Source organism: Triturus cristatus, chromosome 8 (assembly GCF_964204655.1).
Source record: "Triturus cristatus chromosome 8, aTriCri1.1, whole genome shotgun sequence".
In the NCBI taxonomy this organism is placed as follows: Eukaryota; Metazoa; Chordata; class Amphibia; order Caudata; family Salamandridae; genus Triturus; species Triturus cristatus.
The window spans coordinates 1,246,157,518-1,246,301,696 of NC_140591.1; the positions used below are offsets into that span (position 1 = coordinate 1,246,157,518).

Consider the following 144,179-nt stretch of genomic DNA (forward strand, 5'->3'; position numbering starts at 1 on the left):
AAAGTGTTTCTTAGGCTTTGCGAACTACTATCTCAGGTTTATACTTCATTTTTCCCAGGTGGCCGTCCCCCTGTCCAGGTTGCTCCGAAAGAGGGTGTCCTTTGAATGGTCTAGTGAGGCTGAAGGCGCTTTTACCTACCTGAAGAGGGCGTTCACCACTGCTCCTGTACTCGCTCATCCAAAACCTGAGCATCCTTTTGTGGTGGAAGCAGACGCCTCAGATGAGGCTATTGGGGCCATTCCATCACAGAGGAATCCGACTACCGGCCAGCTCCATCCGGTAGCCTATTTGTCCAAAAAATGGAACCCCGCAGAACGGAACTATACTATCGCGTAGAAAGAACTCCTGGCGATAAAAAAGGCGTTCCAGAAATGGAGACACTACCTATGGGGTGCATGCTATCCGGTCACTGTTTATTCAGACCACAGGAACCTGCAGTACATGAAGTCGGCTAGCCCCCCTTCTCAACGCCAAATGAGATGGATGCTCTTTTTTGCCGAATATGACTTTGTCATCACCTTTCGTCCAGGGGCCGACAATCGCAAGGCTGACTCCTTGTCCAGGCAGGAAACTCTAGATGTGGCAGACAACCACAAGGCCATGGAAGCCATAATTGAACCATCCAAGGTGGTATGTGCCATCAGAGTGGAAGACTTCCTGGAAAGATTAAGACTCCACAAGACAGGACTACGTGGGAAGACTGGGCAAAGCAAGAAGACAGGCGTGCCGTGAAGCAGGGATTACCTTTCTATAACGACAAACTCTACCTGCCTACCAAAGAATTGCAGAAAAAAGCTTTCACTTGGTGTCATGTGTCTCCCCTGGTGGGTCATCCTGGAATACGTAAGGCCCTTCATTTGGTGCAAAGACATTTCTGGTGGCGTACCGTGAGTACCGATGTCAGGTCATGGGTGATCGGTTGTGAGGAATGTGCAAGGGCCAAACATGTTACCTCTCGAACGAAAGGAAAACTCATACCAATGCCCACTCCGCAAAGGCCCTGGAAAAACATCAGCTTGGATTTTGTCACAGGGCTACCAAGTGATCAAGGATGTTCAGCCATTCTGGTGGTAATTGACAGTCTCACTAAAATGGGTCACTTCGTTCCTTGCTCTAATCTTCCCACAGCGGGACAAACAGCTCAGTTACTGTTGAGTAACATCATCCGTTTGCATGGAGTGCCGGAAGTAATAGTGTCAGACAGAGGGCCTCAGTTCGTAGCTAGATTTTGGAAAACGTGGTGCCAAGCCCTGCACATCGAAACCACGCTGTCTACCAGCTTCCATCCACAAACTGATGGGCAGACCGAAAGGTTGAATCAGTCCCTGAGAAAATATCTCCGATGCTATGCGAAAGAGGCTCAGGACTCATGGTTGTCCCTGTTATGGATGGCTGCATTAGCTTATAACAATGCCTGGCATAGTTCTGTAGGGGTACCTCCGTTCCGGTCTAATTACGGGTACGATGCCCACATCCTGCCCATCAGTATTCCTGAGGAAGTGGCTTCTCAACCTGCAGTATTGGAACAAGTAAAGCATCTACGCGGATCACACCGAAAGGTGCGGGGACATCTGATAAAGGCCAAGCAGAGTTACAAGAAGTGGGAGGATCTTCACAGAATGGACGGGCCTACATACCTTGTGGGTGACCGGGTGTGGCTATCCACCAAGAATATCCGGTTTAGGTTATGCAGCGTGTTTCATCCTAGGTACATAGGGCCTTACACGGTGGTAAAGCAGATTAATCCGGTGGCATATAAGCTGAGGTTGCCGGGCTCCCTTCGGATACATCCGGTGTTTCATTGCAGTCTTTTAAAGCCAGCCCTCTCTGCAAGACGTCGCGCTCCTCCCCTGGTGTGGCGCGATGGGAAATTGGAATACGAGGTGAAGAGCATTAAGGACTCCAAAATGAGGAGAGGTGTTCTTTGGTACCTGGTCTCATGGAAGGGGTATACTGCGGAAGACGATTCTTGGGAGCCATGGCGACATGTTCATGCACCTGCAGCCGTTCGCACCTTCCACCGAAAGTACCCCTCTAAGCCTGGTCCTAGGAGGCGCTAGGCGGGGGGGCCTACTGTCAGGATTCCAGCTTAACGGCGCCTACATTTCCCCTGAACTACACTTCCCAGAAGGCCGCCGGCGGGAGGAAGTACTTCAGACGCCATAGCGCGGTCATCAGGGTGCGTAATTCTGTTCCTGACGTTCCGCTCTTGCTCTGCTGAGTGAGAGGGTTTCCCGCGGCGAGCCTGGAGCCGTTTTTGCTTTCCTCGTCCTGGGTTATGGCTGTTGAGTGTTCCTCTGCCTCCGCGCTGGAGTTCGCTGGCTGGAAGGTAATGAAAGTGGACTAGAGTGTTGTTTAGTTTCAGGACTCCATGAGCGGAATGCAGCGGTGTAAGTGTTGGAGCCGCGCATTACCGTTTCAGGAGTAGGGCTGTGATCTTTGCTGCTCGTGGGGGTAACGAGCTTTGGTTTCCGTGTTTTGGCGCTCTTTGATAACACTTGCAGGGGAAATAACTATTGTGGATGATAGATCAGCAAAGTAGAGTGGATGTGAAATCTAACATCAGGCTATACTGATCACTGCTGGGACCTGTGTCATCCTTTTTTGTCACGGACTTGGTCATTATTCTTTAAGGGGAGGAGCGCTACTGGTGGTCTTTTGGTTATCACATGATTCAAGCCAGTCAGCGTTTGAGGTGGCTGGAACCCTGGGTATATATGATGTGGGGGATGAGTGATAATTATGTAGATGACTCGCATCATAGGTTGAGCAGTACATTAATGAGTTCTGTGTTCTAGATGGCTGCCGTGAACTACAGAAGGCCTTGGAGTGCTTGAGGATTTCTCATAAGCCAAGGAAGGTATATAAGCCCTACCGAGACTTAATGAGAGTAGACCATTAAATGCACCATTTATATACTGTGTTCTTTGTTGTTGCAGGTCCTTTCAAATGCCACGCTGTTCCTTCCCTTTTACCCTTCCCTTGCCTGATCCCTCAAACACCCCGTACCTATAGGTATAACCTGGGGTGTTGGTGATATCAGGAGGTGGACCATTACTTGCAACATCTGGATCCTGCGAAGCAAGAGCCTGACAAAAGTAATGCAAATTAGTGCTATGCACTACTTAGTGCTGCTTTGTCTAAAGGGGGCGTTCCATGAGTGGTAAATGGGTGTTCCCTAGTAACCACCCTTGGGTTTTGACGCCAAAACCTCATGCATCCTCGAGCCAGGAGTAACAGAGGAGAAATGTTTCGATATCTCAGTACTTTTCTAACCTTGCATGTGTGCTGCACCGGATGAACACATACAAAGTGGGAAGAGTATTAAAGCATAGTCTATGTACTGAAGGGTCCCATTCCAGTACAAAGCCTATGCTTGACTGAGCCCACACGCCCTTGCAATGGTATGTGCATTGGCGCATGGCATCCTAAAGGACACCGGTGCAGATAGAGAGAGGAAAACGGCATCATATCATTATAGATATGGCACTGCCATGTTCGCTCCCCTTTATGCAATGCAGTGCAGCAACTTTGGTTACTGCGCTGCGTTGCAGGAACAGTTGGTAAATCTGCCCCTGTGTGTATAGTCTACACAAAACTTGGCAAATGTGATGGTTGCCTATAGCTTCTTTTGTGTGTTTGATGTAATGCCCCAACTGGCCAAGGGTATGCCCAGACAAGGGCCCTGTGCACACTGTGCAACTGGCACAAAGATTCACCCAACTGAAGAGGCCCATATAGGCTGAAACCCGTCTTGGGTTTCTTGCTTTCCAGTTTGGAGAGGACATGGCTTGGCAATTCGGGGTGGACTGTTCCTATAGGAGCAGGAGCAAGGCTGGTTTTCATACGGCTAGGTCTAATTTGAATGGCATGTGTGCAAAAAAAAAAAAACATGGGTTGGACTGCTACTCAAGTGTTTGCCAGTAGTTACAGAAACCAGCATTTCTCCCATCAATTCTAAGTGCTTCTATGGGTAATCTAGGTGAGGACATATAAGTTGCATAGTTTTCATGTGGTAGAAAAGAGCTCTCATCTCTTGGTTCAAACCCCGCCACATGTTTTTCTCCTTGCAATGCTTCAATGGGCTATTATGGGATAACAGGCACTGTGACCTGACGGCAAGTGCAGGACTATGGTATTCACCATTAACTTTCCTGTCTTGTCTCCTTTCCTGGTACAATAATAGCAACTAAAATGTAGGGGCTATTTACAAGCCCCTTGCGCTGCGGGTACATCACTTTTTCCCATATTAAAAGTGACGACCGGAGGGGGGGCATGGCTTGGCAAGATATCATGGCGGACGTGTGCTGATGGCGCTCCGTCCAGCCCTACAATATCCTTATTACTTATCCTGTTTCTCCGGCACTGAATCGGTCCCTGAGCTGCTCCGTAGCAATCGGAACATGGCGACATACTCCTGGGCTGGCCTCGACGCCGCGGGAGGTTTGCAGACGGTATTGCGGTCACCGAGAGGAGACGCGGCCTACAAGAGGCTTGCCCTCATGAGGAGCAGGGGAGTTGCCTGATTCCCTGGCCGTGCCGGGGTGCCGCCGCCGCGGAGGGGACGAGCTGCACCCTGGTGTCTACGCGAGCCCGGACTGGTGCCAGCGGAGCGGGGCTCATACTTGGAGTGTTGACGTGCCCCTGATCCAGCGGGGTACGGCAGAGTTGTGGAGCGGCTAGGTGGCCAGATCGGGTCACAGAGGTGAGGTGCTGCCGGGGGTGTGCGGCGCGGCGGCTGGCCGCCATCTTGGAGCCATAGATTAATCCGGGATGCGACTTCACTGGATCCCTGGGGGTGTGTGGGCCCTCAGTGACACTGAGAGCTCATTGAACATAAGGGCCGACTGGGGCCCGTGAGCGCCATCATGCTATTGGGAAGTGCCTACCCGCCGTCTCCCTCCCTCCCCCCTCTGCTGGGGATTCGGCGGTCGTGTCGGGCCGCAAGGGGAAAGGGAATTTCTGGAAAAAACGCGTCGTGGGGGTCCCGGGTGGCTCTCAGCAGGAGGGGGAAGACCCTGAGAGTCGGCCCACAGGGGTGCTGCCGAGTCCGGGGCTTGCCGCTGCGCTCTGAGGCACTGTGAGGTTGGGGCTTTGTGGAATGCACTGCCGGGGTGTGTGGCCTGGTTGAGGTCAGCACCACCCCCAATCCGCCTTTGAAGCCCCGGTATCTGTTCCCTTCCCCCTTTCCCCCCCTCCTCTTTACTCCTGTGGGGTGTGTATCTCGGAGGTTCGGCGGTCTGGTCGTGCTGCAGTTGTGTCCACGTCGTGGTGGTGACTCGGGGAGCCCCGTGTTGCTGGCAGGGGCGAGGGGGCTGGGGGGGCGGCCTGCTTACAATTCGGTGGGACCTGGATTCATCCGCTCTGCCGCTCGGGGTCCGGCTGGGTCCTGGGCGTGGTCGGAAGTAAGACCCCGGCTTCTTTCTAGGCAAGGGCGCACTTAACTATTTCTGGAGCGCTCAAGTCCATTGGGGCGATATCCTGATCTCCAGTGTCCCCTCGGGCCACCATGACACGAGACAAATAGAAATAGAACGGGCTCATAGGGCCCTGATGCAGAAGCCCCCACCAGGAGCCCGCCTGCGGCCTGTAAGTGCAAAGCTTCTTAATTACCATGACTGGGACGTTGTTTAAAAACAGGCCTGGGCAAAGGAGCCGTTGCTGTTTCACAATTCTCGCATTTTGATCTTCCCAGACTACACGAAATTAGTGCAGCAACGGCAGCAATATTTTCTGGCTGCCAAAGCCCGCCTCCGTGAACTCAAGCTCCCCTACGTGTTGCTTTAACCTGCCAGGCTGCGAGTGGTATACCGGTCCCGCACCCATTTTTTTTTTTTTTTGAAAAAAGTTTTATTGTGCAGAGAAAAGGTTACAAGCACGGAACTACAACCGCCAGGGCCGGCCGCTAGTAGTTAAAGTGGTCAAGCAGATCAAAAAACAATGACTGGCCCACAGGGGCTCCGCTATATTACAGTAGATCAGACTGCACATAAGGGAAGTCAGGATACACACTTTTAATATAAATAACAACAAAAATAAAGAAAAAACAAAAAGCAAGGCGAAACGACTTGAAATGGGCGTCGAGCCACAGCCGGGGGAGTCCACACCCGACCACCCGAGGGCGGTCAATAAAAGGAGGCCTGAGAGGGAGGGGGGGGCCACGGGAGAACCAAATCTGTACTCCAAAGTACGAGATAAGCAAGGAACCCTCAAGGATCAGGGGGACGAGGCAACCCCAGACGTATCCACCTGGGGGGGAGCACAGATAGACCCGCGATACACGTTCCACTGCCCCCAAATTCTACCCCATGCCCCCGGTTTACCACGAGCCACATACACAGTTTTCTCCCTGAACATGCACCAGTCCATGTTCTCCTTCCATACGGACACGGTGGGAGGCCGTTGGGAACCCCAAAGCTGCGCTATATCTCTCTTTGCGATCATGTTCCCCAAGGCCGCCCACCGAGCCTGAGCCGCATTATAGTCATTGGGCTCCCATACATTCAGAACACAGCGACGCACCTCCGGCAGCAGAGCGACCCCGGTGACTCGTCTCATAACATCATGCACCTGGCGCCAATATTCCGCCACCTCGCGGCATTCCCATAGAATGTGGAGAAAGGTGGCACTGAGCCCGCAGCCACGCTTACAGAGTCCGTCGTCAGAGAACCCCATCGAGACCAAGCGGGGGCCCGTCACATCCGCACCCATTTTTTTTGATTCACTGGAGGAGGTGTTCCTTTGGACAGACGAAACGGTGCGGCTGCGTCCCCACTCGCCACCGGGACAAGAGTCCGACCTCTCTTCGGGCGGGCCAGCCCAGAACCAACTCAGGCCAAGGGGAAGAGGTGGCAGGCGCTCTAAGTTCAGACGTCGTTCTCAGTCTGCAGATACCTCGGCACCTGAGGGGTCCACTTCTCGATAACATGCTTCGGCGGACTAAGCTCAGGGTATTTATGTACAGGCTTTGTTTGAGATACTTGCATTGACTGGAGAAACACATACGAAGGCCAATCTCCTCGTGGGGCTCCGCTGAAGGAGAGAGGGCCTAACTTTACTACTACTAAACTGAGGCAAAATGCTAACTTCACTACTTTCTGTAAACACAAAAGGCATTTAGTAGTAGTAAAGTTAGGAGTCCTAACTTTACTACTACTAAATGCCTTCTCAATCAATTAATCAATCATTGTACTTATAAAGCGCGCTACTTACCCGTGAGGGTCTCAAGGCGCTGAGGGGGGGGTGCCGCTACTTCTCGAAGAGCCAGGTCTTGAGGAATCTTCTGAAGGTGAGCAGGTCTTGGGTCTGTCGTAGGTGGGTAGGGAGGGTGTTCCAAGTTTTGGTGGCGAGGAAGGAGAAGGATCTGCCGCCGGAGGTCGTTTGTTGGATGCGGGGGACGGCGGCGAGGGCGGGGCTGGTGAAGCGGAGCTGGCGGGTGGGGGTGTAGAAGCGGAGTCTGCTGTTGAGGTAGGCTGGTCCGGTGTTGTGGAGTGCTTTGTGAGCGTGGGTGAGCATCTTGAAGGTTATCCTCTTGTCGACGGGGAGCCAGTGTAGGTCTCTCAGGTGGGGGGTGATGTGGCTGCGGCGGGGTACGTTGAGGATCAGTCGGGCGGAGGCGTTTTGGATGCGTTGCAGTCGTCGCAGGTGTTTGGCCGGGATTCCTGCGTAGAGTGCGTTGCCGTAGTCCAACCTGCTGCTGACGAGGGCCTGTGTCACCGTTCTTCTGGTCTCGGTGGGGATCCACTTGTAGATCCTGCGGAGCATGCGGAGGGTGTTGTAGCAGGAGGAGGAGACGGCGTTGACCTGTTTTGACATGGAGAGGGAGGAGCCGAGGATGATTCCTAGGTTGCGTACGTGGTCGGTGGGTGTCGGTGCTGTTCCCAGCGTGGTCAGCCACCAGGAGTCGCCCCAGGCTGAGGGGGTGGATCTGAGGATGAGGACCTCCGTCTTGTCCGAGTTCATCTTCAGTTGGCTGCCTCTCATCCATTCGGCGACGGCCTTCATTGCCTCATGGAGGTTGGTTTTGGTGGTGTGCGGGTCCTTGGTGAGGGAGAGGATGAGCTGGGTGTCGTCGGAGTAGGAGATGATGTTGAGGTCGTGCTGGCGGGCGACGTGAGCGAGGGGGGCCATGTAGACGTTGAACAGCGTCGGGATGAGCCCTGGGGTACGCCACAGATGATGTTGGTGACTTCGGAGCGGAAGGGGGGGAGGCGGACGCTCTGGGTTCTGCCGGAGAGGAAGGATGTGGTCCAGTCCAGGGCCTTCTCTTGGATTCCAGCTTCTTGGAGGCGTGTCTTTAGTGTGCGGTGGCAGACTGTGTCGAAGGCGGCTGACAGGTCCCGGAGGATGAGGGCTGATGTTTCGCCGTTGTCTAGTTGGATCCTGATGTCGTCTGTGTCAGCGATGAGGGCTGTCTCGGTGCTGTGGTTTTTTCGGAATCCCGACTGGGATGGGTCTAGGATGTCGTTGTCCTCGAGGTAGCGGTTCAGTTGCGTGTTGACGATTTTCTCGATGACCTTCGCCGGGAACGGGAGCAGGGAGATGGGCCGGAAATTCTTGAAGTCCTTGAGGTCCGCCTTGGGCTTCTTGAGAAGGGCGTTGATTTCGGCGTGCTTCCAGCTTTCCGGGAATGTAGCTGTCTCGAAGGAGATGTTGATTACTTTCCGTAGTTGGGGTGCGATGGCTGCGTCTGCTTTGTTGAATATGTGGTGTGGGCAGGGGTCTGACGGTGATCCTGAGTGGATGGAGTTCATGGTCTTACGTGTTTCGTCGTTGTTGACATTGGTCCAGAAGGTCAGGCGGTTGATGTTCGTAGGGGGGGGTGGAGTCTGGCGATGTCGGGGTGGTCATGGTGGTGTTGAAGCTGTTGTGGATGTCAGCAATCTTGCGGTGGAAGAAGGTGGCCAGCGAGTCGCACAGTTCTTGTGAGGGTGGGATGTCGTTGGCGTTGGTGCTGGGGTTGGAGAGTTCCTTCACGATGCTGAAGAGCTCTTTGCTGTCGTGTGCGTTGTTGTCCAGGCGGGCTTTGAAGGAGGATCTCTTGGCTAATCTGATGAGATGGTGATGTCTGTGGGTGGCGTCCTTGTGGGCTGCGTTGCTGTCCGGTGTTCGTTCGTGGAGCCATTTCTTCTCCATTTTCGGGCATTTTCGTTTGGAAGTCTGGAGTTCTTCGGTGAACCAGGTGACTTTCTTGCTGGTGCGGCTGTTGGAGAGTTTCTTGAGCGGGGCGAGGGTGTTGGCGCAGTCGTTGATCCACTGTCTGAGGTTGCGGTCGTCGTCGTCCGGGTTGGTGGGGTCAGTGGGTGGGTTCTGGGCAAGGGTGGTGGCTAGCTGGTCTTCAGTGATTTTGTTCCAGCAGCGGTGGGGCAGCTGTTGGGTGTGGTGGTGCGTGGTGGCCTTCTTGTAGGTGAAATGTATGCAGCGGTGATCCGTCCAGTGGAGTTCGGTGGTGCGGTCGAAGGAGACGTGGGTGCTTGTGGAGAAGATGGGGTCAAGCGTGTGGCCGGCGCCGTGGGTGGGAGTGGTGACGAGTTGTCTGAGGCGGAGGTTGTCGATCAGGGTGGCGGAGTTGGCGTCGTCGTTGTTCTCGAGGTGGGAGTTCAGGTCCCCGAGGAGGATGTAGTCCGTGGAGATGAGTGCGTGGGTGCTGACGAGGTCAACGATGGAGTCGCTGAACTGTGGTTGGGGTCCTGGGGGTCTGTAGACTAGCGTTCCTCTGAGGGTGGTGTTGGGGTCAGTGTGGATCCGGAAGTGCAGGTGTTCGGCGGTGCTGAGGGTGTCGTCTGAGTCGGGAGGGAGGAGCAGCTGGGAGGCGGGAGCAGCGAGTAGGCAGGGGGCGGGCCGCAGGGGGCACAGCGACAGGGAGACGAGTGGTACAGAAGCAAAATTGGGCACAGAGGGAAAAAACAGGGTTCTGAGGAGGGGGGAGAACGAGTGGCACAGGGAGCAGAGAAGCGGGTCACAATGGAGGGGGAAAAAAACGAGTGGCACAGAAGCGCAGGAACGGAGGAAAACGGAGGAAGGGCACACTTACCAGTGTGTTTTAGCAGCGGCAGCAGGGGCACACAGGCGGAGCTGCGTGGAGGGGGAGCGACCTACCAGGAGGGTCAGGGGTCGCTGTATTCTGTGAATACCAAAAGAAGTAAGTTTAGAATTTTATCTCAGATTAGTCCTGTGAATCGGCCCCTGAGTGAGAGGAAAGAAGAAGCACTGGTCTAAGTGTCTGTGGTACAAGTGCCTGGATGTGACTTCGTAACTCTGCAAAGCACAGCAAATGAACGTGTGCTTTCATCACAGAAAAATGCAATTCACCCAAACATGTTGGTTCCAAATAGCCCTCACCATTTTCTCTTTTTATAGTGAATGCGTAACTTACAAATTAAACAAACTTCTGGTGTTACTGAACCACATCTCCTGGTCTCTTCTCGCACTGGGCAAAGGGCCTGTCTCCCTTTGCTCTCCAAAAAGAGTCAAAGAATCAAAGGTAGATTTACCCAAGTCAGAGCCCTCAACCATCCTTTTACTGTGCCATTATGTATGAATGTCAGTGTCCTGGCTGAACTATGATTTAAGGAACACTGCTCCCTTGGGACATGTCCAGGTCTCCAGTGGTGTCATGCTCCTGAACAGTGTTGAAAATACAAAATGATTTAAAATGGTTTCGATTTTAATGGCATTAACCTTATATAAGCATATTTTCTCAGAAACCTTTCACCCCTAGTATATTTGTGTTATAGATATTGTATTTCATGTTACCCATGCTGCGCTTATGAAAAGAGACGAAACCTTGTGCAACACAACCACAGATTTAAATTGTGTATTGTCCAGACGAAGAGATTGTTTTTTTTTTAAAAAAGTGAATCTATGATACCGATTTCCAACATTCTTTTTATTAACCTGATCTGCCACCAGCCCTTTGTCTCCATCTTCTTATCAAGTTTAAGAAAGAGGTTTATAGTGAAATTTAGTGTAAAATATAGAAAAGCAAAATATTCAGAAAATAATTAACACTGGAATGAGACACCACATATTAAAAATATAATGTATGTCCATCTAGTTGTAGCAATAAAATAATCTTTTCATAAATTATACAAATTTAAACTATTTGCAATCTTGGAATAAAGAAAAGAAAAGAAAACGACGAAAGATGTAGAGAAACGAGGCCAGCACAGAAAGAGAAAGATATGAGAAACGTAAGATGAAGAATTATTACTCATTATACAGAATAATGCATAAATATCGTATATAATTACAATTTGCATGAGTCTTAAAATAAAGATATATAATATATAAACTTGTCAAAGAATTGTAGAATACTTCAAACTGTGTAAACATAAATACTTCAGTAATGTATCAAGCTATAATAAACTACAGTCATTAATTGTTTCTAGGTGTCTTGGATACTTCTTCAGTTAATTTTTCTTGGGATATATGGGAACTAGAAGTATTTGTAAAAAAACAGTTACAGGTGACCATATACATTATCTTTTGATAGTAAGTGTTAAGTTCATCTCCTGAACATGTACCATTGTATTCACCAGTTTCCCCAAATTCGTATAAGTCTTTCCACTTACTGAAAGATGGTTGTTGTGAGGATCACCCGTTTCTAATGCTGTATACATTCAGGAAATCAGATGTTTTTCACCACTGTCATCTCTGCTGATGCAACTCCACCTCTCTAGCACTGGCTGTTCAAAGCATTTCTTGTTGACCTTATCTCAATCTAGCTCTCCCAGTGTCTCATTTGTCCTGCAGGTCTCCTCCACTGAGATCGACGTCCCCTATGTTCCCTTAACCACAAGCCTTAGTCCCATTCCTTACCAAGGTTGTGGATTGTCCTATTCATCCAACATAGCTTTATACTTCTCTGATACAAATGTCCATTGAATGATGAGCATAGCAAAAAAACTTAGGCTCCTTTGCACTTGTGTTTATTTTTCCAGAGTAGCTGTACTGGAGGGAAAGCAACATCAATTTATGAATATTTTAAGACCATTCACCACATGATGGTATATTTTAAGTGAATGAAGAAAAAGTGCTTGTGAACATAAACAAAATGTGTTAATAGTCAATCCATTTGCAGAAATCTGTTGATGTTCTAGGTAGACCAAAGTGACAGGCTTAGAAAGTACATAAGTATTCTGTTCATCCTTGACAGAACAGCCATTTAATCACAAAAGTACACATTGGGAAGTAGTCACCAAGATTGTGCCCCAAGGAGGATGCTGGTGTGAGCGGCTAAGTCAACACTACACAAGGTAAGCTCAAGAGACACCTGCACAATAAGCAGATTTCTGTAATTCATTATAAGGGACCACCCAAATGAGGAGGACAGTGGGTTAAGATGAAGGACCCCAAACCTTGTGGGGATTTAGTGCCTTCATCCAGATATTAAAATGAATCAAAAGCAGGCAAAGACAAGGGCAGAAGAAAAATGTGAAAGCACAATATAGAAAATCCAAAGAAAATTGGTGAAGTATACATACAAAGTGAATAAGGTAAAAGGCAGTAAGTAGATGGGCATAAACATTTTACCAGAAACATTGCACAGTATGAAAAGGTGTCAATCCCCCACCCCACCCCCAAAATGAATATTTCAGCAACAGCTCCTAACTTGATTACATAGCAAACAAAAAGGAAAAATTGCAACTGTTTTCGTTCTTTTTTTTTTTTTTTTTTTTTACAAATTTGGCAATTCAAATGCCTTTTCATTTTAAGAAGAACCTCGTCCCAATTATCTTCTATCCTACGGTGCCCAATGTTTATCGTGTTACTGCCCAAGAAATATTTAAAGGGAACCCTATTGTGAATGTAGGTTTTTCCCTGAAGAAAGATCAAAGAATGGATAGTCTTGCTATTGCTTCTATATTTATGACTTGTTATAGTCACATCTGTATTTATTTTGAAATATTGTCACAAATCCATGTACATGTTTAAACTCAATTTACATGTGAAAATAGCTTGATTTACAAGTGCCAATTATTATTTTGAAGCCTGGAAATGTGAATTGTATACTTGTAAACCCATTTATTCAGACATGAAATAATACCGATATGGTGCGATATTACACAGTTGTGTAAATATGGTCCCATAGATTTAAGACACCTTTATTGTATTAGGATGCCCTTGAAAGTTTGTGTACACCTACAAATCTTTGTGCTTGAGGGTATACACAAATTTTAACTTGGCCTATCCCCACCATGGAAACAGTTGGATATGTATTCCTGTCAGATCAGCAATAAATCTGTATCCAGTATGGAAATGGAGCTGAACCAAAAAAGGGTGTATGAAACGTGGGTTCTTCACCGGAACTCTATTTTCCCCATTTTGAAAAATAGAGAAAACAAATTAAAATTAGTATGATAAGCATTTTACACTTATGTAAGTGTAAATAAACACAATCACGCAAGTGTAAATCCTAAGGATTGTGAGAGTTGGAAATATCCCCTTTCTGCTGGTTAACTCTGATTTTTTTTTGCCTTTATGGTGAACACTATTTTTACTTGCTATAGAACTCTGTGCACTTTACGCCTGCTAACCAGTGGTAAACAGCCACAGCCCGTATAGGGCGTGCCACCGGGCGGCGAAGTGGGGCAGGGGAGGGGCAGGGTTGTAAAATTCAGCAAACAGACGATTTCAGGTAAGTAACGGAAAAAATAAATAAAACAAATTTTGTTGCGCGCGCTGCATCGCATTTTATTTATTTTTTCCGTTACTTACCTGAAATCGTCAGTTTGCCGAATTTTACAGCCCCCCACCCTGCCCCTCCCCCGCCCCAAGTCACTGCCCGGTGGCACGCCCTATATGGGCCGTGGCTGGTGGTAAAGTGTTTGTTCTACTCCTTTCAACATGGTAACATTGATAAACTACTGATTAGCACACAAAGGCCCAGATTTACTAACATTGGACACAACGCAACAACACAACTTGCTGCACTGCTTTGAATGGAGAAAGCAGGAACGTGCCATATTTACTAAGATATAGCATATACCTGTTTTCTCTTTCTGTACTGGAGCATCAACTGAGGCACCCTTGCATCATAGAAGTAAGAGTGCCTGCATTACACACAGGATTGTTTTAGTACAGGAAGGAAGAGCTTCCTGCAAAATAACAATCCAGAGAGGCATTTCCCTTTTTCTGTGTGCTGTATAATGCAGCACACATAGAAAGATGAAATAACGAGGAGAAATAAACATATTTCCCTCATTAAGCCTCTGTTGAGATGGCATAGAATTTTGACGCATTCCCAGGTTTACTACCTTTAGTAAATCTGGGAATGCGCCATAACACGTGTGTTTGCGTGGAAACCCACACTCCACTGGTGGAAGGCCTTCCCAACACAGAGTAATGCAAGACAGCGATTCGCGCTGCCTTACGTTACTGTGGATTTACTAAGCCGCACAGGACCATGCAAGGTGGCTCTGCATGGCTTAGTAATTATCACTTAAGCCCTAGTATTGCCTTGTGTCACCTTGCTGACGCAATGGCAATGCAAGCACTTATTAACTCTGGGCCTTAATATACTCATAAGTCCCTAGTACATGTTACCAAGTGTAACCACGGTCTGTAAATTAAATTTTATTAACAGGCTGCAGCACTCATTTTGCCACCCATTCTGGTAGCACTGTAAAACCGGTCTACCATTGTAGCCTGACCGTGCAGTTTTAAAACTGTAAATTCGACCAGTCAAAAAAAAAAATCTTTTGACAGCATTAACCTTCCTTTTAAATATCAATAAGTCACCTCTGAGTAGGCCTAATTGCTCATAAGGCAGGGTGCATGGTATTTAGAAGTAGGACATGTAAAAGTTTATGGTTAAACATGCCCTTACAGGGTAAAATCCCTAAAAGCTACTTTCAAAGAAGCAGGATTGGCTGTTCCATAGGAAAGCACTTGTATGAAATATTAAATACTAATACTTTAAATCAGGAATGGGATTAGCTAGAAAAATATTTAAACAAATATTTTTAATAGTTATTACAAATCAAGTGTAATGAAGAAGTCAGATTTTTTCTAAATATTACGAAAAAGTAACTATTAGAATGTGGCCTTTGTCCTGCCAGGAGTCCCTAGAAGCTACGGGGCAGATTTACTAACGTTTTGCATTATGAATACCCCACGTTGTCTGTGGAGCCACAACACAAAATGCTATTTGTGATTTACAAAGCAACACAAATTAGATTTGTGTAGCTTTGCATGGGAATATTTTCCAAAAAGTAACGCAAGGCAGGGCATAGTACTGCTTTGCAATACATTGCTTTAGGGAGGCATTCAGTGGTTGGAGCATGAGCGTTCCTATGCATCCACCTCCGGATTTTGTTGCATTCACAGATTTACTAAAGCTAGTAAACCTTAGAATGTGTCAAAATGTTACACCTCCCTGAACCAGACATAACAAGAAGAAATATCTATATTTCTCCTTGTTACTTCCACTTTCTATGTGTGCTGCAGAATGCCTTTAAGGATTGTTGTTGTGCGAGAAGGTATTCCTTCCTGCACAAAACAATCCTGCCTGTAACGCAAGCACCCTTTCACCATGGTGAAAAGGTGCCTGCTTTGATACTAGGCAGCACAAAATGCGCCTGCCCTGGGAGACACCAAAAATCCGCCATATCTTAATTGATATGCCACATTTCAGCTGTCTTTCTTTCATGCAGCGCAGCAACTTTGCTTGCTGTCCCGCATTGCATAAAATGTAAGTAAATATGCCCCTAAATCTGCATTTTGCTCTCCAACTTCGGTCAGCTAGTTATTGGCCTTTTATTGGGTGTGGATGAGGTAAGAACCTGCTCCTAGAACAGGGACAAAAGTCTTTGGGTGTGGGGAGGTGTTGTTGTGCCCTTGACTGCTGTGGAGTAACAACACTTGAGGGGCCTCCCTGCAGAGTACATGGAGGGCACCCCCTGGCAGCCCACCACTTACCACCTTCGTACCAGTGAACTGTGCTGAGGGGTCCCCCTGGAGCTCAGAGCTCAGGGTCCAAGCACCATAGGGGCTGCGGGGTATAATGTTACACCACTGCTTGACAGGACGGCTCGTGGGCTGGGCCCATGGACTTGATTCACTTCAAAGAGGCCTACCTTGTCACAAGCACACCCAGACATGCACCCTTCTTTTGTCCACCAGCCAGACCAGCCCCCATTGGGGTTGACTCCTTGTTTACATCACACTGAAACTACATGCTTGACAGGTCTGCTGGGGTTTTACATATGACATTAGGGGCACATTTCTAAGGAGGAAAACAAGATACCAACACAATTCATGTGCATCCACTGTCTGGTTGCTGATGAACTTAATCAATCAATCAATCAGGGGGGTTTAAGCACACTACTCACCCGTGAGGGTCTCAAGGCACTGGGGGGGAGGGGCACAGCTCCGAACAGTCAAAGAGCCAGGTCTTGAGGGTCTTCCTGAAGGTGTCCAGGGAAGGGGCACACCTGATGTTGATAAGGAGCTTGTTCCAGATCTTGGGCGCGATGTAGGAGAAAGCTCTTCCCCCTGTTCTGGCTCTGCGGATGTGCAGGGTTTTGGCGAGGGCGAGGTTGGTGGAGGGGAGGTTTCTTTTGGGTACGTGGAAGGTGATTGTCTCGTTGAGGTATTGGGGTCCTGTGATGTAGAGGCATTTGTAGGTGTGGGTGAGAATCTTGAACTTAGCTTTTGTTTTACCAGGCTTCTCTGAGTTTCTTGGGGCTACAGAGTCTACATAAGAATGGATTTTAGTTTTAGATGTGAGTGGACACTAGGATACCATAGTACACTTCTCATACACACCCAACCATTCGAGCCCAAGTTTGGTGTGATCAAAACTTTCACCATCTTCAAAACGTCCAAAGTGGGTAGGTTTTGCCCTGGTAAACTTGATCCCATTGGTTAAGGTTTCCCCCTGGGATCATTCCCACCTACAAGCTTGTGCCAGGCTTACATGTGGCATTTCCAGGCATCCTCTTTAGAACACTCCTGTACCTGTGGAAGATCAGAAGAGGACTGAACCTGCTGTCTGAAACATAAGAAGGAGTGGTTCTGCTCTAACTCTAGTACCTGGACAAAGAAGTGGAATCCAACAGTCATAAGGCTGATAGCCTGTTAAAGCTACAGGGATACAATTAGCTACAAGAGGCCCTTTTCTACAACTGTTCAGCCAACCAGTGGCAACTGGACCTGGACTACACCCTCCTGTTGGCCTCCCCCTGGTACCATCCTGTGAGTCTCAAAGTGCCTCCTCTAAGGTCCTGGGTGCTTTATAAGTGTACTTCTGTGGTGGTTTTGAACTTAAAGGACTAAAGTCAGGAGGTTACATCTTTGAGCAGGCTGAATCTGGTTACTATATCCAACCTGTGCTCCATCGCGGTCAATGTCAAATTGCGCCTAGGTCCTGTTTTGCCACGACCATTGACTATCATATGCTTCTTTGTGCTACTTCGACTTAAAAATGTAAACATTTATATCTCTAGTTCCCCTATTAGAGTTTTGTCTTTTTGGTGTCATTTTGTTTACCAAAGTATATTCTATAATTCTAATTTGTTTCGGGATTTTATTGTTTTGCATTTCAACATTGTTACTGTTTTAGTACTACCTAAAAACTCTACATATTGCCTCTAAGTTACGCCTATCTGCTCTGTGCCGCAGCTGCCAGGGGGCTCAGCTCAGGTTTATTTAGTGACTTTAGTGGTTCATCCTCACAAGGATTGTATTACTTGAGGTGGGTACTTACCCCTTAAGTAATAACTCAATTTTTAGAGTGAGCTTCCCAGGAATACTTCTGAAATTCTGTAAAAATTCTAAAAAGGAATATAATTCTTTACTAATACATCGGACAACCTATATGTGTAGATTTACAAATTCCTTTGTGGAGTAGGCTACACTCTTTGTGGAGGAGGCTAAATTTCTTTATAACTGTACCACAAGTGGTAACGGATGTTGTCCTACTAACATTGGCTGAATCTCGATATGGGTTAGGGAACGTTGGCACTTGTGGTCTCCCTGCCAAGCACGCCCTTGGTATGGAATGGTAGGCTTTGATGTTCTTTCAACATCACAAGCACTGCGAATTCAAGCTTACATAATCATTGAACACAAAGAAGTGGCTTCCATCGGACACCTAATGTTAAGATGTGTAACAAACAGAGAGAGAGAGAGAGAGAGAGAGAAAGAGAGAGAGAGTTTGCATGCGTAAGAGATTATCATGCAGCGTATGATTTAGTGGCGTAAAATGTAATATTGCCGTGCAGTCTTTTATGCACTCCCAAAGACATTTCTGTTGGCAACACTGGCATCTTATTTGTAAGCTGTGACTGTGCCCCTTTAACAGTGTAGTGTACTGTGAGATATCTCCCATTCAGTGGGACTCATAATATAAGGTGAGATGCAACTTTAAAAAAATCTTCTACTAGATTTCTCCTTCAATAGCTATTTCCCTCTATCTTGGCTTTGTTATGAGCATTGTCTTGTTAGACAACTCTCCCCTTGGTGATAAGCCATGAACCCCTAACTACAGGATTTGACAAAGGATGACAGGAAGTGTGGTATTTAGATCATTACAGAAGCAAAAGAGGGAAGTATAAGTTGAATTTTATTGTTGCTGGAAAATAAAAGTGCAATATTTGACACTGGATGTTTGCTGATGTAATGGACTGCACGCTGCACATCCTGTCCTCTGTCCCTTCCAGTATAAGGGGTTCAAGAGTGCTGACCAAAATCAAGAACAGTCTAAGGGTTTTTTCATTGAAATGGTGAAAACGGGCGAGTAAAGCACGCAGTTACTCTGGGCCCGAGCAGTAATTTTCCTTTTCAGTTTGTAATGGCCGGTCTTCAGCATAGAGATGTAATTCCACCAAAGGAGGGCCAACACGTAATCTGGGTTCAAGTAAGATAATTCTAAAAGGAAAACTAGATAAAAGTAAATATTTACCGACTATTTTAAAGGTTGAAAGCAGCTCTTAAAATGGAGTACACCCAAGTAAAAGAAAACTGAAAATTTTTTTAAAATTAAATTGGGGCTTCAATGGCGAATTTGGTAGATGCTAAAGCATTTATTTAAGGAACAACACATATGTTTTGGAAAAGGGTGCACATCTCAAGTAACTGTAATCTGAGGTACTTTATATAAAATCATTAACATGCTCCATAATGCCATTCAAACTTCATAAAAGATGCTTAATTTGCAGACTATGTATGCTTAATGCTTTTTGCCTATAAAAAAAGTGTGTGATACATTTTTTTTATTGGTGCTTCAGTATTTGAAACGTGAACGTCAACATGGCGTTCAACTCTCATAGCCTGACCACTCCCATGACTGTATTACCACACTGTTGTGCAAAAAAACAAAACTGTCAAATGTTTCAAATCAGTAAGCTTCATTAACTGAGCTAAAACCACAAAGAACCCACACTGCTAGTGATAGAACCAGAAGCCAGGGTTGACTCTGCTTCACACAATGGGTCCCAATCCCAAAAGAAGCCTCGTATGTAGTCACATTATACGAAGTATCTGTTGTGTTCTCTACATCTATCCAACCTCCCTCCTGCATCAGGAGCTTGGAGAGGAGGCTGCCTAGCCTGGTCTCCATTGTAGAGCGAAGCTCCTCAGCGGGAGTTGTGGTGAACCAACTTAGGTTTCTCTCCATCGGATCAAGGCAGGAACCCTCTGGGGATCTGTCGAAAAAGACTTCGCTCAGGTCGGCTCCTGCAACTGAGTTGGGGGAGGCGCAGGGAATATCTCGGACCAGCTTGTAATTGAGCATCCACGTCTTCAACCATTCAATTCTGCAGTCGCACTCCCATGGGTTCCTGAAGAGATAAAGCCGACCGATGAAATAAACTGGTTTGAAAATGGGGAAGGGCAGAGATGTCAGGTTGTTACTGTTCAAGTGCAATGATACCAGACTAGTTAGGTTTTCAAAAGATCCTTCTTCGATGTAGTTGATTCTATTACGGTCCAGATAAAGTATTTCAAGCTCAAACAAGTCCTGAAACCAAGTGTTGGTCACATTCCTTATTAGGTTGCCTCCTAAATTGAGTAACTTCAAGCGCCCAAGGCCTTTAAAGGAAGTTTCAGGCAGCTCTATGATCAAGTTGTCATTCAAATAAAGGTATTCCATTTTCCGGCAATCCTGGAAGGACAGGTCGTGAATCACATAAATCTTGTTTTCCTGGAGGTTGAGATATTTCAGGTTTCCTAGGTCCTGCAGAGAATTGTATGCAATAGCTTCTATTCGGTTTCTTTCCAGATAGACATGGGTCAAGTTCTCCATTCCGCGAATGGCCCCTGGGATCCTTCGAAAGTTGTTCTCAAACAAGAAAAGTTGTGTAAGGAATGGAAGCTCTACAAAAATCCGGTCAGGAATGTTGAAAAGGTTGCAGTCAGCGAGGTCAAGTTTGACCAGTCTTTTCAGAGCTGAGAATGTTCTAGTGTGCAAGTAACGGATGTATTCGTTGTGCGCCATCTTCAGCTCTGTTAAGTTGGGAAGCCCTTTAAAGGCGCCGGGAGTGATAAACGAGATATTGTTATGTTTCAGTGATAGGGATTTGAGGGAAGGCAGTGTCCCAAAGGCTCTTTCAGACAGAAATTTGATGTTGTTTTTGTCAAGGGTAATGAACGACGCCTCACACGGGAAACGGACGGGCACATCCGGGAGTCCAATCCGGTCGCATAAAACGGAACAGCTTCGTTCTTGAGTGCATGCACAGTCAGCAGGGCAGGCACGCGCGCAGGCCCAGACGGCGTCAATTGGCTGGATTAAAAGAACAACTAGGAGTAAATGAGATGGGGGAAAATGTGGATCGAATGAGATAGGATAGGGAGAGAAAAAAGACTGTATTAGATTTTGGCGAATTAGTATGACATTTCTTTTTTTTTTTTTTTTTTTTTTAAACCGTTTATTACAGGTCTTAAAAGTATACAAGTATGGGCCCACAACCTTCCGGCCGGCCGCTAGCAATGGTAGGAACATACGACATACATTCATGGAACACGTGGTATTACAGGAGGAGCATTTCTCAGTAGATAACAATGTCAAAAACCACATCATCCAGGCCCCATTATGCGGTTTCATTTTAAATTAAGAACAACAAAAATTAAAACCACACCCACAAGGCAACCCACAATCAAAAATAGCAGCACGTGCTCCCCAAGAGGGGGGATCCCAACTATACACAGAAGTGTGAAGAGGGGGAAGAGAGCAAAGCGAGGACTGGGGGAACCCAATGCCCGGCAGCGGGGGAATGAGTCGGCTAAGGGGATGGGGCTGGCGAGGGATCAGGCAGCAGCGGTGGCGCGCAGATACCCCCTCGGTAGGCATTCCAGAGTATGACATTTCTTATAAGTTTCTAGTAGTCAACGTTGTGTATGTGTGACAAAACACACCACCGCTGCAGCTGTTAAAATGTTATTAATCAGTATAATCATAGTGCACATTCTTTTTCAATCTGCAAACATTCTGACGTGATTTTTGTACGTGTTTAAATTCTTTCAGAAACATCATAAATACAATCCTGAGACTTTTTTATTTTTTAAACCCACAGGCTTGGGGAGCATACCATGCAATATGAACTAAAGGGAGTGAAATGTAAATAGGGACTGCAAAGCTGGCAGGGTTCTTGCAGTCTTTACCAATAACCAGATCAGAGATTTTCATTTGTAAAGTTAAGGACTTTAATGTAAGACAGCACAGCATCACATTTCAATGGCAGGCAGTATTTACTGTCAGTACTGACCACTAGCAGGACCCTTACCCTCACACAGAACAGTCAGAAATTTAGAAGTAAATGCTTCTTTTAACAATGCAGGTTTATGAATCTAGGTTGCCCCTCTGCCCTCCCATTTTCAGGGATTTAAGTGGGATGTAACGGTTGTAGGTGGTCTGTAAAATAACTATGGTCAAAGGAACATAACTAGGAATCCGTTCCAAAAGGTGAGGCCTGTTTAATTAATTGTGTGTCTTAAAACATTTGAGATAGAATCCAGTGCTTTTGACAGAGTGCCACCTGAAAAGGATTTTGTGCCTCTCTGAGTTTTCTTTAATTGAATCCTGATAGATCACAGAGCACCGAACATGTGCATAAAACAAACCAGACCTATTGGTCTTGCCAGTGTTTATTGACAGTATCATATAAATGAATGACACTATGTGAATAATTAGAATTGAAAATGGATCAATTCTGAAAATATGAGACTGTGAAATAAACATTTCTAAGTTCTGTGAAAGGAGTAGCTTTGGACTGAATCATTTACTCCAGTTCTTCCTTCTGTAGCATTTTCCTCTGCAGTCTCTCATTCTGCTATACACTTTGACCCTCTTATTCCCTGCATCTTTCTGAAAGCCTCTCTCAAATCTCTTTCATCACACTTTTCACTCACGCCTTTGCATTTACTTACTTGCATCTCTCACTTATCTATAAACACAGAGGACCTTATTTATGAGAAGTGTTGCATCGCTGCAACACTTCTCAGTGTGCCCTCCTTGCGACTCTGTTGATGCATCATATTTACTGTATGACGCATCATGTCGCAAGGAATGACAGATACGTCAGTATTACTGACCTATCTGTCGGCACAAAACTGACGCATTGCTGGAGTTGTGTCACACTTCCGACACAACTCCAGCAATGCGTCCTTTCACATGGAGCAGGCATAAGGTTTTCACGCATTGGCATCCTAGAAGTGGTGCACTAAAATCTTATAGATTTCAATGCGCCACTTCTACGAGGCTTTGATACGGGGGAATACCCACCCTGCCCACATTATACCGAATGCAGTTATAATGTAGCGCAGAGGTTTACAAAGTGACGCATCTGCCTAGATGCCTCACTTTGTAAATATGGCGCAACATAGCGCATTTTTTACGCCACCGGTGTGTCACAAAAAGTGACGCACTGGCGGCGCAAAAGTGTCACATGGGCTCATAAATAAGCCCCTGAAATTTCTTTTCGTTTTTGCACAGTCTGAATTTCCACAACTGAGTACCCCCGTCACTCACTTTCACATAAATTAGGCTTTACTATCAGCACGCAAGTTAACATTGCCCTGAAGAGAGGCCAATGATTGGAAGAGCATGTAGTCTGCACACCTTTATGATCTACTGACGCACTGTGACTAACGCGTACTTCCTTGAAGTCGTACCCTGTAATCACCCAGACATCTAGAAGGGACTCGATTGAGCATATACACTATACAATAATCATTCGCTACATGTAAAAAAAACTACAAAAACACACATCTATAAAATGCAAACCTTGTTAGGAGATGCAAAATAACTAAACCCTAAACGAGGCAGTCACTGCACCCCTGACATGGATTACCTTAAGAGTTATTACAGTATTGAGAAAAAGATCGGTGTTTTAGAGATCAAAATTAAAGACGGGATCATATGGCCCAGCATAGACCTGTTTCAAAGTTATTTTCTGATAACTGAGAGGATGTGGTATAAGGACCAGATGTGCCATAAGGGACAGAGCTGCAGACTTTGGAGCTGGGGGAACCAGGTGTGAGTCTCGGCGTCAGCTCAACATCCTGTGATCCTGGGCAAATCACTTAATCCCCCACACCTACCAAAAAAACTGTATGCGTCCTTGTGGAATGTAACTGGTGCTCATGTAAAGCGCTCCAATACCTTTGGGTCGAGTTCGCGCTATATAAAACTGCAAAAAATAAAAAACAGCTCAGGCTCTCCTGAGTGTTTCTCTCTGGGAAAAATAGCCCCCCCCCCCATGGAAATAGTGCAGCTGCTCCCATGAAATGTCTGACACCTCTGGACGGGCCTTCTTCAGCGCTGGATTTCCCTGCTCTGCTGCGCAACATGAGAAAGGCAAGCAAGCTGCTCGTCTTTTTAAATAACAAGCTGCGGCTGCTGACAGCCTGCTGTCATAATCTTTTTCCTGGTGTGTGTAGTGCATGACTGCCCCCACACAACCTCTGGGCTCAAGGTCAGTAAGATGCGTGAGCAGGCATGCCCCTTGCTAGCTTCAAACCGTGTGTGCTTTAAGCGACCAACCAGAGCTTGGCGCACAGTGCCGTGCACCGGCCGCACCGTCCTAAAGCTGGCCCTGCATGCACAACGTCCAAGTTAGTTCCCTGAGGTCCCAGATTTACTAATGCTTTGCGTTCGTTTTTGTAATGCAAACCTAGCACAGTGTTATGCTGGGATTTACTATCTAACGCAAATCAGGATTTGCATTGGATAGTTTCCCAAAGTAACGCAAAATTGCCTTAAGCACTGCTTTGCGTTACTTTGGGTTAAGAGCGGGGTGTTTGATGGGAAGTACATGGGCCTTGCCGTGCAACAACCCAAGGTTTTGGATGCACATCCTGTCTATAAACATTCTGTAGTGATCTATCCACGCGCCCCCTTGGCGCGTGGACCATATGAGTGCCGGTTGCCTCGCGCGCCCCTTGGAGCGCGAGCCCAGTGCTGGCTGACAGTTGGTCACCCGTTTGGTGACGGTTAGAAAATGACAGTTCCTCCAGCTAGCACAGTGCTTGCACGCACATCCCGCGCTGTCTGTGGGGTCTTCATTATATAAATAAACGTATCGCTCTTAACTTCTTCAGAGGCGTCTTCATTATTACTACACATTCGTAGACAGGAATTCGCGGCATAACCTTATGCCTTCTTCAGGCATGTTTAACGAGGAGATATGTTTTCATTTCGTCTCGTTTTTCCTGCTTTGCAAGAATGCCACACATACAAAGCAGGAAACATAAAGGATAGTTTTAGTTATGGAAGGCTCCCTTTCACTACAAAAACTATTCCTTACAGAATACACACTCCCTTACACTATGGTTAAAGGGTGTGTACGTTGGCACATGGCAACCTAAAATGCACCAGCACAGACTGAGAGGAAAACAGAGCCATATGTTAGTAGATATGGTGCTGTACTGCCCTCTCTCCCTTTCACACATCACAGAGTTGCACACATTTTTCATATATCTGGACCTTTGTGTCCTTTGTCAGTGCATTGGACTAGACTTATTTTTATGTAATGTCCCTGCCTGCCACAGAAAATACCAGATTGGTAAGCATTTTATGATGTCTTGTGAAGACCACATTCCCAATATAACTGGCATATCAATGACTCTGTCCATAACTTAAGCCAGCACATCTGTAAACCCCGTGTCAGAAGACCAGAATTTATGGACAAGCGCACATGCCAATCTTAATTTATAAAAATATATATGCCAGGACCCAATGTATTTGTTAGGACGGAATAGTCCCTCGCATGGTGATGGATGCGTAGCCCACACTGGTGCTGATTTTTACTGTCAAGGGTGAACAGGCATTTTGGGTGTGCACCATAACATAGACCTGTTTGACAGATTGCAGTCTTTTTGAATTTCGAGGGGCACCCAAAGTACTACCCTCATTGTGGTAAAAGGCTACTGCATTTGTCAGGAGTTAAGCTGCACGAGTGCGGTGGTGGCAACATACCGTGTAGTGATCAGTAGGAGTGAAAATGCCGTTTTACCTGTGTCACTGGAGTGAGGCCTACTGACTCACTCGTGTAAAGGTCCGGTGCTGCGTGCTTAATTCACCCTTGGCATACATCAAGTTAGTATGTAGTACTGTGCAGCCCATGTGTCGTTGTATGCATATGCTGGGTGTATGTATACCTGTGAATGGTACAATATATGGAAGACTCTGGGTCCCATTTTAGGAGACCCAGGGCTGACTGGAGAAGCACGAGAAGGTAGAGGATTCCCCCAAGTCAGATATGTGGACTACTGCATTCCTGTGAGCTGGGTGGGTCACACACTGGAGAAAGAAGAGCCAGGCTCTTCGGTACACTTCACAAGGTTCTCTTTGATTGAGGAACAGGAGCCTGGGCACATCTCAGGATAGAGATGGGGCTGATATGAGAATCATAAAGAGTGGGCTGGGGCCCTGGGATAAACTGTTGAGGCAATCACTGTTACTGACATCCAGGTGTGAGCCTGTAGTCACTCCCATGGCCTGTGTTGTGGGACTATCAGCTTTGAAGTCACTCCTTCTGTGACATACCGATTTCTGGAGGAAGGGCAGAACACAGGAATGGGCTGTTCAAAAGGAAGCAGACCCCCAACACAAACTTCAAAGATTCAGACCCTAACTCGCCTTTGGTGTCTAGAAATGGAATATAAAAAGGGGAGCTTGAGGCCCCCAAAATTGTCAACTGTCAAGCAGCCATTCTAGCTGTGCAAGGATAAGAAGCTCTGCAAGACTTCCGCATATAACCAAAGCAGGGGGTTAAGGACTGCCAGTCTCCCAGCTTGGTCAGGGGACATCACCCAGGGAAATCCAAGACCACCTACCCATGAAGAATGAGTGCCTGCCTGCTTGCCAAGACCAGTGTGCTCTCTGAGGAAGAAGAGAGTGCTTGGAGGGAGCGAGGTCCAGTGAGGGTTCCTGGTGAGTGGGTCCCTGCAGTGAGGTTTGAGCATTTGGCTGGTGCACCGATCGGGCCATCATCCGTGTGCATATTCAAGTCAGCAACCCCATATGTTAGAGGGGGTCGCTGTGAAGTTAGCCGTGGTTTCATTAATGGGGCCGTAGCTTGTGTGCAGAGTAATGTTAGTGACCCTTTATACCAGAGGAGCATGCCATGAAAATTACTGCTGTGCTGATCGGGCCATAGTCTATGTGCGGAGTGAAGTTGGTGACCCCATATACCAAAGGTGGCTGTCGTGAAGCTCAATCCCGACAGGAGTGGGTTAGACTGAACATAGGATTAGAAGGGAATTTTGTTCAGCCATATAGTGCTTCGGGCGATGGAACATGGACTATTAATAAGAGTTGGAGTGAGACTCCTGAGACTGAATGTCACCTATAGTGAATCGGAAATAACCACTACAGTTAGTAAGAGAGAAGGGGGACTCAAGGGCCTGCCTATCAAACACTAGAGCCCTAGCTTCAGGGGACTGTTTGTATTGTATTGTATGCTGAATTTCACTTTATGTTTGTATATAAATACTCCTTTTTTATCATTAAAAAGCAGGTATTTGGGGAATCATTTTTTACTGCTCTTGAACGTATTTTGAGCCTGATCTGTGTTCACCTCCATACAACTACTTCCTCTCCGAGAAGTCTTGGACTGCTCAACCCACACTATTACTGAGAGTCAAGTGCGGAACGGGTACTTGGCTTGGATGCTCAGGGCCGATAGTAAGTTAGGTCCTGAGACATCAGGATTAATGGGCCTCAACCCTCACGGTTGGGCCCACTAGCTCCTGCTTGCCCCATTGTCCTCTGAAAGTGGTTTTGACAGTATTCCAGTGCATCTGGCACCACCCAAAGCTCCTGCCAATGCTGCTGAAGGCCAGTGCCAGAATTACTAAATATCACATTTAAACAAGTGTGACATTTTGTATTATTCTAGGTCACCCCAGGCTGTCAGGGTAGCCTGGAGGTGCAAGCATTATCAATGTCTTTTCAGTATATTGAATAGTTAAACACTCTACTACTGAGCTCTGCTAAAAAAATAAGCACAGAATTCGAACGTGGTGTATTTTCATAAATAAGTGCCAGTGTCAAGTACCAGACACTGACACAAATTAAGCACGGCACAAGGTATGAAGGAAGGTACCACCCTGGACACATCCCCTAGAGCATTCTGTTGTGGGAAATCAACTGAACGGTTGGAGCTGAGACCTTATATAAAAGACCCAGTGTAAAATTGTAAGTCTTTGAGAGGGTGCACACATCGTTCTCATTCCAGGCCATTGGGGGAATTATTATTCTATTATTTATTTCTATTATTCATCATATTTATTCAAAGTTGGGGACTAACTTCTGAGTTAGCATAACCAAGCTCCTCAAGTGTTGGAAGTTGTCATCCTGCAAAAGGAGAACATTTAATGACTCTCTCTCTATCAGATCTCCAGCAATAAAACAAGGTTAAAAATTGGTTTTGAAGCCCCTTACAATCAAAAGTTTATCACCAGACTTAGCATGAAACACTAAATGATGACCAGAGATTTAGGGTGTTACCCACACCTCATCCAATAGGCTTACTGAGAAGCCTAATACTTTTTTCTCTAGTTCGTTGATGTCCCGTGGTGTGTGACATTGCCTGTGGGCCTCCTTGTGATATCTCATGGGAGTGTGCATAAGCAGAAGCTACTCTTTCTGCACTATCCCTTTTGATTGTAATCTTTAACCTCAAATGAGTCACCCTATTAGAACATTCCATCTCCAGGTACACGTCCCATCCATCAACATGGCCAGTCACATTCATGCATCACACAAACTGAGGGTCAGATCTCCCTAGGCCATCAGCCTAGTTATCCCACCACTATTAAGTAGTGTATGTTGCACTGTCACTTTGTAGTCACCATTCATTGCAGTGCTGATAGGTTGAGATGTAGTCTTAGGCCAACAGCCGAGGATCTTAAGACCAACACCTCTCCCGATAAAGGTCTTTTCAGAATATGCAAAAAAGTTCCTGCCACAGCACATTCTTATTTACTCCTCTCCACCCAGTTTAGATTCAGTGTTGTACATCTGGCTGGTGTTCTGTCCTGTAGCAAGTCCACCTTGTGATGTGTAAGGTTTTAGCGTTGTTTCAGGGTATCACCTAATCTACTCATTACTCCACACTCTGCTCCTTAGCCTTTCCATATGAAAACTGATCCCATATCAGGAGCCTCATTTGGGGAAGCAAACTGCTATGGAGGCAACCCTTGTGAGGTTGTGTGGTAACTCCATTTATGAAAGGTGTTTAATGTTACAGTGAGTTCTTCCAAGCACATGCAGTGGAGATGCAGTGAGGAATGGATTGGCCCTCAGGCAAGCTCAAGCTGCCTGTAACCTAGCAGGTGTTGGAGGCCCAACCTCAAGAGAGACTGAGTTCAGGGGGTCTATTACCACTGTAGAATTTAGAAATATATACTGCCTTAGAATACCAGCAGTGGCGGCAGACATATTCTTTTTTTGGAATAATGATTTTTATTTCGCTTTTATCTTTGAAATGGTACAACATTGTCTCAGGAGAGTACCAAAGAGCATATGAAGATAACTTTGTCAGCAACATATGGAAGAAGTCGCTGACTCGAACATCAAACAGTGACTCGGCCCCCCCTTCCCACCCACTAACTGGCAGCCCACAGTCAGCAAATCTCTGGCAACAGCACAGGAAAAATGTACAGTTCAGCACAACAATTCTATGCAGGCTCTGATACTCCAACACAGTGCAATACTGCTCGGCATCAAGTCCCAACATCAATTAGGAGATCCAGGGAGTGATACGTCACCCAACCACTCCAGATTTTCCAAAACGTGTGGGACCAAGCCCTGCCAGCATATGTAATTTTCTCGGCCACCATGTACATATCCATGCCCCTTTTCCACTCTTGCAATGTCGGTCATTGCCCTACTCCCCAATACCAGGCCATGCCCCTTTTGACCCCTACAAGGGTCAGATTACAAAACACAAGCTTTGATCTTGGCATGTCAAAGTTATTGGGGATTCCCAGAAGAATAAACTTGGGATCAAGAGGAATGGGTTCTCCCATAACCTTGCCCAATTCCCCGATAACCTCCTTTCAGTACCCCTGGATGTGCAAGCAATCCCAGGTTGTGTGTATAAAAGTGCCACCCGCCACCCCCACAGCACAGATAAAGCGGGTGGATGATTTTAAATTGGATTAAACAGTGCTTCGCCTTTATCGCCACTTCCCTCGGGTGCATCAGGGCCACCTCCCAGTTAGTGTCTTCTAATTCTCCCAGATCAGCCACCCAGTACCCTATTAACTGGCGGAGATTGTCTGGCATGTTGTTGGTCAGAGCCTTATACCTTAGGGAAACTGCTCCATTCCCAAACTCCTCCTGCAGGTAAAATTTTGGGACATCATCTCCCAGGAGTCCCTCAGCTTGCCAGGCATGGCAGATCTGCGTGTATTTCAAGAATTGATTAGGATTCATCTCGTATTCCTGCTGCATCTCAGCAAAGGACATGAGGCTCCCATTCACTAGCACTCCCCATATCTTAGAAATCCCAATTAAGTCCAATTAATTCCCAGGCCTCGAAGCCCTTGAGCTTTCGCAAACTCCATCCAACAGGGGTGTTTCCTGTGTAATTCTATGATGCCAACCCATACATTTAGTGGCTTTCCCTCAGGCCGGCAGGGCAACCTAAGTGGCAGGTAGGAGTCTTTGTACGCCCTTACCCCCATAAAGGTAGTGGAGACAAGACTTTTTCTCCCACTGCACGCATTCCACTCGAAATGTGGAGTAGTCAAGTGGGGCAAAGAGCCAGTTGTTAATGTTAATAAGGTGGGCCGCCCAGTAGAACACCTCAAAGTCAGAGAAACAGCCCCCCCGTAGCGTGGTTAGCACAATTCTGGAGTGTTTCCCATCCCACAATAGAGTATTCAGATCACTGTCTAGTTGGGCAAAAAACTCTGGGGGGGGGACCTTGTAGAACGTATTCTGTAGTACATACAGTAACTTCAGGAGCAATATCATTTAAAACAGGGCAGCATGGCTTAGCAATGTTAACGGCAACCCTCTCCAGCTCCTCCCAACAGGCCTTCGCCACTCTTCCCAGGCTCCTCTCAAAGCAAAGGTCCTTTTCCAGTGTCATAAAAATTCCCAAATATTTAAAACAATCGGGCACACACAGCAAAGAGCAGGGGACCAGGGATCTAGCCATCTCACCATTCGGAAGAAATAGCACCGATTGCCCTAGTTAATTCTATAGCCGGAATAATTGCCATAGTTCTCATATACAAATGGAGAACCAGTGAGAGGGTCTGAGACGGTTTCGTAATATACAGCCTACAAGGAACCGTAGCATACTGGGGCCCTCAACACCATCAGTAAACCCCACAAATCTCAAATTATTCCTACAAAATAGATAGGAGGATATCATCTGCATAGAGCAAGATTTTCTCACCGCCCCCTCCGCATCTGTTAGGGCAAAGCGTATGGGTGGGCCTCACAATACACCCCAATGATTCTATGGTGAGGGCAAACAGGAGGGGAAAAAGGTGGCACCCCTGACGTATGCCCTTGCCAATGGGAAAATCAGAGGATCACGTCCCATTTACCCTCACTGCAGCTACCGGAGCTTGATAGAGCAGACTTACCCATTTTTGAAAATTGGGACCGAACCGAACCAGCGTTTGTTCTAGGAAAAGCCAATTCACGGGATCAAATGCTTCTCCTCATCCAATGTGGGAGAACATGTGTCTCCGGCCTGGAATCATTTTCATTCATCCAGTTGTATGCTCGTCGGATATTATATTGAGTTGACCTGCCCGGCATGAAGCTAGATTGGTCCCTGTGGATCAGGGAAGTAATCACCTGCAAGAGCATAGCAGCCAGTATGATGGCCAATATCTTTACCTCAATATTTAACAGGGAAATGGTGTGATAGGAGTAACATTTATCCTTGGGCTTACGGTCCTTGTGAATTACTACAATCATCGTCTGTCTATGGTCTGCTCTTCCGTCTCCTGGAACATGTGCAGGAGTTGGGTCCCCAACAAGTATCCATAATGCTTGAAAACTTCTGCGGGGATCCCATTGGTGCCCGGGGTCTTACCCGACTTGAGTTTTGATGTGGCAGTCTGCATCTCCTCCAGTGTGATGTCAGCTTCCAGCACTGCCTGAGCATCTCCATCCAGCACAGAGATGGGGAGAGATGCCAGGAACAGTACAATTCGAGCAGTATCATGTAGGGGTCTGGCTGTACATAAATCCTCATAGTGGTGCGCAAAGGCCTCAGCAATATCTTTTTCCAAGACATATTTGGCACTGCCAGATCCCACTATCTGATGCACCCACCGTACCGCTACGATTAGATTCTGTGCAGAACCTCTGAAAACCCCCTTAAAGGCCTCCCAGAGCATCACCCTCGAGTCGAAAGAGTCTACGTTCTCCTTAACAAACAGTTCTGTGTCTACTCAGTGTCCAACCACCACTTCCCGGTCCCTTAGGTCCCATGCATTGAGTTTCCAGCTGCCCCACCACGACCCCTCCCGTCCAATTGCACCAATAGGGAGGAGTGGTCTGAGAGTCCCCTGGCGAGATATTCTGCTTGTGTAATGGCACCCACTTCCCCAGGAGGGATAAATATATAGTCAAGCTGAGAAAATACTCTGTGGGCCCCAGAGAAGTAGGAATATCTCCTCTCTTGGGGGTGTGCGCGCCTCCAAAGGTTGGACAGGCCAAGAGCGTAAGTAAACCTGGAGAGTGGGGTGGCCGGTGCCACTGCGCCGGCAGATCTGGAGCAGTCCAGCGCCATCTCTATAACATTGTTAAAATCCCCTCTATTATATGTAATGGGGACTTAGCCTCCAACAGAATTTCGGATATTTTCACTAGTGTGGGTTGCTGAAGTCAGGGGGCAGCATATACGCTAAGGAGAGTGATGGCCATTCTGCCCCAGATCCCCTGTACTCCCACGTACCTCCCATAGCGATCGGACCAGCGTTTCACCAGCTGAAAGGGAGGTGCTTTTTAATCAGTATGGTGACCCCTCTAGATCCCATCATATATCCTGCGTGTGCTAAAGTGACATAGGCCCCGACCTAGGAATCTACAATATGTACCCTAGAAGTGAGTTTCTTGGAGAAGAATAACATCAGGGTGTATCTGTTTAAAGTATTGGGACACCAGGCCTCTTTTGACTTTATCTCCGAGACCGTTAACACACCATGAGAGGATCCTCAGAGTGTTTACATCTAGTGGTGGGCTGCGTGACATGGCATTAATGATGATTGTGGAATGTGTGTTTGATATCCACTGGGTTGCACCCCAACTAATCAGACTGTGGTCCCCCCTCCTTGAATGCTTAAACTCCTTTCTACCCCTAGAACTCAGCATCCCCCTCACCCCTTCTAGACCACACCTGACCCCGGCAAGTGAAGACCCTAATTAAATAACAAAAACTACTCGTCGAAGAGACAGAGAAGCCTGTAACCCACCCAGTTAACTAAGTCCCTCAAACTGGAGAGGCTAAAATCCAGGCCTGCCACTCCAGTGAGCTTTGTTCTGGCATGAGGTGCTACAAAGAAATACACACAAGGAAAAATGAAAGAAAAAACTGTGTTCAGGAGCCCCCCGAGTCTTTTGTCTTAGATAGAGGAGAGGGTGGGGGGGGGAATGGCCACAGTGTGGTTCACACCTCCACATCCCGGATCCGATGTAGTCATACTAGGTCCGTAGTCATGCTGCCGTATTCTTCTCCACCAACACACTAGGTGATGAGTCTGTTTCCGGGTGTTGTTCCATATGATCAAATGCGATTGCCAGTGGGTGTGGTGAGTCGAAATCGGAGTCCAAACACTTCCCGGGGTCTCTCCTGGTCACAGGGCAATCCTTGCTGTCCTGCCTAGAGCTTTTGGATGTTGTTGTACTGTTGCCATCTGAATACGAAGTGTGGTCTTGCTGTCCCCTGGGTCTCAGATCACGCCATGGATTCTTTGATCCCCTCCCCAATTGCAGAGTCCTCTTACCTTTCTTCCACAGTCTCTATCTGAACTTCAGTTCGGCCCCCTTCACAGTGTGGAAAGAACTTCTTGAGGCCTGTTCCCCCGGGGAAGGTAGCCTGGGGCATTCTTCAATCCATTCCTAGGCTTCCTCCGGTGTTTGGAAGAAAAGAGTAATATCCTAGAAGATCACTTTGAGCTTGGTGGGGAACAGGAGCATGTATTGTATTTGAAGAATGTCCAGCTTCACTTTGACCAAATCAATCTTACACCTCTGGCGTTAGACCTCATGCGAATAGTCAGGGAAGACTAGGATTTTGGAATTCTCATGGTGCACTTCTCCCCGACTTCGGACTTCCATTAGGATCATGTCCCTATCTAGTTCAGGAAGCGCACAATCACCGGCTGCGAGGAAGCGCCCGGAGGCAGCCTCCTCCCCCTCAAGGGACAGTGAGCCCACTCGATAATGAAGCAGGGAGAGAACTCATCCTGAAGGATTATCGTGCGCAGCCAGGTGTCAAGGAACCGCAGCATACTGGTGCCCTTAACGCCCTCAGAGAACCCCACAAATCTCAAAATATTCCTACATGCGTGATTTTTCACATCGTCTATCTGCCACAGCATGTACTTGTTAGTCGTACGGGTCTCCGTCACCTCCTTGCGAAGTCCCCTGACTGTATCTTCAAGTTCGGAGATCCTGTTTTCTGTGTCTATATCCCTCTCTGTCATATTACGAAGGTCCTTCTGCAGGAGGGACACCTCCGAACGAACCTTCCCACTTGCTCGTCCAGGGCCTCACGCAAGGCCTGGATCGCCATGAGGAGGGAGGCATTATCGGGCTTAGGCTGAGAAAGTTCCTCCAGTGTGAGGGTTGAGTGCTTTGGTGTAGTGATCTAACTTCCCTTGACGAGGGGGCATAGACTCCATATCCTTGGCCTTATCGTACTCACCCGGCTGTGCAGAGGGAAGCTCCACTATGTAGACCAATCCTGCTAAGACAATGGGGGAGAGTTCACTGGTATACAAGAAGACACCGACCAATAACACACAGTCCAATAGCTAGGCACCAGGCGGACCCATCAGGCATTGGAGAGTTAAAGATGAACAGTGTGAGTGTCGTAGTCCCCAACTTTAGCGCGACCCCACCGGAGAAACATCGTCTGAGCCCCTTTCCATCACCTCCACAATTTGAAGATCCATGCCCACTTGACCAGGGCCCACCAGCTCCACTCCCCGACCCCCAGATCAGAGTTGCACGTGTGCGGGAGGGTGGGGGGGTGGGTAAAGAAGCGGGGATTGCAATCAGGAGCAGATGACACAGAGTGGAGGTGGGGGTGAGATTGAAGGCAGCAGGGCCCCCCAGCGGTACCCTCAACCGATAATCACTGGCTCCCAGGATGGCAATGCCAGGTTCTCCACACACAGAAACTCCATTAAGCCTCAGTGCATGACAGCAGCAGGCACAACAGTTGAAAATTGGGCAGGGGAGGGAGCAGAGACCACTGGAGACACCCCCCAATGCTCAGGTCCATGAATGGTGTCAATGAAGAGGGCAAGCTCAGTCCAGCATGCACATGTTCTTGAGCAGCTGTGACGGCACAGGGCCGCAGGTAGGGTGAGCAATTAGTACAGCAGAGCAGTTATGAGCAGAAATATATTTCACCATGTCCCTTTATTGAAGCTGCACCATTCAAAGCACATGGCACATCAAGTTTCACCAGCAGTGTAGAGCAATTGATTCCCCACTGGCGCTATGGGGGTGTCAGAGCCCCACAACCTCCAGTCTCTTTGGGGCTCACCAGATGGCTCCTAGCCTGCTGACCCATCCAAGCGTGATACCGCCAGCGATCACCACATCAGCCGCCGCCCCGCCGGGTCTGCAATGCCGGCCCAGCCCTTGCGCTCAGTGCCATACCTCTTTCTGGCTGTCACGGTCCGGCCTGGTGTGCTCCCCCAGCCGCCGTCAGCAGGGACCAGGCCCACTTCACAATAGTCTCCGCTGCGGATGGGGAGGCGGGAAGCTTTCCTGAAACTGCCACAGGCCCCACAGTGTTACAACAAACAAATGATGGACGGAATGCTGACAATGCAGACATTCTCCCCCAGTCAAGAGATCTGGGTTAAATCCATCGTTCTTTTGCCCACTACGCCACCCCAGTTCAGACATGGCCATATGCAAATCAGTCTTGACCCTGTGCCTCATGGGTACAGTCCAGCCCGAACTGCCAAGCCATGTCTTCCCTGGACCGGAATAAAGCATCCTAGGACCGGTTTCTGGCTATCAGCCGTCATCAGCCAGGATAGCTTGACTCCAGTGGCGTAGTGAGCACGGGACCCACGTCTGGGCATACCCATCCCACTTAGGGCGAAAAGCGTTACAACAAACAAATGATGGACGGAATGCTGACAATGCAGACATTCTCGCCCAGTCAAGAGATCTGGGTTAAATCCATCGTTCTTTTGCCCACTACGCCACCCCAGTTCAGACATGGCCATATGCAAATCAGTCTTGACCCTGTGCCTCATGGGAACAGTCCAGCCCGAACTGCCAAGCCATGTCTTCCCTGGACCGGAATAAAGCATCCTAGGACCGGTTTCTGGCTATCAGCCGTCATCAGCCAGGATAGCTTGACTCCAGTGGCGTAGTGAGCACGGGTCCCACGTCTGGGCATACCCATCCCACTTAGGGCGAAAAGCGTTACAACAAACAAATGATGGACGGAATGCTGACAATGCAGACATTCTCCCCCAGTCAAGAGATCTGGGTTAAATCCATCATTCTTTTGCCCACTACGCCACCCCAGTTCAGACATGGCCATATGCAAATCAGTCTTGACCCTGTGCCTCATGGGAACAGTCCAGCCCGAACTGCCAAGCCATGTCTTCCCTGGACCGGAATAAAGCATCCTAGGACCGGTTTCTGGCTATCAGCCGTCATCAGCCAGGATAGCTTGACTCCAGTGGCATAGTGAGCACGGGACCCACGTCTGGGCATACCCATCCCACTTAGGGCGAAAAGCGTTACAACAAACAAATGATGGACGGAATGCTGACAATGCAGACATTCTCCCCCAGTCAAGAGATCTGGGTTAAATCCATCGTTCTTTTGCCCACTACGCCACCCCAGTTCAGACATGGCCATATGCAAATCAGTCTTGATCCTGTGCCTCATGGGAACAGTCCAGCCCGAACTGCCAAGCCATGTCTTCCCTGGACCGGAATAAAGCATCCTAGGATCGGTTTCTGGCTATCAGCCGTCATCAGCCAGGATAGCTTGACTCCAGTGGCGTAGTGAGCACGGGACCCACGTCTGGGCATACCCATCACACTTAGGGCGAAAAGCGTTACAACAAACAAATGATGGACGGAATGCTGACAATGCAGACACTCTGCCCCAGTCAAGAGATCTGGGTTAAATCCATCGTTCTTTTGCCCACTACGCCACCCCAGTTCTGACATGGCCATATGCAAATCAGTCTTGACCCTGTGCCTCATGGGAACAGTCCAGCCCGAACTTCCAAGCCATGTCTTCCCTGGACCGGAATAAAGCATCCTAGGACCGGTTTCTGGCTATCAGCCGTCATCAGCCAGGATAGCTTGACTCCAGTGGCGTAGTGAGCACGGGACCCACGTCTGGGCATACCCATCCCACTTAGGGCGAAAAGCGTTACAACAAACAAATGATGGACGGAATGCTGACAATGCAGACATTCTCCCCCAGTCAAGAGATCTGGGTTAAATCCATCGTTCTTTTGCCCACTACGCCACCCCAGTTCAGACATGGCCATATGCAAATCAGTCTTGACCCTGTGCCTCATGGGAACAGTCCAGCCCGAACTGCCAAGCCATGTCTTCCCTGGACCGGAATAAAGCATCCTAGGACCGGTTTCTGGCTATCAGCCGTCATCAGCCAGGATAGCTTGACTCCAGTGGCGTAGTGAGCACGGGACCCACGTCTGGGCATACCCATCTCACTTAGGGCGAAAAGCGTTACAACAAACAAATGATGGACGGAATGCTGACAATGCAGACATTCTCCCCCAGTCAAGAGATCTGGGTTAAATCCATCGTTCTTTTGCCCACTACAGTGGCAGCCAATGTGGAAGGCGGGCATCCACCCCCACGGGGACCCTGAGATGCAGGCCGTTCTCCGCAGCCCATATGTAGTCTCCACCTCACGGGGAGTAGAGCGGGACAGCGTAGGCCCCCCTCCTCCATCTCTGCACTGCCGCAGATATCGTACCACCATGGCACTACTCCGGGCTATGGTTCAGTCACCCCGGCTCACGGGAAACCCAGCAGGATGTTGCAGCGGCAACCACGGAGTTGGCACAGGATTAGGCAGGGTTTTACAGCAGGGCCGGGAGCGGAGCTTTTCACTGAGCATCCGACATCGCCACCATCTTGTCCATGCCCCCTGGCAGCCATATTGCTCAATGATATCAAGTTATGCTCTTCTCTGTCATGTAAAGTCTCACTCTCATGTATGGCATCGTAGATGAGAATTCTCGAATATCTTGCTAGCTCTGAAAGTTTACATTCTTTTATCAACTTTCAGGTTTAGTGTGTACTATCCTAAGATTTTAGGGGCATATCATCAAGGAGCCAATATAAAATTATCGCCGCTTTTGCGTCCTTTTTCGGACGAAAAGCGGCGATAATTTTATCGCCTTATCAGCAAGGTCCCGCTATCGCGTGAATCCTTGCATTATCGCCCTTTCCCCCAATGCCCATCTTTGCATCTCTAATGAGATGCAAAGTGGGCGTTCCTGCCCTGACATAACTGGAGAAATGTCGCTAAGCGACATTTCTCCAATTATCAATGGGCACGCTACCCTGCAGAGCGAAAAGCAAAGTAGCGATAACCTCTGTTATCGCTACTTTCCTTACGACTGCTTCAAGACCGACTTAGCCATGATATCCTATGTAAGGTGGATATCATGGCTAAGTATGCCATGCCCTATCAGCAAGCTATCGCCTAACTTTGTGAGATTATCGCTGGATTTCCAGCGATAATCTCACATTTGGCAGTTAGCACTTGGAATTTTATCGCTTTTGAGATAAGCGATGCTAATAGCAAGCTGTCTCAGCGATAAAATTCAACGTTTCCCAGCGATAATTATCCTAGCGCTAAGTGCGCTTAGCGATAATTATCGCCGGTGCTTGATGATATGCCCCTTAGTTTCTGCCTCTGTACAGTCCTGTGTTTTGGTTTCATCACATGATCTCCATTGGAGCCGTGAGTATGAAAACATAAGTTTGCGTTCTGTACATGTGTTTAGCTCTATGCTCACAGGGGTCACCGTCTCACCCAACACTGTGATTTGCAAATTAATTTTTTTGTTAAAGATTTTCAGACTTATAAGATTGACATGAGCACAGACCTCTTTCACACCCCATAATGCTCTGGCCCACGCAAAACCAGAGTATGCTGACTGACAGTTGCATGACAATTTCTGATGACTGACTGTCTTCTGTGAGTTGAACTGCCTCCCGCCCCCCCCCCCCCCTCCTCCATCATACACAGGCCTATCTGACCCGAGTTAGGGTGGAAACCAGTCAAGCAGGGATGCTGGAAGTGGTGACTGTCAACTGCCTTGTCTCCTTGACCTCACCATGGCCTTTCTTGGACTGTAGAGGCCTGGTTAAGAACCCAAAACAGGACGCACACTGTGTCTGTTCCCCCAACATGAGAGGAGTAGTCTTATACAAATGCTAGTTAACTTACCTCATCTTGCATCTCTGCAAGCTTCCTATTGCTTTGTAAAATAAGAACAGAGGAGTAGAGAGTTTAACAGACCTAGGGGATTATCACAAGAAAATGTCGGAGCACGGAGTTGTGCTAAATTTGTCAGCGCCGCGCTACATTTTCAAAACATAGGGAAGCGCCATATTCACAAGAATACGGCACGCCCCTGTGTTTCCCCTAGAATGGACGCAAAAAAAGCTGCCTAGCGCTAGCACCAAAAAAGCTGCCTAACGCTAGCGCAGGCACCCTGCCGTCATGTGGCAAGGGTGCCTGCTCTGCAGGGATGATTGTTTATGTGCAAGAAGGGACACCTTCCAGCACATAAACAATCAATAATGGCGATTTGCACCTTCTACACATGTTAAGAGCGGAAAACGAGGCAAAATTAATAATCTCTCCTTGTTGCACCATTCTAATGCCTGGTATTCTATGGCCTTAGTTTTTGGTGCTGCCACAGCCCTGTAAATCTGGGGCAGTGTCAAAAAGCAATGGGTGTTGCAGTGTAATGCCCACAACAACACCCATTGTATGCCCCTTTGCTGCAGAGGACTGCGGCGGAAAGGGGCATATTTAAAAGGTGGCGTTAAGCCACACAAAGTGGCTTAGCACCACCTTATAAATATGGAAAAAGGCGCTGCACCACTGAGGTGTCAAAAAAAGCGACGCTCCAGTGGCACTGAGGGCTTGTAAATATGCCCCCTAGTGCTGTTTCAGTTGAGATAGACTGGAGCAAGACAGTAAGGTGCACTGAGGGCATAGGGGTAGTGGAGGTTGCAAGGGGGCACGTGGCTCCATGTGATAAAAATAAACCAGAAAGCTTTTGTGAAAGATGGATATCTAACACAGAATCACACCATGCCTGATAAATGGAGCTAACCTTAAACATCTCCAAATAGAATCCATATGGGATGGGGTAATATTAGATCTGGGTCTTAGGAAACAGGAATTGATAGGTTTCGGAATGGGAACAGGCCTTAGGCAGGGATTTCATGAAGTGGTACTGTTCAATCTTAGATCTGTTACATTGGCAATCCATACCACAGCAAAAGTCCAGGATTTCATCACAGACTTTCTAACTTGGGAGGGGTTCTGGATAATGTAGAACCATGGACCGAGATATATGGACTAAATATGTTTTGGGTAAAGTTTATTCAAATGTATGCAATAGGGATAATATAAGTTACTAAGGTTTATTATGACTATTTAAATTAGTTTGCTGAGAAAGTGGAGTTTCATTAGAATATACAAATCTTCAAATATGGTGTATATAAATACAATTTTAATTAAAATGTTTAAATCTCTCCATGTTATCCTTGTAGCAGCAGTGATATGCTTATACAAGTTTCTTTGAATTTTATTAACAGGCTCTTTCGAATAAAAAAAAAAAAACCTTTAGCATACAGATATCGACAAACAACAAAAAAGCAGTGTGAGCCTTGTAGATGTAAATAAGTCCTTCTGCAAGGTGAAGGCTTTCCAGAAGATGGAAATGCTGCTTCTGGGTGGTCTTTTATTTAAGGTAACTTCTACTTTTGTTGGCGTTCTAGATTGGATGAGAGCATCCTTAAGAGTATGACACGTTACATCACATGCGATACAACGCATGACATTACAACGCTGTCGTTACAACGACCGCGTTGTTACATCGCATACCATTACAACGCAAGTAGTTACAACGACTTGCTGTAGGGGGCGCTGGATGTTGGAATAGTATAATTTACTATTCCAACTCCAGTCTGTCCAACAGTAGGGAAGATGTTGGATTTTAAATCCAACACCTTCTGCCCCCTACAGCGCAAGTCATTGTAACAACATGCGTTGTAATGGTTTGCGATGTAATAACGCGGTCATTGTAACGACTGCGTTGTAATGGCATGTGTTGTATCGCATGTGATGTCAACGATGTCTCACTATCCTCAAATCCAGGAACCCTTCTGAGTCCTGGTAAGATCTCTGAAGTTATTGTTGATAATACAGTGGTAAAAACATTTTATTGATAAATCTGTTGCTTCTGCCTTTTGAAAAATGCTTCAACGCTTTCCAACAGTAATGGTCCTCAGTTTGAGCTTCAGACATAAATATTAAGAGATTCATTGGACCCTAATCCTGAGAATGATGACACTTCTGATCTAGATACAAGGGGAATTTTATTGAAAATAAGGTATGGGAATAAATTGAAAGTCACTTTCGTGTTTTGAGGACCCTTCAGTACCTTCTACTTTACAATAGATTACTGTCTTTGCAAGATACCTTCCAGTGGAGTCAGTCTTTCTTTACATCCTGATACTAAAAAAACAGCAATGGCGGCCGGTACTTACAGCATGGATGGGGCGGTCAAGACACAAACGCACACATAAACACTGACTCACACCCATGCATTCACACACACAAACACGCAGACATGCACGCTCACACATATATACATTCACAACATTCACACTCATATTTTTATGCCTGCACCAAACATTTTTAAAAAATCACACTTACCTGCGTAGCGCTGCCTTGGAGGTCCCAGGAATTGGAACTGCTGCATTCCCTAGGGTCAGCCAATGAGGGAAGGCAGCAGTCTGGAATGGGGTCAGTGAGAGTTGCTGACCCACCCTACTCTGTGAGGAGGTGTCAGTGATTGACAGTTAGCCCTGAGCACTTCAGGACTTAGACTGAAGCGCCCAGGTCGGAAGCAATCAGTGACACTCCCACTTGTCATGAGTGGGAGGGCCTCGAGGTGCTTTGCCAGGCTGAAGATGCCATGCCCACAGGAGCTGTGACCTCTTCAGCCTGTCAAAGTTCAGCTCAGGCAGTTGGGAGCCAAAACATTTAGCGCATGTCGAGCTCCTAGCTGCCTGACCTGAAAATATAGAGTGTCTGTCAGGCTGACCTTTGCTCAGCCTGACAGACACTCTTCTTTTTGGGTAAAAGGTGAGAGGCCGTGGCCCCTTCGCCCATTAGGATGGGCCAGGGCTGAAAAACAGCTCTCAAGATCTTTATCTGGGCAAAGAAACACCTTCACTCTAATGGCAGCCTACATTCCAGGAAAAAAAATGTCGTGGCAGACCTTCGGAGCAGAGTGTTCCCAACTTCGACAAACTATTCGATAAATACAGAGAGTTTTTGGATGGCATGTCTGAGATTTGGGAAGCCTGTAATAGACCCTGGCCTAAGGGTCTTCAGTACGCATTTCCTCCCTTCCCTTTGAAAACAAAGGTACTCTTGAAGACTCGTAGGGTTGGTGTTGAGTTGAACCTAATAACCCCTTTTTGGTTATTGAGAGTTATGTTTCCCCCTTCTGAAACAACTGCATGTCTTTAAGGGATGGATCTTACCATATTTAATATCACCCTAGAGATGGCAGCACCTTGTTCCAACAACACGGGCCAGATACAAATCGAAGGACTGGCTACTGAGAGGTTATGTCTTTGTAATTCAGGTGTTTACCAGAAAGTGGCCATGGCAGTCCAAAACGCTCATCATCCTTCAATACTTAACTCCTATTATAAACATCGGGCCTCCTTTAGATGCTGGTGCTCTTCTAAAGAACTTAGGGGCATATTATCAAGGACGGTGTTAAAATTATCGCCGGTTTAGCGGCAGAAAACTGCTGCTAAAGCATCGATAATGGGCTTGATAATATGCCCTGGAGAATTCCAACAGATGCCCATGTTCACACCAGCAAAAACAACAATTGATGGACAGAATGCAGAACAATGTCATACATTCACCCCAGTACAGAGATCTGGGCCTAAATCCATCGTTTTTTTGCTCACCATGCCATTCCAGTTTGAACCCAGCCATATGCAAATCAGTCTTGACCCTGTGCCCCATGGGAACAGTCCAGCCCGAACTGCCAAGCCAGGTCCTCCCTGGACTGGAAACAAGCATCCTAGGACCGGTTTCGGGCTTTCAGCCCTCGTCAGCCAGGATAGCTTGATTCCAGTGGCATGGAGAGCAAGGGACTCACGTCTGAGCATACCCTTCCCACTCGGGGTGACAAATGCAAAAACAACAATTGATGGACAGAATGCAGAACAATGTCATACATTCACCCCAGTACAGAGATCTGGGCCTAAATCCATCGTTTTTTTGCTCACCATGCCATTCCAGTTTGAACCCAGCCATATGCAAATCAGTCTTGACCCTGTGCCCCATGGGAACAGTCCAGCCCGAACTGCCAAGCCAGGTCCTCCCTGGACTGGAAACAAGCATCCTAGGACCGGTTTCGGGCTTTCAGCCCTCGTCAGCCAGGATAGCTTGATTCCAGTGGCATGGAGAGCAAGGGACTCACGTCTGAGCATACCCTTCCCACTCGGGGTGACAAATGCAAAAACAACAATTGATGGACAGAATGCAGAACAATGTCATACATTCACCCCAGTACAGAGATCTGGGCCTAAATCCATCGTTTTTTTGCTCACCATGCCATTCCAGTTTGAACCCAGCCATATGCAAATCAGTCTTGACCCTGTGCCCCATGGGAACAGTCCAGCCCGAACTGCCAAGCCAGGTCCTCCCTGGACTGGAAACAAGCATCGTTGTTGTAACGCATGTTCACACCAGAACATGGACTTCTATTGGAATTCTCCAGGGCATATTATCAAGCCCATTATCGCCGCTTTAGCAGCAGTTTTCTGCTGTTAAACCGGCGATCATTTTTAACGCCGTCCTTGATAATATGCCCCTGTATCATCTCTCTTCTTTCTGGAGTTCCTCGGAGACGGGTTCCTTTTAGGTTCAGTCGTACCAAGTCTTTGATGTCAGCTTATACAACATGAAGACATATTTGGAAAAAATAGGTTCCTTACCTGAGTTAGCTCCCGACTATTGAAAAGTTCAGTCAAAATATACTTTGAAAGAACAATAGACTTTTGGATATCAGATTATCTTTTTGTCTCTTTTGCTTTTGGTCGTCAGGGTCTCGAACTGTCAGTTTCTGCTCTCAGCCAATGGATACACCTGACTACAACTAATGACTCATGATAAAGCAGTCCCTGTAAAGTTCAAGCTCATTTACTAGAGGGGGTTCAACCTTGCAGGCTTTCGGACTGGGAGTTTCAATGTTGGAGGTTTGTACAGCAGCAACTTGGTCTACTCCAATGACATTTGTGAAATATTATAGTTTACAAATTCCAAAGGTATGTAAAGATTTCTGTTCTCCAGTCATAAGTGCAGTAAATGAATATCTATAACTTGATTATAACATTAATAAGTTCTATATTCTGTAAATAATTCTGTCTCTTTAAATCAATGCTGAAATACTTCTTACTGCTTTCGACAGTCTCATTACACAAAGTCCTTCTCTTTCTTACTCTTTCACAACAGAACAGAAGATACAACTGCTGCCGCTTGTGTGTAGAAACTGGCCAATCACATTTGGCATAGCAGGAAACTGTGAGATGATAATGTACAAGTACAACCTCACATCCCTGATGGTGTAGAAATGTTCATTGTCCAGCATCAAATAGGCATCTCCTCCCAAACAGTCATAATGTACATTGTCATGCAGTCTGTTTGTAAACGTGTCCAATGCCCGAACATACATGGAACACACTGTTAAACTGCATCTCCCCTTTACATTGCAGAGGGAGAATCAACACCTCCTGCAGAGCAGACCGTACATCTCTTCACTGATGATGAAGAGGACCTCCACACCATCGACACTGATGCCCTCCAACAGCTCATGGACACCCTCAGCACCCCACCCCCAGGATCAGGGCAGCCCAGCTGCATCGAGGAGACCCCACCCCCTGCACAGACCACACAGCAGGAAGCACCCACCACCACAGCTGTCTCCCAGGACCCCCACGACCAACACATGGCATTCCAACGCCATGTGTTAGAGGGCCAGAAGGAGATGGCGGATCAAGTGCGGGTGGGGTTCGACCTCATAGCAGCCAAATTAGATGCCATACATGGGTGTCTAAGTCCCATCAGGGACACTTACAGTCCCTAACGGATACCCACAGTCCACTCCAGCGATGTCAGCCATGGCTTGTTGGAGAGCATGGAGTCATGACTCTGAGACAAGAACAACTGTCTAGTCAGAGTGGCTCCAGCGATGTCAGCTGGGAGTTGGGACACATGCGGAGGATCGTGGAGAACATGGAGCGGATGCAGGTGGAAAGAATGGCTGCCACAGCTGCACACCTGCGAGATGTATCTGGAATCTTCCATGCCCTGCAGATCCTCATCATGGCATTACTTCCCCAAGGCCTGGTGCAGATGAATGCTGCTGCTAATACTACATCCACATCTCTGCCCCCTGATGTGTCAGTGCCTCACAGTGCGGCAGACAATCTACTTCTGGCCCCTGATGTGTCACTGCCACACAGTGCGGCAGACATTCCACCTCCGGCCCCTGATGTGTCAGTGCCACACAGTGCTGCAGACAAAACACCACCACCCACATATGAGGCACATCACACATCAGAGGACGATCATGTGGATGATTCTGCCTTTGTGGTAAGAAGGAAGCAGTAGCATTCATCTGCGCCATATGGCCTGTTTCAGCTTGGTTCTGCCCTCTGTGTCATGCCCTGGAATAACACCTTCCACTGTCCCCCGATACACTCTGCGACACTCACCTTGGCCCTCGACATGGACTGCCATATTTGGTTTGGTTACCAATGACACAGCAATCAGACTGCAGACTGAACTCTTCCTCTTCTGATGAACTTGTCAATCCCTAAAGGACTATGGCTGGCCCTCTACGGGGCAACAATGTAAAGTGGGGTTTGCATGGCCATGTACTGGTCCAGCTTCCACACTCCACCGAATGTGATTAAAACATTCCAATTCACACAGATATGTCATGTCTATGATCAAGCAAGCGTGAAAGTATGGATGAATGTAGGGGCAGTGATTCCAAAAAAAGGTACTTCCTCGGAACTGATATCAATGCGCATGTTTGACCGTGACCTAGATAGGCAGTGAGATGGCTGGGAATGTGTGAACTAGCTGTGGCCTCATTGCTCCTAAACAACAATCTCACAATTTCCCAACTTAGCCCCACGTCAATGTAGGAAATAGGGCTGTGTGTAAAAAATTCAAAGTCAAAGTTATGTGGATGCCACAGCTCGGAACAATGATTTGTTAGAGTGTGCAGCGGTTGGACACCTGGGATGGTCTGTGCGTAAGTGTGAAGGTCATTTCATGCAAGAGAACTGCGATCAAGGACTTCTGTGTGTGGGGTGTGTATACATTGGTCTTTTGTTAGCGCTGTACGTAGTGTGGGAGTCGTCATTAGCTGCTATGGTATCTCTCATGCAATTCCAAAGTCAGAGGTGCCGATGTGCTATCGCCTTCTAGTTCAGACAAAGGAGCTTTCATCCCTAATGTTAGTTTGTCATCTGCTTGCATTCTGGAAATGTGATGTGGATTTTTTCTTTTTGGGGTGGGGGATATCACTGCTTCGCCTTCCGGCACGGTTGAACTCTTCCCAGCCATGTACATGCCCTCACAGTCAACTTTGCATGCTCTGATGCAGCAGTGGTGTTTTGCTGCAGTCTGACACTGATGGGTACAGGTAGCTGTGAGGAGGCGTGTGACTTCTCACCTTGCACCTATTAGCGGACACTGTTCACTACTATTCATGGATGACGTCTGTGTACACATGTGATATGTACATGGCACATATGTCCAGGGGACACCTTGGTGTGCTCCACAAAAGGTATTCCTGCTGGCTCTTTGGCTGGTGTGCATCTCCCATGTTGCTGAGGTGTTCACTGTGCCCCATCCCCCTTACGTCCATGTTGTTCATGTTGTGGGACTTGAGTCACAAGGTTCATCTCTGCATCAGGGTGGTTCATATTTGACCCCAAATGACACCTGTAATTTCATATTTGACCCCAAATGACACCCGAAATTTCATATCTGACCCCAAATGACACCTGAAATGTCATATTTGACCTCAAATGACACCCGAAATGTCATATATTACCCCAAATGACACCCTGGTGTCTTTTTTTGAACACCAATGACAGCCTTTCTGTCATATTTTTGTACACATGTGATACGCTGATGAGTGGGATTATGTACTACATTTGACACCCTGAAATGGCATTTCAAACACGTGACACCCTAAACAGCCTCTCTGTACAGAGGTGACATACCCACCATCTATTTGCTCTTTGTGAGATTGTTAGCACTTAATGTTGCACTTACACTTGTAGGAGTGATGTGCTAATGCAGAGGACTGACATGCACACAGGGAATGTGTGTTGCAAGGAATTTATTTGCACATGCTGTTCATGTGGTCATTTTGTACTGTTCCATGATTGCTAAGGACAGTCACAATGTGACGTGCTCATGCAAAGAAAGTGTTTATGATTGTGTTCCTTCAGGCTATTCCTGCAGCAGCTGCCGTGGAGTGTGGTCCACCTGCCTCATCTTCCTCATCATCGTCCGGTAAATCTGGCACTTGGATCCATGGGGCATTGGTGCGATACACAACATGCAATGATCACTATTTCTGGGCTGTACAGGAGTCTTCCACCTGTTATGTCCAGGTACCTGAAACGTGACTTTAACACGCCAAATGTGCGCTCAACAATGCTCCTGGTGCATTTGTGGGCCACATTGTACTGCCTCTGGCCGGGGTGTTCGGGGCTCGGAGGGGTGTCATCATCCATGGGCAGAGTGCATATCCTTGATCACCTGTGAGAGGTAAGTGAGATTAGTGTAAATTGGTGGTTCTGCTTGCTGTGTTGGCAGACTTAAAAGTTTTGTGGTGTGTGATTTGTGCGACTTTGGGATTCATGTTTGCCATGTATTGCTTCTGGCAAATGTGTGGGATCAATGTCTATTACGTAGCCTCACAGCTGCTCCTCCCTCCCCCGAGCCCATTTACTTGTGTGCGCTGCGCACACCATTGTCATGCCTGTCTGCGCATGTCCGCAAGCCTGACAACAACACTGTAATGTTGGCCTTTGAAGGTGGCGGCCACGTGTGTGTAGGCCTATGGTAAGGATAAGCCAGACACAGATGTAGAGTTCAGGCCTGGCTGAACTCGCGCTGCGATTGAGGCTAGGCCTCTGGCTTATGCTGTGGCAATGAAGATACACACACAACAGTTGGCATGTATGAGCCAAGACCACGAGCGGTCTTGCGCTCTTTTATTTATCCATTCGGGCGAACCCGCCCTCCGGGTGCATGCTACATGGCAACATTGTCAATTAAGGGCCAGGTGGCGCTGACACTACAACAAAGACACACGCCATAGTTACTTTTGTTGGCAGCCCGGAACTGAACCACACTCAGAGCCCGGAACTGAGCCCCACCCAGAGCCCGGAACTGAACCACACCCAGAGCCCAGAACTGAACCACGCCCAGAGCCCAGAACTGAACCATGCCCAGAGCCCAGAACTGAACCACGCTCAGAGCCCTGGGCCATTTCTTCACACTCTTCACACACCTACGCGTGGGCCACCACCCGCGGCGCTGGGATGTCGTGCGCTTCAGAGTACGTCTCCAGACGTTCCACCCAGCCTTTTCAGCAGCCTGCCTGTGACGGGGGTGGCCCCGTGACTGTGAAGGGCTCCAGTGGCGTTACCGAGGACATGCTGTTGGCTGCTGGAGGTGGACTTGTAGGGTAGCCCCACGGGATGATGACTTGTGGTGCACAGTGGTAGTGGCACCTGAGGCACTGCGTCAGGCACGGGCCTACCGCCACGTGGCGTTGACTTGCAGTGCACTCAGGTAGGCCCACCTGAAGAGCTGAGCGGGTGTGCAACCTGCGATGATGCAGTAGGCCTGGAGGTCCGGACTGGATTTGATTTGTGTGAGACCTGCTGGACTGCAGTGTAGGCTGGAGGGAGCAGTCAGCACAAGAACTCCGCGGTGCGGTGCCGCAGTGTGCTCTGGGGCCCTGATGCGCGGATGCCAGCAATCAGCTGAGGAGGCTGCCAAGCTCGCGGGCCTCGGGCTTGAAGATTGCACCGGCACGTGGTGGGCCCTCTTGGAGACATGCCGGCGGTGGCAGGTGAGCAGTGAGGCCTGGGTGCGCAGGGGCAGGCAATCACTGCTGGGCGCCGGACGGGTCTGGGGACCAGCGGGCTGGATTGCAGCAGGCGCACAGGATCGTGCAGGCACCACCGGTCACTGGTCACGGCGGCGGCCTCGTAGCAGGGTGAGGGGCGCTGCCCTGGCAGACACGCCCCTGCAGGCGATGACAAGATGTGCGCTGGGTGGCGTGTGACGTAGCCACCTCGTTGCCGGTGAAAATTTGGCCGTTGAAGGTGGTCGGCCACGTGTGTGTAGGCCTATGGTCAGGATATGGCAGACACAGAGACATATGCAGTAGTTACTTTGGTGGCCCTCCCAGAAGTGAACCACGTCCAGAGCCCCGGGCTACTTATTCAGACTCCTGCGCTGGACTGGCGTACGCCGGCCCAGCCCACTACGCTTACGCTTACAGGGGGGGCGACATAGCTACTTGTCCACGGTCTTCCCCACTGTCTGAGGTAACATGGTTGCGTCCACTGTCCACAACACTACAAACACCAGCAGTATATGTCCACATGGACATGTCTGTGCTCTGCATACTCAAGACTTTCCAGCACATCACCGCAACACTTGGCATTGTGTACATTCTTATTCATGGGTCACTTGCCTCCTTCGCACATTCTTGGTTCCCAACTCTCCCCACATTCTGTAATTGTGTGGCAGAGGGGCTATGCCTTTGTGAATGGTTTGTCTACATGTCTGGCCCCTGTTACCACAGTTACTTGTTTTGTCGTGTCTGGTAGGTGGGCATGTTGGATGTGGTTTTGTTATGTGTGCATTCCCACAGTTGACAGTTGTATGATTGTGGAGTTGAGGTGTGTGGTGTGTTCCATTGATACTTACCAACGAGCAGTGCATTTCCATAGCTGCCACCCTGAAAGCGCTGGTTGATGATGGACTGTCGGAAGATGTAGGAATCATGCACACTGCCTGGGAAGTTGGCGGCGACATTGGTGTCCCCGGTGGTCCACTATTGCCTGCACATTGATGGAATGCATGTGCTTCTGTTGTGGTAATTGTGTGCAGTGTCGGCATGGGGCACAAGTAGGACATGTGTGCAGTCAATTGCCCCAAACACGTGCGGGAAGCCAGCTATGGCGTAGAAGCCTTGCTTGATCTCCAGCTGTTCCTGTGCAGTGTGGGGGAAGTGAAGGTGCTGGGGTATCAAGCTGATGATGGCATCCAAGACTGGTGTGAGGAACTTTGAGACTTCTCCGACTCTGGCAGTTGTTGGTTGGAAGGTACCAGAGGCCAACAAGTGCAGCACAGCCAGCAGCTTTGTCTGTGGAGGGATGTTGGTTGTCCGCTGTATTGGTACCGTCAGCCTGTGAGCAATGTGGGGCAGGATGGAAAGGATGGTTGTCCTTTTGAGCCTGTAGTGAGCAATGACATCCTCTGGCGTTAAGTCTCTGAGGGCTGGTGCGTTTTCGGAAGGTCCGCTGTCTTGTTCTGCGCTGCCTTGGTGATGTTCCTGGGGGGGGGGTTCCTGGGGGTGAGGGTGGTCCTGGGGGTGGTGGCGGTGGGTGTTGTGGCCCTCTTGGGTCTCCAAGTTGCATGATTAGTAGCTCCATGGCATCTGTTGGTCTTCAGATGTGGCTCTGGGCTGGGCTTCCTTTATACTGCAGATTTTCGTTCTACTTAAGACCAGAAAAAAGCAGGTCTTAAGTCCCTGCTGCTAACGTGCCCTATCGCCTGTTTTTGGACCGCATCGCCAATCTGGCTGGTCGTTGAGAATATCGCAAAGTGGTGTTATCGTGAGTTTTTGCACTGGAACGCCTACATATGATTAGCGTTAGTTGTCTCTGTCAGCCTTGGCGATATTTTTAGCGGCAGCTATCGCAGGTAAACTGACGATGTGGGCTGTTAGAGCAGGCTTGTGAATAGGGCGAAAAGTGCAGCTAAATCGGCGATGAGTCCTTGAGAATATGCCCCTACGTTTCTTAGAGGAAATTATTGCCATGGGAAGATGGTTGCTACCTAGGCCCACTTGGTCCACTCCTGGGTTTTCATTTCATAACCAAATGAATTCTGGGAGTTGTCGTTTTGGTTTACTCCAGTTGAATCAATTGGTCTACTTCACCTTGATAAGAATGCTTTGTGAAAGCAAAGCCAGTGACTGGACCCGAGGTGTTGGGATTGTACTGAGTTGGGTGGTCACCTTAAATGAGAGCCGCTAGTGTATGTTTATAGTCCACTGGCAGATGTTATAGGGGGAAGAGGTGAATATTATCCTATTTATGAATGAAGGACTCAAGTTGGAACTAGCAAAGCTGAAGTACGTATGAGGGATTCTTTGAATCTTATGCACGTGGGCACTGGGATCCCGAATACATGTTCTACTGGCCAGGGATTTTAGCATCTGGTGAGATGACCCAACAAGGCTGAAGATCAAAGCTAACAATACAGGGACTTCAACGGAGTCAGTCAGAGTAAGAATACAAATAACCGTTTTCATATGATGACCAGACAACCTGCTCTCAACAGCACTATGCCCGAACAATAAAAGTACACTGAGAAATTACACAGTACACAGAAAAGGACACATCAATCTCCCCCATCTCGTAAGAAAGAACTTCAATCTGGTCCATGCACTCCATATTTTATGATATTTCTGGACACCTTCAAGCCCTTTAAACTGCTTTCTCTGCCAAGGCCCCTTTGCCATATCACTTCTGTGGGAGGTTTACTGCTCCTCCAATGCCTGGGGATGTCGCACTTGGCTAATACAAGGTAGATGTGCACCACGGTCTTGGTACTATTAGTACCATCCCACTGGTCCATCACCCTAAAAGCAGAGCCTTGGGATCTAATGTCACCGGATGGCCCACTACAGCAACCATCTGCTTATGAATCTGATGCTAATAAGCCGCTATACGCAAGCAATCCCATAGAACATGGATAAATGTGCCATTTGGGTCACTGCAACATGAACAATTGGGTGCCCTACCTGTATGCCACAATCGGAGAGGAGGATTATACATTCTATGTAGATATTTAAATTGTATGAGTCGCAGACATGTGGAGTTTACCAGGGTGCAGGGGGCATTTTTCTTCTGTCCACTACTCGTCCTCTAGTGGACCTTCAACTCTTGCCCAACACTCCTTGAGCACCCGAAGGGCATCTGGGATATTAAGCAGGAAGGACCTATGTAGTCTAGAAATTCCCCCTTGTCCTACATGTTCCATTGTAATCTTAACTTCAGCATTTAAGTCAGGTAGTGCTTATAATTGCTCTTTATAGGGTTCAACAGCATGCCTAAGTAGTAGATATCTATAAAATGGTGTATTTTGGAGCCTAAAGTCAATGGTCAATTGTTCAAATATCTTGATGTGGTCTCCGGCCCAGAACCCTCCCAGTGTAGAAATGCTGATCAAATTCCATAGACAAAAACCCCGGAGATCAGCGACCTGAGGTAGACGTGTGCCATGCCACAATAGTGTCTCTCTAGTGAGTTTATTATGCCACTGGATGCTTATTAGTGCAGCGTTCCAGCTCAGCAGTACAGCCCTGGTGAGAGGCGGCAGGGCACTTGGAACCGGCGTCCCATATATTATGTTGTGCAAACTATATTACCCAAACAGGTCAAACTTTAAATGCACTGTGGGATCAGATCTGTCGCAGAAGACCCAGCCAATGTATATTAGTTGCAAAGCCCAGTAATATTTTCTAATGTTTGGTATATCAAGCCCACCCTCATATATAGGTTGAGTGCATTTATCAAATGCAATGTGTTGCATGGCACCATCTCAAAGAATCCTTGATAGCATTAACTGCACTGTATGGAAGAACGTATTAAGAAGTGGGTAGGATTAATTGTTATGTTATGTTATGTTAAGTAACTTGTAGAGCGCGTAGCTTCCCCAGCAAAGGGGCGTCCCGGCGCTAATCACAGTCAAATGGGGAGACCACTAGAAAGGGCAGGGGAACCTAAGGTGACGGGAAAAGATAAGTCTTTATTGCCTTACGGAACGCCAAGTAGTTTTTCAAACTGCGAATAGGCAAAGGGAGAGAATTCCATAATTTGGCTGCCCAAGTGCTGAAAGCGTGCCGGCCGGCCTGTACTCTCCTCACCCTCGGAACCACCGCCAAATGTTGGTCTGAAGAACAGAGTTGGCGGGAGAGAGTGTAAGGTGAGAGCAAGGTAGCTAAAATGCCAGGCGAAGATGAGTTCAGGATTTTAAAAGTGAGGCACAGGGATTTGAACTCCACATGTCTGGCCACTGGCAGCCAATGAAGTTGGCGGATGGCAGCAGAAGTAGGGCAGGTTCTCGGAAGGCCAAGAAGGGTCCTGGCCACCGCATTCTGGACCCTCTGTAGTCTCGCAGTCTCCGACTTGTTGGTCCCCAAGTAGAGAGAGCTGGCATAATCCAATCTTGACAAAATAGCGGCCTGAATGATAGTCTGCCGAGTGGACGGGTCAAAGTATCCTAACAATGGTTTAAGCCCCCCGCAAAATACCGATACAGGTCCCTGCCTCTTTCTTAGTTTGGGCCTGAAATCTGAGAGCCGAATCCACCCAGACACCCAGATTCTTTACCAACTGGTTGGGGGTGGGGGCAAACACCCAGGGTTGTGGGCCAAGAGTGCTCATTCCATAGTTTTTCCTCCCGCCCGACCAACAGAACTTCAGCCTTGCTTGCGTTAAGCTGCTGACAGTTGGCGGACATCCATTCTGCAATAGCTGAGAAATCGCTCTGAAACGTGGAGGCATCCTGCACTGAGTTACCCGAGAGTGCCACCACCAGCTGTGTATCGTCGGCATACAATACTATTGTCAGGCCTCTGCTCCTAGCCACCGCTGCAAGAGGTTGAACGTACAGGTTAAACAGCGTAGGACTCAGTGTTGAGCCCTGTGGCACCCCTTGATGAATAATATGGGTCCGTGAGCGGAAAGGGGGGGCCGTCACCTGGAAGGACCTCTCAGAAAGGAAGGAGGCGAACCAGTAAAGGGCTGAGCCTTGAGCCGTTGTAACATGATATGGTGGGAGAGCGTGTCAAACGCGGCACTGAGTTCTAATAAAATCAGTGCCGACGTACGTCCCTCATCGAGTGCAACCCTCAGATGTTCGGTCACTGCTAGGAGGGCGGACTCAGTACTGTGGCCCAGATGAAAGCCATTCTGAGACTGGTCTAAGATGTTGTTATCTTCCAGAAAGCCTGTCAGAATGGAATTGACATGGGTCTCAGCAATCTTAGATACCCAAGGCAAGAGAGATATGGGACGGAGATTCTCCAGTTTGGCTGCGTCCAAGGAAGGCTTTTTTTAACAAGGGGATCACCCTTGCTTGCTTCCATGTCCTGGGGACAACTACCTTGGATAGCGACATATTAATCACCTGGCCCAATGGAGACAGAAGCACGCGTAAAGAATTCATAAATAGCTCCGGTTTAAGGGGGTCAGCAGGAGAGCCTGATTTCACCTTGCTGCACAGCACACGGAGCTCGTCCTGGGCTATTAATGGGATTGATGCAAGAGTGTGGGTGGGGCAGGTACTGGGGCAGGGCCCAGGGATTGAGCAGCTAGTGGGAAGGAGTTATAGATGTTCTCCACCTTTTCCACAAAGTGGGTGGCAAGAGCGTCGCATTGTTCATCTGATATCATGCGGGGCAAAGGAGGTAACCCTGCCCGTTTAAGGTCATTCAGAATCCTAAAAACACATTTAGCGGGGTTCTTTCTGCCCCTAATCTCAGCTGCGTAGTAGGCTGCCCGCTCTGACAGGATAGCCCTGTGGTAGTCTTTAATAGGTGCTTGATAGCGTCCTTTAGAGATCAAGTCATAATCACGCCTCCAGACCTGTTCCAGCCTTTTGCAAGCTTATCACTGTACCACGGACTGGACTTAGTATTGCGGTACTTAGACCTCTTGAGCGGGATAAGTATATCAAGTGGCCGCAAGATTCAGTCCGACAGTGCTTTGTCAGCAGCATCAGGGTCATCCGGTAGGTTAGGGGTGCTAGTAGACAGAAGGGCATGAAACTGTTCGGTATTTAATTTGTGCCACAGAAGTCTGCATGAAAAGTGCTGAGCCGGCTTCTGAGTGGGCTCTACCCCCGTAAGGGTCATAGATATTAGATAATGGTCCGACCAGCACAATGGAACAGGGGGATCAACTATGAGGGAGCAGAGATTCGAGAAAACCTGGTCCAGCAAATGGCCAGCACAATGAGTGGGGCCTTGAAACAGTTGAATCAACTGACGTGCCTCGAAGTCAGCCAGGAAGCTACCTATTTCCGGATCCAAAAGGCTGTCCAAGTGCAAGTTCAGGTCACCAATGATGGTAAAATTGGCAGCTCTCATAACCAATGTGCTAGCTATCTCTGTAAGTGCAGTCCTGAACTCTTTAGAGAGGCCCGGGGGCTGGTAGATCAGAAGACCAGACAGAGTAAAGACAGCATTGAAGGAAATATCAAAACGTGCACACTCACAGCCAGCCAGTGCCATTTTTGCAAAGAGGCAGGTGTAACAGGTTTTAAAAATAACTGCAATAACGCTTCCCCTAGTGTCTTTATTAAGAGTCATGATATTAACCCCTTGTGTGCCACGCCCTTTCCCCGCCCTGTGCCGGCCGTTGCATTAGCGGGCGGGGTTCATGACGAGCTGGACTCGTCATGGGCACAGCGCAACCGCGGCCCATGACGAGTCCAGCTCGTCATGGGCACACAAGGGGTTAAAACCCTGGGGAAGTGCCAGACCGGGATCAGCCACAGATTCGGCAGACAGCCAGGTTTCCGTTAAGAAAAGAACGTCCGGGGATTCGTTTTGCAGCAACTTGTGAACATCGAGATAGTGCTTCACTAAAGAGCATCAATTTAGACTGAGGATTTTAACATTATGTCTAGAAGAGGTGTGCTCCATGACGGGAGAGTGAGTAGCCCACGCATTGAAGTCTCCGGCACCATACCCTGGGGATGCTCACAGAATTTCACTGTCTCCCTGATAGCCATCAGTTTGCCGCGAGAATATATAAACCTGTCTCTAACCAGACCGACAGCGTGTCTGGCGTCTGGCGGTGGTCAGGCGCGGACAGCGCAGACGGGCTTGCCTTAGGCGCGTCCCCATCATACTAAAATAGGCGAGCGCTGGTGGTCTGTAAATTCTAAAGAGTATATAGGAATTGTGGGAGTGTGATCATTTTGAACAACGCCCCATGTTGAATTATGCATAATTGTAAGGCTGCCCAGCTAAGTATGTCTCACCTTGCCCGTGCCAACAGGGGGGCCTATATTGAGCTCCCAACTTTTTGTTTCAGTTTGTGTGATCATCACGCTGATGTAGCAGCAGTGAACAATGGCCACACCTAAGCCAATGTCTGCTACTATCTCTGGGATAATTTGATTGAGTTCAGCTCGTGCAGAGCCCCCGAAGCATCTCCAAATACGTCCAGCATGTCGACGCATGTGCATTGCACGTGGCAGGGATTGGGCAGGACACTGCATATATCATCTGCATATAAGGAGATCCTATCTTCGTCGCCCCCAGGCCATTGAATACCGGAGGCCTGTTCATCGCTAGTGAGCCGACAGCTCAATCACTAGCACAAACAAGATCAGCAATACCGGTATCCTTGCGTCGTTCCCCAAGCCACTGGGTCAGATAGCATCCCATTCACTCAGACCTGAGCCCATGGGTCTGTATATAGTATGGTTAGATACCTCAGAAAGAGGGGACAATATTCTCTTTGCCGCAATATTTGGTGCATGAAGGGCCAATGGATTGCATCGAAGGCCTTTTCAAAGGTGATCAACACTAGAGCTGCTACTTCACTGAGTTCACGGAAGCTCGCCAGGGCATCCTGTAATCATCATAGAAAATACCTGGTGCCTCTCCTGGGCATGAAACGTTTTGTTCTTTATAGACCCATGTCTGGATCACTTTGGCCAGTCGAGTGGCCAGGATCTTGGCAGGAGCTTCAAATGAATATTAATTAGCAAGATCAGGCGTATGAAGTGTATTGCACATGTGGTTTCCCTGCCTTAAAATCTACTTTATTATCAGGGGAATGTAAGTTTAGTCTCAGTAGATGAAAACTGCACTAGAACTTTTATTCCACTAATGACAAATGTAGTAAACTCATCCCTCTGTATAGGGATAGTGCTGCAAGCCAGAAGAGTTCAGTGCTTACTCCACTGATGCTAAGAGGCAAACCTCCTCTCTTGTGATGAAAGTAACTACAATAACTGAATTTCACTTACCTTTTCAAATTCTGCAGATGGTCATTCTAAGTCACGAAGGATTTTCTTGAACGAGAAAAATTCCTGGACAGACATCAATGGGTTTTTGCACCAGACACACTTTAGAACCAATCACTGTAGCAGTACTAGATTATATCATTACCAAGGGAGATGATATGTCCCTCTCATACGCCTAATTTGTCTGTTGTCCTAAAAACCAAAGAAAACTCTCTCCTGTTTTGCTTGTTTTCTGTAACCTGGCTCGGTGGCTTTTGCTTGAGTGTTTTGGGTAATTCTAGTCTTAGAACAATGGATGAAACTGGGGCCATTTGTATATTACCCATTCAGAGAGCACCGTGGGTTGCCCCATGGGTTTCCTTCTCCCATATTTAAGATATATCTAAAGCCACTTATTAATCGTTAGATATGTTTTCACTCATACAAAGAAACAGGCAGAATTACCGTCTTACAAGGAGATTTATGGGGTCTGACCATCTCCAGCTGATTGTAAGTAAGGTGACAGAATGAAGAGCAGGCCCCAGTTGACTGAAGCGTGCTCAGTAATTGTCTAGAAGAAGTGAGCCGCCCAGGAACTAGAATGAGCTTATAGACCAGCTGGCCAGATCTGATCAAATAAGAGTTTGTGCTCAGTAGTTGAAAGCTTGCAGACAGCTTGCCAGCACTATGTGTGTAGTGAGCCTGCACCATCTGGGACCTGCTTGGCGCCTGACCCCATTTTAAACCACAGAAATGTGTCTCTTCACCCCAAATCTTGGGAAGGGCACACTGACAACACCTAGTCACACTGATTCTGAAACCTTTAGAAAAGTGTCTCTAGCTCTTACAGGAGATCACATTATTACTGATACCACCATTCATATCTAACCTTGTATTCCAGCTTCCGACCCAGGTAATGAATGTGTTGGTTCAGTGGGCGTCCCTAGCCTCAAGAGTTGTTGCGCCAGCGTTCCACCCAGTGGTAACTCTAGCTCTACTCCTTGATGGATGGGACGTGTGGCTCATGGAGGGCGGGGCAGAGGCCTGGGGTCGCACCATTTACTTTACTGCAAACTTACCTTGCGACGGCCGTCCTGCCAGTACCACCTCCCGAATGTCCATTTATCTCCTTGGTGGGTGGGTGGGGGGGGGGGCATTGGGCGAGCACTCCAAGCATTTCCATGTTCTTCCTAGTTCTCCTTGTTCACAGAATCCTCTTGTGAGGGTTTCTGGGTTATTGAATAGTCCTATCCAAGATGCTGATCCCTCATGCCTTTAGCATACCTTCCCAAACTATCATGGCGGATTGTACCTTCCTGTATAGTGCTTCCTGTTCTAACAGTATAAAAAAACACTTTTCCTTCTGCTGTTTGCATCACAACATTTCTTCATTCCTGTGGGTGGGTTTTATTACTCCTGGTTTTCTCCAGTTGTTTCTGCAAAGTGGTGCCTCAAGTTCTTCCTCCTGCATCTCCTGTTCTCCACTGTCTTGTGGGGGTCCATATTATGGTTTTCATCTGCCTGTGGCATTCCCTGTCTTTAGGAGGTTTTTTGGCCTAGTGCCTTATTCTCCTCTGGAACGTCTCCTGGAAAACACCATCTGATTAGGAGCTTTCAAGTGTTGGGGGCATTGTGACTACATGGGCTTCTCGAGCAACCCGTAGCCAGAGGTTGCTCACTAAACATCAGTCTTCAGAATTGTCCGACATGGGTGTCCAGTCAACTAAAAATCTTGACTGTGACAGACCAGTATTGAGATTGGGGTTCCCAAAGTGAAATACTCCTAGGGGACAGCTCCAATTCCCCACCTGTCCCCCACAGTGGCTTGTTTCCAATAGTACCTACCTTACTAGTCTTCTGCTGTATTGTAACTAGTGCATTAAGGCCGGTGAGTGCCAGATTCTTTGTAGCCCTCATTAACTTGACAGAGTCATCAACTTGGACTTTAGCGAAACTCCCGTTTGTTCTGTTGCTGGACAAAAGGCCTTTTCTTTGACTACTGGGGCAGCCACAGATTACTTGGCAGGTGCGTCATGAACCCCCCGCCCCGCCCCCCATCACCACTCTAGCAGCTACACTGGGAGTGGAGTTCTTGTTGGGCCTCTTCTGTCTGCAACTAGATAGACAAAGGCTCATAATTAACGTGAAAGGTTGGGTGGGTGAGTGAGTGAGTAGATGGATGGATGGATGTGTGTGTGTGTGTGTGTGTGTGTGAGTGAAAGTGTGGGTGTATGGGTGAGTGAAAGAATGGATGAATGATAAGGAGGATGGATCGATGGATGAAAGAGTGGATGGATGGACGAGTGAAAGGGTGGATGTACGAGTGAAAGGATGGATGAGTGAAAGGGTGGATGGATGAATGAGTGGATAGATGGATGGATAAATGAAGGAGGGTGGATAAGTGAAAGTATGGATGCCTGAGTAAAAGAATGGATGGATGAGTGAAAAGGAGGATGGATGGATGGATGGATGATGTGAAAGTGTAGATGGATGAATAGAGTGAAAAGGTGGATGGATGAAAGAGCAAAATGATGTATGGGTGAGTGGATGGATGGATGAGTGAAAGGGTGGATGGATAGATGAGTGAAGGGGCAGCTGGATGAATGGATGCATGGATGAAAGGATGGATGGGTTTGGAGGTGAAACGGTTTGGATATAGATAGACGGATGAATGGATGGATGGAATGGTGAAAGACCGATAGATGAAAGAATGAATGGATGACAGAATGTAAAGGAGAAATGGTAGATATCAATGGGTTGATGAAAGTATGAATGGATAGCTGCTTGGATGGAAGAGATGAGAGCTCTTCTGGAGAGGGCTGCAATGACTTGCTTTGCTTGCTTGGTCCCATAAGTGCTGTGGTTCAAAGTAGCGGTGTTTTTATTTTCTGGATACTCCCTTGTTACTGGGCATTACCTTTTTATGGGTACTGTGTTTACTGTCGTGTTCCAATGGCACAATATTGTTGACTCTAGTTTGGACAGCCTGGAGACGCCCTTAGGCACCTGACTCTCTAAGGGTAGTGAGGGTGAGCAGCAAAGGCTTAGTGCATGAGGAGGAGGGGCTTAGTAATCTAATAACTTCAGTGTCCAGTCGGTGCTTTAGTTCATAAAAAGTATTGTACTGTATTAAAGTGAGCTAGTAAACTTAGATATATGATGCAGATTGAAAATCAGAAGGTCCTAAATACAACCTAAAACGTTTATCAGTTGCCTCGTGGTAGGTGCTATAATTATGTTTATCAGAGATAATCTACAGGGGACACTTTGGGTCCACTCAGTAACACTGAGAAGCATGTGGGCCTCCTCACTAAAAAATAAGCTTCTGAATGATGATATAAATGCAGGGATGCTGTTACACGGGCTTCATTTCAGTCTAGACACCTGTGGTACCCATGGATGCTCCCTAACAGAAGGAGCCAACCATAAAAGGTGTAAAGACTGATAGCCTTGAAATGGGTATTTCACCCAAACAATAACGTTCCTTCATTAAGGAATCCTTTGCGACTTCTACAAGTGGCCAGGTGGTTTGCCACTAATGACCATCAGAGTAAGCATCAGAGTAACTGGATTCCAATGACCAGTTAATGGTCAGGTTGGTCACTTATGTTAAAGTTGTTAACAGACAGAAAAGCAGTGGGCCAGTTCCTACTATGTCCCAAAATTGCTCAAAATGTTAATGCGTCTCCATCTTTTTCATCAGTTGCAGGAGAACATTTCCAGTGGCAGGATGTCCACAGGGCACCCAAGCAGCCCTCATCCAAGAGGGAAAGAGGGGACCCTAACGATGTCTATGTGTTCTTCCCTGGATTAATACAAACTTATAAGAGAGTAGCAGCCTAAAGGAGGCTGAGCCTGTCTCGTCACCGCCATAATACATCATGCCTGATAAGTCACCTGGGAAGATCAACTTTCAACCACATAATGTGACTTGCTTTATTATAGGATTCTCTTATCTAGTATCCTTCTGTATAATGTCTGAGTATACCTTTCTGTTGCCAACCTTGGCGGTCCATCTTACTTTGTATTTTAGCTATCCCTGTCTAACTTGGTATACCCGTAAGGCCTGCATAAAATTGTGTGAAGATAGATCATTCGTAAAAGTAAAAAATATTGGTATTTTGGTGATTGACCTGGGAGCAAGGCTCCTGGTATCGGTTTTGCTTCTGTTCTCCACACATCAATGACTTTTGTTTGGCTGCATAGGCAATTCACAATAGAGATAGCGTGCATGATTTTACTGCAGGTACTCATTAACACTGCAGTGGCCACCCTATATGCACTAAAATGCTTATGTACAAAAAATGTCACTCTATGCATTCTTGATTGACTTACATATTTATACAGTCACATCTGGGATAAAGCTCCTGTCTCAAAGACTGTGCAAATTTGGACATTCTCAGTATCATATGTAAATGTTGCCTATTCCTAATGTGGCAACCTACAGCATTTTTTGTAGAGCACCAAACCCTCTGGCCCTGATGAATGTACCTGAATGCTATTGCTCATTTTACAAGTGCTGAAACATGTTGACACTCAGTCATGAAGGGCTCAGCGTTAGAACCTCTTAGTTGTAATAATGTGGCAGGGAGGCATTAGTAAAAATGCACTAATTCACTCCCTCACAATTGCATACATTTTGTGGTCATACAAAGTTTGATATGGAGAGTCAACATACGGGCTAAGGCCTGGCGATAAAGGGAAACCATGCAGGCAAATAAAGCTGCTGGGTGGCACCTCCTCCACCCATTAGGAACATCCGTTTCTGTGAGAGAGATAAGGGATGGATATGTGAATGCCGGAATGTTTCTGATGGATATTACCAGCCAAGCACAAAATGACCATCAGGTCATGAAAAATATATAAGAGGGCACAGTTCGCACCAGTTAAATTTGCAACAGGAAAACCCACACGCGCTACATTTGTTAAAGGCATCCTTCACATATCACGAACATGGAGTTCAAGGACCACTGATATGGTGACTGAGTTTACTCTTAAAAGGGGACAGCCAGTAGGTAGTTTTCCTAAAAAGGGTACAAGTAACAAGACTTGTGCCCCCAACTATAAACTCATCAGTCAGTCATGCATAGTCTTGATTGGGAGGGCATTAGTCCATCTCTCACAAAGGGTTCACACTGGGGGTATCTTCGTGACAGTAAAGCACAGTTCTGGGGTTGACAAAAATGTGCCTAACAGGGAGACCCTCCATGGACTTAGCATAATTATCAGGATCACTGGGGAAAAACAGAGGGTTGTCAAGAATTGTACAAGGGCAGGATGACACAACTTCAATAGCCCAATAAGATAACTTTTGTCCCAACAGCTTTTTGTACGTGATAAGATGTAGTCTTACTTTAACAAACTTTCTAAACTGAAAAAACAGTATCCAACAGATGGATGATCTGCCTGAACATCTTTGACACCTCAGCTTTACACCCAACAGCATACCAGTCTGGCAGACATTCACTCCTCTTATCCAAAGTAGTTTTGCACCTTATATGGGTGACAGTTCACATGCCTCTATCAATAAATCATTTCACAGAGCAGCCCCCTCCCACACCTTTCGCTGCACTGTCACAACCTCCCTTTCAAAATGAACTTTCTCCAGAACTCTAGAAATCGCCAATCCAACCAAAAGCATATCTAGATCCTTATGGATTCTCAGTTTGCCCCTCCATTGCCCACTTAAGTATTCTTCAGCTGGATTTTTGGAAAAAAGCATTAGCGTTGCAACAGAAATCCTAGTATGACAGCAACAAACTCCTAAAAGCAACTAGCCAGTCCCTCATTACGAATGTCCTGGTGATTGATGTGATATGTATCACGCCAGATAAAATCCAACTCTACTGGTTCGGAATTTATCAAGTGTGATAAATACCACTCCAGTTATGAGGTTTTTGGGAATAACATGTGAAGAACGCGAATAACGTGCATTTTGGTCCTTACCACATGTTCGTTCCCCACGATAAATATCAACAGATTTTATGTGCTGATATTTATAACAAAACACCTAATTGCAACATGTGTGGTAAAAACAGTTTTAGTGCATTTCACAATTAACCAGGCAGCTCGTAATGAGCGCCTCACTCAGGGGGATATCAACAAGGGGCCGCGGTAATCATCGCAAAACGCGCTTAGCGCGATTTGCATTTTCGCTGTATATCGCCGGTTCACATCGCCGTGTTAGCGGCGTATTTACAACAATTTGCTAACAGGCGATGTTAAACCTTCGCTATACAGCGATATAAAGCAATATTGCCTGAAAACCAGCGAAGTCAGCATTGCGCTGAGTAAAATGTTGATAACAGGGAGAAGTGGATGTAACCTTACAATCCACCTCCCATTATGCACATGGCTACGTCTGAAAATATCCAGACGTTAGTTTTCGGCGATGTCAGCGGTTAGCGCAGCTTTTTTCATCACTGCGCGTTGTCTGGGCTGGCTTGTTGATACCGCGATGTGCGGTTAGCGATCAATTTCCCCGTTCTTTTCTGAAGATACGCCTACTGTGCATCTCATTAGTGATGCAAAGCAAGGCGTTACAAAAGGCAGCAAACATGCGCTAATGCATGTTTGCGCTGCCTTGTTAATAGGGTGATGGCATTATCTCCGCATTAGCGGCGAAAAGTGCCGCTAAAGCGGAGATAAAGCCCTTGATAATATGCCCCTTAGTCTTTTAAATTTTGGCCCCAGACGCAGCCCATGGGAAGCTTCTATACAGGAAATGTATGTTGCCTTCACTTTCTTGAATCTTCCCGTAATGGTGCTGCTGGACATATCAATGGCCATCCTTCAGGCCCTCTAATCCTGCATGGGTACCCCCAAATCGGCCTCCATCAATTCCCTTCCTTCCTCTGTTGGTGCCAACAACTTGTTCAAATTGAGTGCTCCTGATCCCCTCACTCACAGCCATTTTTGGGGTCCAAAAACGTCATCCTCTCACCCCCTTCATTTCAATCTGTATAAACAGTCTCTGACGTTGCTAACCTTCAGATATCAAAATTAAATCTGCCAATGACATCCAGCTCTCCCGCTGTGTATTGCCAGAATACAGTATTCACGTACTTATAACCTGTCCAGCCGTATCAAATCCTAGATGTCTACAGAATGCCTTACTTTTAGCCTGGCAAATAAGAGAATTGATTTATCTTCATGGGTGAGCCCTGCAAACCCAAATTCAATCTTTGATGTCAGACATGAGCCCTGAGGGTTTACTCACCTCACTCATACACTGGAAAACGTTTTTCAGCTTCAACATTGACTCTCACCTAACCCACTTTATCTAAGAAACCGGAACAGCATGGCAATAGCTGGTTCTCATACAGAAAATAAAACCTTGCTTTCTCTCCAGCCATTCTTCAAACTGATGTGCTGTCCAACCCCGATGGTGGAACCCCTTGTTACCACAGGAAATACGACCATATCACGCCGCTCCTTATAGATCTGCATTACTTTGCCTAAACGTCACATTAGATTTAACCCCGCCTAATGTATCATCTTCAAATCCATTGATGCCAGAAAACCACTCCCCCTTGCCAACAACCTTGCACTCTCAAGTGGTCAAAGAGCAACCTTCAGCCTCAAAATTGCACGATTGGAAGTGACGAGAACCAACATATAAGGGCTCAGAAACATGTATCAGATTGCTGGGTGCCCAAATTGAACAGTCGGTCTTGTGGTTATGGCACATCCATGTACAGATTTACAAATGTATTGTTTGTACTAGTTTTGGTTTAAATGGAGCTGAATATTTGACTTCATTGTTCATTACTGTGCCTGCCATCTTTAATCGAATCTTCCCACGAAAGTAAAAAACCTCAGTTTCACTTGTGAAACCTATCTCTTTCTAATGCTCAAATGAACATGGTGATAGGAAATTGCTATCATCAATTGTTTGCGCTCCACCTTCGAATGCCACAACTATTTCAGAAGCACGGGGCCTGTTTGTAGGGGCAGTAGTCAATTCTAGAAGTTGCTAATGCAACACCCTATATGCAGGTCTCCCAGTGATTCAATAGATCATCTCCAAATTTAGGTGTGAAAAACCGTTTGGAATGTTTGTGAACAACCACAAGATTTTGGGAGGGCTCACCCCATATCCAGTGGGCACCACGTTCGCCTTCTTTGGGATCGCCTATGCTCAGAATTTCAACCATCATAAACTGGAGCAGGCACTGAAAAAAAAAACCTCAAATCTTAAGCTTTTGAATCAGGATTTGGGAATTCAGGCCCCCCAAGGGCAACCTTTGGCGACCATACGTTTAGCTTACATCTGCAGATTTGTGATGCATTTCAAATATCTCTTGTCACCTGTGAAGCATAGATGCATTTTGCAAAATCATCCAATATTTGCGTTGCCCTTATGCCCCCCACCACTGCTTTTGAATGTACCAGGAGCGCCAATGTATCCATCAACCTCTCAATGCAAAGCAGTGGTGTTTGCTAACATACTCAAATATGACTTTGTATGTATCCGTTAATTTTATCCAAATGCAAACATATAGCTCTATATGCACATATATACAAAGCTAGATGGAAACATGTATGTGTGTGTGAATATACATACATACACACACACATACACACCTACACAGGAAGGCACACAAATATATATAATTGTATATATTTTGTAGGTGGACCCACCAGTTTTCTTTGTGGCACAATGTGTGCCCCACTAAAATTCCTTTCTGGAGATGCCACTAAATTCACCTAATGCATAGCCTTTGTAAATTAAAAATGCAAAATAGTCATACATTAAAACAATTTTTCCATTTTCTGTGCCATAAGAAAAATAGATTTAAATTAACACGACATTATCTGAAGTGCTTTTTAGGCAGCATGCCAAAATTCCTATTATTTGCAATTAAAACGGACAATAAACCATTTTGTATTATTCTGGAAATAAAATCGAAAAGCGTCAACTTACCATGTAAAACTATTACAAACATCACGTTGCTTTGGACGCGGTGGCATGTCAGGACTGGAAAGGACTTTCTTTCGTCAGTGTCTAGAACAGGTGGAGCAAGAGAAACGCTGTGCGGGATAGGGGACATTTCAATCAATCGTGAGGTGGAATACGCCCCCTTCCTGTCGCTGGCCTGTCCCGTGCTGACATTTTTCCCTGGAAGAAATTTGAGGCACACCCAGGCTTTTGGGGTCGCGGCTGTTTTTCAAGGGCATTCAGCTTCCTTTCGAAGCCTCTCTGCTTCCCCTGCTGTTCGGCAGTCGGTTTATCCCGGGTGCTGCGCCCACAGCGCCGTTGGCATTTTTCACCACAGAAAAGCTATCACTTAATGACAGGAAAATCTCCTGTGCCACACGAGGGATTAATAGAGATGGGAGCGTGGGATCGCCCTTTGAAAGCTCTCGAGCAGAAAAGACAGATGCCGGCAAACCAATCTGCTTTATGCCCGCCTCTAGGCGCGCATCTCTGACAGAAACCACGACCCCAGAACAGCCGTAGGAATGATGTAGAAGAGACGTTCTCGTGAAATCTACTTAACCGCAGTTCACATCTGTGGAAAAACATGGGAACATTTCTGCAAAATATTTTCTAATGGCTTTTTGAGAAAAGAAGTAAAATCTGCACAGATGACATGAAAAATCATTCATTTTCACAATAGCAGTGACAATCAATCAATCTATTGGTTTTTTTTTTAAGCGCACTACTCATCCGTTAGGGTCCCAAGCCGTTAGGGGGGCTCCGGATCAGTCGAAGAGCCAGCTCTTGAAGCTCTTCCTGAAGGTGTGCAGAGTGGGGGAGCGTCTAATGTTGACTGGTTCCAGGCCTTTGCTGCGACGTAGGAGAAAGGCTCTTCCACCCGCTCTGGTTCTGCGGATGCGTGGGGTCTCTGCCAGGGCGAGGTCGGCGGAGCGGAGGTTCCTTTTGGGTACGTGGAAGGTGACAAAAAGAATGACAAAAAGAATGAGGAAAGGTGTTCAAACTCCATCCTCTGCATTTAAAATCAACACAACAATCACCAAAGTAAAAAGAAAATGATTTAAAATACTAAGGGCCTTTTTCCCACTGGAGCACGTGCAGCCCAGCGTAGCGCATCACCCGCTGTTGCTACGTCATGACGGCCTTCCAGGCCAGGTGACAGGCTCTCTGAGAGCCTGTCAGCACAACACTGCTTGCCAGCTTTTTTTTCTTCTTTTTATTTCCAAGTATTTTATTGGTTTGACAAAACAAATAGGTATACAATCAGCCAACAGTGTGATACAGTCAAAAGATATGATGTACAAAATACAAGTGAAATACTGTTGGTTTACATACACTATTTGCCACAGCATGACTGACCGTTGGAAATATAAGAGCTACCAATGAATGAAGTGCGACCCAAGTTACAGAACAAGGGGGCCCACCCTCCCAAACTTGTCTTGCAATATATCCTGGAGGGTATGAGCCAAAGATCCCAGAAATATTATACCTTGTGATGAAGCAGATAAACTGCTGAATCCCTTACTTGACACATAAAACCGATCTTGACATCTTTTGAGAGAAAAATGACAAACGTGCACAATTTGTGTACATTAAATGTCGAAAAATGGAGAGAAATAGATTGTAAAGAGACTTAGTTACTGCATCTTAAAAGCATGCAGAAGAGTGTAGACTGTATCGAAATACTCACTTGAATAACAGATTAGGAGTTACAAAATTTCCACGGTGTATTCTTTTAACGTGGAATAGAAATGTGAATCTGATGACTCACGGATTATAGAGGTTTTTATTAACCATTCTCTTGTAAATAATGATGTATGTGAAGAATTAAACTAAATTTAAATTAAATAACACGAGAGCCGTTTATTTAAGAGTTTTGTTTTTAAAACTATTTTTGTTTATGTTAAAGTGTGCACCCATCAAGAAAAGGGAAATAGTGCTGTACGTTTATGCTAATTCTAATTTAACTGAAACTTTCAGAGAATGATCTTCATACATGTACTCATGAGAATCGCTAGAAACAATATAATATATGTTGAAATAATATTACACGTTAGCACTTTTGAAATGTAGTAATATGCCATAGTTACACATGCTAACTGCAAGAAACTAAAATGCTTTATGAGTGACATAAATTCAAGAAAAGAATATAAGGTCTTAGAAACTTTAGAATGCAATATGTTCCATGAATTTATATTGTGTATTTCATGAACCAAAATTCAATTTAAACCTGCATTTTCTTTCTCCTGCTTGATTCTGTTCTCATGAGAGGGCTTTATACATTTGCATTGTGGGATCAAACTATGTTTCATAGAAAGAGTTCCAATGCACATGCCAGGACTACATGCATCTATTTTGTTACTTTGGGAACATCTGCTTTGAGAAACTGTCCTTTTCAACTCACTCATGTGCCTTTGCTAAGAGACGATTGTTCACACTCCTACTTTTGAATGGTTTGATAGCTTACCTAATGATCTCCACCTTTTCCCCATAAAATGTATCTACTTAATGCTGCCATGACAATCACCCTATACAAACTAACCAATGAACTGAGTGGTCTGCCCAGTTGAAGTGACCCAAGGAGGTGTCACCCCAGAACTTGAGAAATTATAAAATACACTGGACTGATGATAAGGATGCCATTCTTTTTCAACACTTTGCCACCTTCCCACTGAGGATTGCTTCCTTGTGAACTGAGACATCTTTCGTTTCGTGCGGACTCTGCTGACTTTACTTGGTCTGACACTTTTGCTGTGTGCGCTATTCCAGGACTCCTTTCCCCCATGGGAGAGAACCTTTGAGCTGATAAGGTTCATGTCCCTTCCTGAACTCTTCCTCTTGAGCATTTGTAATTGATTGCCCGAAAGAGATGAATTTGATTATTCTGTACTCCTATATTAAATGTCTAAGATTTATGCATTTTCTTTTCCTAACTTACTGATAATATCTAACTTTTCTCAAATCCTGTTTCAGTCTCTCTATGATTTGTCTCCAATAATTGCTTGTGCATTCCAATGTAGTATCAATGAGATGGGAATTCTAATTGAGAGGTCTCTAGTCAACGGATTCTAATGTCACTATTTTGCCTCATCTTAACTGAATTATTAGTTGGTATAATTTTGGTCCGACTGAATTTCTTCAGGAGATTAGATCTAGCCATAATAATCCTGTATTTGTATAGTTTAGTTTTGAGAGTTATATTCATGAATGTAATTACCAGCTTGTAGGTCAGTTATCCAGTCCCTGGCCCTCATTGGATAACTGGTTTGGATCCCCCTATATCCAACCCCTCTCGGCATGGTTAAAAGATTAATTGGAGGACCAAGACATTACTCTGAGGTGTAGTGCCAGGAAGTATTAAGACCAAAAGTGAATGGGCCCATGGGCGCTACGGCACTTGTGGGTCCACATTCAATATGTGAATGTTGATCATAGGAGTATATCATAATGTTATATCACCTACATAAACCAGAAAAACAAACGTGAAAAAGAATTGGAGGAGGAAAGTAAGGAGGGGGGATATCTAAATCCACAGCATATGAAAGATCTTAGGCTCAAGAGGTGATAAAAGGTTGCGTAACGAGGGCTTGTAAGCATAGTTCAATGTATTTATCAAGGGATCGCCAAACTGCGCTAGAGATCGGAAGTGCAGTCTGGCTTTTAAGTTGTAAGGTGTGTGCTCCTCAGAGATGTGTGACCTATGCCCACCAAGTATGATTTGATGGATGACTTAAGGGTTTGCATTTTGAAAGAATGACTTTAACAGCAATGGTCGGGAGAAGGTCTAGCAACACCATATCATTGGCTCCTAGGGGTAGCGCAATTGCTGAGGCCAAGGAGCCCAATGTTACCTTAGAGAAAGATAAGGTTATGGGTATGTTAAATATTACTGACAAATGTTTTAGGATTGCTAGCCAGTAATGGCCAAGAAGACTGCATTAATAAAACATGAGTTGGTGTGAGCCTGGTTGTAGTTCCAGTATTTATTATTTTCACATATTTTCAATTCAAACAATCGAGCTGGGGTCCAATGCATGAGATTCATCGTAAACAAATTAGATTGAATAAGAGAGGGGGCACTTTTATTGCTGAAGAGGGGCTTGCCGATTCTATGCCAGTTATCATCAGTGATGTGTTCAAAAACCCCTTTGTCAAAATGTTAGGCCCATTTGGTGTAAATTATAGAATTTTGTGTTGATTGCGGATCGGATAGGAACTTATACATTTTGGAGGCGATATGTCCAGAATGTTGCCATAGGGCAAGGTGAGTGACTAGTGTCTAGTGTTTCAAAAGGTTGAGTTTGGAAGGTTTAACTTTGATCTTTAGAAAGCTGTGAAAGCCCAAATATGAGAGGTTCTAGATTCTGGCTAAAGCTGAAAAGGGGACCGGATCGTTGTTATCATAAAGGTCTCTGATTAGCCTGACACCTTTGGAACCCCCAAGGAGCAATGGTAGCGTAGAGTACAGCATTGATTTGCCAATTTAACGCATTTGCAGTATCTATAAGAATACAATGAGAGTGAGATGGGGTGAATTTCAACATTGTGAGAAGAGAGGGTGTGCTAAAGGGAGAACAAATTTCACGTTCAATATGTAAACATGGTGGGGTATTCTGTGACTTTTGCAGTCGCCAGACAGCACCTTGGGCAGCCCAGAAGTAATTTTGGTATTGGTTCCAGTTGGAAGATTACAGCCCTCCACGAATGATGCTCTTTCTGAGGTATTTGTATGCGATTCTCGCCTTCATATCGCCCAAAGAAACATTGAGTGGATTTTGTCCATATCCTGAAAAAAGGAGGGGGATAGTTTTAGAGATAGCATGAATGATAGAAACTTCACTATCAGAGTGATCATCAGCTTGAGTGTTTGGAGCCTGAACCACCAGGAGATATATTTTGGCAACCACGTTTTCAGGAGATCTCAAACCTCGAAAATTGTCTACAATTCATTGAAAAGTATTGTGCCAGTAAGATTATTACAAAACCAGATTCACAAATATTTGAAACGTGTAAATTGCAAATAATTCCTGAATCACTTAAATGAGAAGGAAAACATGGTGGATTTGAGGTAAATACCGCTTGTCTTTATTTAGGGTATAGCCGGAGACCCCAGAGAATATATGAATGATATTTATGATACATGGAATCGCAGCATCAATATCCTCTGAAAAGTTAAGGATATCATCCACATATGCAGCTGTTTTATATATATTTGCACCTAATTGGAGACCTATAATTCCAGGTGCAGCATTAAGTAAGGTAAGTATGGGGTCATTAGTAAGTAAAAAGAGTAGGGGTGAAAGGGGACATCCCTGTCATGTACCTTGGTATAGTTCAAAATACGAGGAGACGGAACTGTTAATTCTAATGTTTGCTTTGGGATTTGAGTAGAGTGCAAGAACCATATTAATGAAAGAATTGCCCAGTTTATGGGATTCAAAAACAGCATGCAGAAAAGGCCAAGACACTTTGTCAAATGCCTTTTTCAGTTTACAAGGACTATTGCCGCAGTCGGAGTGAGGAAAGGCGAGCTTTTTCTAAATTGTGACAGAAAGTGAGGATGTTGGATGTTGTCTCTCACGAGGCACCCTTTGACAAACCCCGATTAGGTGTTATGAATTAGTTTGGGTACGTAACCTTCTAGCCTCCAGCTAAGATTTTCGCAAAAAGTTTAGCTTCCATATTCAGAAGGGAAATGTGCCGAAAATGTTTTGGGTCTGAGTGGTCCTTGCCCTCTTTGGGAATGTCCACTATGGTTGCCTCAGCAGCCATATCAGACACCTTAACATGTAGTGCAAAGAGATCAAGTGTATTTTTAAGATGCTCAATGATCAAGGTGGTAAAAGTCTTATAGAAAACAATGGGAAAGACATCGGGGCCGAGTGCCTTCCCTAAGCAGATGGTTTTAATTGCCTTAACAATCTCCTCCATTTTTTATTGGTTTGTTTAAGCGTGCCCTTTGTTCCTCAGAGACCGATTTAATAGGAAGGGAACTTGACGTAGGTTGCAAGCAGCGATGGCATAAGAAGAGAGGAGTATTTTTTAAAGGCCTCAAGTGTGACGCCGTTAGGGCCAGGAGTTTTTCCTGTGGAACGTGGTAAGTAGTTCCTGTCTAATCAGATCTGCATTGATCTGCAAGCAGGCTTCCATGGACACCCGAGGCACCACTAGGTCCTCAGCTATTGAATTGTCATGTTGATGAATCAAGGGTTCTCCGACAGGCTGTAGGGATCCACAAAAGTGTGTGAATTCTTGTGCAATCTGAATGGCGTCAGTCAAGAGTTGGTTGTTAAAATTTAGGATGCATGTTATCATGCAGAGTTCCAATTACTATTAGGAAGCCAATAAAAGAGCTGGCCGGCCTTGTTGACCTGTTTATACATTTTATAATGGGACACTGGCTGAGACACCATAGTAGTATTTAGCAAATTCTGATGTAATAAAAGTCTGTTGATCAAGAGTGTATGGATACTCAGGTGTACCTATTACGAGGTAGAACGGGACACCTATTTCCCAATAAGTGTGTTAAAATGGAGCCGCCTGCGAAGCCATGTACACCATTATACACAGATTATTTAACAATTCTCTGTCCATCCCACATAGTCAACATTTTACAGCTTTTTTAGCACTAATCCAGCCCCCTGCATATTCTTGGAGGAGACATAAAAGAGTCTAAACCTCAAGAAACTCTGGTGAATAACTGGTTTTAAAAAAGATTTTAAACACCCTTGAGTACTGCTAAATGCCCAAACTTTGAATAGTGGGCATTAGATCAAACCTCCTTGAAAGTCGCCAGATTGATCTTCTAGTGATCCTACGATTTGAACACACTTTTGTCAAATACATCCATAGATCATGTTTAAGGCTAACCATAAACTTGCAACAAGTTAAGAAGATTTTTTGCATATCACTTATGTTTCACCCCAGAGTAATAAAGCAGGCAAGCCTTTTGTTAAGTTCTAGCTGCAGGCACATTACAGAAGTACATCCGGAACAACATTTGCCACAGTCCTGTACCCCATTTATAAGGTAATAATAGCCCGAGGGGCCTAAGCCGACCAAACACACATGCCCACTTATGTTTCTCAAACCTGACTGTGTTACACAGGAAGATAGGAGAAAAGGCACAGGCTCCAATGCACCGTCTGAGTGGCTAACGAGGCCACTCAGACCAATCTTGGTGCTGTTCTCATGTGAGAACAGCGTCTGGATTGGGTGTGGAGCCTGTGCCATGAGGGCCCATCCCCTTCCGGCCAACGAGAGAAGCAGCGAGGCAGGTGGAGCGGGGCAGCAGGTAAGCCTCTAATTTATATTTTATTTCTCCCCCATTCCCCAACCCACCGCCCTCTCCAACCGCGGCCATCCTACAGCTTTATGTAGGCGGCTGCCGGCACTGGTTACATCTATATGCAATGTGATGGCCCTCTTGGAGTACTTTTTCTGTATTTCCAAGATTGCCATCATATTAAATGTAGATTAAGCTTGTTTGAAGACTGAAACTAATATGCTACCACTCCAGAACTCTGGGAAATTTCCTGTTGTCAATATATTTTAAAGACAGTATAGATCATGTTAGCCCAGTAAACTAAGCCAATTTCAGAAAGTACATTTGGGCCCAATCCTCTTGAAGATTTCATTTATTTTATTAATGAAAACATTGGTTGCATTTAAATGCCAGCCCCAGAAGCTTAATATTTATATAGGCCAAGTTACCAGGGGCATATGATACTAAACTATGGGTTCTACGAGGCCATTTCAGTAATCACATATCAGGTACTGCATGCATTTTACCATCTTCCTTACCTATCAATGGTCCAAAATTATTGTCTATCTCTGCTCTTACAGGTGCCAGCAATCTATACCAGTTCCTGATGCTCAAGTTTCAATTTACACATCGCCTTAATGTATTTATTTATTGTGTGCCTCACTCAAAGTTAATTGGTATGTGTATTGTTTTATGTTTTTTTTATGTTTTATGTTTTTTTTTTATTTCTTTATTAGTTTTATTTCTCCAAACCATTAGAGCATGTGTAAATACGATCATACAGCAGTGCCACCTCTGCCGGGGTGTTGTTTGTTGCCACAATAACACATGTTCAAGTGTAGACCGCATGTCACATCCGTGGAGATTCAGCTATCATCAGTATTCTCCTCCTCTTTTCGCACTTATGGTATGTGTATTGTTAGATGTGTTCGGAAACATTCTCAATCAGATCAGCAATTATGTGTGAAGGATGATGTTAAATGTTGTCATTTGCAATTAGGATTAGTGATTGCAAAATGCTGGATTACACCTAGGTTACCTACGAGTAAGCACTGGCTACGGTATTGTGTACGTCGGCTGCAGGCTGAATGCGGGTTGAGACGCAAATTGGTTTGTACTGGACAAGATCAAGATGGTATAGGAACTAGCGGAGATACAACTCCAACAAATGATACACAATGGCACTTGATGTTATACTAACTGAATTATGAGAATGTACTATACATTTTTTGTAATGATGCCCATGTATATGTTGCCTTATGGCATTTGCACTTAATATGATATTATTAGATATCAATGAAAATTTGCAACCTGCTTTTATGGCTCACTCCCATGTGGAAGGGAAAAGGGAAGGTGGGAACTGCTGAATTGTATCACTGTATTGTTGCAAAATATAATAAAAATATATTTTTAAAATGTCCTTTTTTCATCCAGCTTGAATATCCAAATAAATGACAGATCTCTTAACACAGTTCACTCCAGGTGAAAGGCCAGCCAATATTTGCCAACTGTGGCTAGCTACCTTAAATCAAATTCATTAACTCTCTCCATTAGTGTGCCATCAGATATGTGTCTAGTGTTTGATAAGATCTTTATTTCCCACCTTGAATTTGTTTTTACTCTTGTCAGGAAAATACATTCTAATAATTTAAGGGAAGTGGCCAGTATTAAAAAAAACAACCAGATTTGGCATTCATTAGCCTACCTAAGAAAGAACCATTCAGAAGACTATAGTCCAAATAAGCAGACTACAGTCCAAAGAAGCAGACTACAGTCCAAAGAAGCACAGTAAGTAACCTGTGATAGATAAATATGTCATTTTAGCACAATAAACTCCATTCAGCCCTACATTTAATGCATGAAATTGGGCAAACAATTCTCCACCCAGAAATCTGCCTCTTGGTTTGACTTTAGTTTGCTGGGTGATTAATAAGTGTTGCAATTGTTTGAAGGCCAGCAAGGGCTTTAAGTGGGATGAAAAAACTGGGGTGTCTCTCAAAGGAGCGTAGCCAATGTAATTAAGGGCGTGGTATAAAACACCTAAACTAAATCTGTGCTGAGCAAAGTTTGCCGCCCGACAGGTATTTGGCCGCTTCTGTCATTGCATCCAGATATATAATACAACAAGAAACATTACACCTACAACAAGCCAGGGCTATTGGCTTTGTCAATGGCTGTTAGTTGCTTAAGATAAATAAGCAACAACTATGGCTTCATTGAATATAATAGTGAAAATGCTTCTGTTCTTAAATGAGGAGACTGTGAAAGAACTATAACGAGTCTCTTTGAAGTTACATCAAAGGCAGTGAAGAGTGGTACTGCTGCAGAGTATACATCCTGAGGCTAAGGGCAAAAATAGAGAGCCCGAAAGGGACCGGTCACAGCACCTGCTTTTTAGAACTGCCAGTGCTCAGACCGGGTCCAGTTAAAGCCCTGAGGCAAGCCATCATATTTTATGGAACCGTCCGTTAAACCTTTCCTACACTGACAGGAACTGCCATGAAGATGGTTCTTGCCAATGTGCAGGAGTGTCCGATAGGCTGGCAGATGATACTAAATTTGGCAAGTGGAGTAAACGCAGTTAAGTCCCCCGCCACCCTTTCTGCCTTTACTCCGTCTGCTAAATCCTAAATGGAGCCCTTGTCTGGAGTAGCGAAGTGGGCGAAAAACAGTGGTTAGGAATGCTACATCCATTCTAGGAGTATTTCGGTGAGTTGCACTTGCTAGCTTTTTGGTAAACTAGTCAGTGAGGGGCATATTTACAACACAAAAGTGGTACAATGGACTGCAGCAAGCAAAGTTGCTTTTCGTTCAAAGCCACGGAACTCAACATTTATGTGGCTTTGTAAATACCAAAATGGATTTTGCATGGGACTGCATCAAAAAAGTGACGAAACCCGACTAAAAATCTTTGTAAATCTTGGTGTAGATGTATTTAAATTCCTAATCCCAAAAATAAACAAGTGAAATCAGGATGACAAGAAAATCAACACAGACATAGCAGATCAAACTCAAGGCCCCCAGACTCAACTACCAAGCCAAGAAAGTATTTATTAGGGGTGTGTCACAGCTCAAACACCACCCCCCGAATCTACAACCTTGATTCTTTGTCTACTCCAATTTGTCCTGCAAACTTTACTATTAACATTATTTATTATTTGATTCTATTCCAGTGGTGGCTCCTCCGCAATGGCGGAGGAGCGTCGTCCCACTGCCTGGCTCAGAGCCAGTAAATGTAAAATAAAACGATGTTCTTGCATCGTTTTATTTTAGCAAAAACAATCACATTTCCTCACATTTCTGGCTGGAATCACTGTGCCGGCGCATATGTCCTACCACTCAGCATTTCCCATAGTCTCCAGAGTAAAATGATACCTCACTTGTGTGGGTAAGCCAAGGGCCTGCGACTCGGAAGGGCCAAAAACATAGGGATTGAGGGTATAGCACAGGGAACTCTAAGCGCTATATTTGTTTTATAAACCATTTTTAGGCGGTTCTGCATTGGAAACCCACACAAGTGAGGTATAATTTTTATCGGGAGAAAAAGGGCAATGCTGGATGGTAGGAGATTTTTGCTGGAGAGGTAATCCCACACAGAAATGTAAGGCAAATGTGATTTTTTTTTAGCTACATTTGAGGTTTGTAGGGGATTTTTGGGTAGGAAAACATTGGGGGATCCATGCAAGCCATACCACCCTGAACTCCCCCGGGTGTCTAGTTTTTAGAAATGTGTGGGTTTGGTAGGTTTCCCTAGATGGCCGCAATCCTGGGACCAAAAACGCAGGTGTCCCCCATGCAAATCCAGGTTGTTTTGTGATAGAAAATTTTGATGTCTCCACAATATGTTTTGGCCCCTTCCCTACCGCGGGTACTTGGCCCATCTACATGAGTGAGGTACCATTTTTATCGAGAGACCTATGGGAACGCTGGGCGGAAGAACATTTGTGTCAGCCTGGTGATCCTACAAGTTTCCCACACAGAAATGTGAGAAAAATGTGATTTATTTCAGCTATATTTGAGGTTTGCAGGGGATTCTAGGTAGGAAAACTTTGGGGGGTCCACGCAAGTCACACTCCCTGGACTCCCCCAGGTGTCTAGTTTTCAGAAATGTGTGGGTTTGGTAGGTTTCCCTAGATGGGCGCCGACCCCGGAACCAAAAATGCAAGCGATTCTGGGTAACAGAACCGGGTGAGAGCCACACAAGTCGCCCCATCCTGGATTCTCCTGGGTGACTAGTTTTCAAAAATGTATACGTTTGCTAGGTTTCCTTAGGAGCTGGCAGAACTAGGGTCCAAAATCCACAGCTAGGCACATTGCAAAAGAAGTAAAGGCTGACAGAATTAGAAGGAATCGTACAAGACTGCGACTAGCGAATTATTTAACTGGAACACAAAAAAAACAATTTCTTCTGAGAATTCAGAGCAATAATTAGAAGATCACTATTTTCTTTTGGATGGTTTTATACCACTGACACGTCAGGACAGAGTTTAAACTATGCCTTGAGAAGGCCCTGCCTTGCGGGCCACATGGGGTGAAACAAGTGTTGGTTGAGCTCTTGTAGTGGCTTTATTTCATTATCTCACTTACAATTAAACACGGTTAAAAAAGTATCAACCGGTGGCTCATTGATGTGACCTTCGTTTTAAGTTCTCACAACTTGGGATCTTGCTCATAAATATCAAATTTGAATATTATAAAAGCACTTGCCAAGGATCACTTTCACATTGCAAAAAGGGTCAGTTTTCACTGGAAAAATGTGATGTGTCCACGTTGCGTTTTGGGCTGTACCTGTCACAGGTACTAGGCCTACTCACACCACTGAGGTGCCATTTTTATCGGGAGACTTTGGGGAATGCTGGGTTGGTGGAAGTTTGTGCATCCACGCAGATTCCAGAACTTTTTTTTACTATGTTTGAGGTTTGCAAGGGATTCTGGGTAACAGAACCTGGTGAGAGGCACACAAGTCACACCATCCTGGATTCCCCTTGGTGTCTAGTTTTAAAAAATGTACAGGTTTACTAGGTTTCCCTAGGTGCCGTCTGCGCTAGGGCCCAAAATCCACAGCTAGGCATATTGCGAAAAAAAGGTCAGTGCCTAGTGGGCTTTCTGCTGCCTGGTGGAGGGGGGGGGGGGGGGGGGGGGGGGCAGGTCGGGGGCTATTGCCCCGAAATGCCCCCAAGGGGGCAGAAAGACTGTGGCTATTTTTATTAGGGTGTGGGGGCATCGGTATGCCCGTTCTGGGCAGCCCCCAACCCTACATACAAAAAAGCCAGCATAATCCCTGCCACCTAGTGAGCTCTCTGCCCTCCCGGGGGGGTCAGATCAGGGGCTATTACCCCATCTGCCTCTTGTGCGGGGCATAAAGTCTGTGGAATTTTTTAAGGGGGGTGGGGGCATTGGCATGTCCATTTTGGGCAGCCCCCATCCCTGAACTTTGAAAAAAAATAATCCCTGATGCCTAGTGGGATCACTAACCACCGGGGGGGCAGATAAGGAGCTATTGCCCCCATCTGCTTTCCAGGGGGGCAGATAGACTGTGGCAATCAATTTTGTTTGGGGGGGGAGGGCATTGGCATGTCCCTTCTGGCAGCTCCTACCCCTACGTATAAAAAAAAGTAAGAATTCCTGGTGCCTAATAGGCTTCTTGCTCCTCCCCGTGGGCAGATCAAGGGCTACTGCCCCCATCTGCCTCCTGTGGGGGCAGAAAGACTGACATTTTTTGAGGGGGTGGGGGCAACAGCATGCCCATTTTGGGAAACCCTCACCCCTGAACTTTGAAATAAAGAATCCCTGGTGCCTAGTGAGCTTTCAGCCCCCCCTGTGGCAGATAAGGGGTTATTGTCCCATCTGCCTCCCGGGGGGACAAAAAGACTGTAGACATTTTTTGGGGGTGGGGGCATTGTCATGCCCATGCTGGGCAGCCCCCCCCTATGTACAAAAAACAATCCCTGGAGCCTAGTGGGCTCTCTGACCTGGAGGGGGGTGGGGTCAGAGATCAGGGGCTATTGCCCCCATCGGCCTCCCGGGGGGGAGCAGAAAGACTTTTGCATTTTTGGGAGGGAACGGGTGGGGGCCTTGGCATGCTCATTCTGAGCAGCCTCCATGTAAGAAAGTGGCCTCTATTTGCATGGTTGCCCCCCCTTTTTCCCCAAACTGCTGATGTACTTTGACTGAGTGTGATCTGGGTTCCTGCCAAACAGGTACCCAGAGCCTATGTTCTTTCCCTAAACTGCATTAAAAACAACACCCAATTTGCACTCTTTGGCCACAGGTCAGTCCCTTGTAAATGGTACCATAGGTACCAAGGCCACTTTGTCCAGGGAAGGCCTCTGAGGGCTGCAGCACTTATTGTGCTACCTTGAGAGGCCCTGTACCTTTACACACACACACACACACACACACACTGCCATTGCAGGCTGCGTGTTTTGGTGCAAAACAAAGTGAAAAGCCGACATGACGCACATCCCTGTGTGCAGTGCCTACAACCCATTGCCCTGGCATAGGTCAGCCACCCCTCTAGCTGGCCGCACTATAGCAGTAGTGAGGGTACAGGTGCATAAGCACTGTACCCCTACAGTGTCTGTGCCAATTCTTAGACATTGTAAGTGCAGTAATGCCATTAAGAGTATATGGTGCTGGGAGTTTGTCATGACGAACTCCACAGCACCATAATGGCTTTACTGAAAACTGGGAAGTTTTGTACCAAACTTTTCAGCACATTAAACCCACACTGATGCCTGTGCCTGTGTGGGATTTAATGAAAAATGCACTCAGAGGGCATCTTAGAGATGCCCCCTGAAAAACGAACCAACTCTAGTGTCCAGGCTGAGTGACTGCATGTTTCTGGACCCCTGGGTCGAGAGCCTGCTGCACCCAGGGGTCAGAAATAATAGACATCCTGGGACAGGGTGCCAAGCCTCCTCCTCCAGGATGGGTAGGGTCCATGAAGGGGAAGCTCTAAAGGCTTTCCTCCTTTGTGAGCTTCCCCAGGCCGTTGCCGCTTCCAGCAACTGGTCCCTACCAGTTCTGATCCCCACTTTCGGTGGAGAATCGACAAGATAACCAAGCGAAAAAGCGAGGTGTGCCCTGAGGTGGGGGAGGCGAGGTGAAGCACAACTAAGTCCCCACCATCTTTCAGATGGTGGACCCATCCAACCAGAGTAAGGCATAGGCCCCCCTCCCACTGGAGGGTGGCATAATAGGGGGTGTACCCACCCAAGGAAGGCACCGATTGGTCCCAACCTTTACTTACCTGTAACACCACTAAATCTAGCATTTAGGGGCAACCCTGAATCTTGCCACCTCAGACAAGAATCGACAAGAAGAAAAGAAGAAAAAGGACTGAAGAATCTGTGTTGAAACAAAGAAGAGTTGGGCGCACACTGACTTGGCTGCTACTGGCCTTTTTTTCCACCTTGAACCTGCTCCAGTGAAATCCAGGTGTGACCTGCATCCAGTAACCTCAAGAACCCCGAGGACCTGCCCTGCCTTCCAAGTAAAAGACTTTCTCTCCCGTGAGCACCGGATTTGCTCACCAAAAGACTCTGGCCCCAGCCAAAACTACAAGTCTATACCACTCTGCGCCTGATGCCTACGGCCAGAGTTCGAGTGGCCCAACACCACAAGGAGATCTCCCCTGCGATACTAACCTGAGATCTGGTAATCTCCGACCTGCCTCGACCCTCCTAACAACGCCTGCAGTCTCTTTCTGGAGGACCCGCACGTCCACGACCGGAGTTGGTAAGAAAACCCAACGCCTAAAGAGACCCCTGCACACGACGTCCCGCGGCCTTGGGTGGCCCAACCGATGGTATCCCAGCATCCCCAGGCATCCCACCTTACCTCTCTAACCGGTGGTCACCTCCACAAGATCTTCATCCACGAGCCTGCAGTCTTTGTTGCAACCAGAGAATCCCCATTCAAATCAACAGGGCACCTGATGCCAAACCAGCACCCTGCACCCCGCCGCCCCTGCGCCGCTGGCGGTGTACTTTGGCTGCTAACTCGGATCCCCCTTCGCCCTGAGCCTAACACCAGGAACTTTGCTCCCACAACCTTGTGACCTGCTTGTGAGCAGCCACCAACCGGAGGCCCCCTATGCCCCATTGGATAACATTGGGCCTCAGCACTCTGCACCCGGCCGCCCTAGTGCCGTTGATGGTGTTTCAAGAGTGCATCCCCGACCCTGGGGAACCCTGGTTCTAATCCCAGAATACCAGCTCCCACAAGTAACTTCTTACCTGTAAACCGATAACCCTATTTCCTTCCATAGGATTGCATTGACTGCTTTTCTTGAAAATTGTTTAAAGTGTGGAGTTGGTTTGCATGGAACATTGAAAAACTGCATGTGTACTAAAAGTGAATTACTTACCTTTTGTCTAGGAGATGTCTCAGTGTGATATCTAGACATATCACACTGATTAGCAGAAGTAATCTGAAAAGTAATCTAAAAAGTAAAGTACATAGTAACCTGAAAAGTAACAGAAAAGTAATTTTGAACATTGACTTACCTGTAATTCAATCAACTGCATTTGTACCTACATTCAATTGTAAAACATTGCATAAGATTTTGCAAATCATTTATTTCACTTACCTGCACCAGGCCTGGCTTGGTTCTAGAAATAAAATACCTAAATAATATTTTCAATACAAACAAATTGGTCTCAGTTAAGTCTTTGAGTGTGTGACATCATTTGCTGCCTGAGTGTGTACAACAAATGCTTAACACTAACCTCTGATACAGCCTTACTGCTCGCCCACACTACCACAAATAGAGAGTAAGGTGCTATCCACTTTAACCTAGGCCTACCTTTGGGGTTTCACTGGACTTGGTGCACACTATAATTCATTTTGGTATAGTATATACAGAGTCAGCTTTCTACACCCCATCCCTATAAAAAAATAATCCCTGGTGTCTAGGGTGCTTTCTATCTCCCGGGGGGGGGGGGGGAGGGCAGATTGGGGGCTAGCTACTGCTCTCATCTGCCCCCCAGGGGGACAGAAAGACTGATTATGCCACAATTCAATAGGGGGAGCAAAGGCCCTTACCTAAGGTGCCGCTCCCCCCTCCCTGGTGCCTAGTGCGTGGATCCCTGTTTGGGGATCCACCAGGGATGGGTACCATTGGAAAGGGGAGATTTTTCCCTTTCCAATGATACATCTCCCATGTGTTTCGGTGCACAGGGCACCGAGGTTTCATTTTCAATGTGAGGACGACAGCGCACAATGCACGCGATCCTCATTACATTGAAGGAAGAAAAGGCGTGGGAGGTTGGGGAAGTTCTTCCCCACCTCCTGAGGGACCCCCCCCCCCCCCAAAATGAAATCCCTTTGCTGTTTGCAGCAGAGGTATTTAGTGCACCTGTGAACATGACTGAATGGTTCCGTCATGAGCAAAGGAGCAATGGTGCTCATGACAGAACCATTCCCTCATGAGAACCGAAGGGGTTAATAAAGAAGAAACTGGCAGGCTAGTCCTCTTAGACATGTCAGTCACATTTGATTCCATTGACCACATATTCTGCTTACGACCCTGGAAGCAGCAAGTATCAATGCCACGGTCCTGTAGTGGATAAAATCTTTAATTTCATGGGAATCGCACATGGTAACTCTTCCCAGTACTTTTTGAAGAACAATGACAGCATGATCCCTCAAGAGTCAAATCTCACGCCTCCTCTGTTTAACACATACATGCTGTCTCTTGTTCAATTGCTCCATCAAGAAGTGGTACACCTTTACATGTATGCTAATGATACGCAGCTTATCTTTAACCTAGATAGTGCTTAAAAGGCTCCCAATCAAAATATGAGTCACCTAATTGAGGCTGTCACCATCATCAAGGATGGATTGCCAACAACTTCGTCAAGGTGTCCCCCAAAAAACAAGATCTTGTCTCTGATTAAACAGTTATGGAAATGGACATATATAAAAGGCAGCCCCCAGAACCTTCAACAGTGGTGCAGACGTTCGGAGTTCACTTGGATAGCACCATATCCCTGGAAGCTCAATCCAAGAATGGATCCTTCACCTATTTCACTCACCTTAGATTTATAATGATTACCCCCTTCATTGATCCCACTTTACATACACCAGTAATGAACAACATAATTCAATCATGTGTGGACTACCTGAATACAAAATACCTGGAAACTTCAGACAAAATCTTTTGTGAACTGCAACTTGCTCGGAATGCTAGGGCACGAGTACTTACAAAAATTGCCCGAAGATCACATGTCGCCAGTTTGCAATCTCGACACTCGCTATCCTGTCAATCTAGGTAGCCCTTAAGTCTATAAGAACGACACTGTAATGCCCTACACCTCAGATCACCCTGCTTTCTGGCTGATAACTTTTCCTTCTATCAACCGTCATGCTCCCTCAGATTGGCAAAGCAATTCTTGCTATCCATTTCTAGGACCACAGTGGTTCCTTATGGAGACCATGCGTTTTGTATAGCGGCGGCCAAACTGTGAGAACTCTCACCCTTAGAAGGCTGAAACACATTTACTCTGCTTTAGACACCAGCTTAAAAAACAGGATTTTTAATAATTAAGTATCTATATGTCTTTTCCCTACTCACTGTTAGGTTTTAAGGTTGTGTCTTGCTAAAGTGTCAAGAAGCATCTGCGTATGAGCGCTCTACAGATTGGGACACACGTTAAGGACAGAAGTTTTTGTCATTAATGTGGGTCCCAATAACAACATAGTACGTTTCCTGCTGGTCCAATCCATCCCTATGTGCCTCCCCTGTACCTGTGTTCATATTGGGAAGAGCAACATTTGCATCTCTGGAAAGACTCCTTGAGGCACAATAGGACTCGGTGAGGAGCCAGTTTTCTCACTTCTAACTTTATGCCCATATTTATATATCCCACTGCTACTAAAACACATTCTCTTTACAAGAAGTGGTGAAACAAACTAACCTTTGCTTCTCAAATTTTGAGTAGTTTTCATCTCTACAAACCCGACAGGTTAACATTGCCTGAAGTTAACTAATTCATCTCTTGACTGAAAATGTTTCATAAGGTTTCCTCTTTGGAATCTATTGTGTCCCTTCCGATATAAACATGGAGGCAAAAGCAAGTTACTGTTCGCTTCACTTCCCCCTTTGCATAAACTCGGTAGGCAGTATATTCAGTGATTCTTCCAATTCATAATTTGAAGCAGGAGAAACTAGAGTTACCAGTTACCTGAGGAGTTTCCAGTTATTACCCGTTTGGTTAAAGGACCCATTATAGAACCTCTTGTTTATCAATATTTTTCATGCAAGAGTTTGCATTGTAGCTCTGCAATTCTTAGCTCTTGTAATGCTATTATATTGATGCAATGGAATCAATGTAATTGATCTATATCATGGAGGTGGGGTAGCAAAGGTGACACTATACATTCTCTGACTGGATGACCTTATAGGAAGGGATTTCTTTTGACTTGACTTGATGTCATCCTAGACCGAGATTTCACTGAAATTAGTAACCATGACAATAATGCACTGCCTGTTTTAGTTAACACCTATTTGTATCAGGATATGCTACAGGCACAGATATCACCTGCCCAGTTGCAGCCATCAAAGGGGGTAATATGCAATTTCAGTCTAAAATGCCAAGGCGCAACTTTTAATTGCGTGGAAATTCACCATCATTGCTCTTCTGTTCATCATCATACTGGAGTGGGGCACAACTGTCATACTGTGCCACATTATTAACATTTATGTGCTCGAGAAAGTGGCTGCTCGCTTTGCCATTGTCTCCTAGTTTCATCTCTCCCCGTCTCTCAAATCTCTCTCGCCCTCGTGTCAAATGTCTCTGCTGTGTATTTCTCAACATTGCTCTGCCTTCACATCTCTCTTGTCCTGTGCCGTTATTCTCCTCTTGTTTGCCGCATCTCTCATATCACCTTTGTACGGTCCTCTCTTCCTCTTTAATGATATTACTCTGTTATTAAAACGCAGTAAATCCAAGAAATCTTCAATGTGTTTATTTTAACACAGCACGGCAGTATGTTGCTTCCAGATGAAAGCCTCCAATACAACTGAGCTTTCACTGGAACCAACATACCACGCTCCATTACAGAATATAGAATGTATTATGAATCATAACACAGCGCATGCTACCATAACAAGATTGAGAGGTGCGTGTGCTGGAGCAGAGTTTTCTGATGAAAATCTATTGGGTTTTTAAGCTCTGGTTTGTCTATTTGTCATAATTAAAATTATTAATTATTAATTACTAATTATTTGTTTTGTGTAAATGTTTTAAACTTACCAACACGTACTAATGAGAAGAAAACCGACACGTGGGAATGCTTTCGTTTGCTTATTGATAATGTGCATGTTTTATTAAATAAACATTGCTGAGTGCTGTTTATTTTAAAGCACGAAACGCTTTTGAATTAATGCTTTTCTGTGTTGCAAAGGCTAGATAATTACATACACATAAGGGTATTAGTGGGGTTAACACTGTTTAATCACTATGCTGTGGTAACGTTGTTTTTGTCTCTTTTAATTAAGATGGTCTATTTTGGCCTAGAATAAAATGGCCGCCGTTTGCAGCCTGGCCTCGAGTGAGAGATTTGTGATGAGAGGGCCTTGCTGAATATGGTCGAAGTCATCTGACCACAGTCTTCGCCTGGTTAAAATTTTCCGTGAGGACAGCAGCAGTGCTGGGCAAGTCTCCAAGAAACATCCGAATAGCCTTGGAGGACAAAGGAGCCATAATGAATGAACTCTGAGATCATCATGTTAGTTCCGAGGAAATGTGGATGTCAAAAGATACTTTTTAATTTTTAGTTCCTGTTCTGTCTTTTTATTTTTGTGATTTTTCTGAGCGGAGATTTTCCAAATGTTGCGATGCTACATCCTTTCCTGCTCGCTCTGCTCAGCGGTTCAGCGGACGTTTAGAACATTTTATGTTTCTTTAATATTGTAAGTTTCCTTATAAATATGTTAGCTTAGAGAGGGTCTTTGCCACTTTTGCCACTTCTTCCCAAACCTGCGTTGGTGAGGATCTACGTTGTGAGGACGGCGACTCGGGAGACTTCTACTGAGAGACCTGTCCTGATGACCTATTCTGACATTTAGCTAGAATAGGTAATTATGAGAAAATGATTTATTCTGATTGATTTCCTTTGACTAATTTTAGATAAAGTACCATAATTTTAAATACGGTGTTGGTGATTATTTCTTGTCAATTATTGAGTACTCTATTTGATTATTGTTGTATAGATTGTTTAGATTATGACTCAGGACAATTACAATAACTAGGTCTTATCGACCTCAGTGTAGATGTGGGGTGTTTAGGAGTTTACTTTCCACAGGTTCAGTGTTGGTAGAGTATTTGAGCGTATGTTAGTGAAATGGGCCCTAGTGTATGATGAGTGTATGTGCGTGTAACTGAGAAATTACTCTATCCATGGAAGTAGGAAGATTTTGTTCACCCCAATCTGCATCAATTTCCTGGTAGCAGAGTGAGGATGGTTATTGATGATTGTCTTGATCTGATTAGATTGCTTGTACATTAGCTTATTGATTATTGATTATTGATTGATGTTGGTATATGTACTAATACTATATGTTGGAGTCGTCATGTTGAGTTATATGTAGTGCTTCTGGAACTTGGGAGCTAGTAGCAGTTCCGTAGTAGGGCAGAAGGAAGTATATGCTGCTCTCGGGAAAGACGGGATTGTAGGAAAAACGTGTGACAATTGAAGTTGCGCGTCACATTGTCTGGGTTCGGAATAAGTGACATTGTCGTATGTTACTATTAGAAATATTTCTGGTATATAAGGAGTGCGTATGGTAGTGAAGGTTATCTGTGAAACTCTGGTCTTAAGTCCCAGGGATCCGTAAGGTTCACCGTTAAAGCTTATCGCGGGAGAAGTAATAGGTATTCTCTGAGCTTGTTTGAGAAACTGGGCAGAGGTAAGCTGCTTGGTTAACGTGTGATATAATTCTGTAGTGGAGCAGATTGTTCGCTGTTCTCGGGAAAAGCAGGATTCTGTGTGTATGTACTATATATTTCCTTGTATGATTGTGCGTGAATGCTCATATATTTAGTTGATTGTAAAACTCTTTGGACAAGTCCTAGAGGAAACAATTAATGAATGTATGTTAGAAGGGCAGAGTAGAGGGATGTGCTACTGTGTCAACGGAATTCTTGTGAAATAGATTTTCTTTACTATTCTGTGGTTAGCGAAGCAGACAATGGAGATGTTTATATGTTGTAACTAATAGATTTTGTAGAAATTTGACACGGAGTCTACTGAGAAATTTTGTAAAGGAGGGGTAGACGAGTGACAAGAGACAGGAGACAGAAGCGACTGCAGCGACTGCTGACGTCAAACAGACCGCGCTCTGATTGGATTTAGATCAGAACAGTGCTCGCGCTGAGATTGGTGCGTTGGTGTGAGCCGCGCAAGGATTGGAAGAGCTATTCTAGTGACATAGACGTTCCAGGATTGGTGCGTTAGTGTGAGTCGCGCTGATATTGGTTGAAAAATCATATTGTGCAGTTGTAATACGGAAGGGATTAGAAAGTTTTGGTAAACGTTAAAATGTATTACCAAGAAGAGAAAAAGAAAAAAACATTGTTCGGAAAAATCAGAAAGTGGTTCGACAAGGATAAAGATGTTAAAACAAGAGAGGGTGAATTGTTACCTCCAGCGAAAACACCTGCATCCTTCATGGCTGCGAGATATGGGTATCATACCTGTATATGGTTGGAGAATTGGGTTAGGTATACCAAGGAAGATGGTGTTTTAGCATTTCCAGAACATGGTTCATTTAATCTGGCCGTGTTGAAAAATTTACGGGAAAAGATGTTATGTCTTGACCCAAGACCAAGGCCGACACAGTTTGAGGCTTTAGTGGAATGGGAAGAGGAAGTGCATGAGCGAGAAAAGCAGAGGTCTGGAGGACAGTATAGGTACATGTTTGGGAGGAGACATGATCGTGAAACTCATCATGATCGAATGAAAAGATGGCGAGATGCTAGCATGTCAGAGGGATTATATCCTATGAGAACAGTTGAAGAGGGAACAGAAAAGGTTCCTGAGGCAGAAGTGAGGAGATATGGAGTTAATGAATATGAGGATGAGGTCTTGAATGACATGATTTACAAAAGACCACCTCCATATAGACCAGAACCAGACGAGAGTACACCAGTTGTTTCTCCGATAAGAGATACAGTGCGTATCATTGAAACAGAAAATGTGACACCAGAGCTAAGAAGTGGTAATCCTTTCAGGGAGAGAGAGAATCGATGTGGTGACGAGAATACAAGAGAATTAGCCAGAACTACAACAGAGCTGACGGAAAAGATTAGAGAGCTAACAAAGAATCTGGAAGCTGTTACGGTGCCTGTAACCATAGGTCCGGTTATGCCTGTGTTTGACAAGCAGAGGACAGGTGAAAATGGTTTGGTGATTCCATATGTTGGGAATAAGATAACAAGTTTAGCTGGTCCCTCAGGAGATTCAGGAAGAAGAACAGAAAGTAGTGATCTGAGGCAATCCAGACATGACACATGTAATGAAGGATTAGAGGTACAGTCTAATTCAAGACTGGATGCTAGTGAAGCTAGTTGTTCAGGGATGCCGATTTTAGAACCGCAGAAGAAAGTGGTTCCAGTGAGAAAAACTACTGAAATAACAGCTGAAGATTTGAATGATTGGATGAAAGTTCTTCAAAAGAGGGATAAAGATTCACAAGCAATTGATGTGGCTAGGTTACGTGTAGAATTAGAAGAGCTTGTTGTAGGGACAGTTCCTACAGAAATTCTTAAAAATCATCATGATGGTGAACTGTTGTTTATGTGTAAAAATATCACCTGGAGAGCGAGAAATACACATGACAGGTTAAGAGCAATAGCGAATGAGCAGGGAGTTGATTTTGATAAGGTGAAAGCTCTGCAAAAATCTTACAGGATGGATTTCACAGACAAAGATATTGAAAATTTGAATGGTACTGGTAGAACAGGACAGATTAAAGAAATGGTCGCATTATTGCGAAGATGGGGTGATGTTGAGAAGTGGAAGGATAGGTGGTACAAGAAGAGAGAAGAATCAGGGGATAGGACTTATTCAGCATTTCCTGTGAGAGAAAAAGAGAAACCAGTGGATACTTATCCTATGAGAGAAATACCTGGAGGAGGATATGTACATGTTCCATGGACCAGACAGGATATTTTATCATTTACGAATGATTTCCCTCGATTGAGAGAAAAGCCCGTCGAGTGGTATAGGCAGGTAGACAGGTTTGTGAAATTGTCAAAAGTGCTGTGGATTGACCTGAATAGTCTGTTTGATATAATTGTTCCAGCAGATTTGTGGACTGAATGTAAAATAGTTGTGAGTTGGCCTACTGAGGAATATCCAAGAGATCAGAGAACAGGAGCACCAGATCCAGAAGTAATGAGAAAGTATGATCAGGTGATGGTATACCTGAAAAGTAAAGTACCTGCAAAAGAGACAGACTGGGTTAAAATAGATCGAACACAACAGGAAGCAAAAGAATCAGTTCATGCTTTTTACGAGAGGCTGATACTGGCGTTTAAACAATTCAGTGGAGATGAACACCTGGGTGACAAGGATTTGAGTCATTTTGTATACAGATTTGTATATGGCCTGAGACCTGAGATTAGTGAAAGAATTCGTGAGCATACTGTGGATTGGCAGAGTAAGAAAATAGATGAGATTCTGAGACATGCAAAATACTTCAGTGATGAAATTGAAGCAAAACAGAGAAAGCTGAAAGAAAAAGCAATGTGGGCACAAGTGAAAGTTGCGGAAAGACAGGAAGCACAGTTGGTGGAACAGGCGAATAATGCAGGAAATAATCCAGGGAATAGACCTAGGTATGCAGGGAAAGGAAAGGGGAATCTTGAGGAAGCCAAAAAAAAGTTCCCATGTCACAACTGTGGCCAACTGGGACATTGGAGATCTGAGTGTACCAATCCACCATTAGTGAATAATGAGGGAAAATCCTTAAATCAACAGGTGCAGAACGAAGGGAATAATCAACAGCAGCAACAACAGAAAGTTGTGAGACAGCAGAGTCAAGAGCCAAAACCGCCCTTGCCGCAGAATAGAGGATCACAAAAGTATAATCCGGATTCGGGATTCTACAATGATGAGCAGGTAAACAAACCAAGGCGTTCTAACCAGGTACAACAGTACTTGTTAAAGAATGAAGGGAGTGAGTCTGAGGGTGATTATTGACGGTGCCGAAGAGAGGAGGAAGAGTGCATACTTGGTGCAACTCTAGAAATAGACCAGGCAGGACCATTTGTAGATGGGAAAATAAATGAAGAAAGTGTTACTTTTTTGGTAGACACAGGTGCGACAAGATCAACTGTCAGGTCAACAGATATTAGAAATCTTCCTCTCTCGGATGAAGCAATCCAAGTAGTTGGTGTAGCCAATACACAAATCAGGACACGTCTTACTGAACCAGTAAGAGTACAAATAGGGACATTTTCAGACATGCACAGATTTATCGTCTGTGACACAAGTCCAGTGAACCTGTTAGGTAGGGATTTGTTATGTAAAATGAATTGTACAATTTTTTGTACACCGGATGGAATAGCTTTTGAAACACCAGATGAGGATGTTTTGTACCGAATGACTCTAGAAAATAGAGAGAGTGAGTTAATTGGTGCATATGCTGTGTTTGATCCGGAGGATTTGCCTCAAGAGCTGAGAGACACAGTGAAAAGGACAGTTTGGGATTTTACTGGAGAGGATGTGGGATTGATGAATAATGTAGATCCTGTGAAAATTTCAGTGAAAGAGGGAATTACTTATCCTAACATTCCTCAGTACAAAATGACACCAGAAATAATTGAGGGAATAACTCCTATAATTGAGAAAATGATTCAGCAGGGAGTTCTGAGAGAACTACTGAGTAGTCCGTGTAATTCACCGATAATGGGGCTAAAGAAGCCTAATGGGAAGTTCAGGATTGTACAAGATTTGAGAAAAGTTAACCAAATTGTGGTGGCATGTTGGAGTGAAATCTGCGCAAGTTGCTGAATTAGTGGCATTGACAAAAGCTTGTGAAATTGGGAAAGATTTGAGAACGACTGTGATGACTGATAGTCAGTATGGATTTGGAGTTGTGCATGATTTTGGCCAACTTTGGCTACAAAGAGGTTTCTTGACGTCGAGTGGGGCTCCAATAAAGAATGCTGAAGTGATTGGAAAATTACTTGAGGCGATACAGCTGCCTAAAGAATTAGCAGTTGTGAAATGTGCTGCTCATGGACAAGGAGATGATTTTGTGATAGTTGGCAATCGATACGCAAATGACATTGCTCAATATTGCGCTAAAAATAACCAGTCAATTAATCGGGAACGAGAAGGTGAAATGTCTTTTTGTTCTGTGATGTTTACTAATGTCTTAGAGACGTGGGATGAAGTGAAACGGTTGCAGGATGAGGCAGGGGAGAAAGAAAAGAAAGATTGGATCAAGGCAGGTTGTGCCCCAAGAGAGACAGATCATGTTTGGGTCTATAGAGATGGCAGACCAGTAATGCCGAACTCCATACTGTCGACAATGGCAAGGATGTATCATGGACAGGGACATTTGGGAAGGGATGCAATGATCAGGTCTTTTAAGCAAACCTGGTACAATGCAAAGTTCAGGACAATTGCAGAAAGTATCTGTCAAAGATGTTTGATTTGCCAGCAATTTAACACTGGGAAAAAGACAGTGGTGAGTCTGGGAACAATAGGCAGAGAAGGAGGTCCTTTTACAAGAATGCAGATTGATTTCATTGAAATGCCCCAAGTGAACAGACTGAGGTATGTTCTAGTGGTAGTCTGTTTGTTTTCAAGATGGGTGGAGGCCTATCCGACTAGGAGAAATGATGGAGTAACAGTGGCAAAGTTACTGTTAAGAGAGTTGATTCCTAGGTACGGGTTTCAGGTAACGATTGAGCCTGATAGAGGTGGACACTTCTATAATGAACTCATGAGTTTGATTTGTGAAGCATTAAGCATACAGCAGAAGCTACATTGTGCATACAGACCAGAGGCTTCTGGTGTTGTTGAGCAGATAAACGGCACAATCAAGAACAGGATTAGTAAGATGTGTTTAGCCACTGGTATGAAATGGCCCGATGTCTTGCCTCTAGTGCTGACTATTAGATCTACTCCAGATAGAACTACTGGTTTAAGTCCGCACGAAATCATAATGGGACGTGCAATGCGACATGCATATGTACCTGTCAATAAGTTGATGACAATAACTGATGACATGATTTTGGATTACTGTAAAGGCCTGGCTGACGCAGTTCATTCTGTGTTTCACCAGATTGGAGAAGAAGCTACCACACTTGAGAAGAAGCAAGCTCATGATCTGAGTCCAGGGGACTGGGTAAGGATTAAAGTACACAGAAGAAGAAATTGCTTGGTTCCAAGGTGGGGAAGACCAAGACAAGTCATTCTAACTACGACAACTGCAGTGAAGTGTGCTGGTGTGAAAAACTGGGTACATGCGAGTCATACTCAGAGTTCCAAACCCAAAAGATGGGACTGGTAGAGAGTATTTTGAAGAGTCAGATTCCAGTGATGATGAAGACCCAGAACCAGTGAGAAAAAAATCAAAGTTCAGGAAAAGAAGCAGAAAAGGTTTCAAGAGAACCATTGAGAATCTCAGAAAGGAGATCAGATTCTGTAAGAGAGCCTGAAGTTCCAAAAAGCAGTGGAGGAAAAAGAAAAGAAAAGAGCAGTTCCACAGAAATTACTCCTGAATCAGAAGAGGAGGAGATTGAAGAACCACTTGAGATTGTACCTGAAGAAGTAGGGTCAGAAGAAGATAGAGAGGGACAGATTGCGTAAGACCCCCGAGGAGGTGTAGGGAACATTCTTGACAAGCTAGGTGAAGGGACAAGTAGACAGCAAGAAGATTGCGTGTCGGAGACCCGAGGAGGGACAGAAGTAGGGAAGTCTCAAATAGTGGTGAAAAAGACTGTGGAGCGAAAGAAAACTGCTGAAGAACAAGAGGCATTTGAAACAGAATCGGATGAAAGTGAGAATGAAAAATCAGAAGGTCGAGTTCTGAGAAAGAGAACTTGGATTGGAGAGAGAAATAATACAGAAACGAGACCGAAAAAGGTCGTAAGAGGAGATTTTTGGCCTAACAACAGAGTAAAGAGGCTGAGATACAGACTGATAAGAGGGAATACATCGAAAGCTGAACAAGTGAATGAGGTGTCGAGTCAAAACGAAGTAAAAAGAAAGGAACAAAAGGAGTCAATAGAACCTGAGGAGATAAAGAGAATTAGAAAACCCAACCAAAAGTACAGATCACCGGAATGGTCTTATGTGGCACTGTCTGAAGAAGGAGAAGAAGAAACAGTGAATCGAGACAATCCGGAGGTGATCTTGAGAAAAGTGGTTGAGGAAAAGGAAAAATCTGTTGTAATCTTAAAAGTTATCCTGACTGACATTGGAGAAGAGTCGGATGCACAGGATGTTGTTGATGATCTGATACAATTTGATGTTGCTGAAGAAGAAGGAGTGAAAAGTGATGAATATCCAAATTGAGTGAACTAAAGAAATCACTTGGAGAAAAGTGAAAAGGAGGAAGTCTGAAATTCAGCTGTCTGAAGTAATCCAAAGTTCGAGAAATTTCAGTAGTGGAGTAGTAGAGGCTAAGTCAAAAGACAAGGTCAAAGTAGTAAAATGGCTAACATAGAGAATAACCAAAGTAGATGTGCCTTCTTAAGAAGATGGTGTAGAATGTGCTGCTGCTGTACTGGATTATTAATGTTACTATGGGGTGTTTTAGCTTTATTAGTTACATTTAGAGTTACAATAGGTACATTTGAAATGCATACAGAGAATGTGACAAATGCAGAGAAGAGTTCGCAAAAAGTAGTTCCAATTAGAATTAGTAATACTTACATGTATAAAGATAGGTCAATTAATGATTTTTCTAGTAATGTTTTTTCAAAGTTGTTATATGAATATGTGAAAACAATGGAAGTTAGGGATTGCTACGTTTGTATGGAATTACCTGCATCCGTTTCAGAGGGTGTTACTTATCACCATTTACCAGCTACGTATGGAATTTCTTGTAGTGTATTAAGTAGTGTTTTTTATTTGCTAGGGAAAATAGATTATAAGATATCTAACAAAGATAGTATTTTTGGGCAATTGCCTATGAATGGAAAGCTGAATCCAGCTAAAGAAGCTAACATTTTTGGTGAGATTTTTATTGAGAAAGAAGAATTAACATTAGATTACATTTTTAAGAATAATTTAACTTGCAGTTTGGAAGAAGAGGAGAAAGCTTTCCTAAATATGGTGGAGGAAAGGAGATTGAGTATGCATGAAAAGGCAGGGAAATATAAAGTGAGTGAGACAATTTGGGACATTGAGATGGGAAAAGAATTAAGAAATGGGGTTAGTCCAACTTTAGCTCTAGATGCACCACAGAAGGGTAAGCTGTGCATTACAAGAGGGAAATCCCAATATGATACATATTTTGTTGGGACTAGTGAATGTCATGATACATACTTCATTGCAACAGGATGGGGTTTCAGAGGTGGAGAAGATACAATTTTTCCAGGAGTGTATTATGTTTGTGGGAACAAGGCTTATTACAAGTTGCCTGACCATTGGTATGGCACGTGTTATGTGGGCCTGGTCTTTCCAAAGATCTTTCATATAGATAGAATAGAAGATGTAGCACATATTAATTTACTAATGCGCTTCAAGAGGGAAACTTGGTCTGAAATAGTGGGTGACATTTTTGGAGCTTTAATTCCAGCAGTGGGAATTTCTTTGAATGCTTATGGGATTCGGAAACTGTCAACAGTGGTGGATCGCTTATCGACAAATACCGCTGGAGGGTTTCTTTTGGTGAATACGGAACTAATTGCCGTACGTGCCATGTCTATGCAAAATAGACTTGCCCTTGATATTCTATTAGCTAAGGAGGGTGGAGTTTGTGGAATGCTGAAAGTTCAACATTGTTGCACTTACATTCCAGATGAAAGCAAAGACCTGAAGGTCTATATAAAAAATATTACTGATTTGCATGAAGAATTAGTACCACTTGAAGCTGAAAGTATTTGGACTAAAATAGTTAATAAAATGGTTGCTGTTAAGAATTTTATTGCAAAAATAGGTAGTACTATTATAGGTAAGATATTGTTTCCTTTGACTTGTATAATTGTTGCTTTATTGATACTGAGATTAGTGTGTTTGTGTTGTAAAAACAGGGGAGGGAAAAAGAAATTAATTAAAAGAAACAATGAAAAGAGAAATAAAAGGTTGAAAAGAGAACCACAAGAAATTGAATTAGAAGAATTAAGGGAGAGTGTCTACTTAGAAACAAAGAGGGATGATGAAAGAGTGTCTGGTGTGTAGTGTTGTGTAAGGAGAAAAAGACATTTCCAATTTTTCCTAAAATGGGACTAAATTTCACAAATTTTTTTTTTTTTGGGTTGTTTATTTGGTGATTATATCACCAAAGGGGGGATTGCTGGAGCAGAGTTTTCTGATGAAAATCTATTGGGTTTTTAAGCTCTGGTTTGTCTATTTGTCATAATTAAAATTATTAATTATTAATTACTAATTATTTGTTTTGTGTAAATGTTTTAAACTTACCAACACGTACTAATGAGAAGAAAACCGACCCGTGGGAATGCTTTCGTTTGCTTATTGATAATGTGCATGTTTTATTAAATAAACGTTGCTGAGTGCTGTTTATTTTAAAGCACGAAACGCTTTTGAATTAATGCTTTTCTGTGTTGCAAAGGCTAGATAATTACATACACATAAGGGTATTAGTGGGGTTAACACTGTTTAATCACTATGCTGTGGTAACGTTGTTTTTGTCTCTTTTAATTAAGATGGTCTATTTTGGCCTAGAATAAAATGGCCGCCGTTTGCAGCCTGGCCTCGAGTGAGAGATTTGTGATGAGAGGGCCTTGCTGAATATGGTCGAAGTCATCTGACCACAGTCTTCGCCTGGTTAAAATTTTCCGTGAGGACAGCAGCAGTGCTGGGCAAGTCTCCAAGAAACATCCGAATAGCCTTGGAGGACAAAGGAGCCATAATGAATGAACTCTGAGATCATCATGTTAGTTCCGAGGAAATGTGGATGTCAAAAGATACTTTTTAATTTTTAGTTCCTGTTCTGTCTTTTTATTTTTGTGATTTTTCTGAGCGGAAATTTTCCAAATGTAGCGATGCTACATCCTTTCCTGCTCGCTCTGCTCAGCGGTTCAGCGGACGTTTAGAACATTTTATGTTTCTTTAATATTGTAAGTTTCCTTATAAATATGTTAGCTTAGAGAGGGTCTTTGCCACTTTTGCCACTTCTTCCCAAACCTGTGTTGGTGAGGATCTACTTTGTGAGGACGGCGACTCGGGAGACTTCTACTGAGAGACCTGTCCTGATGACCTATTCTGACATTTAGCTAGAATAGGTAATTATGAGAAAATGATTTATTCTGATTGATTTCCTTTGACTAATTTTAGATAAAGTACCATAATTTTAAATACGGTGTTGGTGATTATTTCTTGTCAATTATTGAGTACTCTATTTGATTATTGTTGTATAGATTGTTTAGATTATGACTCAGGACAATTACAATAACTAGGTCTTATCGACCTCAGTGTAGATGTGGGGTGTTTAGGAGTTTACTTTCCACAGGTTCAGTGTTGGTAGAGTATTTGAGCGTATGTTAGTGAAATGGGCCCTAGTGTATGATGAGTGTATGTGCGTGTAACTGAGAAATTACTCTATCCATGGAAGTAGGAAGATTTTGTACACCCCAATCTGCATCACGGGCACTTAGAGACATAGTTCAGATGTAACATGTCTTCTCATCTCTCTCCATCTTTCTTCTTTCACATGTCTATAGCATTTATCTTTGTTTATCCCATCTCCCCTTCTCTTTCTCAGCTGTCTCTTTCTCAACAGCTGCTGGTCTTTACCTCCCACCTGTCCTCCTTTCAACTCCGTTTCTCAGCTGTCTTCATATAACTTCGCTGCTTCTCTTTATCTTTCTCTGTGTCTCAACTATCTAACTCACTGGCTTTCTTTTCGATGTCTCTCACCTGTCTGTCTCTTTATGGCCTTTCTTTCAACTGTCCTCACCTCTCTCAGGAGTCTTTTTTATAATCATTAGTTTCTTTCTTTCTCCTGTCTCTCATCTGTTTGGCTCCATCACCTCTTACCTGCCTCATCCTCTCACCTCGTATCTCCTTTCTGTTTTCTCCTTTCTCTTTCTCGCATGTCTGTCTCTATTAACCCTCTCACCTGTCATGCATTTCACAACTGTGTTCAATTTCTCTCAGCTCTGTATTATCTGTTTCTCACCTGCACGCACACACACACACAGCTTCTTTGTCTTTCCCTCTCACCTGTTTCTCTCAGAAGTGCAGCAATTGTGTCATGGGTCCTAGTGCAAGGAAGGAGATGCCCCCGGTAGCTGGTTGAATGATCAAATGCAGGAATAATGCAGGTCAGTGCCCTTTAGGCCTCAGGGCCCCAGTGCGCTGCTCCGACTGCACCAATAGGAGCTATGCCCCCTGTTTCTCTGCAGTGTCTTCTCCTGTGAATTTTCTGCCTTGCCCTGCTCCTCTCTCTCAGGTCTCTGGTCTTTCCATTCGTGTAAGCGAGGACAGACAGAGAAGTGGGGAGCCCCTCTACATTAATTATTTTTTGGTTTGTTACTTTTTTACTCAATTTTTAGTGTCCGCAAAAGCGATGGTATTTCATCTGAGGGGCTACGAAACATATAAATGTTCCTGTTACTAGCATGGCACAGAAAGTAAACAAAGCTCAGAGCACACTGTTTAATTTCTGTTCTTGGCACCGCCTTTCAAGCCTGTGGTCGCAAAGACAGTGGCAAGGGTCACAAGGGGCACGCCAGGGGTCGCAGCTGTGATGTGATCACTAAATTACGTCTATGATATATATGTAATTATAACATAGCCGTCAGCCTACGCCTTCATAATTAAAATGAAAACATAACTTATTTTCGTTAAATGAAGCCCGTAACCTTTAATTAAGTTTAACTTACAGTAAAGTAAAGAATTACCCTTAAGTGACCCTATTACTAACCATAACACTGTCCTTAATGTTTCTTTTCTTTTCTTTAAATATTAAAAAACCTGTACTTATCTGCAATTCCAACCCTATCGATTTATGACACTTATACATATGTAGTAAATTAATCTACTCTAGCTTTAATACGTTTTAATCGGAATAATGTGAATTAAATAATGAACAATAACTCTGACCCTTAATATTTGATTTATTTTCAAACTTCTTGCACTATCGTACCTCAATGTATTGGAGTTAAAATAAATTAAAACATAAAAGAACCCTTAGTTCACCCTAATGCCAGCTCTAGCCCACAATTATTCAAAATTAGAGAACACTATTTTAAATGATTAACCCTAAACCATAATTTAGATTTGAAGCAAATTAATATACATTTAAATGTGCCACTAACTCTAACTGTGGTGCTTGAGAACTTTTAATCCTGCTGTCCCGGGGTCCGACTTACTATGGATCCTGAGCAACTGGCCAAGTGCCCTTGGCTCTCAGTGGTAGCTGTGGACGAGCGTTTGAGGGGGGATATAACACTGGAGACTTCTGCAATTCTTCAATCAATTCAATTATTTTATGCCAAATAAATTTACCACAAGTGAAATTCTTTATCTCGCTAAATAATGTGCTCCTGTAGCAAAGAACCAGTCAGCTTGTCAGTGAGGGCTCTGCCCGTGGGAACTTGCAAGCTCTGATCTTTTTCGATGAAGGTGGTCTGCATGCGGTACACACAGCAGCACCCAAGCAGGTACAGGCTCTCTCCCAAGCAGCTCTGCTGACTTTCCCCAGTGATCGGAGATGCTCCCAGTCGGCATAGATGCAGTAAGTCAGTCTTTCCCATGGGGGTGGGGGGAAGAGGTGGGGGGTGGTGAGTTTGATCTTCCAGTTCCTGACTGGAGCCCAGTGAAGGTGCGATGTCTTCCTTGGAATCCTCCAAGGTCCTCAGAGGGCGATCAGGGTTAGATCTTGATGCGTGGAGCTCGACTCGCTGGTTGCAGCTCTTCTTGTCCCAGACAATGGCTCGAATTCTTTGGCATCTTAGTACCGACAGCCTCTTCTGGCAAACAGGGTTGTCACTGCACCTCTGGACACAACACAGACTCTTCTGGTGCAATCACCCCCACCACGGTGGCCTCTACTGGCATACAGGGTCACCGCTAATTTGTTCACGAGTCCCGGTGTGCTGGTCACACAATTACTTCAAAAGTGGTCCCCTCTGGCATACAAGGTCACCGCAATGAGGCATTATGGGCTTGATGCTACCCACACAGCACTTGATGAATGGCTCAGTCCACAGAGCTCCTATTCTGGAATACGGGGGTCACCGAATCAATCCTGCACAAGGGCAACTGCCTGATCAGTGCGCAGCCATGGCCTCACACCTCACACAGGGAGTCTCCTCTTTAGTGCTCCCTACTGGACCTCACTCACTGCAACGCTCTCCTCTTCCTCACAGGGCACACTGGTTTTAGCAAGCAGGCAGGTGCTGGTACTCAAGGCTCCAGTGCAGGTGGTCAGGATTTCCCTGGGCGATGTCCTCTCACCCAGCAGGGAGACTCGTAGGCCTTGGCCCCTGGTCCTGGTCCTGGTCACAGGCAGAAGTCTTGCAGTACTTCCCCATCTCACAAAGCCTGTCGGGCTGCTTGTCAGATGACACATTTTGGTGTCTCAACCTCCCCTGCTTCTAGTTCATTTCCAGACACGAAATGTGATATAGGGTCTGAGTATTTGAAGTTTTATGCTGCGGTTCTACTTCTTTTGAAGTGCACACCTTTCTTTCTCTTCTCTCCTCTTAAAGTTTTTTGTGAACCTCCACAGGTATTACCTTGGTCCGACCACGCTTTAATTGAATTTGTTATCCGTGCTCCTAGGAAGACAAGTAACCTCAGCCATGTCACCTACCATTGTCATCGCCAATGGAAGGGAGTCACTCCAGAAGGCTTTCAAACGCTCTTTGTAGAACCACCAGTCTTAGACTCGAGTAATACTGAACATGCTCTTACTACATATAACTTGCCTGTTTTAAGTGGTATTCTCCCCAGCTACGTATACTGAAGCGTCTTTGCAGAAAACATGAGAAACGGTGGTGCTGTACTCATGATGGGAATGACAGAGATCGGTTCCATGCCTCCCTGGCTAAATATCACAGGGATATCAGGGCAGCGTGTAAAGCTCCTATAGTATTACAATTGGACCAGGCACACAATGATCCTAAAGTGCTTTTTCGTAGTTTTCAAACGTTTACTAACCCTATAGCCTGTGAGAGCATAGCGGCCCCCACGCAAAAATTGTGTGACGATATTGGATCCTTTTTTAGGCAGATAATAGAGTCCATTAATGACAAAATAGTTTCATCAGGGAATATTTCTTTAAACATCTTACCACCTGAGACACCTACACAGACTGCTACCCAACTACTGGTGAGCTTCCCTCCAGTTACACTGGTAAATGTAGAGTTATTAATTGGCACTATTAAATCAGGGTCCCCTCAGGATATTATTCCAGCTAAGATTATTTCTTCTCTTGCTGGGTATCTGTCCCCTTCCATCACTCATCTCCTTAATTTCTCTTTAAAAGAGGGCCATGTCCCTTTAGAGTGGAAAGCTGTACAGGTGATGCCCATTCGTAAGAACACTAAGCTTCCGTTGACTGAGCTTTCCAATCTCCGTCCTATCTCTCTCCTCCCTTTCCTGAGCAAGCTTTTAGAGAAGCATATAAATATACATCCATCTAATTATGTCGAACGGACGGGTAGTCTTGACCCTTCCCAGTCGGGTTTTCGACTTAACCACAGCACAGAATCAGCCCTACTAGAGGTCACCGATAACATCACGATGACCCTAGATAGGGGTCATTCAACTATCTTGGTGTTGTTGGATCTCTCCGCCGCGTTATCTCACCAAATATTGCTCAGGAGGTTGGAAGAGATTGGACTTAGAGATCTGGCCCTCCAATGGATGACAAGCTTTTAGTCCTCTCGCACGCAGGCTGTCACTCTTGGGCCATATTGTTCAGCACCTACAGAACTGACCAAGGGTGTACCACATATCTATGTGGTCCCCTTGGCCACTCTGTTGAGGAGATGTGGGTTTATCCCCATCTCCTATGCTGACAATACTCAGCTGCTCTTTCCTTTTGCAGAGTACACTTCATCAGTGCAGGAAGCATTCTCATCGGGAATGAAAATCGTCTCTCAGTGGATGAGGAGTAATTTTCTTCAATGTAACGTCGGAAAGACGGAGATTATGTTTTTTGGGGACGCGCAGTTACTTTGGACCTCCAGCTGGTGGCCAACAGACCTAGGTACCTCTCCCTCTTTAAAGACCTGCGTAAAAAATCTTGGCGTTCGTATTGATCAGACCCTCACAATTAAGGAACATGCCGCTCAGACAGTTGGCCTCTGTTTCCAAGCATTGGGCCTGTTACGCCGTATTTTCCCTATGCTTCCTGATTCGACCCGGAAAACTGTGACACATGCTCTTGTCTTAAGCCGCTTGGATTACTGCAACGGCCTGTTGGCTTCTGCCAATGAGGCCGTTTTTGACAGAGTGCAGGTTGTCCAGAACATTGCGGCATGCCTGATTGTCAATGCTCCACCAAGGACTGCTTCCCGCCCTTTGCTTTATAGGCTACATTGGCTCCCCATACGGGAGCGGGTGCAGTTCAAGGTTTGCTGTATAGTTCATAAGGCTTTGGTGAAATCTGGCCCTATTTACCTCAGGGATAAATTTACTTTTTATAAGCCCCGGAGGACCTTGCGTTCCGAATCCAAATTTTTACTTGACGTCCCCAGAATTAAGAGAGTCCGCTCGGGGGGCAAGTCTCTCTCTTATTTGGGCCCTCGTTTTTGGAATTCTCTCCCCTTACAGCTGCGGCAGTGTACGGATCATCTACTCTTTAGGAAACAGCTTAAGACTTTTCTTTTCTGTTTCTAATCCAGAATTGGACTACCCTCTTAAATTGTTCGCCCCAGCGCGGGGATACTCCTTCGGGGGTCGATTCTGGTGCTTAATAAATAAATAAATAAATAAATAAATAAGGGTTGTTTGTCACAACAGGAGAGACTCCGAAGCTGATAGTTCCTGAACAGAGACAATGGGAGTGACTAGAGTTCACACCTGTGTGTCTACCACAGTAACATGTGCACCAAAAGGTTCATCCTGGGCTCCCAGCCCTACTTTTTATAATTTCCCATTCAGGCCCATCTCCTTCCTGAGACGTGTCCAGGCGTCTTTCTTGTGATATATCACTGAATGAAAGAGCACCCTTTTGAGGTATAAAGGTAGAGTATCTCTCTCCCTTCCTTCTGTGTGTTGAACACAGTTCACAGAAATGAAGCAATACACATATCTGTCTGGGGAGATTCCTCTACTCTTCATGTCTTCACTATGCAACCCTAGGCTTCGGATGTGGAACCCAGGGTCCTTCATGTAATGCACCATTGCAGGCACACTTGGACTCAGTGTACATACACAGCTTGCAAACTGTCCAGCACTGTTACTTGCATGTATGTGCCACTATAGACATATATACATTCAGCACACATATTCAGTCTGCACACAATGTTCTGTATTGTAGCTACTCTGTATTGCATTATGGTGTGCTATTTGCAAGCACACACACTGTCAGCACACACACTCACCATGTACGCAGTGCACAGCCTCTCATGTATTGCACTTCTCGCAAGCAGACATACACCCAGCACACGCTTTCATTGCACACATACTCATGTGATATATTCCTTGCAGGCAGACATACATTCAATACATGCACTAACCATGCTAGTGGTCCACAGCACTGCGTTATCCTTTTATTGTACCATTTCCATGCACACATACATCCAGTGCAGAGTCACTGCTCCTGCCCTGTGCAGCACTCTACATCTACCTGATGTAGGCCTAGCGTACGTTAAGCACACAGCATCAGAACTTTAAAAAGGTGAGTGAGCCTGTAAGCCTAATTCGAGTGACGCAGGGAAAAAAGGAACTTTTCACTCCTATGATCATACACAGTATGCTTTCACCACCACACTTAACTCTTTGGGGAAAGCAGTAGCCTTAGGGATCCAGACAACAGTACAGTTGGGCACTCAAAGCAGGGGTACCATGCAGAGGAACTTTCCGGCCCAACACCCTAATAAATTTTAATCAGCATTAAAACACATTAAATAGATGATCCTAACCCCTTTTAATTTAAAATCACTTAAATCCCTTCAATATTTAATTATACTTAGCTAAACAATGTAGTGATATTCTCTGTATTGGGCAGGGTCCCGATGATTACCCCCTGCTGCCCACTATAACCTATGGAGGAGCCTTTGATGCCTTCATTTGGGGCTTGGCTTGTGGCCCCCTTATGCGACTGGCCCTGCTTTGAGACGGCAAGCTGATCTATGCAGCCTGCGGCATGAGTCGTCTGCCCCAGAGGATTTCCAGGGGACCGTTACCAGAGGCGGACTGCCATTGACTGTTGGTGAGTGTGGGGGGGGGGAAACACTTCCCTGATCCAGGAGTTGCTCTCTGGCCCCCCACGACAACGCCCCCCCTCTCCCCGGAAGGTGAGCCGTTTGCTGACGCTGCACACCACTTACAAGCCCAGCAGCTGTGCGGCAGGAGGCAGGAGGTGAGGCTCTCGGGGCCAGTTTCTCTATTCGGCCAAGGACTTAAGGGACTTGTGAATGGCCTCTACTGCCTGGGGAGTCAGTCACCACAGGAGCTTCGGCTGGCCCAGGGACGTTCTGGTTGCCATCCTTCCTGGTCACTACCCTTAAGACACAATGGGGACTACTGTGGAGGGCATCACTATGGGCGACATCCCCTCTTCTTGCGTTCTGGATGTTGCCAAAGTGGACTGCATCCGGGGCCCATGGAGAGCCAAACCTGCTTCACTGCACAACAGGGTGGAGCACTGAGCGGTCCTGTGCAGGACGGGTGTTGAAGGTGAATTGGTGACTCACGTGACTCGGCCTTGACTCTCCTGGTGTTACCATGAGGCTGTGGTGGCAGTGCTTGGGCTTCCATCCTCTCACCCACTGGTGTCAAAATTGGACGACAAACTGGAGGAAATACTCAAGTGTCTCTGTACTGTGGTTGCTGGCTGCTGGATCCCCTGCAGCCACCTCTTGAGATGCGGATTGACATCCGGTGTTGGAGGTACTTGGGCAGATTGCTGTGAGTACGTACTGGTGGTCTGGCTTACTCCTTCTGCTGGGCAACATTACAATGGCAGAGGAAAGACCGCAGCGAGGGGCCCAGCAGGCTAAGATGGACGAGTTTATGGCCCGTGGATGAGATTTGGGCCACTTTGCCACGGGTGGAGGGCCTGGTTGACCTCTTGGCCAGGACTGTATGGATGTCTAGAGTACAACACAACCAGAGGCCAGGGAATTTACGTCCTACACCCCAGCCCATGAAACATATAGTCGCCTTCATAGGTTCTTCATGTAAGAGGACCTCGCCACTGAGATATTGGACGTTCAGAAACTGGGCAGATTCTTTTCTGACCATGCACCACTGCCCTTGGAGTGTGGTGTGGGTGGAACTAGACCCAGAGTGCCGTTGCAGGGCTTATGCCCTGAGATGCTTGGAGACTCCCAGTTCCATGAGGAGCTTAGCGCAGTGACTGTTTGCTATTTTTAAACAAATTGGTTGATAACGACGGGAAGAGTGGTGTAGTGAGACGCTCGAAAAGCGGCGACACGTGGGCAATGTCTGTCCCACATTAGTGGCACTAGGCGCCGCCTGGAGGCGCGGTTGGCTGGGGAGGAGAGGGAACTGGTGGGTAACTACTGACTGTCCTGATCTGGGATAGTTTAGACTGTCTGGTTCGGCAAGACTACTGTCAACTGCTACATAAGCAGAGTGATAAATCGGGTGCCCACAGGCATATTAAAAAAAATATGTGTTTATTCATTTTTTTCAAAACAATACAGGTCATATCAGAAATATCAGTGCAGGAGTATAAAATACATGAGCATCATCCCAATGGGAACCACCCGAAGTTTGCCAGTCAATGACCTCATGAATCAGGATACAGAACAAAATATTAAACAGTGCAACATCAGGGTCATGAAAAAACATTTGGGGTCTAACACATATTCTCCATGGGGAAGGAGGAGGAGGTGAGTAAGCATGAGAGAAGAACCACGGGGACACACACCACACCCCTCGCTCATTAAATATTCAAACTGCCAGGAATGTCACCTCTTGTGGGCCCTCAGCTCCAATGTCCCCAGTGTTGTCTCTTTGCGACAGAGGTTTCAGGGCCTTCTGGCATGGTTACTTAAAAGGGAACACCCACTCCTTGTGATCCTTTCACTGAGACACCGGGACAGCACAATTGCTGGGTCATAGACCAGTATCAATCTCCTCCTGTGGGATCACCTGGTGACTATAGAGAAGAGGATAGAAACCGGCTGGCAGAGACCTGCCGTTTCTTAGATGCATTGATGCTTCCTCTGATTACAAGGAGCAGGTGAGGTGCCTGGCAGAGGAACTACAGGAAGCGGTCCCGGAGATGGCACGCTGTAAGGTGCCAGACCCTGATGGGCTTCCAGTGGAATACTATCAGGCATTTTCTGAGCTGGTAGTCCCCCGCTTGTTGGACTCTTTGGGAGACGAGGAGTTGTGGGATGCTGCCACAAACTATGCAAGAGGCCCAGATTGTTATGATCCCCACGCCAGATAGAGACCCTACAGACCCTGGCTCCAATAGACCCTTGTCTGTGGTAGGGGTTGACGCTAAAATACTCATGACCATGCAACCATACTGCGAAGAGTTGTAAAACACTTAGTGCACGGTGATCAGTGCGGTGTCATGCCAGGTAGAGGGACCCAGTTGAATTTGCGGAGGCTGTCGCATGCGTTGCACTCAGTAGCTGATGGAGACCTGGAGGCTGCGTTGGCAGCTTTAGATATTAAGAAAGCATTCTACACGCTCAATTGGGAATTTCTCTAGGAGGTACTACGGATTATGGGACTGGGACAGATTTTTCTGTCATGGGTACAGCTGCTCTATGCTGGGCCAGTTGCACGGTGTGCACCGGACATGTGGTGTCGGTGTGCATACATATTGAGAGAGGCACGAGACAGGGATGCCCCTTATAACCACTCCTCTTTGCTTTGGCGATAGAACCATTGGTTTTCAGCTCGGCTGAGACATGACTGAGTTGTTGTCTCACTTTATGCAGATGACGTGCTCATTTATGTCACGCACCCAGAGGTCAGTCAGGGTGTTGCTGCAGATCATGAATGAATTCAGTGCCGTGTTTGACCAGTGAGTCAACAAGTAGAAAACAGTACTATTCCGCCTAGCTGCGCTGGCGCGTGCGAATCCAACTAGTCTCCCCGTAACTGAGCATAGTTGGGAAAATTACCACTTTTGGTATGTGGGGATTCAGGTGGCAAATACCTCGGTGGCGCACTACCGGCACAATATTGGTAGGGTTCTTGAGGGCCTAGAGGTGTCCATTCTCTTCTGGGTTTGCCTGCTTCTGTCAGTGACGGGTATGGTAGCCCTGTCTAGAATGGTATTGTTACCCCACTGTCTGTATGCCCTTCAGAGAACCATGTATAGTATTGCGAAATTCATGTTTGCCAAATTGAATAGTCTCCTGGTGTCCCTCGCGTGGGCTGATAAAAGGAACAAGGAGTAAAATTGGACCCCCTGAAATTGGACACCGAGCTAGGGGGCCTGCGGCTGCCGGAACTGCAGCTATATTATTTTGCAGGTTTTCTGCAATACACACCACAGTAGTGCACGTACGGTCTGAATGAGGAGAAGACCCGTCGGGGGGGGGGGGGGGGTTGGGGGGTGCTGGTGCAGATCTTCAGTGCTGCCTCATGTGCCAGGGCATGTATCCCAAATGACTACCCAGTTATTGTCAGTAGACTGGGAGCATGTGGTTACACAAGTGGTCTGTCGGGCTCCTTATGCTATGTTGCTGCCTACCCGATAGCTAATGCCCTTCAGGTCTATACAATCATTGATGGATCTCTCTGTGGTTCGGGGGGCCGCTGCACCATGGCCAGCGACCTGTATCTGAAGGCTACTTTCCTCACAATAGGGGTGGCACAGAATCTGTTTTAGCTACAGCACGGCCAGTTTTTGTAATATGACAAGGTGTCCTGAACGATTATTGAAATCTGGACGGATTTTCCTGCTGAGCCTGTGGAGTCCCAGACATTGCAACTTCTATTGGATCCCGGTTCCAATCGATGTTTGATATCCGGTCCGGGACAGATAGGCTGATGACTTGCCCAAGACAACATTTGAGAGAAACTGGAGGAGAGCCATTGCCCAAGTCAAGGAGGTGGCTAGTAAACTGCAGTTCAAGGTCACCCAGTTTTATTATTTGCAATGCACCTACTTGACTCAGCAACAATTACTGGTCCCTGTCTGTTGCTTTCCCTAGATGTGGGGTCGATCTGCCGTTCTTCCTCCCTGACATGGTGCTGCCATAAATTACAGGGAATCTGAGGAGTGGAAAACTCAGTCAAACACTGCCTAATGGGGGTGCTCCAGACCCCTAAGCAAGGTGCGAAGATGCAACATAGGTTTGCCCTCCTGGGACTGGTGCTGACTAAGCGACATGTGGCTATCCATTGGATGCAGCCCAGATCGCCGACTATTCGGAAATGGATAGTAGACATGCACAATAAGGGGTGGCAGAGGAGAGACAACTGCATGCGATGCATACTGATTAAAATGCCGAACAAGATTTGGAGCTCAGGGGGACATGTTGGACACTTTGGCAGAGGTGGAGCTACCAGTGGGTGGCTCCCCCGCTCCCTCCCAGGATCTGGAGACAGGAGCACCTGTTGTGGAGGTGAAGGGAGATGGATTCTAAGCTGAGCTTGGGAGTGTACATGTTTCTATGTCGGTATCCAGTTAGTGGTGCCAGATTTCTGGGGGATACAGCGATTTCTCCTTCTCCCCTCCCCCCAGGATCTCTCTGTTGCTTTCTTGTCTTCTCTCATCCTACCCTTCCTCCTCTTGGAGGTGCGGTGTGGGGCTCTTTTGCTGGAGAAGTATTGGTCCAGTTGACTGCCGCTCATTTTTGCATTGATTTTCGTTTTTCAATTTGTTCACTGTTTATTTTATGCAATACATAATGAAGGTCAACTTTCACTGCTGCTGAACTGATTTTTACGTGGGGATGGATGCTGTTCTGGTCTACGTTTTGCAATTGTCGACCATGGTGGGAATGAGATGATATCGAACCTCGAAAATGGGGTATATTGCCTTTTAAGGATACCGCCCCTAAGGTCTAATGTATCGTCTTATCCTGTCATGTATTTGACTAATTTCAATAAAAACTTGTTTTAAAAAAAATCAGGAGCCAGAACATTCGGAAAAAAGAGGCGTGGCTTCACTACCCTATAATGCAGATTAGGTAATGATACCTGGTAAACCTTTTCTACTAGTTTTTTTAATCCACTTTCTTAACTGTTCTTTTGTTTACAGCTAATACCATCTGCATAATCAACAAAGGGATTTCATTTGACATAAATTAGTTTTGAATTATTTGCGGGTGTCACATGCATATGGTATCTTTTGCATATCATTGTGATAAACAATTACACTGCCACTGTAAAGCCAGCCTCAGACATTTAAAGTCAGGGTGTTTTTTCTCTCTATTTGACTATTGGGCTGATTCAGGTTTCAGAGTAACAGCGCTCTGAATTTAGAGATGGCCCCGCCCCAGCATATGCCTTACATTGGGAGGAACCACTGTCACGGCGGTTCCCATCAATGCATTAAAGGTTTGATGGACTGCTCCGTCAATATGACGGTACCGTCCATTAAACTTCGAACACGTTTTTATTTATTTTCAAAAACAAAATCCCTAAGTGGGACTTTGCTTTTGAAAATACAATAGATAATGATTCCACCCCCCAATCCATGGGAGTTTTCATTCATGGTGTGGGGGCCTTTCTGCATTTTTCACTGTCCCCTTAGCCCCAGGTTTTACCGGGCAGTGACAAACATCGAAAACTGTCCATTTTTACCGCCCACTATAAATTGGGCTGGTGATTAAATGGCCAAACCTCTGACAGCCCTCACTCCATCAGAGGAGTATGCCGGAGTCAGAGTAATCTGTCACTTACATACTCGAGGTCCACCTGAATCTAACTGAGGCCGGTGGACCTTCAGTTTGGCAGAGAGGGTACTCCGTTACAATTGTGACGGAGTACCCTCTAAGTCAAACTCTAAATCAGGCCAAATATTAATTCCAACAGTGTTCTTTGGACACTGGAGTTCTTCTTGAATTGGTCTTTCAAGGTGGTCTATTGTAGTTAGGAAAGATAGCATTTGGAAATATTCTCCATGTCTCCAAATCATAATTTTTCAATATTTTCACAAGATTACTAGCTTCTTAGCATTGAACAATTCGTAAAAGTAATTCATCCATTACGCTAGAGGACGATGGGTTCCACCAGGGTCCGGCTCTCTGAGGCCTAAACTGATTACTTTTCCATCAATCAGGGAACCGCCAGCTCCCCTCTGGTGGAATGGGAGGCATTAAAAGTGGTGATACGGGGGCATTGTCTGGGCAAGACTGTAGGCACTTGACGATTGGTCACATAGGAACTGGCAGACTTAGAAGACCAGATCCTGATTTTAGATAGGGAAACCGGGGGAGCGGTCCAGAACCAAAGGAAATTATCGGAAGTGAAAAGCCTCTATGGCGCCACTTGGTACAGACTGAGGGTTCTAGATTTTAAAGCGTATCAGGCCACACAGCATAAGGAGGGGGGCAGGGCTGGGAGACTGTTAGCTTGGTTAATCAAATCAGACAGTAGAGGTTCACCCATAGTGAGTGTCACGGATTTCCTGGGTCAAGTTCTTGCCTCCCCGAGGGCTATCAACGAGGCGTTTAGGGACAACTACAAGACCCTTTATGGATCGCCGGGGCTGTCCCTGGGGGATCCATTGCAGGCATACCTAGTTGAGCAACGACTGACTTAGCTGGCCCAAGATGCCTGAGACCAGTTAGCTTCACCTATTAAGTCGGGTGAGATAAGGGCGGCGATTAGTGAAATGACTAGGGGGAAAACACCCGGTCCAGATGGCCTCCCAGCCGAATTTTATAGTACATATATGGATATTCTGGCTCCACAGTTGTAACGTATGTATGCCACCGTGCTCCACAACATGCAATTACCACCCTCGCTTCGGGAAGCGCTGGTGATTCCACTACTCAAAACTAAAACTGCCCATCCTAGATTAACTGAATTCCGACAATTATCCATGTTAAACATGGACCTCAAAATTTTAAGTAAAGCACTGGCCTTGAGACTCCTCCAGCATATGTGCCGGCTGGTGCATACGGATCAGAGTGGTTTTATACCCTCACGTTCCACGTCCAGTAACCTTAGGAGACTGTACCATGTTATGGTCCACCGGGACCTGCGAGACTACCCCGCAGCAGTGGTAGTGGCAATAGACCTGGAAAAAGCTTTCGACACTCTACGCTGGGATTTTTTATTTGCGGTAATGGGCGAGATGCAGCTAGGAGAGAAGTGGTTACAGTGGGTCCGACTTCTCTATGAAAACCCCACGGCTCAAGGGCGAACGAGGACTACGATCTCGACGTCTTATCCCATTTGTAGGGGGACTAGGCAGGGGTGCCCCTTATCGCCGCTGATTTTCGCTCTAGCCATGGAGCCTTTAGCTGCACGTGTTCGGAAAGAGAGTGAGAGGTTGGGGGTGACCCTCGACGGGATTCAACATATGATTTTGCTAAACGCGGATGATGTACTGATTTATCTGCGGGACAGGACATCAGGAGTTTGTCAGGTACTGGCCATTCTAGACGAGTTTGCCGTGCTATCCGGCCTGTGGGTGAATGGGAGGAAAACATGTGTGTTCCCGCTACACCACACAATGACCAGGCCACTGAGCCTGCCGGATACTTTAGCATGGGCACCAGTGTCTGTTAAATATCTGGGGATTCAGATCTGCCATACGCCGGCAGACTTGTTCGATGGAAACCTTGGAGGTTCCCTGGGGTCATTGCGACTACAGTGGCCTTCTGGCACACTCTCAAGTTGCCACTTATGGCTCGGTTGGCATTGTCAAAAATGATAGTTCTTCCCCGCTTATTGTATTATTTTGTTAACCTTCCAGTGTTGATACCGAAATCATGGTTTAAACTGCTGGACGGACTCCTTAGAGACCTTGTATGGGATGGAGGCCGTAACAGAGTGTCACTACAGACCCTACGCCTCCCACTTGCAGACGGTGGATTGGGGGCCCCAGATTTTGAAGCGTACTACTTGGCGGCCCAACTCCAATGGGTGGCCAGATGGCTAGATGGCAGGGATTTGAATACATTCTCGCTTCCCGCCCGAGCAATATTTACTAGGTTAATTCCCAGGATCCTGAACTGGCGTCAGAAGATACAACAAATGGGGACATTACTCTTGGTGGCGGTGAAGTGTTGGGACAGATGTATGGCCCGCTCAAGAGAAAGACCGCTTTATGCCCCGAGCCTCCCGTTCGTGGGCATTCCCCAAGCTGGGTTGGGTTCTCCTCTCACGCAACGTCAATTGATGGGTTGGGAGGAGGCAGGAATACAGAAGGTGGGCGATTGTTACAGGGATAAAGAGTGGCTCCCATTGGCCGACTTTCTTGAATACCATGAGCTTCCCCCGGGGCAATTCTTAAACTATCACAAGCTCAAGGGGGCGGTGTCGGAGCTGTGGGGGGCTGCCACAGGCAAACCGGATACTCACCCGGCCATAGAAGAGATAGTGACCTTGGGCTCCGTGGGGCATCTGATTCGATGGCTTTACCTTGCCATAAGGAAACTGTCGCCTCGAACGTTGTTGGGCTTGCAGGAGAGGTGGGAAAGGCTGCTGACAAGACCATTGACTGATCAAGAATGGCAGAAAACCATAACAAGCCCGAAAAAAGTCTCAAAGACCACGGCCTTTAAAGTCCTTCAATTCAATATTCTCCATAGAACCTACCTCACTCCGCACCGGTTAAATGTGGTCTACAACAGGGATGATCAGAACTGTGCTAGATGCCTACTGGGAAATTCAGACTTTGACAACATGATTTGGTCCTGTCCGATGATTTCTACCTACTGGGGCAAGATTGTAGACATGGTCAACAGAGTGTTGTCTCACACTTTGATGTGCAGTCCTGAGGTTTGTCTCTTAGGCCTCTTCCCGAGACTTAAATCACGCTAGATGGGGCATAGGTTTGCAGACCTGGCATTTCTCCTGGCCAAAAGGAGGATAGCGCTCCACTGGAAAGCAAAGAATTCGCCTCTGGTAACCACATGGGAGGCGGATGTCACGTGTTGGACTAGAGCAGAGGAACGGGCGCTAATTTCAGAAGATAAGATCACTAAGCGGCGTAAGCCGTACGCGGAGACATGGGGTGACATTATTCAGGCATGGGAGGCACGTCATATGCTTGATCAATACCCTCGGGGCGACGGGTTTGAGTCTGGGGAGTAGATAGGCCATGGAGGCAGGTTCAGATTCCTTGCCCCTCCCAGCTCTGTTATATGGGTTCGCTTGCCCCCTCTGCCCCCTCTGCCCCCCCCCACCTCCCCTACGGCGTCGATATTTAATTCATCTCTGCAGACGATACACATAGTCTCCTGGCAGTTGTATTTTAGAAGTTTTGGACAAGTTTCCTTTAATGTTAGCAATAATATACAGTCTTTTGGATTTGAGTTCGTTTTCCCTTTCTCCTATTTCCTTGTTCCTTCAACGTCTAATGTGTATGGCCTATTGCACTTGTGGGGTCAAGTTAATTGGCAGCCGATGGGATTAATAATAAGTCTCAAAAGGATGGTTAATGTAATTTGTGCTTGGGCCTGAACTTATACTTTAAGAATGGTGTAGGAAATGAGTGATCATGTAACATGCGAGGAGTTGGGAAGGTATAGTAACTCTATACATGCTTTGTTGATGGATATAGCCATAGATTGCAAGAACCATGTAAGATATTCGCTGAGGCAATTGGCAAGGCGGTTCCCTGTCCTTTGGGAGAAAATATTATTTTTGCTTGGAATTGTATTCGTACATGTATGTGTGTGGTGGTAATTCCCATATGCAGAAAAATTATTTGTGTAAATGGTATCCGCTAACATGTTTTAAAAATCACTACAACAAAATGGTCCCACACTGCTGACCTACCTGCGTGTTACCCCAAAGAACTGTGGTCCCTGTAGTTAGCGTCGGCGGATACACCTATGCTCGTGTCGTGAGTGCAAGTGTGAATAGCGTTAGCCATCCCTGGACACGTGTTTCGAGGTAGTTGCCTCTCGTCAGCAGGGAGTAGGAAAGAGTGTAGGGTTGCAATGTAAGCTGCTAAAATCATTATCAGGTCTAGTACCTCTCGTAGCAACGCAGGTGCGTAACCTGAGTCCGTCGACTCCCCGGCTCAGAGAGCCACTAAATAGTTACAACAAAATGGTCGCACACTGCTGACCTACCTGCGTGTTACCCCAAAGAACTGTGGTCCCTGTAGTTAGCGTCGGCGGATACACCTATGCTCGTGTCGTGAGTGCAAGTGTGAATAGCGTTAGCCATCCCTGGACACGTGTTTCGAGGTAGTTGCCTCTCGTCAGCAGGGAGTAGGAAAGAGTGTAGGGTTGCAATGTAAGCTGCTAAAATCATTATCAGGTCTAGTACCTCTCGTAGCAACGCAGGTGCGTAACCTGAGTCCGTCGACTCCCCGGCTCAGAGAGCCACTAAATAGTTACAACAAAATGGTCGCACACTGCTGACCTACCTGCGTGTTACCCCAAAGAACTGTGGTCCCTGTAGTTAGTGTCGGCGGATACACCTATGCTCGTGTCGTGAGTGCAAGTGTGAATAGCGTTAGCCATCCCTGGACACGTGTTTCGAGGTAGTTGCCTCTCGTCAGCAGGGAGTAGGAAAGAGTGTAGGGTTGCAATGTAAGCTGCTAAAATCATTATCAGGTCTAGTACCTCTCGTAGCAACGCAGGTGCCTAACCTGAGTCCGTCGACTCCCCGGCTCAGAGAGCCACTAAATAGTTACAACAAAATGGTCGCACACTGCTGACCTACCTGCGTGTTACCCCAAAGAACTGTGGTCCCTGTAGTTAGCGTCGGCGGATACACCTATGCTCGTGTCGTGAGTGCAAGTGTGAATAGCGTTAGCCATCCCTGGACACGTGTTTTGAAGTAGTTGCCTCTCGTCAGCAGGGAGTAGGAAAGAGTGTAGGGTTGCAATGTAAGCTGCTAAAATCATTATCAGGTCTAGTACCTCTCGTAGCAACGCAGGTGCGTAACCTGAGTCCGTCGACTCCCCGGCTCAGAGAGCCACTAAATAGTTACAACAAAATGGTCGCACACTGCTGACCTACCTGCGTGTTACCCCAAAGAACTGTGGTCCCTGTAGTTAGCGTCGGCGGATACACCTATGCTCGTGTCGTGAGTGCAAGTGTGAATAGCGTTAGCCATCCCTGGACACGTGTTTCGAGGTAGTTGCCTCTCGTCAGCAGGGAGTAGGAAAGAGTGTAGGGTTGCAATGTAAGCTGCTAAAATCATTATCAAGTCTAGTACCTCTCGTAGCAACGCAGGTGCGTAACCTGAGTCCGTCGACTCCCCGGCTCAGAGAGCCACTAAATAGTTACAACAAAATGGTCGCACACTGCTGACCTACCTGCGTGTTACCCCAAAGAACTGTGGTCCCTGTAGTTAGCGTCGGCGGATACACCTATGCTCGTGTCGTGAGTGCAAGTGTGAATAGCGTTAGCCATCCCTGGACACGTGTTTCGAGGTAGTTGCCTCTCGTCAGCAGGGAGTAGGAAAGAGTGTAGGGTTGCAATGTAAGCTGCTAAAATCATTATCAGGTCTAGTACCTCTCGTAGCAACGCAGGTGCGTAACCTGAGTCCGTCGACTCCCCGGCTCAGAGAGCCACTAAATAGTTACAACAAAAAGGTCGCACACTGCTGACCTACCTGCGTGTTACCCCAAAGAACTGTGGTCCCTGTAGTTAGCGTCGGCGGATACACCTATGCTCGTGTCGTGAGTGCAAGTGTGAATAGCGTTAGCCATCCCTGGACACGTGTTTCGAGGTAGTTGCCTCTCGTCAGCAGGGAGTAGGAAAGAGTGTAGGGTTGCAATGTAAGCTGCTAAAATCATTATCAGGTCTAGTACCTCTCGTAGCAACGCAGGTGCGTAACCTGAGTCCGTCGACTCCCCGGCTCAGAGAGCCACTAAATAGTTACAACAAAATGGTCGCACACTGCTGACCTACCTGCGTGTTACCCCAAAGAACTGTGGTCCCTGTAGTTAGCGTCGGCGGATACACCTATGCTCGTGTCGTGAGTGCAAGTGTGAATAGCGTTAGCCATCCCTGGACACGTGTTTCGAGGTAGTTGCCTCTCGTCAGCAGGGAGTAGGAAAGAGTGTAGGGTTGCAATGTAAGCTGCTAAAATCATTATCAGGTCTAGTACCTCTCGTAGCAACGCAGGTGCGTAACCTGAGTCCGTCGACTCCCCGGCTCAGAGAGCCACTAAATAGTTACAACAAAATGGTCGCACACTGCTGACCTACCTGCGTGTTACCCCAAAGAACTGTGGTCCCTGTAGTTAGCGTCGGCGGATACACCTATGCTCGTGTCGTGAGTGCAAGTGTGAATAGCGTTAGCCATCCCTGGACACGTGTTTCGAGGTAGTTGCCTCTCGTCAGCAGGGAGTAGGAAAGAGTGTAGGGTTGCAATGTAAGCTGCTAAAATCATTATCAGGTCTAGTACCTCTCGTAGCAACGCAGGTGCGTAACCTGAGTCCGTCGACTCCCCGGCTCAGAGAGCCACTAAATAGTTACAACAAAAAGGTCGCACACTGCTGACCTACCTGCGTGTTACCCCAAAGAACTGTGGTCCCTGTAGTTAGCATCGGCGGATACACCTATGCTCGTGTCGTGAGTGCAAGTGTGAATAGCGTTAGCCATCCCTGGACACGTGTTTCGAGGTAGTTGCCGCTCGTCAGCAGGGAGTAGGAAAGAGTGTAGGGTTGCAATGTAAGCTGCTAAAATCATTATCAGGTCTAGTACCTCTCGTAGCAACGCAGGTGCGTAACCTGAGTCCGTCGACTCCCCGGCTCAGAGAGCCACTAAATAGTTACAACAAAATGGTCGCACACTGCTGACCTACCTGCGTGTTACCCCAAAGAACAGTGGTCCCTGTAGTTAGCGTCGGCGGATACACCTATGCTCGTGTCGTGAGTGCAAGTGTGAATAGCGTTAGCCATCCCTGGACACGTGTTTCGAGGTAGTTGCCTCTCGTCAGCAGGGAGTAGGAAAGAGTGTAGGGTTGCAATGTAAGCTGCTAAAATCATTATCAGGTCTAGTACCTCTCGTAGCAACGCAGGTGCGTAACCTGAGTCCGTCGACTCCCCGGCTCAGAGAGCCACTAAATAGTTACAACAAAATGGTCGCACACTGCTGACCTACCTGCGTGTTACCCCAAAGAACTGTGGTCCCTGTAGTTAGCGTCGGCGGATACACCTATGCTCGTGTCGTGAGTGCAAGTGTGAATAGCGTTAGCCATCCCTGGACACGTGTTTCGAGGTAGTTGCCTCTCGTCAGCAGGGAGTAGGAAAGAGTGTAGGGTTGCAATGTAAGCTGCTAAAATCATTATCAGGTCTAGTTCCTCTCGTAGCAACGCAGGTGCGTAACCTGAGTCCGTCGACTCCCCGGCTCAGAGAGCCACTAAATAGTTACAACAAAATGGTCGCACACTGCTGACCTACCTGCGTGTTACCCCAAAGAACTGTGGTCCCTGTAGTTAGCGTCGGCGGATACACCTATGCTTGTGTCGTGAGTGCAAGTGTGAATAGCGTTAGCCATCCCTGGACACGTGTTTCGAGGTAGTTGCCTCTCGTCAGCAGGGAGTAGGAAAGAGTGTAGGGTTGCAATGTAAGCTGCTAAAATCATTATCAGGTCTAGTACCTCTCGTAGCAACGCAGGTGCGTAACCTGAGTCCGTCGACTCCCCGGCTCAGAGAGCCACTAAATAGTTACAACAAAATGGTCGCACACTGCTGACCTACCTGCGTGTTACCCCAAAGAACTGTGATCCCTGTAGTTAGCGTCGGCGGATACACCTATGCTCGTGTCGTGAGTGCAAGTGTGAATAGCGTTAGCCATCCCTGGACACGTGTTTCGAGGTAGTTGCCTCTCGTCAGCAGGGAGTAGGAAAGAGTGTAGGGTTGCAATGTAAGCTGCTAAAATCATTATCAGGTCTAGTACCTCTCGTAGCAACGCAGGTGCCTAACCTGAGTCCGTCGACTCCCCGGCTCAGAGAGCCACTAAATAGTTACAACAAAATGGTCGCACACTGCTGACCTACCTGCGTGTTACCCCAAAGAACTGTGGTCCCTGTAGTTAGCGTCGGCGGATACACCTATGCTCGTGTCGTGAGTGCAAGTGTGAATAGCGTTAGCCATCCCTGGACACGTGTTTCGAGGTAGTTGCCTCTCGTCAGCAGGGAGTAGGAAAGAGTGTAGGGTTGCAATGTAAGCTGCTAAAATCATTATCAGGTCTAGTACCTCTCGTAGCAACGCAGGTGCGTAACCTGAGTCCGTCGACTCCCCGGCTCAGAGAGCCACTAAATAGTTACAACAAAATGGTCGCACACTGCTGACCTACCTGCGTGTTACCCCAAAGAACTGTGGTCCCTGTAGTTAGCGTCGGCGGATACACCTATGCTCGTGTCGTGAGTGCAAGTGTGAATAGCGTTAGCCATCCCTGGACACGTGTTTCGAGGTAGTTGCCTCTCGTCAGCAGGGAGTAGGAAAGAGTGTAGGGTTGCAATGTAAGCTGCTAAAATCATTATCAGGTCTAGTACCTCTCGTAGCAACGCAGGTGCCTAACCTGAGTCCGTCGACTCCCCGGCATCCTAATTTCTGGGCTTGAACCGCTGACAGGAGGTCTTTGGTTCCATTTCTAGAGCGATGTTGGACTGACTCTGGTTCGTCCGACATTGCAATCGGGCCCTAATAGGAATCCCACGTATCGCCCATGCTGTCGCTATTAAAGGTATTAGGGCTAGATTTTGGCACTGTAGCTGTAATACAGATCTATTTGCTTACTGTATACATAGAGCGAACTTTGTCTGCCCCTTCTAACCAGTGGTTTTCTTATATCAGTCTCTCTCATCCACTGGCATGAGACTATGACTCAACATCTTGGTTCAGCCAGTGGAGCATATTTTTCTCCCTGAATGATCTTGGCTAAATGTGTGTATTCTTCTACCTCCTCTCTAGTGCTTTGAGTCAACTGCATGAGGGATCACTTTACAACTACAGCCATCTCTGTCCTCCTTGGCTGACTTTACTGTGCTTATGCTGCAGGTGTTGGCACATTAAGCCCAAACCTGGCTTGTTTCATTATGCTTGTTACTCTGAATGCATAATTACCCACCAAACAAGGTCTAGCACTATGATACATCTCCACCCCAACAGCTAATGCAAATCAATTGATATCTCTCTCTCTCCATACCATGTAATAGTAGAATTATTTTGACAGTTGTTTCTTCTTGTATTGTCGATGTTGTCCAGCCTTCCTGGTGTTGCATTTGTCCTACGATGGACGTGAAATTTGTGTTGGATGAAACCTAGTGTTATTGGGCCATGCTTTCCCTTTACATGCTTGCCAACGTTTTCTACCGGTGATATGCAAACCATTTAAAACATATCACGATACGCTACTGTAGCTACTTCTAGGATACAGAGAGAAGACCAATTGTCCTTTCAATCCGGGGTAACGTATATGTTCTGAATGACATCCACCATAATACATACCATTTCTTATCATAATCAGTAAATGACCCCTTTGTGCTAAGGAAAGTGATCTCACATTGATGAATAATTTGTATTGTAATCTTTACTATGAATACTAAAATTTCATGAATTTTGCAAGAGCATGCTGTCTTGATCATGTGGGGTGTAACACTATTCACACATTTATGTGAGCACATGAAATATACTGAAGATGTGTAATATGGGATTATACTTATTCAATTCAGCCTTGAGAAAGTCAAGTGTGGGATGATACACGTTGGCTGGTTATGAAATTATGTAATGGATTAGGACATTTTGGAATATTTACATTTTTGGAACAGAAGAATAAAGCACACATTTTAAATCATGGATGAAATCTCAACTGGATATATTGCATAAATGTACTTACATTGTGGGATAAATGTACTGGGGCTTTAATTAATTTGGATTACTGAGTTCACATAATCAATGTAACGCTTTGAACATCTGTCCGATGCTTGGTGAGAAAATCTGTACTACCAGGTGTCAGTCTATGACGTTTGGCCACCAGCATGTTAACAGATAGGCAAGAACATTGGAGGCATTAACATACAACTAAGTTTGTCACAGTTCCAAACGAGTAACCCAAAGGTTTTCAGAGCCCTATAGAGGATAGAAGGAATCACAAAACATGACACAAAATGCACCTAGGGAAACCTAGCAAACTTATACATTTTTTAAAACTAGACACCCAGGGGAATTTAGAATGGGGTGACTTGACTGGCTTTCACCAGGTTCTGTTACCCAGAATCCCTTGCCAATCTAAAAAAATTGACAAAAAAACCCATTTTCCTCACATTTCTGTGGTGGAAAGTTCTGGAATCTGGGTGGATACACAAAATTCCACCCACCCCGCGTTCCCCAATGTCTTCCGAGAAAAATGGTACCTCACTTGCGTGGGTGGGTCAAGGACCCGCGACAGGCAAGGGCCCAAAACCTATTGAAGTGACATCAAAATTACCTATCACAAACCAACCTGGTTTTGCAAGGGGGGTCCCATGAGTTTTTGACACGGGGCTCGGCGGCCATCTAGGGAAACCTACCAAAACCACACATTTCTGAAAACTAGACACCCGGGGGAGTCCAGCGAGGTATGGCTTGTGTGGGTCCCCCAACATTCTCCTACCCAGAAGCCCCTGCAAACCGCAAAAGTCACTGAAAAAAATCACTTGTTTCTCAAAATTCTGTGTGGGAAAGTTCTGGAATCTGCGTGGATCCACAAATTTCCTCCCACCCAGCGTTCCCCCAGGTCTCCCAATAAAAATGTTACCTCACTCACGTGGGTGGGTAAAGGACCCGCGACAGGCAAGGTCTCAAAACCTATTGAGGCGACGTCAAAATTACCTATCACAAACCATCCTAATTTTCCAAGGGGGGTCCCATGAGATTTTGGCCCGTGGCTCGGCGGCCATCTAGGGAAACCTACCAAACCCACACATTTCTAGAAACTGGACACCCGGGGTAGTCCAGCGAGGTATGGCTTGCGTGGGTCCCCCAACATTCTCCTACCCAGAATCACCTGCAAACAGCAAATTTCACTGAAAGAAAATCAATTTTTTCTCAAATTTCAGTGTGGGAAAGTTCTGGAATCTGTGTGGATCCACGAATTTGCTCCCACCCAGCGTTCCCCCAAGTCTCCCAATAAAAATGGTACCTCACTTTTGTAGGTAGGCATAGTGGCTGCAACAGGAAATGGCCCAAATCGTACTGTGGAGACTTCAAAATTACCTATAACAAAACTACCTGGGTTGGGGGGGGGGGGGGGCACCTGAGATTTTGGACCAGGGCTCGGAGGCCATCTTGGGAAAGTAGCAAACCCAAACATTTCTGAAAACTAGACATCCGGGGGAGTCCAATGAGGTATGGCTTACGTGGACCCCCCAACGTTTTCCTAGCCAAAATGCCATGCAAACCTCAAATTTAGCTGAAAAAAACACATTTTCCACATATTCTTTGCATGGAATCACCCTGCCGGCACTAATGCCCTACCCCACAGCATTCCCCTGAGTCTCTTGAGTAAAATGATACCTCACTTGTGTGGGTGGGGCAAGGGCTGTGACTGGGAAGAGCCCAAAACATAGGGAATAAGGGTATAGAACCTAGAATTCTAAGCGCTATATTTTTTTTAAACGTTTTTAGCCAATTCTGCATTGGACACCCACACAAGTGAGGTATCATTTTACTAGGGACACTAAGGAGCATGCTGTGGGGTAGGACATTTGTGCCGGCACGGTGATTCCATGCAAAAATGTGTGGAAAATGTTTTTTCCAGCTAAATTTGAGGTTTGCATGGCATTCTGGGTAGGAAAACATAGGGGGATCCATGCAAGCCATACCTCATCGGACTCCCCCGAGTGTCTAGTTTTCAGAAATGTTTGGGTTTGGTACTTTCCCAAGATGGCCGCCGGGCCCAAAATCTCAGGTTTGTGGATCCACGCAGATTCCCACACAGAAATTTGAGAAAAAAGTGTTTTTTTCAGCACAATTTGAGGTTTGCAGGGGATTCCGGGTAGGAGAATGTTGGGGGACTCCCCCGGGTGTCTAGTTTCCAAAAATGTGTGGGTTTGGTAGGTTTCCCTAGAAGGCCGCCAAGCCCCAGGCCAAAAACTTATGGGACCCCCCTTGCAAAACCAGGTTGGTTAGTGATAGGTAATTTTGATGTCGCCTCAATAGGTTTTGGGACCTTGCCTGGCGCGGGTGCTTGACCCACCCACGCGAGTGAGGTATCATTTTTATCGGGAGATCCTGGGGGAAAGCTGGGTGGGAGGAAATTTGTGGATCCACGCTGATTCCAGAACTTTCTCACACAGAAATTTGAGAAAAAAGTGATTTTTTTCAGCGAAATACGAGGTTTGCAGGGGATTCTGGGTAGGAGAATGTTGGGGGACCCACGAAAGCCATACCTCGCTGGACTCCCCCGGGTGTCTAGTTTCCAGAAATGTGTGGGTTTGGTAGGTTTCCCCAGATGGCGCCGATCAGCGGGCCAAAAACTCATGGGAACCCCCTTGCACAACCAGGTTAGTTTGTGATAGGTAATTTTGATGCCGCCTCAATAGGTTTTGGGCCCTTCCCTGCCGCGGGTACTTGGCCCACCCACACAAGTGAGGTACCATTTCTATTAGGATACTTGGAGAAATGCTGGGGGTTTGTAAATTTGTTGTTACTTTCTGCAGCGTGAAATTTTGAGCACAATAATGCGAGGAAAATGTGACAGTCACATTTTGAGGTTTGCAGGACATTGCGGGTAAGATAACTTATCACCATGTACTCCCATGGGTGTTTAGTTTATGACAATATCTACAGTTGGTAGGGTTTTGTTAGATGAAATGTACACCTTGGCAAAGAGACAACAAAGACAAAGATTACTGCACAGCCATCTATTCCTCAAGCACACACACATACTGGTTGGATTTGGCACTAGGGTGAGTGATGGTTCTGTGTATAAAATTTTATTAACAAGAGATTTCATAAAAATGAAATGCACTGTCAATAATTAAAAGGACAAAAAACTTAACCAGTGACTGGCACCTCGTAAGCTGTAAAGCCATGACAAGGCACCAACCGCTTTACAGGCCATTCACACACCTTTCATACATGAACACACAAGGCCATTCACAACACCAGGCACGAAACCAACACATTACAACATTCACAAAAAGGGACAAGGTACACCCTGCTTGACAAAAACAGAAAAGACGAATATTTCTGCACAACCACCTATTCCTCAAGCACACATACACACTGGTTGGATTTGGCACCAGAGATTTCAACAAAAATGAAATGTACTGTTAATAATTGAAAGGACAAGAAACTGAACCATTGACTCACAGCTCGTGAGCTGTAAAGACAAGACAAGGCACCAAAATCTTTACAGGCCATTCATACACCTTTCATATGAGTGACACATACAAAACCATTCACATCGCCACCCACAGGCCCAGCACATTACAACACTCACACCAACAGACAGCGCCATTCAAGGGCCCATCACTTTCACACACCCACATTCCTGACACAGCAACCACACCAGCTCTCGGAATGCGTGGAGTGGTGTTTGGCTAGCAGTGTGTGTAGTGACCAGCAGCAAGTCACTACTCACACACCGCCAGCCAAGCGCCAGTCTACCCACACCGCCAGTCAATCGCCAGTCCACTCACACCGGCAGCCAAGAGCAAGTCCACCCACACCGCCAGCCAAACGCCAGTTCACGCACACCGCCAGCCAAACGCCAGTTCACGCACACCGCCTGCCAAACGCCAGTTCACGCACACCGCCAGCCAAACGCCAGTTCACGCACACCGCCAGCCAGGCGCCAGTTCACACACACCGCCAGCCAAGCGCCAGTTCACGTACACCGCCAGCCAAGCGCCAGTTCACGCACACCGCCAGCCAAACGCCAGTCCACACACACCGCCAGCCAAACATCAGTCCACACACACCGCCAGCCAAACATCAGTCCACACACACCGCCAGACAAGCGCCAGTTCACGTGCAGCGCCAGCCAAGCGCCAGTCCACGCGCACCGCCAGCCAAGCGCCAGTTCGCGCACACCGCCAGCCAAGTGCCAGTGCACGCGCACCACCAGCCAAGCGCCAGTCCACGCGCACCGCCGCCCAAGCGCCAGTCCACGTGCACCGCCAGCCAAGCGCCAGTCCACGCGCACCGTCAGCCAAGTGCCAGTCCACACACACCGCCAGTCAAGTGCCAGTCCAAACACACTGCCAGCCAAGCGCCAGTCCACACACACCACCAGCAAAGTGCCAGCCTACACACACCGCCATCACATTTAGGATTTTTTTTATACAAAAAAGAAAACAGAAACAAATTGCAAATAGATACAAATCTACTAACACAAAATCTGTAATTAAATACATTGCACAAATGCCAACCTTGAAACTGAAAAAAATATATAAAACAATAGAGACCAGGCAGTTCGCTTTACCACTCATGGATGCTCCCAAACGTTATTTTGCGTGTGGTATATTCTAAAACAAGCAGGCACACACAGCCCAGGGTTAGAAGGACACTCGGGCAGTACATCCGAGTCTCCTTCCGTGTACCTCTTCACCAACAGACTCTACATCTCCTACTGGGAAAGTCTTTTGAGGGTGTGGGAGGAATGTGATCAGGAAAGTGGCGATCTTTCAATCTAGCCACATCCTCCACGACTCCAACTCTAGGAACACTTGCCTGTTCCACTAAAACAAGGCTGCCTATTACAGACTCCTGAAACTTAGCAAAAGTCATCTTTGACTCAGGACAAGAATCCTTGAATACAACAAAAGCATTAAAGGTTGCGAAGTGGAAAAGATGGATAGCCAACTTCTTATACCAAATGTAAGCCTTACAAAGAGCAGTGTAAGGTTCCAACCTCTGATCTACTCTGTCAACACCACCCATGTGCCTATTATAGTCTAAAATGCACACAGGTTTGCGCGCTTCAGCAACCTGACCCCAAACATTCACAGGTGAAGTACTTTCATCATGGATGGTAGTCAGCATATAGACATCTCTCCTGTCTGAAAACTTCACAGCTAGAAGTTCCTCGCAACGCACTGCACTCTCCCCGCACAAGCTTTTGACAAACTAGTTCTTTTGGGAAACCTTTACGGTTAGAGCGGATTGTGCCACAAGCAACAGTGTCCACTTTGGCCAATTCCCTGAACAACCGCTCACCATTGTAGAAGTTATCTACATATAAATGGTGACCTTTGTTAAAAAGTCCTCTACCAAGTTCCCACACAATTTTCTCAGTCACTCCAAAAGTGGATGGACAACCAGGGGGGTTAATCCTGGATTCCTTGCCGGTGTACACCCTGAAATTAGAGACATATCCAGTCCTACTGTCACACAGCATATACAGCTTAATTCCATAGCAAGCTCTCTTACTAGGAATGTATTCCCTAAACACCAAGCAGCCCTTGAACAAGACCAAAGACTCAAACTACTATTTCTTTCCCTGGAGCATAGATCTCAGAAAATCGATCTACAAATTCATCAATGACAGGCCGAATCTTAAAAAGACGGTCACACTCAGGGTGATCTTGTGGCAACGCTAAACCATTATCGACAAATGCAGCATCCAAAGCAGAAGCAAATACCCATCATGACTCATGACTGCCGGAAATATAGCCGTTGCCATCAAGGGACCAGTAGACCAATATGAAATACTGGATGTCTTCCTTAGCAAGTCCATCAAAAAAGTTAAACCCAATAACTTCTTAATCTCAGATTCATGGGAGTCCACCGGGTAGCTCTAGAATGGGGCTTAAGGCTGGGGTTGTTGTCCCTCAAAAACTGATCTGCATGCAAATTATTCTGCTCAACAATCTCTGCTAAAAATACATCGTCCATAAACAACTGGAAAAAAATGTATTGGCAAAAAAAGTTCTGTATTCACTACACACCCCGGAACACCATTGAAGTCTGACGATGCTGGCTGCCCCATGCCTGGGGCAACCCAGAGGTCATCACATCCAACTGGAAGCCTTGCAGCCCCAGGCTGCAACCCAGATGGCTCTTGCTGCACTATCGGCACATCAATGTCCTCCTCTAAAACAGGCACTTCATCCGCACTAAGAGTCACTTCATCCGCACTGAGAGTAGCTTCATCATCTGATGATTTCATGTGGAGAGAAAACTCACTGTCTGAATCTTCCCCTCCCTCCTCTGCCTCAGATGCAGAGTCAGTCTCTGAACCATGGTCAGATGAAGACTCAAAAAGCATACCAACAACCTGCTGAGCAGTAATCCTGTGGCTAGCCATTATCCTTACTAAGAAAGGAGACTGCACAAACAAGTCAACTACAACCAACACTTTGCAAAATAAGTGATAAACAAAGTGTGGCTTTAGCACAAAGATCTATATACTCAAAAACAATATAACTCTCTTGCCAAAGATAGCTACACTCACCAGCACCTACTCTGCAGAGACACAGCAAAAAGCAACGATATCCCACTAGAAAGAAAAAACAAAACCAATTACTCATAAGAAAACAAAGTACATATCGAGCAATAATGCAAAAAGAATTTGACACACAAAAAACAGAAGCCAAACATACTGCTATTGTTACACCATTTGCAAAAAGCACATTCATGTAGGGAAATTAAACTAATTTAGAATAAATAGTACAAAAAAATTCTCTTACCAAACACATGCAACTACACAAGCTGCAGAACCAGCAGTAACATAACCGCAACCTGGAACAGTCTAAAGAGCAAAAGCCTTGAACTAGAATAAAACAGAGAAATAAAACATTACAATTACATTTCACAAACAAGAATACAATTAAAATAAAAAACACACCATGTCACTACCCAAATGGTCAATCTGCCAGATGGGCCTTCAAATAGAGCTGAGAAAAATGGGAATTTGGTGAGGTTTTCAACCAAGCCACTTTGTCCCACAGGTGAGGCAGAAAACAGACAGATATTTGCCACCCCTTGCAAAAAAAATAGATCCCTGGTGCTAGTAGGGTTTTCTGCCTTCCCCTCCCACCTAGTGCAGAAAGACCAAAAAAAAGGGGCAGAACTGTAGGGGGCAGAAAATACACAAACATAATTTAACCCCACTGGAAGCGACCCTTGGCCAAGAGGTCGCTTCCACACACCAAAAAAACACAATCCCTAGTGCCTAGTGGGCCGGGGGGGTCAGAAAGGCCAAAGCAATGGGCAGATTCGTCCCCGGGGATGGGCAGAAAAAACATGCACACAATTTATGCCCCTTTGGAAGCGACCCTAGCCCAAGGGGTCGCTTCCATTTGAAAATATATACCATCCCTGGTGCCTAGTGGGATTTTCTGCCCCCCCCCCCCGGGGGCAGAAAAGGACAAATAAAGTGCTGATCTGCCCCCAGGGAGGGGCAAAAAAACATGCACACAATTTATGCCCCTTTGGAAGCGACCCTTGCCCAAGGGGTCGCTTCCATTTAAATTAGAAAATCCCTGGTGGCTAGTGGTTATTTTTGCAGAACGACCAAAAAAAGGGCTAATCTGCCCCCCGGGGGGGGGGGGCAGAAAACACATCCAAACTATTTACTCCCCTTTGGAAGCGACCCTTGCCCAAGGGGTCGCTTCCATTTAAATTAGAAAATCCCTAGTTAAATCCCTGGTGGCTAGTGGTTATTTTTGCAGAACGACCAAAAAAAGGGCTAATCTGCCCCCCGGGGGGGGGGGGGGCAGAAAACACAGCCAAACTATTTACTCCCCTTTGGAAGCGACCCTTGCCCAAGGGGTCGCTTCCATTTAAAAATAAATGCCATCCCTGGTGCCTAGTGGGGTTTCCCCCCTCCCCCCCCGGGGGCAAAAAGGCCAAAAAAACTGGCTGGTCTGCCCCCGGGGGGGGGGGGGGGGGGAGAGCAGAAAAACATCCAGAAACAAAATGCTCCCCTTTGGAAGCGACCCTTGCCCAAGGGGTCGCTTCCATCTACATGCTGTTGGCCCAAAAACAAACCCTGGTGGCTAGTGGGGTTTTCTGCCCCCGGGGGCAAAATGGGCAAACAAATGGGCCGATTTACCCCCGGGGGGCAGACAAACATCAGGGAAAAAATGCTCCCCCTTGGAAGCGACCCTTGCCCAAGGGGTCACTTCCATTTAAATAAAATAAATCCCTGTTGCTAGTGGGGGCATTTCCACTGCCCGATCGCGACACTGTGCGCGATCGTGAAGCAGAAATGCCCTGCAAAGAGACATCAGGGGAGAGGAAAATCTCTTTCCTCTCCCCTGATGCCTCGATGCATTGTCCAAACCCCCCCAGAAACAAGGAAACCTACCTTGTTGCTCTGACGTCTGGAAGCAAATGGCTTCCAGAGCGTCTGGGACTTCCTTATGACGTGAGCACGCATGGGATTCCCATGGGTTTCGGGTGGCAGCGAAAACTCTTCCGCTGCATCCCCCTTTGTGGGGGCAAAATCAGACACCCATGGGGGGAGCGCCAGCGCTTCCCAGAAGGGACGGTGCCATGACGGAGCGGTTCCGTCATTAGCACACGCCAACCGTGGCTCATGACGGAACCGCTCTGTCATCAGCATCGAAGGGGTTTAGATCATGATACAACCATTAGCACTAGGAACCAGGACAACAAAAACCTTATAGTTTGGCTTAAAAATGGACTAAAATCAGGTCTCTTATGCCATCTGGAAGGTCAGAGCTAGTTACAAGTTCAGGGTAACTTGGTGTAATTGTTAACATATAAAAGTTGTAAAGTGCACAGTATAATTAAAGAGAAAAAAGTACATGTTCCAATCAAGGAGCATAAGAGCAGCAGGAGCATAAAACCGATAAATCGTTCTTGCACTTGCTTAAAAAATTAACCATATCATTGATGTACAAAGAGAAGAGTGTCAGTGTAAGTACGCATCCTTGTCGTACCCCATGCTGGACCGGTATATGATCAGTCACATTACCAACCAACTCCCACCAGACTTGTGCATCAGTGTTATTATGTAATCTAATAAGTATGTCCAATATGGTATGATCCATGCCCATGGCAGCTAGAGTGGCCCAAAGGCGCTGCCTAAGGACCAAATCAAAGGCAGCCTTGAGATCCACAAAAGCCAAATATAAGTGGTCCCTGGACAACTTAAGATATTTAGCCACAGTGATGTTGAGATTAAAATTTTTATCTATAGTGCTCACCTTGGAGCAGAACTCAGGCTGTAACGGTGACAAGATAGAATCTTTGCCCATCCAGTCTTGAAGTCTGTCCAAGATCTGGCAACAGAAAACCTTCTGAAGGTTGTCTATGAGGCTGATGGGCCGATAATTGGTTAGGATTCCTCTGTCACCTTTTATATGAATTTGGATGATCTCTGCGTTTTTCCAGGAATCCGGTACACCCCCGCCTGCCAGTATCTCATTCAATATCGCATTTATGTAGGGTCCCCAGACGTGGAGTTCAAAGTGAAACAGATCACTAGGAATTCTATCTGGACCCTGAGCATTCCCAGGACGCATGGCCTTAATCGCTCGAAGAGTTTCCTGGAGGTTAAAACAAAGTGAGAAGGTTACATTACCTTCTCTGGAAGTTGCAATATCTCAGGGGGCGCTAGAGGGCGCGCACGCAAGATGGCCGCACTGCTGTGAGGCACCAGCATCACGGGACACAAAATCCTAAAAGAATCCTGCCTGATGTCCAGACATAATAAACCACCACAGGGGCAGCCCTAACCACCTGAACCGGGGGCAATCAATTTTGTATCCAAACAATGATTCAAAGTGTACAAAAAATTACCATAGCATAAACATATGTCAACAGCATGAATAACTTAAGCAAGAATTATATATATATATATATATATAACAATTCATACCTGACAGTAAAGGAAAAAGGAAAGAAAATAGAAAATACAGCCAATATATAAAAAATCTAGAAAAACATACAAAATGTATTCAATAAAAAAAGTATTGTGAGGCTCAGACATATAAACTGGTACATATAAAATTTGGTAAACATACACAACCAGACAGGTGGCAGACCAAGAGAGGTTACATAAAAGAAGAAGTTCCAGAACAACACTGGAACTACAACAAACAAAACAATGTGTCCTCCATAAATTACAGCCACAATTGCGTCGATGACGTTTCGACCTTTGTTATTAGTACATGGTCATCTTCAGGACAAAAAATTTGCTGAGCATCCCACCAAACAATCTATAAAATACAAGAATACCATATAAACAATTCTTTAAAATGGGCCAAAGAGGAAAATTATAAGAAGAAAACATTTTTTTAAAGCAAAAAAGGGAAAAAAATTGAGAAGAAATTAAGAAAAAATTAAATAGGTCACCCAAAATTTGTGTTTAAACCGTGCACAAAGAAAAATAATAATAAACGTGCAAGCCCAAAGAGAAGCAAAGAAATCAGCCAATCTTATAAAGACTACTGGTGCATAAGATATTTTAATTATGCGTCGCACTTACTATTGATCGCAGGAAGGAGAACAAGCAAGATGGTAATCAATGCTTGTCTAGGGGAAATTCTAAAAAGGAAAAAATGGAAAAAAGTCTATAGGTCTCCTACTTATACATGATGAATAATAATCCACCCGGTAAAACCCAAACCAAATTACTTACATGTTTGTGTTAAAAATGAAGGAATTAACTGGAAGCACTTTATAATTCAGCGCCAATCATTTCTTGACCTCATAACTGTGGAAAATATATATATCTGTGTAAGAGGCCAAGTCAGGAACATGTGTCCTAACATATCACTTTATTTCACAACTGATAGTTTCAAAAACAAAGCCATACAGAGCAACAATTTTCGCATTCAAGTCAAATCTGATTAACCACATAGTTCTAAGTAGCCGCCATCATCCAACAACTAAAAACAGTCAATAAAACATATATTACCTGCTGGGAATTAATCTAGCAGAGCTGGCCACGGGAGAAATGTTCCCTTTGTTTACACTTCCTACAAGTGCCCGAACTGCATGGGAACAGAAAAATTCAGTCCCTCAGAAAAACGAGTAATTATTATAATGATACAAATAAACCGTATCTACCAAGGCATTAAATGACTGAATAATCCATAAGGTTGCGCTCAAACTTACCTAAAATAAATTGAATTCGGGCAGCAACTTGATTGTGGGGCACAAACTACCCATGTCCGTGCCATCTTACAATAGAGTTATTACTCGTCCGGAATTAAGAACTGGCCTTAAGCTATCAGCCCATTAGAGAGAATTTGGGCTGTTTACCCATCACCAAAAAATAAATTAATAACGAGAAAAAAATGAAAGTGTGTCTCATTAAAGAAAACAAAAAGTGAGTAAAAACATCACTAATATTCAAATAATTATCTACGTCGAGCGATCATAATAGGTTTACATTCATTTCAAATCAATATCAATGACCATTTTACATAGCATAGCAGTTGCGCACCATCAAGCAATAAATTAGACGATATGGTAATGCTCATTAACTGCACCGTGTTCTTCAACAAAATCGGTGGTCACACCACTTTATCCAATATACATTTCAGATCACAAATCATGTATTCAGCATTTTTGAATTAATACAGTTACAAATAATCACAAAATAAGAACTCATAACAATAAAAAGTCCCAAATATGTTGATATACAGATCATCAATCAGAAAAAGTACATATTAACACATAATATAAACCATATTTGAGACCAGTTCATGTTCTTAATCCTGCCTAACAAGTGTAAATACTTCTCTCATCACATCAGAGGGTGGAACAACCCATTATCAGTCACAGAACCTAAACTGATAGCTAAAATCCTACCCAAAGGTTAAAGAGTGACACTCCTCCATGGTGTTCAATCCCTTGTTTATACTGTCACATCGGAGAATTCAGCGGCATTTTCATTTATTTAAAATATTAACAATGCTGCCGCCTCGCAGAGGTGTCCGTATGACCTCAATAACTTGCCATTGCATAACAGAGGGTGCATGATTCATTTCCAAAAAATGAGCCACTAAGGGTGCATTCTCTGTCTTGCAACCAATGTGACTTTTATGTTGGCCCAGACGTATTTTAATTTTCTGTGTCGTCTGCCCAATATAAATAAGGTCACAGGGGCACCAAATTGCATATACAATATTTTGCGTATTGCAATTGGAATGTTCTCGCAAATCGTGACAAATATTGGCATGGATAAATTGTTTAGTATTCAGACTCGAATAGCACATGAGGCAGCCGCCACATCTGTAATATCCCACAATTGTGTTCAAACCCCTCATAGTTGTTAAATTGGGTGTTTGCATCCGAGGCAAAGCTGCTCGGACCAAATGATCACGTAAATTTTTCCCTCTTTTATATGAAAAAAGGGGTTGTTCATTGGTAATTCCTGTAGACATAACCAAAGGCCAATATTTCCTGATAATAGCCGAAATACGATTACATTGGGTCCCAAATGTAGTAACACATGGGATCCTAGTAGTTTTTTTTTATTTTTTTTTGGAGTCAATATGAATTCGCGATGGTTATACCATGCCCTTTACATGGATCTCTTGACTAATTTTCGCGGATACCCACGCTGTCGTAATTTCTCAGCTAGTTTCCCAGCCTCTTGAAAATAGTCATCCTTAAAAAAGCAATTTCTACGAATGCGTAGAAATTGCCCAAAGGGCAGACCATCCCTCAAGCCCCCTGGATGGTTGCTAGAATATTCAAGTAATGTATTCTGAGTGGTTGGTTTCGTAAAAAGTCTCCAATGACGTACAAGGGCTGAAGAGAGCGGTGTTTATGTGCAGCCATTTTCTGACTTTTTTTTAGCTTTTGCAAAATGGAACTGAGTGTTTTGCTGTATAGAAACAAAGCTTTTTACATAATCATGCACAGATGGAACCAAATCAGAGATGTCTTTTGCCTGGAATCCTTTTTGGATGATAAACATAAGTACAAAAAAAAGGTGACATATTGATAGACGCATGTTCCATATTATTGTATGCAAACTCTAAAGCCCATAAAATAGCTGACCACTCTTGATCACATGTTACCAAAATGCAACGTAAATATTGCTCAATGGTTTTGTTGGTGCGTTCTGTTAAACCACCTGTTTCAGGATGGTAACCAGAAGAGGTTCGCACTTCCATATTCAATGAAGCACTTAAACAGTGTCAGAAACAAGAGATAAATTGTGGGCCTCTGTCAGAAATAAGAATAGTCGGGATTCCATGTAGTCTTGTAATTTCTTTTACGAATTCGTGGGCTAATTCCATGGCAGTAGGAAGTTTTTTTAATGGTATGAAGTGGGCCATGCGAGAAAAGTTATCCACTAAGGTTAAAATAGTAGTAAAGCCTTTCTTGGTAGGTGGCAGTTCTACAATAAAATCTAGAGAAACTATGTGCCATGGTTGAGGAGGAATAGGTAGTGATTGTAAAAGTTCACTAGGAGCTTGATGTTGTACTTTGTTTTGAACACATTCTGTACAAGTTTCAATATATTTTTTAATATCATTGAACATGGAAGGCCACCAGAAGTTACGCTTGATTGTTAAATACGTTTTTGTGATTCCAGGATGTGCAGATAAAAGAGTATCATGATGTAACTGAATAATATGAGTCTGTAATGTTTCTGATGGTACAAAGATCTGATTGTTCATAAATAAAAGATCTGATTGTTCATTGTAGAGATGGATGTAACATTTGCCAATCTGATTTTTGTTTTGTTCGTAATTCGTTTTGTATAAGAGTTACAATATCAGAATTTCTCATGCTGACCTGAAAACGATGCGCAGGAAGAATAGGCTGTGAAAAATCTGTCTTTTTGAAGGCGTCTTCCTCTAATCCAATACCGGATAATGCATCAGTTTTATTGTTTTCTTTTTCTGGTCGGAAGGTGATAATAAAGTTGTAATCATTATAAAACAACGTCCAGCGTAATTGTCTTGCTGAAAGAGCTTTAATTGTTCTTAAAGACTGTAGATTCCAATGGTCAGTATAACTTGTAATTGGGGGTCTAGCACCTAACAAGTAGTGACGCCACTCTTCAAAAACAGCTTTAATCGCCAATAGTTCTCTATCAGCAATAGTATAATTTTGTTCTGCTGGGGATAATTTTCTCGAGTAATAGGCTATGGGATGCATTTGTCCCATATCATGATGTCTTTGGGATAAAATGCCACCTAAAGCGAATGGAGATGTTTCGGCCTCAACTATGAAAGGGCGTGATGGATCAGGATGCTTAAGAATAGGGGCTGATGTAAAGAGTTTTTGAAGAATGGCTTGTACTTGTTGTACATGTTCTGATTCAGTCTTGGAATATAGAAGGATGTCGTCTATGTACACTACACAACAAATATCTAAAAACTTTCACAATACCTCATTTATAAAAAAAATTAAAGCAGCAGGAGTGTTGCAGCGTCCGAAGGGCATAACAAAGAGGCCGAATTTTGTGCGAATCACGGTTTTCCATTCATCGCCCTCTCAGACTCGTACAACATGGTAAGCTCCCCACAAGTTAAGTTTAGTATAAATAGTGGCGTGTTTGATCTGGTCCAATAGAGAAGGAATTAAAGGAAGGGGATAACGATTCTTAATTGTCACATTGTTTAGGGCGCGGTAGTCAATACACAAGCGTTATTCTCCCCCTTCTTTGGAATAAAGAAAAGAGGAGAAGAGACCGGAGATTTAGAATGTCTGATTAATCCATTTGCTAAATAATCTAAATAAGTTTTTAAGTATTTGTTTTCCTTCTCAGTAAAGGCGTATATTTGGCTACAAGGTAGCATTGCTCCTGGGACCAAATCTATACGACAGTCAAAATCTCTATGAGGTGGGAGGGTGTTTGCCTTTTTCTTATCAAACACATACAATAGCTCGGCATGATCATTAGGCACTCCATCAATCAATAACACACTCTTTGACACTTTAGGAAAATCGTAACCTTGAACACAATCTTCATCAATTTTGTTTTGGAATCACACAGAACGACAATGGGACGAATTGAATAACAGTTTTCTCAACACAGTCAATCTTAGGTTTGTGATGAGTTAGCCAGGGAATTCCTAATATAAGATGAAATTGAGGCGCATCTATAACATCAAACGTGATTTGTTCACTATGTGTATAGGAACACCTCATTATCAAATTTTTGGTGTGATTTTGTATTAAACCTGACGTTAACTCTTTCCCATCCACTGCCCATACTATTTCAGGTTGAGATTTTGGAACAGTATGCAAATTTAATTTTTGAAATAACTGTGTGTCAATAAAATTTCCTGTAGCTCCGGAATCAATTAAAGCATCTATGGTCCAAATATGTGTCATTCTCTTCAGCTTGTATCGTGACCTGAATACTAAGGTGTTGAAAAGCTATTCTAGGATTTGTGGAGGCCAAATTAAAAAAGGTACTCGATAAACTGACCTCCTCTTTCATCGAGCGCTCTATTTTTACGACTGTTGGGGAACAATGGCTAGCTCAGGTGGCTTTATTTTTAGTTTTATTGGGACCTGTAGGACATTCTTTAACGAAATGTCCGGTTTTACCGCAATAAAGACACTGGTTTAATTTTCTACGTTTCTCCTTTTCTTCTTTGGTGTGGGGTCCTCTGACTGTACCAATTTGCATTGGTTCTCCTGGATCTGTTTTGTTTTTTACTTCACTTTCAAGGCTGTTCTTTTCTTTAAACACAAAGAGTCTGATCACTTTTACCACGTTCCCCTTTTCGCTCTAATAAACGATGATTTAGTTTTACAACTAAGTCTATAAATTCACTGCAATCTTCCGGAGGATCCAAAATTTGGGTTACCATGTCCTTCAATTCATACCGAAGACCTCTATAAAATAATGACTCTTTTCCTCAGGCCATTCTGCTTCAAAAACTAGTCTATTGAATTGGGAAATGTAATGTATTAAATCAGATAATCCTTGTTTTAAATTGAGCAACTCATTGTCTGCGCATTGCACAAACACGTTCGGCAAATAATTTTTTCATTGTATGTTTAAATCTTCTGAAGTCATATAATAAAGGGTCATCATGCTCCACCGACGGGACTGACCATAGAGCTGCGTCCCCTCCTAAATAAGATAGGATAAAAGCTGTTTTTGAGAAATCATCTGGGAACGCTGTTGGTTTGGTGATGAAATGTAAGTGACATTGGTTTAGGAAAATTGTGAATTTATTACCATCTCCATAAAATCTTTCTGGTGGCGCTAAAGGCACTGAAACCAGAGTCACGACTTGAATTTGAGTGGGTGTCACAGAACTCTGAGTTGTTTATGACACGGACTGGAAACTAGGCTGAAAACAAGGAGTCTTTAAAATAGGTTTGTGTATTGCATCTTGAAGTGTTGACAAATCCTTAATCAGTGCTGCATTTTCAGCTTTTATATCAGCTAAAATTGAGGCTATATCCAGTAACGAAATTTGCTGGGATGGATTAATTGCGTCTGGGCGATCCGTTACACTTGGGTTTAGCCTTCTTTCAGGGTCACTTTTGCCTTATCTTGTGCATAGTGTGGTTCGCAGAGATGCAATGGACCAACTTCCCAGTCCCCTATGCAGTAACCAATGATTTGAAGAGACACTTACGTTAAAAAATAGGGATCAGGGAGGAGGGCCAGATACTGGACGTTGGGCTGGCTCTTGTTTTCGACCTGCGAGGCAACAAGGTAAACCTCACATAAGTACTTGGTCTAGACTCTGCAAATTAGTCTTTACTGTTTTTTCTACCTAATTCCCCCTTGTATGCAAATTCCTACCTGTGATCTGGAGCTGGTGTCAGGAACGTCCTAGTATGTCTTTGTGCTATACAGTTTTGCAAGCGCGGGATGTGAAGAAGGATGTACCGAGCTGAAGTGTTTCTCCAGAAGTGACATCATCTTTGGGGGAAAAAATACAGACATTAAAATATAGGTTCCTTTACAAAATTCAAAAGACTACACTTCTCTTCCTTAAACATTCAACCTGTAGCTTACTTTTTTAGACTCCCCAATTCTTCTTTTCTAAAATGAAAGTTGTAGAGAGAAATATCCCGACAGCACAGTGTATACAAAAAATATATAAACGCTTCAATAGTTTAACAAATTCAAGATTACTTCAAAAGGTTTTACAAATGTCCAAAAGAATTCAATAGATTCTCTTCTGATTGTTCCTTTTTTCCTTCTTGAAAAAAGTGTCCAAAAATTGTCCTTAAAATTCCAATAGAACTGAATCTGTCTTGCGATGGGCGCCTATTGAAAAAGCATTGTGCTTAACTTTCTTTTTGTCCTTCTGTTTGCAGGTACCGTGGTCTCGGAGTAATCTTGGAAGACTTCAGGAAAGCAGAAAGATTCAAGAAAATCCGGAACTTCGCCGTTGTTTCAGGTAAAAACTCCTCGATGCAGGTCCTCTGATGAAGGCAGCAAGAAGGCTAAGCACCTTCTGGACGCCAGGTGTGGTCTTAAATAGTAAGACCACACCCTACGTTGTTCACGTATAATGTGAATGTCCTTTGCAATGCTTCCGATTTTCTGTGCTGGTTTTTACAGCGAGCACAGAAAGAAAGTGGCTTGTCCTCACTATTTCAGTCTTGTTCGTAGCTATTCCTGGGTGCCGTTTGTGGGCAGTTTAAAAGAAAAGAGAAAAACAAAAGTACAAGAAAACTACATATCTAATGGCGCAACCGAGAGTCATCCGCAAAATATAATATCAAAAATATGATTACACATGTTACATCTGAATCACACTATAGTGCAAATAAAAGATACAGAAACCCCTTATAATCAAACCTGCAAACACGAAACAGTCTGCATAATACATAGTAATTACACCAGGCAGTGCTGGATGCACGAGAAAGGGGTGTTTTTTTCTAGACTGTGACAGTTTGCACAGCATCAGGGAAGACCTGAATGTGTAAATTGTGACATTTTCTATATCAAGGGGCACAAGACAGGGGTGGCCGTTGCCTCCCCCCTTCTCTTAGCGCTTGCCATTGAGCCACTGGCAGCTAAGCTGCGGCAGCATCATTGAGAAAGGGCCCTTCGATACCCCACTAGAAATATTCTAGTTTCTCTATCTGCAGACAATGTTACACTGTATCTCAGAGACCCGCATGTAAACCTAAATCCGATACTGTGCGAATTCATCATCTTTGGGAAAAACTCAGGAATACAAATTACTGGGGAAAATACCAGCTGTTCCCACTCACTGAGACTGTCCTCCCTTACACCCTGGATTACCCAATAGAATGGTGCTCAGCAGAAGTTAAGTACCTAGGGATCATGATCACCAGGAACAAGACTCAGCTGATAGGCATACATTTTGGTAAGACCCTAATGGCATTTACTGACTATGACCCAATGGATAGCCATGCCCCTATCTATGGCAGGTAGGATTTCTCTGATCAAAATGATGATATTGCCCAAACTCCTATACTTGTTAATAACAACCCATACAGTCCAGGAAGATCCTTCTTCACTGCCTGCAAGCCACAGCTGATCCGATTAGTATGGGGTGGTAAACAACCCAGATTAAAATGGTTGATACCTACGTGCCCTTTTGCGCAGGGTGGTTTTGAGGCTCCTGACTTACAGGTATATTATTTATGTGCACAAGTGCATTTTGCAGCATACTGGTTCTGCCCTCCTACTTTTATGCAACACCTTGCTGTGGAACTAAGGAATATGGAGCGGACGCCATTGGCGGGGATCATAGCAGTAAAACCCAAGATTAGGGAAGCGGACCCTACTACAGTGGCATGCACCACAACAGCTTGGGGTGACTTAAATGCTGATGGGAAGTTCTGCAAACGGTAACTATTCTTTCGTGAGATGGAACCCACACCTATAGAATTATTCCTGTACGTCAGGTTAAGGCAAAGCGTAAAGGCAGCCATTCCTGCGTTTCCACAGGAACCAACTATTTTACCCCCACTGCATGCATTGCTACAATCTGTCTCTCCCACACACGTGGTCTCTCTCCTATACCACAGCACGCAAATTTCACTTACAGAGTTCCAGACGGGCAAGCACACACTGGGAGAGGTAACTGGGTATGGTGTTACAGGACAAGCAATGGGTATACTGTTGCCGACAAACTGGACACATTTCTGCCAGTAGCCGACTACGTATAATACATTTAAAATGTAAGCACAAAAATGGAAAGGAACGTCTTATAGTAATGTCCATATCAACAATTTCTTATTGTATTTCTTCAGCAAACAGTCAGCAGGCCAAGTTCCAATAAAATATTCCAATTTGCATTCCAAAATTATTGCAGATGAATCAATATGCTACATATTCATGAAGTCTTTTCACCCTACGCGTTTCATCCTAGACCGGACGTCCTCAGGGCTGAAAGAAAATATATATACACCAATCAATAAATTGAAAACAAATTTAACAAAAACATTCACCATGTAACCTGTACATGACAATTCAAGGTATCTTCTGAACCTGCGCTCACTCCAACCTAATAAAGCCTGCCTGTCTCCATTCTAATATTAACCACAACCCAGGATGAACACCAAGATTTAATATTCTATACAAAAATTTATAATTATCTTAAAAGACATAGTTCATTATATCACTCTTAAAACCCCACGAGACCCATTGCAACAACTAAATTCATTTGTTGACCCTGTACTACCCATCCTACAAACCATTCCACTCCCTAGTGACCAGTAATTTATAACATGACCTAAAATCCAATTGAATCATCTAACACATATCTCTTTATACAAATATTACAACCAGTATTGATAGATTTCAGTCTTAACAATCATTCAGTTGGTTTCTTCTTGTACTCCATTCAATTAATTTTAAATGATGAACAATTCTAAAAGAATATATTATATAAAAAAAGAGTCACATTAATAACTCTACTTCCCATGTGTTACCCAATATCCCTAAGTTCAAAAAAAGGGGGAGACAAAGAACATACCTAACTATATATATATTAATCTTTAATTATTCGGTCAACCTCTTCTGGCTCTCCAGACAATTCTAGCCAAAATAATATTCAATTCTGAAAAAAATATGGAAAGGTCACATTAATGACTGAAAAGTCCTAATCGTTTTTACCTATTCCTGAATTACAACACTCACACCAACAGACAGCGCCATTCAAGGGCCCATCACTTTCACACACCCACATTCCTGACACAGCAACCACACCAGCTCTCGGAATGCGTGGAGTGGTGTTTGGCTAGCAGTGTGTGTAGTGACCAGCAGCAAGTCACTACTCACACACCGCCAGCCAAGCGCCAGTCTACCCACACCGCCAGTCAATCGCCAGTCCACTCACACCGGCAGCCAAGAGCAAGTCCACCCACACCGCCAGCCAAACGCCAGTTCACGCACACCGCCAGCCAAACGCCAGTTCACGCACACCGCCAGCCAAACGCCAGTTCACGCACACCGCCAGCCAAACGCCAGTTCACTCACACCGCCAGCCAGGCGCCAGTTCACACACACCGCCAGCCAAGCGCCAGTTCACGTACACCGCCAGCCAAGCGCCAGTTCACGCACACCGCCAGCCAAACGCCAGTCCACACACACCGCCAGCCAAACATCAGTCCACACACACCACCAGCCAAACATCAGTCCACACACACCGCCAGCCAAGCGCCAGTTCACGCGCAGCGCCAGCCAAGCGCCAGTCCACGCGCACCGCCAGCCAAGCGCCAGTTCGCGCACACCGCCAGCCAAGTGCCAGTGCACGCGCACCGCCAGCCAAGCGCCAGTCCACGCGCACCGCCAGCCAAGCGCCAGTCCAGGCGCACCGCCAGCCAAGCGCCAGTCCACGTGCACCGCCAGCCAAGCGCCAGTCCACGCGCACCGTCAGCCAAGTGCCAGTCCACACACACCGCCAGTCAAGTGCCAGTCCAAACACACTTACTGACAGGGTGAGAGCCTGTATGTAACTGTGCACTGTTCACAAAGTGTCTAGTCTGACACTATATCATTTTTGAAATCATATTGTACTTTTAATTTGCAAAAAAACAACCATCACATTATCTGAAACATTTCGCGTTTAGGTGCAAGACAACAAAAATGTGTATACGATTTGTTTAAAAAAACAATTCATTCAGTTTTTTGAAACAAATCGTATACACATTTTTGTTGTCTTGCACCTAAACGCGAAATGTTTCAGATAATGTGATGGTTGTTTTTTTGCAAATTAAAAGTACAATATGATTTCAAAAATGATATAGTGTCAGACTAGACACTTTGTGAACAGTGCACAGTTACATACAGGCTCTCACCCTGTCAGTATTTGTACTTTTGCGCAGTAGGAGAGGACAAACTTCTACATAACTGTAGCACCGCTGTTCTAAATCCTCTCAGAACTTTGTAAAAGAATTTTGGTACTACATTTACCGGAGTGCTCTCCCTTCATAACCGTTAGTCCAAACACACTGCCAGCCAAGCGCCAGTCCACACACACCACCAGCAAAGTGCCAGCCTACACACACCGCCATCACATTTAGGATTTTTTTTATACAAAAAAGAAAACACAAACAAATTGCAAATAGATACAAATCTACTAACACAAAATCTGTAATTAAATACATTGCACAAATGCCAACCTTGAAACTGAAAAAAATATATAAAACAATAGAGACCAGGCAGTTCGCTTTACCACTCATGGATGCTCCCAAACGTTATTTTGCGTGTGGTATATTCTAAAACAAGCAGGCACACACAGCCCAGGGTTAGAAGGACACTCGGGCAGTACATACGAGTCTCCTTCCGTGTACCTCTTCACCAACAGACTCTACATCTCCTACTGGGAAAGTCTTTTGAGGGTGTGGGAGGAATGTGATCAGGAAAGTGGCGATCTTTCAATCTAGCCACATCCTCCACGACTCCAACTCTAGGAACACTTGCCTGTTCCACTAAAACAAGGCTGCCTATTACAGACTCCTGAAACTTAGCAAAAGTCATCTTTGACTCAGGACAAGAATCCTTGAATACAACAAAAGCATTAAAGGTTGCGAAGTGGAAAAGATGGATAGCCAACTTCTTATACCAAATGTAAGCCTTACAAAGAGCAGTGTAAGGTTCCAACCTCTGATCTACTCTGTCAACACCACCCATGTGCCTATTATAGTCTAAAATGCACACAGGTTTGCGCGCTTCAGCAACCTGACCCCAAACATTCACAGGTGAAGTACTTTCATCATGGATGGTAGTCAGCATATAGACATCTCTCCTGTCTGAAAACTTCACAGCTAGAAGTTCCTCGCAACGCACTGCACTCTCCCCGCACAAGCTTTTGACAAACTAGTTCTTTTGGGAAACCTTTACGGTTAGAGCGGATTGTGCCACAAGCAACAGTGTCCACTTTGGCCAATTCCCTGAACAACCGCTCACCATTGTAGAAGTTATCTACATATAAATGGTGACCTTTGTTAAAAAGTCCTCTACCAAGTTCCCACACAATTTTCTCAGTCACTCCAAAAGTGGATGGACAACCAGGGGGGTTAATCCTGGATTCCTTACCGGTGTACACCCTGAAATTAGAGACATATCCAGTCCTACTGTCACACAGCATATACAGCTTAATTCCATAGCAAGCCCTCTTACTAGGAATGTATTCCCTAAACACCAAGCAGCCCTTGAACAAGACCAAAGACTCAAACTACTATTTCTTTCCCTGGAGCATAGATCTCAGAAAATCGATCTACAAATTCATCAATGACAGGCCGAATCTTAAAAAGACGGTCACACTCAGGGTGATCTTGTGGCAACGCTAAACCATTATCGACAAATGCAGCATCCAAAGCAGAAGCAAATACCCATCATGACTCATGACTGCCGGAAATATAGCCGTTGCCATCAAGGGACCAGTAGACCAATATGAAATACTGGATGTCTTCCTTAGCAAGTCCATCAAAAAAGTGAAACCCAATAACTTCTTAATCTCAGATTCATGGGAGTCCACCGGGTAGCTCCAGAATGGGGCTTAAGGCTGGGGTTGTTGTCCCTCAAAAACTGATCGGCATGCAAATTATTCTGCTCAACAATCTCTGCTAAAAATACATCGTCCATAAACAACTGGAAAAAAATGTATTGGCAAAAAAAGTTCTGTATTCACTACACACCCCGGAACACCATTGAAGTCTGACGATGCTGGCTGCCCCATGCCTGGGGCAACCCAGAGGTCATCACATCCAACTGGAAGCCTTGCAGCCCCAGGCTGCAACCCAGATGGCTCTTGCTGCACTATCGGCACATCAATGTCCTCCTCTAAAACAGGCACTTCATCCGCACTAAGAGTCACTTCATCCGCACTGAGAGTAGCTTCATCATCCGATGATTTCATGTGGAGAGAAAACTCACTGTCTGAATCTTCCCCTCCCTCCTCTGCCTCAGATGCAGAGTCAGTCTCTGAACCATGGTCAGATGAAGACTCAAAAAGCATACCAACAACCTGCTGAGCAGTAATCCTGTGGCTAGCCATTATCCTTACTAAGAAAGGAGACTGCACAAACAAGTCAACTACAACCAACACTTTGCAAAATAAGTGATAAACAAAGTGTGGCTTTAGCACAAAGATCTATATACTCAAAAACAATATAACTCTCTTGCCAAAGATAGCTACACTCACCAGCACCTACTCTGCAGAGACACAGCAAAAAGCAACGATATCCCACTAGAAAGAAAAAACAAAACCAATTACTCATAAGAAAACAAAGTACATATCGAGCAATAATGCAAAAAGAATTTGACACACAAAAAACAGAAGCCAAACATACTGCTATTGTTACACCATTTGCAAAAAGCACATTCATGTAGGGAAATTAAACTAATTTAGAATAAATAGTACAAAAAAATTCTCTTACCAAACACATGCAACTACACAAGCTGCAGAACCAGCAGTAACATAACCGCAACCTGGAACAGTCTAAAGAGCAAAAGCCTTGAACTAGAATAAAACAGAGAAATAAAACATTACAATTACATTTCACAAACAAGAATACAATTAAAATAAAAAACACACCATGTCACTACCCAAATGGTCAATCTGCCAGATGGGCCTTCAAATAGAGCTGAGAAAAATGGGAATTTGGTGAGGTTTTCAACCAAGCCACTTTGTCCCACAGGTGAGGCAGAAAACAGACAGATATTTGCCACCCCTTGCAAAAAAAATAGATCCCTGGTGCTAGTAGGGTTTTCTGCCTTCCCCTCCCACCTAGTGCAGAAAGACCAAAAAAAAGGGGCAGAACTGTAGGGGGCAGAAAATACACAAACATAATTTAACCCCACTGGAAGCGACCCTTGGCCAAGAGGTCGCTTCCACACACCAAAAAAACACAATCCCTAGTGCCTAGTGGGCCGGGGGGGTCAGAACGGCCAAAGCAATGGGCAGATTCGT

The 144,179-nt window shown here is 45.5% G+C and overlaps 1 protein-coding gene across 1 annotated transcript; it reads right to left on the reverse strand.

Annotated features, from left to right (window-relative positions):
- Positions 1-19,241: 19,241 nt before the first annotated feature.
- NYX (nyctalopin) lies at positions 19,242-66,527 on the reverse strand. The gene is made up of 2 exons (XM_085620536.1): positions 66,241-66,527; positions 19,242-20,746 (listed from the first exon to the last, which is right to left on the reverse strand). Exons 1-2 carry the CDS (start codon positions 66,365-66,367, stop codon positions 19,344-19,346), a joined length of 1,530 nt encoding a protein of 509 aa, XP_085476662.1. The 5' UTR covers positions 66,368-66,527; the 3' UTR covers positions 19,242-19,343.
- Positions 66,528-144,179: the final 77,652 nt, after the last annotated feature.

Coding starts and splice junctions, on each gene's coding strand:
- NYX (XM_085620536.1), bottom strand. CDS start 66,367: ATGTCCCCTATCCCGCACAGCGTTTCTCTTGCTCCACCTGTTCTAGAC. Junction 20,747..66,240: donor GTTTGTAATAGTTTTACATG/GTAAGTTGACGC, acceptor ATTTACTCCTAG/TTGTTCTTTTAATCCAGCCA.